Source organism: Platichthys flesus, chromosome 19, assembly GCF_949316205.1.
Source record: "Platichthys flesus chromosome 19, fPlaFle2.1, whole genome shotgun sequence".
NCBI classification, from domain to species: domain Eukaryota; kingdom Metazoa; phylum Chordata; class Actinopteri; order Pleuronectiformes; family Pleuronectidae; genus Platichthys; species Platichthys flesus.
In genome coordinates this window covers 6,747,332-6,863,263 of record NC_084963.1, presented here as the reverse complement: position 1 = coordinate 6,863,263, position 115,932 = coordinate 6,747,332, and the positions used below count along the sequence as shown (strand labels likewise).

The 115,932-nt window shown below is 42.1% G+C and overlaps 6 protein-coding genes across 10 annotated transcripts; 5 read left to right on the top strand and 1 right to left on the bottom strand.

Moving 5' to 3' along the window:
* The first annotated feature begins 1,374 nt into the window (after positions 1-1,374).
* Positions 1,375-20,456, top strand: npdc1a (neural proliferation, differentiation and control, 1a). Its single transcript, XM_062413083.1, has 9 exons — positions 1,375-1,670; positions 10,265-10,414; positions 17,435-17,542; positions 17,737-17,955; positions 18,097-18,163; positions 18,696-18,792; positions 18,953-19,032; positions 19,186-19,285; positions 19,407-20,456. Exons 1-9 carry the CDS (start codon positions 1,565-1,567, stop codon positions 19,476-19,478), a joined length of 999 nt encoding a protein of 332 aa, XP_062269067.1. The 5' UTR covers positions 1,375-1,564; the 3' UTR covers positions 19,479-20,456.
* Positions 20,457-25,127: 4,671 nt separating this feature from the next.
* pou5f3 (POU domain, class 5, transcription factor 3) lies at positions 25,128-28,210 on the top strand. Its single transcript, XM_062413403.1, has 5 exons — positions 25,128-25,871; positions 26,014-26,125; positions 26,446-26,576; positions 26,871-27,035; positions 27,123-28,210. Exons 1-5 carry the CDS (start codon positions 25,128-25,130, stop codon positions 27,381-27,383), a joined length of 1,413 nt encoding a protein of 470 aa, XP_062269387.1. The 3' UTR covers positions 27,384-28,210.
* Positions 28,211-28,716: 506 nt separating this feature from the next.
* On the bottom strand, positions 28,717-32,776 carry LOC133975455 (fucosyltransferase 7 (alpha (1,3) fucosyltransferase)). 2 transcript variants are annotated; one of them, XM_062413405.1, is made up of 4 exons: positions 32,661-32,776; positions 32,418-32,509; positions 31,144-31,316; positions 28,717-30,974 (listed from the first exon to the last, which is right to left on the bottom strand). In XM_062413405.1, exons 3-4 carry the CDS (start codon positions 31,152-31,154, stop codon positions 29,897-29,899), a joined length of 1,089 nt encoding a protein of 362 aa, XP_062269389.1. In that variant the 5' UTR covers positions 31,155-31,316; positions 32,418-32,509; positions 32,661-32,776; the 3' UTR covers positions 28,717-29,896. The 2 variants fall into 2 exon arrangements, with proteins under 2 accessions (XP_062269389.1, XP_062269388.1); XM_062413404.1 differs by having other exon boundaries at positions 32,418-32,775.
* A 2,888-nt stretch (positions 32,777-35,664) lies between these two features.
* On the top strand, positions 35,665-40,392 carry clic3 (chloride intracellular channel 3). Of its 3 annotated transcripts, none has more exons than XM_062412491.1 (7): positions 35,665-35,793; positions 35,924-36,035; positions 37,026-37,135; positions 38,556-38,681; positions 38,805-38,911; positions 39,007-39,182; positions 39,378-40,392. In XM_062412491.1, the coding sequence occupies exons 2-7, from the start codon at positions 36,000-36,002 to the stop codon at positions 39,540-39,542; spliced, it is 720 nt and encodes a 239-aa protein (XP_062268475.1). In that variant the 5' UTR covers positions 35,665-35,793; positions 35,924-35,999; the 3' UTR covers positions 39,543-40,392. The 3 variants fall into 3 exon arrangements, with proteins under 3 accessions (XP_062268475.1, XP_062268476.1, XP_062268474.1); XM_062412492.1 differs by having other exon boundaries at positions 35,683-35,754; XM_062412490.1 differs by lacking the exons at positions 35,665-35,793; positions 35,924-36,035 and having other exon boundaries at positions 36,513-37,135.
* Positions 40,393-40,850: 458 nt separating this feature from the next.
* pnpla7a (patatin-like phospholipase domain containing 7a) lies at positions 40,851-63,611 on the top strand. 2 transcript variants are annotated; one of them, XM_062412489.1, is made up of 36 exons: positions 40,851-41,287; positions 41,714-41,768; positions 42,726-42,800; positions 43,598-43,685; positions 43,944-44,026; positions 44,381-44,481; positions 44,585-44,725; positions 44,808-44,967; positions 45,785-45,865; positions 46,498-46,626; positions 46,793-46,873; positions 47,544-47,673; positions 47,792-47,863; positions 47,998-48,074; positions 48,205-48,360; positions 48,561-48,638; positions 48,848-49,053; positions 49,186-49,317; positions 49,525-49,648; positions 50,869-50,982; positions 51,320-51,386; positions 51,523-51,672; positions 52,134-52,197; positions 52,415-52,583; positions 53,549-53,731; positions 53,903-54,021; positions 54,167-54,323; positions 55,594-55,710; positions 55,861-55,930; positions 56,142-56,258; positions 56,603-56,751; positions 56,905-57,057; positions 57,259-57,378; positions 59,669-59,759; positions 60,279-60,394; positions 60,641-63,611. In XM_062412489.1, exons 1-36 carry the CDS (start codon positions 41,280-41,282, stop codon positions 60,698-60,700), a joined length of 3,993 nt encoding a protein of 1,330 aa, XP_062268473.1. In that variant the 5' UTR covers positions 40,851-41,279; the 3' UTR covers positions 60,701-63,611. The 2 variants fall into 2 exon arrangements, with proteins under 2 accessions (XP_062268473.1, XP_062268472.1); XM_062412488.1 differs by lacking the exon at positions 40,851-41,287 and having other exon boundaries at positions 41,506-41,768.
* Positions 63,612-80,578: 16,967 nt separating this feature from the next.
* nsmfa (NMDA receptor synaptonuclear signaling and neuronal migration factor a) lies at positions 80,579-115,352 on the top strand. The gene is given in 14 exon segments (XM_062412255.1): positions 80,579-80,795; positions 91,496-91,557; positions 91,834-92,718; positions 93,831-93,903; positions 100,291-100,343; positions 101,585-101,674; positions 104,528-104,658; positions 105,245-105,328; positions 105,530-105,563; positions 106,512-106,582; positions 106,709-106,788; positions 107,144-107,246; positions 111,476-111,551; positions 112,923-115,352. Coding segments are annotated over 14 exon segments (1,911 nt in total). The 5' UTR covers positions 80,579-80,724; the 3' UTR covers positions 113,021-115,352.
* The last annotated feature ends 580 nt before the right edge of the window (positions 115,353-115,932 follow it).

Here is a 115,932-nt window from a genome sequence, read left to right as displayed (position 1 = left end):
TCTGTTTTATTTTATTTATTGTGTGATTGTAAACTTGTTTTTATTCTTTTTAACTAAATTTGCGTAGATTTTTTGGAATTAGCATTTCTCATTTCGTTTAACTGCTTTCTCTTGTACAATGACAATACATTCTGTTCTGTTCTATTCTAATTCTGTCCTCTGTATTTGTTTGGATGTCAGTGTCTTTCAGCTCTGACCAAACAAACAGGACGAGTCTGTCAGCTGCCTGACTGTCGGTAAAAGAGAAATAGAATTAATGGATGGTAATTGTTTGTTTAAATGAAGTGTATTCATTCCTTCTAAAATGTCTCCTGAGGCATCACCTCACTGCACCTGCTTCTTTCGGCTGAACCACTATCACTTTATTTGCTCATTGACTTCCACCACCGTCTTCTTTATTATGAGCTCACACACTTTGCTTCATGTGATACCGATGAATAAATGATGAGCCCATAAACTCTAAAATTAGTTTTTATGAAAGCACGACCTTTTGTTTTACGTCATCACGTCGTCACGTACTTCCTGCGTCCTATGGTTGTGTCTTGTCTCTCATTAAAGTGCTGCGTTCAGGTGCTGTAAGGAAAAAGGAAACTTACATTACGAGTCGTTTAAAAACAATGATCTAAAGATGGAAACTTCTTACATGTTTGATTATATTTATTAGGGCCTGAGCACTCAGAGGCACTGACAGACAGTTAGGCCCTAATTGTAAGGATTATTATTATTATTTGTATTCACTTCAAATTAATTAGCTTCTTGAGGGTTTTAACATCCTCAAATTCTTACAAAAATTTGCAGAAAATTAGAAAGTGGTGAAAATGTTGGACTTTACAATTTTATAAATTTTATTAAAACAGCGCATCTCCTGCGCAGAAGCGGAACGCGCATCTCCTCTCCTCTTTTCTAGTTTCCTGTATTTTGCACGTTTGTTTTGCTTTGTAGGAGCATTAGCCTTAATTTAAGGATTCTTTTGTTTTGCTACTGAACTTTCTTTTGCTTCCGTAACTTGTATTATCCATTGAATAACATATACTTTTACTAAATGAAGTTGTGGTGATGTTCTGTGCTCATGTCCTGTTACTTTGAATTTTAAATATATTACTTGTTTAATTTAACCCTACTTATTTTTTTAAGGCAATAAAATAACAACTGTTTAATAAAACATATCTCTGTGACAAGCCTATGAAGAGATATTTATTTTATTATATATTTGATTCTGTTCTATTTTATATACCTTTTACTGTTTTTGGAGAGGACCGTGAAGGGAGCAAATCAAACACGGGCACACACACGCACGCACGCACACACACACACACGCACACTCCTCCTCTATCTTTAGCGCAGCGGTGGATTACCCAGTGCGCACTGTGGACAGACCGAGCTCCGGTGCGACCTGTTCAGCTTATCCGTGTCGCACGTCGCGCTGAAGCCCCCCCCCCCCAACCCCTCACGTCAAACCAGTCGACAGATAGAAACCACTCAAACCAGTGAACAGCGATGGGGGAATGACAACGAGCTCCGTGCCTGTCTGCGGTTCTCCGAGCCCGAGAAGAAGACCCCGAGGATGCTGCAGCTCTCCAGCCCGAGGAGCGGACGCCTGCGCCGGGCCTGGCTGCTGCCGCTCGCCGCGGTGCTGCTGTGTGTGGTCTCCGTCAGCTCTGGCCTCCCAGGTAATAACACAAAACTCACACGCGGACACACAACCATTTGCACAACACAAAAACAGCACGTCCGGAGAGTTCATGCCAGTTACACCGGAGTTGTTGTCTGTTATAACAATAAAGCTCACAGGGGCTTGTTGGGCTGGTGACACACAGAAAAAGACACACGACTCCTGTGTGTCTTTGAATTTGTGTTGTTGTAAAGATTGTCAGGTTACAACAAACTAGTAAGAAGCTTAAATATTATTTTATGTGTACTAATATTTGTTGGAAAAAGGAAAAGATAAAGTTGATGGCTCGGTGCGTTTCCTTGTCTTCGCCTATGATTGACTGCTTCAGAAAGCTCATTGGTTTTTACTGGTTTTGTTTGTATTCTATTATATATTTTATATATAACACATTTTCTACTCATACTTTTACTGTTTTTTCTCTTCTACTTCTACTTTGTGTTTAATTTTATTGTTTAGCTTTTCACTTGCAATATATACCTTTTTACTCTTATAAGCTTTTACTGTTGTTACTCTTGTACTTACTACCTTTTCCATATATTTATTGAATAGCTTTTCACTTACTGCTGTAGTATTAGGCCAGAATATGTAGATCTGGGTCTCAACATATCAAATATATTTCATATTGTACATATTCTTATATTTCTTTCAGCTTCTACTTTGCTGAACTCTTTTTACTCTTATATTCTATTTTATTTTAGCGGTTCACTTATTGCTGTAGTACAAATATAAGCACATCTTCCTGTAGTATATTACACATATCTTCATATTTTGACTACTGTTACTCATACTCTTTTTACTCGAGGTTCCTTCTCGACCTGATTCTGAAATAACTATATGTTTTTTGTTGTGATAGCAATCCTATAGTACTTATGTGTTTTTATACTGTATTTATATGAGCTGTATGTGAGCAGAACATTTATCAAAAATCACAATTGTTTATTCTTATTTTTCTCATTTGAGCAACTGGTTACTCTGGAAGCGGGAAATGGGTTTGAGCTTGTTTGTGTCCACTAACATAACCAGTGTCCCAGCTTTAAAACACTGTGGGAGAACCAACAGCTGGACTGTCTCATGTAATCTTTAGCCTTTATCTGACACACACACACACGCTTGACACACTTGCCGCCTCGGCCTGCACACATATTTATTCAGACTTATAAATGTTAATCGTTTTTTTTTTTCATTAAAGCATCCACCCACTGTGCATGAAACCAAAAGGGTGCGTAGCTTCATTTTGCCCATTCACAAGAGAGAGGATGAAGAGGATGGTGACACAGTTTCCATCGTTTTGTCCCTGACGGGGTAAATTTGAGAATTCTGCAGATTTTCCACTTTCATTTCCTCATAAATCTAATTTATACCAATGCAATTATTATTATTTCCTTTCTCGGGGCTGAGAAAAACAACAGTGTGGGAAGAAGAGGGTTTTGCTGATACAGTTTCTCAGTGTTGGAGGAAAGTCATCATGTTGATTCTGAGAGATGGAAACAGACAAAGCGTGAACGCTCTGATGAAAAGATAAATATTAGATTATCTGCAGTAATATGATTCTGCTTGCGTGAAGGGGGTTGTGCTTTTGCCATGACACCTGTTACATCTGAATGCATCTAGAGGAAGTGTGTCAGTGCGTTTACGATGTGTCGAAATCAAAAAACAAGGGTAAAAAACAATATTTATTTTACTCAAATGGGAAACTGCTTCTTTGTAGCTGCAGAGCAATGTTCCTAGATTCATATCTCCATTCCTTCTTTTTTTTAAAGATCATTAAATATATTGGCGGCGCTTGGAAAGCATCAAAAAGCGCATCCAGTGTTGCAGTGAGTCAGCTCTCTCTGGGCAAATCATGGAGTGTGGCAACAGCATGAAGAGCGTAGCAGGTCATGTGTTTGATCCAGCAAATATCCACCCTCGCTAGTGGGGAATTCTCTTGAAACTATTCTTCCACTCGCCAGCAGGCTTGAAGGAAATGCTCCAGAGAACGTCCGGAGAGACTACTCTCGTACAGCCCCTCTGGTTAATTTCAGGAACATACCCTCAGTCCATGTCTGAAAGCAGCTTCATTTTGTGTTTATCTCTCGAACTCTAATCTTTACCTCTGAATATTCAACTTCGGTCTGATGATTGTTGTGCTGCCACGTTTTCCAACTTTGTCGTTGACCAAACCCCCATAGAAGCGGCCTTTTCCTCCACCAGGACTAAACTTTAAAGATTCCTATCTCGCACAAACACACAGCTAATGGCTCCAGTGTATTTTCCATCCCCTTTTTCTTTTTTCTTTTTTGCCCTGCAGCAAAATTGGTCACCTGCATAGTAGTTGCAAATTTAGAGCACACACACCAACCCCACCAACCCCCCCTGCCTGGTCGAGTCCACGACCAGGCAGCGAGCCACATATAACTGAAGAATAAGTGCAGTTTACGTTTGTTGTTAAAAGGCTGGTTGTGGGTCGAATAGCTTTTTTTATTTTTTTTAACAAAGAAAAATAAATCTGTAAAGAGACGGGTGTTACACGTCCACATTTATTCATATCTCCATTTTTCAGATTGTACTTTTGACTTCCTGTATATTCCATTTGAACTCAGGCTTTCCAGGAAGTAATTTAGAAAAAAGCACTTTAAAGCTAACAAGTGCTCTGGTTTCAAATGGACCTGTGGGGTTGCTCCTGTGGTGTTTGTCGTCCGTTGATGTGGCAGAAAGGGGAGAACTACCACCCAATCATGTGGTGGGACGCAACCATCGTGTTGAAATTACGCAGCGGCCAGGAAAGATGTGGGGGAGCCATTGCGGTCCCTGTTGTTTCAACTCGGTGGTCTCGAGGAAGACAAAATGGTGAGCCAAGGTTTTGTGGCGGTGGCGTCCTCAACCCACTGCTCCCACACCTCTCTGTTCTCTGTCTCTCTTGGCCGAACATTTGGCTTCTTCATCCGGGAGTGAGCAGTTGGCAACCGGAGCTCTGCAGGAAATGAGAGGGCCACGACTAATCAACTTACCGATTGCTCACATGCAGACATTTGTCCCCAGAGCACAGCAGAGTTTCAGCTGGAAGGGAATACAGTGCTGCGTCAACCTCACCTGCCCTTTACGAGTAAGACCACAGCCAATTTATTGTGTCAACTGTTTGCAGTCGTGCGAGGCCACATCCTCGCCAGTCTGTGCTATGTGATGTGATGTGACAGCAGCATGAAAGACGCTTCTTTCTTTAAGGCCTATACAGAGAAATGGGCAGGAATCTGAAGTTGATTTCAGGAAAAGAGATGTGGCGCCAAGCGTGCAGGAGGCAGGACGTGACGTGACTTAGAAACTCTGCTACGGTAATACCATATACCACCTAACCCTCAACCGTTATCACCAAGGCCTCTCGGTTCTCGTCTTCCACATGTATGACACCTCTTTTCATCTTGTCATGTGTTTTTCGGTTTTGTTTCCATCGCATCTTAGAAACGACATCAACACACCCACTCGCTTTTAGGGGAATCCTCCAGTAATTTTTCAATCTAAGATGGCGCCGCGGATGGCTGCTTCGGTGATTTGGTGCGCAATGTTTTGTCTTGTTTTGTTAGTTCATTCTTTTTATTGCTTTTCTTATATGTGTTGTATTTATTGTGTTTTTATGTTTTTATTTTTCTATGTTCATTGTATGCACCAATAACCAGAGCAAATTCCTTGTAGGTGTAAACTTACTTGGAAATAAATACTTTCTGATTTTGATCTGAAAGCAGCTATAGTGAAATAGTAGTCCAGTCCATTTCACAAAGTAGTTTATTGTGGTCAGAAATCGTCCCGGGATAAACAAGCAAACAAAAGGAAAAAAGTTTAAATCAATCAACTTTGTACAGCAACTTTCGCTGATTTCCTGTTTGCTGCAGATTGTGCTGCTCCGCTCCCGTCTCATCATAATGACACAGTAATCATCGCTTGTGAAACGCATTCGACCGGCCATTGTATGACATGACAGAGGTTACTGCAACAGAAAAGACGACTGACAGACGCAGCGAGCGATAAGGAAGAGACTTGATCCCTCTTGTTCTTCTACAAACTTACATTCCACTGAGGAAGAACTTCTTTCAATGTTTTGACTCACATCCTTTTCACCTTTTAACACAATGCAACCATTTATATATTTCCGGCCTCTGCATTTCTGTGTCTGTCTGCGGTTGTCTGTGCCCACACACACTCGTTACACAGGTGCTAGTACATGGCCCCATTTAGAACCCACGATGCCCCAAAAAATGTACACGTAGGAGTCATTTCCTCTGATGCTGGTTTCTGAGAATTTTTATAATCTGGTTTGATGTTGCAGCTGTTACCACTTTGTCATGTGTAAAGCAAAGGAGACCTTAATACAAATTCCCATTATTCACACTTATCAATCATCAGTCAAGCCACTTCCTCTGTTTTAGAGAATCAGCCAGTTTATCGTATCAAAATTACAAGAACGATTTTCTGAACCAGAAAGATTTTTATCGAGATTGTTATCTTGTTACTTCAGAGAAACTTCCACTGCACTTATGACTCCTCTGTAACGTCATCACACTGGTGCAAAGAATGATACAAAACCAGCTTGAAAAGTGTATTGGAAAGAAATATTGGTGGAAAATATTTAAAGTGCAGGGTCAGAGGGCAGAAAGCAAAAAATGACACTGAATAAACAGAAAAACAATTAACTCTCTGACAACGAAAAATCCATATTGTCTTGACATAGCATGGTCATATCACCTGATCCTGACTCCCATCGCACACAAGCCCTTGTTGTCAGCTGATGCCAACGAAAACAAAAGCATTGAAAGCAGGATGCTTGGCATTTGTTTGATTTTGTCATTCGAGAGCGGTGCATGGTGAATAATCAGGAGCATGGACACACACGAAGACACACAAACGTTCAAACACACAAACACAACACACCAAAATGAACACTGTGTTTTAAGTGAAGAGCGCCCGGCAGAGAGAGCTGCTTTCCACTTGATTTGAAGTGTTTGGCTTACTTCCTGTCTGCCATCGGAGGGTCAGGAAACGCACACAATGGGAGTGCACAAACTCATTTCCTGCTTCCTCTCCCAATCTCTCCTTCACACAATTACAGAGCATGGGGGGGGGGGGGGGGGGGGGGGGGGTTAGTTACATTGCATCTGAAGTACAGCTTGAAGGAGACAAAGTGACTGATGACAAGATGCTTGGCCCTTGCCTCCGAGTGTGTGAGTGTAGGTGTGCACCGGGCCGTGTGGGAACGCCTCTGCTTGCCTGCCAGTTCTTGCAGATCGAGCACACAGCCTGGAAACAGCAGCAGATGGTTGTTAAAGTCATTTTTCACTCGTTCCAAGGACTAATTTCTCAACCACCCCGCCCCCCTCCGTTGCATAATGTTATTTATCACACTTCTACCGCCTTCACCGATACTAATATACTGCTGTGACGGGGTTGTTTCGTCTTCTTTAAGCTTTCTCTCTGTCCATCTCCCTTTCTGTGTCTTGTTTTCTCCGTCTCCTTGATTGAGCTGCGTGATGAGCACCATGTGGGAGGCTGGTCGGTGTGAGGCCGCCTCCTGTTTCAACTTCACATTCACTTCGGTGGCTCCTTTTGTTTTGGAGCTGCTTTTGCCGTCTGATTCTCAAGACGAGCATGTCTAATCGACTCACCTGCGTTTAGCGTAAGTGCTGTTATGTAAGGGTCGTTACCACCGTTCATACTGGTTCACCTAAAGCATTTTATTGCAGGGAAAACGGTTTTCATGACAACAGGTGAACTGAATGCAGTCTTTATTCGTCTGCAGCTCACTCTGCCTCACATGTTCCTGGTAGTGTTTTAGTAGATGTATGGGCTGGCTGTACGTGAGGAGAACAATTGCATCTATTCTCACGACTGCAATAAGTTCCTCCACGTTAACTTCCCAGGTGATGTACAACAAATGAAGGTGTTGAGATTAAGAGGTGGTTTAGAAAGTAAAACCTCCTGCTTTTTCTTTTCCTTACAGGGTTTAAAGAAAAAGTGTTTCATTTCATATGGCAGCAATAACAAATGTAATATTCTACATCTTTTTCGTGCACAGTGAACTTTGTAGTACTGCTGCAGATGACTGTTGTGTGTTTGTTAAATGGAGCCCAGCAAATATGTTAGTTGGCCGTTATGAGCCTGGCATAGACATATCATTGTTGGCCTTAATGTTTGCTGATAAACACCATTATGAAAGCTTAATTAAAAAGAAGTGCATTTATGCTTATATTACCTTCGATTTTCTTATTTCAAGCTCCCTATATTTGATTGTAATGGTGTGTTTTTTGGAATCACAAAAGTTATTTGCACTTGTTTTTACATTGTTTGCTTAGACAACATTTAAACAGCGGATATTTGACTTTAGTCCAAACTGTTGTTCTGACCAACCGACATGTAAACACACAGGCAGGAATCCTGACATGAGTCGTCTGATCCTCGTGGTGCGATAAGGTCAGATAGCTGTAGCTGAGAGGTTGAAGGGTTGTTTGATCTGATCGGGCCTGAACAGCCTGTGATCCTCAGACCGTTATCGGATCAAAGAGTCATACAAAAATGGACGATGGAAAGAATTGACGACGGGAACCTCGACGGAGGGGAAGAGAATCAAAGTAAAAAGGGAGCTTGTTAGGTTGAAAGGATTTTATTCAGGGCTGAAGGCCTTGAAGGTGTATTTGAGATGAAGGCTGCTATGTCTTGAGCCCTGGCTTGTTGTAATGAGAGGTGAGCTGATTCAGACATGTTTTCAGTGTAAGAGGATGTGTGTTGTTTTTGATTTTGCGCTGTCACGTGGCATCAACACGCACAAAATCGATAGAGATGAAAATACATTTCTATTGAAGTGACATACTCAGACAGATGAATGGATGGATAGATCAATTATACATAGATGACTGGATGGATAAGTGGATGATCTCTTGAGGGAAATGGAAAGAAAGACACGTGGCAGGTAAAAATAGAAGCCAGGACAGCTGAAGGAGGAGATTGGTAATAAAATCCAGGAGTGAGAATCGGGAATGAGGGGCCCCTGCCTCGACACATGAGCACGTGGCGCTCTCAGGGACGTGGAATACCTTGGCAACCAGGGCGAGCGGATGACGCAGCAGTTCAACTTTATAGAGGCGACAGAGTTGTTGGTCGACCGTGGGAGCACAGACAGATGATGTCAATAAAGAAGAAGCAGCAGTGAAGAAAGACACCGAGGGAGTTGTCCAACTGTGTGTCAGTGCTTGTGGCACAAAGTAAAAGGAACTTGCTTTTTCTACCCACTGATGCGACAGTGACTAAACCGTTTGCTCTTGGCCACATGACGTTTCCCAAAAAAAAACGAGAAATGATCACGACTTGCTGTCACCAGGCAGAGAAAGAAAAACAAGGCATCTCAGATTACACCAGCGTCACCACCCCGCTCGCTCCCCCGGGCATCAGACAGTCGGTGACATAAGAAGAAGTGGATGACGTGGGTGCTCATCTCCATGTGTGTGGATTTGTCTGTGAATTTTGGAGATAATAATGTCATGATGGTTGGATATTAACCGTGTATTCTGTAAGTACATGTGAAGATCTCCGTCCCTCCTCCACCTGCTCTTCATCTCACCAACACTCGCCCTCTGCACATGTGCTCCGTCAATGAAAAGTCACGTTTCCTGGTATCACAGGCCTCGTTGCCAGGGACCGGGTATAGATTTCTCCTATACGGCGATCTCTTGTCATGTGTCATCCTCCACTCTGATGTAGCAATTAGAAAAAAATCAAGTGGAGACGGGAGGAATGTCTGTTGAGAAGTTTTGACCTCCGCCGAGGAAGTTATGTTTTCATCCCTGTCCGCTTGTGTGTATGACGATTAGCAAGATCATGCGTAGACCACTTCACTTATCACCACGATACTAGGTGGAAGGATGTGTTATGGGTCAGGAAAGTACTTTTTAAAGTTTGCTGCAGATCCAGGTTTGATTTCAGTTTCTTTAACTTTGCAATTCATCGAGTTTTTTTCAAAATTGTTGTGGTTTTGACCGCATTGCCGAAACTCTGGGCTCATTCACACTCTGCTACCGTATGTGGTGTATCTCAAGCTCAGTGTGTGTGCGTGTGCCTGGATACAGTGTTTGGACTCCCCGGTTTGTGTTAAACTGGGAGTAATCAGATGAAGAGCTTATCTAACCTGGTTGCAGGCAGATCTGTCTGAGAGCAGCTCAGGCTCACTCTTTACTTTGGTTTAACCTGACCTGTATTGACACAGAGGTGGAGCTCGCCACGTTGCGAAACCCGGAGAATAATTCAAAATGTACTTCTCCTGCCGTCCAAACATTGTTGCCCTGTCCGACAAAACCTTACCCAGATGGAGGGCTTGATAACTTCACAGCAAATGTTTAAAGAAGCTGTGATGTAAGTCAGACGTTTGATTCCTGAACGGAGCTGACACATCACCTGATGAATGGAGTGTCTGTTATGAAGCTGAATCACCTGTAATTCTGAGGCATTTATATGAGACGTCATCCCACACAAAGCCTGTCATTCAATTGTCTCGTGAAAAGCGTAGTTTCTGTTTGGCAGCAGTGTGGCGTGGATACTAATGAAACTCTATCTCTCTATCTCCCTCTCTCACAGCTTCCCACAAATGCCCTCACCATCTAGACTGTGCCAAAGAGGGACGCCACTTCTGCAAGCCGGGCTCCTCCCGCTGTGGCGCCTGCCTCTCCCCGCTGCAGGAGAACGAGGAGGGAAGCTGTGTGGAGAAGAGGAGGCACCGTCAGCATGGTAGGAGGAGACACTGCACACAGAAACACCCTCGAATGACGCTGCAGTCGCTCCATAGACAAACTCACGCTGAAGAAAGGAGGTTCAGAGAAAGCCACTACTCCCAGATCTCCTGTCTAGAACACAAATAACTCAATATGTTGAGGTAATTTTTACGTGAGATAAATTAAAAAGGATGCAGGAGTCTTTCAAGGGACCTTGGGGGCCCCCAGCAAAAGAAGGGGGGGGGGGGGGATGTCGAACCAAACCGAACTCAAGAAACACATGAGGTCAAACTTCAACTTTGTGTGTTTGTTGAATGAAACTTTCCTGACTTCCCCCTCTGTTCCAGTGAAATCACCTGGGTGATGTTTAAATGAGAACTGGAACATCTGCTTCTCTCTGGTCATAACTAAGTGCACGTGCAGATGTCAGTCTTTGTCTCTTTGTGTTTTTACATCTTCACTCCTCCTTGTCACAGTCTCTTTTCCCTCAGTTGATCTCTGTATCTCTTTTCCGTTCCACCCTCTCTCTGTCTCAATTGCTTATTGATTCTGCATGTGCCCTCCTCCTCCTCCACCTCCTCCTCCTCCTCCTCCTCTCAATTTGAGCTTCATGTCTTTCTTTCCGCTCCATGTCAGTCTGTCATATAAATATATATTTCAGGCTATTGTCTGTCCATTGCTCTTCTATCTACATCCTGTGTCCTCTCCATCCATATCTCTGAGAACCACTGATCCTGTGTGGGTTATTTTTTAATCCGCCCCTGCCCCTGCTGTGTCTGCAACACACACATACACACACACATGCACCACCCCCACACACTGCCAGCTTTAATCACTTAGATGACATGCATCTCTCTCACTCACTCTCTCTTTCTCTTGCCTTTCGCCTCCGTCACTGCATCCAATGCAAGAGCCAAATAAATCGTATCATTCCGATTTCCACGGCATGGCATCGCACGGGCTGCACCCACAGAGAAAGAAACATAAACATCTTGTGTGTGTTTGAGCTCAGCTGGCTTTCCTCTGTGTTGCTGTGTGTTGGCAGGCACGTTTGTGTGTGTGTGTGTGTGTGTGTTCTCTGTAGGATTAATAATTTAGATGGATCTGCTGCTGGAGAGGACACAGCACAACTTGGCTCAAATCGTTGGCGGCAGCACCAGCGATTGGAGTAAATTTGAGAAAGGTCATATCATGTAAAAGAAAAAAGGACTTGCACTACAGAAATGTGGTTTTAATTGATCTTTGGATTGCGTTTGTGTGTCTTGCATCGTAATTACATGTCTTGCTGTTGTGTATGTGTGTGTGTCTGTGTGTCTGTCTGTCTGTGTGTGTGTTGTTGTGAATCCAGCAGATCTCAGGCCTTAGATAAGCTCCCTAAAGTGGTTACATAAACCCCCAACAGACCACAGAAAACGGGGATGCGCATTGGAGACACACATGCACGCAGAGTGTAGTTACACAATTTCTCCCGTTTCACTCCTATGATAAAACCTCTGTGGTTTGGCAAAAAAAATTGCAAATCTGAAGTCACTCTGTTGTCACTTCAGAGGTAATACAGTGGCTTTGTTTACATGACTAAACATCAGGTGTCAGAAATACACGTTTCAAAAATTGTAATTTGGAATGATGCACGTGAATCTCCCACTCTCTGTCTCCCGTCGTATTTCTTTTTATCTTGTTCACCCTCAAACATCCACTTAAGCTTATAACTAACTTTAACCACAAGCCTTTATTTTGTTAGGAACCCGATTTTCCTGTTTATATATAATAGTTTTTTCTTCCAGTTCATTTTCTAATTTCATCCGATCTCACAAGGCTTCGTAAACCACTGGCCCTGCAGCACGGTTCTATATCAGGGTTGTTAGTCCTCTATGGAATAATTACAATGTTATCACAAATCACATTTTCCACTTTAGATTTTGGAGAAATTTTGCAAACTATCTCTGACTGACTAAAACTGACCTAGGGTCATGAAATCAACCTCGTCGTGTGCAATTGGCATGAAATCATATTCTTGAACTTACTGTGGGAGACTATATGTTTATGTAAAGCACTTTGAATTGCCATTGATTCTGAAATTTGATATATAAATATATTTGCCATGCCTCTATTAACAGGCCTTAGCCCTGATGCTGCCCCTGCTTGCTGCCTATAGTAGCTGCACTGAGTAAATGGGTCATTTGCATCTGGGTTATGACATTTGTGGGTCCATTACCCACATTTCTGGCATCACTGTGATATTAATAAATACACTCTCAGTCTGGTAGGGGTCATTTATGGATGATCTTTGCTCTCTAATGAGTTAGCAGGGTAAACTAACTCGAGATTATCTTGCCAAATAACACTTGAGATGCAGGGGATCAAACCACGACTTTCAGCTTAGTGGACGACCCGCTCTACCTTCCGAGCCACAGCAGCCCCAATCAAATCAATCATTGAAGAAACAGTGGCACTACAGTGCTGTAATTTGTTATAGTTTCCGGTACGTTTTTAGGAGTTCAAAGATAGTTGCGCTGACTGGAAATCTGTCTTAATGTTTCTCATTTCCAGTCCAGAGAGGAGGAGAGTGCACGGCAGAGGAATTAGTGAGTCAGGCAGCTCTCTTTACTGCAAGTAGGTCCTGCTTGTGTTTGTCATGGAGGCGTGCACTGCCATTGGTAAACATACAGTATGCCTCAAAGCCATGTCCTTTGCTCTGAAGACGCATAAAGACAGTGAGAAAGATATTTACATGCTGTTAAATTGGTCTGTCTCTTCCTATGGAACCATTTATGTAAGATAATGTGTTTGGATGACATTAAAACACATGTTAAGAGACAGAGTTTGTTAATAGGGCACAATATTTTAATGGGTTATTGAAAAAATTGAAACGTAATATTATTGAGTCAAGGAACTCATGAGTAGGGTTCCATCAATGATGTCCAACAACCATGTATGACAGCACTTTATGTGTAAATTATTGATGTGGGCGTAAATGCACTCATAACAGGGAATTACCTACACCGCAAATTATCTGTGGGAAAATCCATGGTAGAAACCATAGAAGATGTTTTGTTTTCCTCGTGAGTGAGATTCTGCGAGGTCATATGATATCCTGATATCGATACCTCCAATTCCATTATTAGAATTCTCAGCCCTAAGTTGTGTCGCTGGTGAAAGCCTCCTGAGAGTCTGGGGTTGGTTTAAATCTGTTTTTTGGGGCCCAGTCGGCTGCATCAATATCATTTTTTGTTATGTGTCAAACTTTTCAGAGCCAAACAACATTCAGGCGACAAAGGGAGCCCGTCTTTACCGAAAGCGCTTCTCGTTTTGTTTTGTTTTGGTCCTTCTCCTGTCTCCTCAGTGGTTGCTTGCTTGTGTTGACGGAACAAGGCATAGTGCCCCTCAAATAAAAAATAAAGTACATAAATGACCGATAATAGCCGACTGGTAAATACTTTCCAAAACAACCGCATCGTCAGTATAAGGACTTATTCCATGTTAAAGCTCAGGTGTATAACTTCATACCTGGCTGTAGTTTCCCTGCTCTTACCTGCTGGTCTCTCCTCTGTATTGGCTGATGGCTCTGACATGGGGATGACAATAGGGACACCTAGTGGTGTCATTGTGTGTATCTTAAATTACGAGAAGACAGATTTGGAAATAATTGATAATGAATTATACAAACAGTAAATCATAATGAACAGGTTAACTGCTGACATTAAGGAAGCACTTCTGCCTAATCTGTAGTGAGCTCCACTAAATATTTGAGTGTGAGGAGAAAGTTGAAAAGCGGTTTCTCATTTGCTGTTTTGATAATATTCTAAAGAGCTGTCAATGAAGGAACCACAGACGCATGGAGAGCTGTGTTTTTAGGTTAGAGGAACATTTGACACAAACAAACGTCCTGCAGCCGTTTACTTTACTGTCATGAGATCAGATCGTTAAACTGATGCAAAACGCTGTTTTCCCTTAAAGAAAAAAAGTGTAAATGAATAAATAAGTGTAGAAATACAGAAACTAATTTAGCAATAAATAAATGTAGAATTAAATACATGAATAAAGAAATAAATAGACTGTATTTAGGCATTTGGCTATTTATTTGTTTATATTTACGTCTTTTTTTTCCTACAGATTGTAGCTATATACAATAATAGGCTCTGTGCTTCTGTATTATTAAATATTTACCTGATTGAAATAATGAATACTGATATTTTAAACCCCATCATTTGATTTTGGTCTCACTGAAGGAATTAAAATTGAATGTGTTCATCAGCTCTCGACACTGCCAGCTGACGCGATGTGTAACAACCGGAAAACGCAGTACAACATTTACAGTTTTTTACTGCACACATTCGTTCCATTGGTTTGTGCGTTCATTTTTAAAACAATGACAAAGGGCAGGTGGGAATGTTTATTAAAGGTTAGAACGTCGCTGGTCCGATTTCCCATATTGACTCAAACCTGTGTGCGTTCAGTTTTAACTAACTTTTTATAGCAGGTGGGAGTGGGAGTGGGAGTCAGAGTTACGCTTCACATGTTAATGGTGTGACGCTGCCTTATATAATTAAATGTTTGTTATACTCAAGCTGCTTCTATTACCGAGTGGTGTAAGTCATGTTTAGACTGACCTATATTTGTCCTCTACATGTGTTACCTTCCCCACTAGAGGGCAGCAGGACACGCTTGAGTATAGACCATTAATCAACTAATAGGAAGACACTCAGTGAGGGAGGGGATTTAAATAATATACATGGGACATTTTAACTAGTATTTGTATTTAGCAGAATCTGTTAATTTACAGAAAGTACTTTTACATACTTATTATTTAGTTTTTTTTGACAGATTTTTAACTGGTTGCACGTTTAGGTTGTTTATTGTTCACAGTTTAAAGCACGTGAAATAATTAATTTCATCGTATTCAAACAGTTAAATAGTTATTATTTGTATTGTCAGCTTAGGTCATTATTTTGGGTTCTGTCAATTTGTGGTTGACGTGACAACTCATGGATTAAACTAAGTTAATGAATTATCATTAATAGTGATCAACAGACTACACAGCTATTCAGATTATCATAGTTCTGAGCCAATACCAGACGAAAATATCTTAGTAATAATGTTCCTAATGATCTCCATTCCTTAGTGTTCTTTGGTTTGGTTGTATAGGACTGATAAGACTGATACAGATTCACAAAGTCTCATCTAAAAGTGTTTTAACTCATCCGAGGGGATTTCTCTTTTTCTTTAGATTTTTTTCTAGTGTTGGAATAAACCATATAATCACCTCACAGTGCATCCTGCCATTTCTACTCAAACAACACCGATACAACATCTGTGAAATCAGTGTGGTTTATGTCTTTGTTGCAACCCAGGAGAGAGCTGGGGGTAGTGAAAGTGTAGGGTGTGTGTGTTCCTGCATGGGGTTTCGGGGGGGGGGAGAAATGTGAATGGTTTTAAAGTGGGAAAAGAGAACGGCACAGATGTGTGTGAGCCACAGTCCCTGTTGAGATGTTTAGTGTTTGTTTGTTGTACCCGGCAGCCCCCTGGGAGCCTCTCAAGAGGTTATGGGTCATTATCGGGCTGGTGACAAAACTCTCTTACACAAGGAGAGGTGTGCGTGCTTAGTCAGTGTGTGACAAACTACACACGTTCAGACACGCTCACACTTGTTCACACAATTCACACCTTTGTCATGTGATTTATCAACTCGATCAAGCTGTTTTTAAATCAGTCTGCTCCTCGGAAACATCAGCAGTAAATCTCTCCTCTTTCCCGGAGTCATCTCTAGAATCTAAACCTGCATTCGCTCACGTTCCTTGCAATCGCTCGGCCTCGGTTGGAGCTCTCTCGCCACCTGCAAAGTACAGATGGTGCGGCCCGCCTCCGCAGACACCTGCTATGAAGTGCACTAAATGGCCATTAGTTTAGGGGGGGGTCAGAAAATAACAAAGCCGCCAGTGAAAGTGCTGGCATGTCATATCATATACACATTAGCCCGGCCAGATGGCCAGCCTGCTGGAGGGAAAGTGACACTGTAATCATTAAAAGTCATGTAGGTGGTTTGTAATCATTTGTATTAACACATTGGTGTAGATATTTGAAATATGGTTTATCACTTATGCTTCTTACGTTTGGTTTAATCACAATGTCAAACAATCACCTGCACACGTACTGGTCCAGAAAGGTTTTACGTCCCAAAATTTGTCAAAGCACCTTAACATTTTCTGATGTTCCCCTGATCTCAGACTTTCTGCCTCACGAGCTTCGAGTTCAAACTCCTGTGATTTGATATCTGATGTAATGCCGGCTCATGTCTTAGAGGGGAACAACACTTTATTCGCCTCCATTAACAGCGAGCTATGGGCTCTATTGAGCGCAGTGACTCGAGCTCCGTGAGGCAAAGGTTTGGCTGATTGCTCCTGATCCCCTGCTGTGCTTCCTCCCGTGGCCACACACACACCCACACACACAAACACTGTCGTCTCCCTGGTGACAACGACAGCGCTGCAGGAATGTGGCTCGCTGTCTGGCCTTAAGGGCTGTTAACAACAGTTTAGTATTGTCCCTTCTCTTTTTAACCAGTCCACAAACAAACAAGACACATGGGCACACTCCCCGTCCATCACTTCAGAGACAAGGACCTGAAAAAGACATGTTGAGAATAGACATGTATACATCTGCCTTATACTGCTCTCGCTCTCGCTTTCATTCTCGCTCTCTCTCTCATTCTCCTTTCTTTGCACACAATAGGCTGTAAGTTATCTACAGTCATGGATTTGGACAAGCCTCAAAAGTATTCTATCCAGATATACCAACTGACAACATATTAACCAGTTTATTTATTTTTTTCATTGTTTGAAGTTATCTTTAGGTTATAAAACTAATTCTCAAGTTTGTCTGTTGTGAGGATTTTCTGCTTTTCTTTATTGAATTTGATCGTAAAATAAATGATACTACTGCTCAATCTTCTGATATTTGTGTATCATGTGTATACATTGTCCATTAAAGCGAGTGTCATTGTAGAAATTTAAGTTTGAATCTGGTTTGTCTTTTACAGTGACCTACTACCCGGACCTGGATGGAGAGATTGATTTTCTTGAGTCTGTACTCGAAAAACAGGAAGTGAAAGAGATCAAAACTCCAAAGAAGCAAATCCCAAAACCTGGTGAGATCTTAAGATACAAATCTATATTTAAAATTAACCAGAACAGTTCCACTTCCTGTTTGAGCTCAGTTGTTTTACTTCAATTCAGTTTTTGCTAAATAGAATAATATTTTTGTGCTTTTTGCTGCTTTGAAACCGGTGCCTCTCTTCGCTTTTTCACCTGATGATAACTCTGTCTCCTCTCCCTCTCTCAGCTGCCGTCACCTCTCAGTCAGATGTTCAAAAGACAGAGACAGATGCCTCCAAACAGGAACAGAAGAACCAGGCGCCTAATGGAAGAGCGCATGCTGTCACCGCTGCCCCAGGCTCCGCCCTCTCTGACCCACCGACCCCCCAGCCCCAAGTCACTGAAGCTGAGGCCCGAGCGGCTCCCTCGTTGGTCCCAGCAACCAGGAATGACATGATTCTCTTAAGTGAGTACGACTCGATGCCCTAATCACAGTGACACCCCAAGATGACCATAACTGAAATCAGCAACGATGAATTTACTCGATGTTCCCTCTCACGCCCCCTGTTCCCCTTCTTTGCTCCAATTCATTTGTAACGCTGTGCAGCTGTGATCTCGTTCAGTGTCGTTGTTGGCATCGTGGCAATGATCCTGGCAACTGCCTGCTACATCAAGTAAGTCTGAACACATCGAGACACAAGTAAAGCAAGAAAAGGATTATTTTTGTCTACAATACAGAACCAACTTTTAAATCTACATTAGGTAAAAAACTTGCTGATAAATACCAATAAACTGTTAATCTGTGTTTTTGCTATTAGCTTAGTTTAGTGGAAAATCCCAGATTATTTGATTGGTACACAGAACTGTGTAAAATGTTCACATCTAAATCCGAAGTTGGTAAATGTCCCACGACCCAGAGTTTATATCTGAAAACCGAGGAACACAACATGGGTTCACCTCATGCGGCCTCTCAACCTAAATGAAATCTGACTTTAGGCATTGTTGGTTGATTTGTTGAAACTATGGTTTAGATTTATTTTTTACTTCCATTTTCTTCCAAGCCTACATAGTGATTACAAGTGTTTAAGTCCATTGGCTTTTCGTGTATCATCATCTGTGAGTTGAAGTTCATGGATTTTCTGAGGTCAGATGCAGGGAACAAGCGTCAGTATTGTGTGAGACTCAGATCACTCATGTCCCCTACAGGAAAGAGAAAGAAGCGCGTCTGGTAGAGAAGGTCGACTACCCTGCTTTCAGTGGGCCCAGCGCACCCCCCGCCCCCAACCCGTCCACAGGTTCCTCGGTAAGCAAACAGCCGCCAGATCAAGAAGTTAGTATTATTTTGAGCGCTTGCTGTCTTTCCACTTCTCACTACCTCTTCTTTTTCTTCTTCTTCTTTTACAATAACCCCCGAGATATTTCAAGCTTCATTCACATTGTGTTTCTTCTGCTTTCACCCACAGATGGGAGATAAGACTCTGGCCCAAAATGCTCAAATGTATCACTACCAGCATCAGAAGCAGCAGATGCTTTTGATGGGAACGTGAGTTTAGTCTTTTTCTTCAGTTTCTCTCTCTCTGTCTGTCACGTCTCCTCTTCCTGTCGTTCACCACTGATAACTTGCACACTGAAGATTTTTATCCACCTTGGGTCCTCAGTGCAAAACCTCAGATGTGTTTTGTGTTTTCGTCAACAGTCACAAACCTGAACAGAAGGTCCTTGACAACGAGGTCACGTCAGAAGAGGAAGAGGTGGGAGGAGACTTCACAGTATACGAGTGTCCTGGACTTGCACCGGTGGGTAGACGCACACACACACACACACACACACACACACAAACACACACATTAACACAGTCGTATGAAACTCATCTCTTCTGCTGTTTGTTTTATGCCTTTTCTTTCCCCTCCACGACAGACTGGAGAGATGGAAGTGAAGAACCCTCTGTTTGATGACTCCACTCCTCATTACCAGGGGAATTCTCAGTGAATGCTGAAATTGAACACACACACATTCACATGTAACCACACACACACACACACACATGCAGGCATTATAGCCATTTCTCTGTAAGACACCACTGATCCAGGTAGAGGATGGGGTTTATAAAATTGATTATTTTCCTGTAGGCCTTCTAACTATAATCTACCCCTACTCTAGCTTTTAATACAAATGTACACTGGGTTCCTTTTTAATTTATTTCTGCCTCTGTTTCCTGTCTTTTAAATTATATGCTCCCCCCTCAGGTTTGTCCCTATAGGTGTTCTGTCCTATTTATGTGTTAAAGTCTAATCTTAAACATCCTCCTCGCATTCCTTCATCACTTTCCTTTATTTCTGCAGCTATTTCCAAAGAATATGATACTAAAGCAAACAGAGGAACATCACGGACACACACATTCGTAGGTTAACCTGAAAACCAGGGGCCCTCCCTTGCATTTCCTGCAGAGCTAATGTTTCCTGACAGATACCAAGTAAACCTAGAAAGCTGATACTTCTGTAAAAGCTCCCTAGCACAACACGGTTAAGCTTTGAGAATGTTATGTTGCTAATTCCATGTCGTATAAGCTGCACATAAAGATTTTAAGATGATAGAATATAAATATATATATGAAAATGAAGTACTTGATGATGTCTGTGTGCATGGTTTGACTGTACCGTGTTTAAATCATGGCAGAGCTTCAGCGAGTTACTCTCTGCCTCCGGGTTTGTACGCATCCTGTCGACGGAGGAGGAATGTACAGTACAAAGTGACTTCTCAGCACTTGAATGAAATTTTGGAGACAAACTATACTGATGGATGTGTAGGTGGAAAATATCACTCTCTTCTATCGTCCCTCTTTCCTCTTGTCGGTACCAAGTTTACCTCGTGCTGCAAAATGTACATACGAAGAGTGAAAGCGTTCACCTTTTCTAGACATTTGTACATGCAGACCAAGGAAATAAAACTTTTTACCACACGTGAGAATGACTTTGGTTGACTTTTTTCTTTTTTGTGTAATGTGTCGTTTTTAAATTATGTTTGGAGATTTATAAGAAGGGGATGTTAGGGAGAGAGATCCCTGGGCAGATTCATACTGGGGACATCGCGGTTCACTGATCCCCCAGTTATTAGAAATCCAGTCATGAATAAGAAAATATAAACAATAAAACAAAACGGGGGTTATGTGTCCCTGAAATAGATGAAATGAAATCATAGGGGGAAAACTGGAGTCATGTATTTTAATGTCGGCCCCTCAGTGTAAACATCACATGGCTTAAACAAAGAGAACATAAAAACATTTTATGTTCACATTTTGGTCTAAGAGTATATGTAAGTTGTGTGTGTGTGTGTGTTAGTGTGTGTGTGCGTGTGTCGGGGAGGGGATGGGATGGGACAGTGTTGTGTCCCCATTGAGCCACACAGGGCCATTAAAGCCCTTTGTGCCGGTGCACAGTGGAAGCGAGGCAGCCATTGGACGGCAGATGAAAACCTTGAGCGGGTGGAGGGTCGCTGAAGGTGGGTGTCAAAGGCAGGGCCGTTAGGAAGAAAATCAAGAAGCCATCAGACTTGTTTGTGGGAGACGATTGTGCTGCTCAACAGGAAGGGCGGCACTTCAATTAAAGTCTTATTATGTCCTCAGTCTGGGGCGAGTGGTTGAGATTCTCTGGATATTCATTCCCTCCTAAATATGAAAATATTTAAAATACAACAAACATACAAAATACACAAATAATGAGAAAAACAATCACTTAGGAAAATGGGGATCCCACCAAACCCATCCCCCGGATCCGGGACACTGATACCTACTGAACATGCAAAAGGTCACGGAGGTTCAGCGATACAGTTAGTATCAAGTCTCTATAAGCGATTCCTTTGCTTCATGAATTCTATGAAGGACACAACGTCCTGGTACGTCCTCTGCAGCTATGTGTGGCGATAGAGCCATTGTTTCCAGAGTTCTTGCAACAAAGACCCCAGTTTTACAGGACTTTTAATAAATTAATCTAAACATTAGGACTTTTATGACACCCTCTTATATTGATTAATGAAACTGTTTCATCATGAGATGACAAGTGTGGTTAAACACATGCATCCTCGAGAGGAATGTCAAGAATCTCAAGGAGAAAAGGGAAATTAGAGAGGAAGAAAGGGTGATGTACTGGGAAATACTCTCCTACAATTTAAAGATGAGAGACTGAAACAGGAGCCGGGCGATGTGACAACACACTAAACTGTGACTACCATTATTTTTTCTAAATTGAGGACGATGTGTTTATCACAAAGTCACGACTACAGCACATTCCTCTGTCAAATCCCCTCAATCTGCACCATATTTCCCACACTCAAAGATATCAGCTTCCTGAATATGTCTGATCTTCATCAAGATCCATGAATTATTCTCGGGGCACTCAGTAATAAAAAAAAACAAAACACCTTTCCTGGATCTGCAACGTTTAATGGGTTCCTACTTTGGTTATGCACCAGCCCCTTTACCAAAGGTCATGGAAAGAGTTATTTTGCTTAGTCTTAAATGTCAAAGTTCACATCTCACATGCAACAAGTGTCTTGCGAAAATTAAGAAGGCACCACACATATAGCACCTGCACGCCCACTATCAATTTCCATTAAATGTACGGTGTGGTGAGAAGAAGAGTACGTGGCAAACTGGCAAGGGGGATATATCACTTATTTGAGAAATGACTGTGAAACTGTAGCCTCACACTCTCAGGGTTATTTTGGTCACGTCAGAGGTGCAGAGATGTCTCTTCTCTGGTGTGACTGGTTGTCGTGTGCAACACATTCACTCTGCTTCACCCGCAGGCTTTCTTCTTATTCTTTTATCTCTCTCGCTCCCCCCCCCCCCCCCTTAGCTGTGTGACTGGACCTGATCTGCGAGTAGCGAGCGGACCTCTGAGGTGTCCTGAAGAGGCCACTTAAAAAGAACTGAAGACAAGATCTGAGACATCTGAAAGAGGCAAGGGGGGGTTCAACCAAATTCCCAGATACTCCCCTCACACATCTCCTCCTCACTGTACCCAGCTATTCAAGTCTGACCCCTCCAACCCCCCCGAGAGAGCTGTGTTCTGCTGCCCCTTTCTCTCTCTCTCTGAAGCACCGGCCAAAGTCTGCCCTCTCTCTTGCTGTCGTGTCTTTTGCATGACAATTATAACCCCCAAGTCCATGGCCCAGGACAATGCTTGTATGGCTGAGGTTTGATGTCTTTTAAGCTATTGACCAGGGCCTCTGGTCTCCCCAAGGTTCCCTGATCCTGGACCTACATGGGTCTTGTATCACAGGACAGAGAGAGGGATGATCGGCTGGGTAGGGAGGATTTTTAAAAGTAATTCAGGCTAGTGGCACTTCCCAAGGAGACCACAAGGGCACTACATAAATTGGAAGTGATACATAATTATAGATTTCTGTCTGTCCTCTGAATTGTCATGTTTTTCTGACATTTTACATTGGAAACATGGAAACATCAAGAAAACAATAACATCCCCATGGTCAATAGAAACATTTGGTTTAATTCTCCACATTATAACAATTTATAAATTGATCAAAAACAAGGACCTGAGTTTCTTCTGCTTCATATCGCACGATGTATTTTTTTTTCTGTTTAATGTGAATTGTGATTTTGTGCAAAACTATGAGACGACTGTTCTTACCATAGTCCAACTGGGTAGTTGTTCTTTAAATATACACAACAGATTAACAATGCACTTCAATATTTAAACCAATAGTCGTATAATTATATAGAAGGATAAATGAAACAGCACAATTTGCAAATGTGAATTATTATCTAATCCATTGTACAGCAGTCAGGCACTACTCCATTATAAAAGACCAGGAGGGGGAAACTAAAGGAGAAACTGAAGCCGAAGATGATAGACAGTTATTTCAGGCTGGATTCCACCAATATGCAAAGGCATTTCTTTCACAACTTGGTTATTGCACCTGCAGACAACACCATGCTCCTCCGACCAGTTTTGGACCTTAAGGGCTTTTCTGCATAGTGAAACTTGTGTCTGGTGTTTGTTTCAGGAGGAGGAGGAGGAGGATGAGGAGGGGGATGTGCTGGGTGTGGGGCGGAATCAAAGAGTTGAGACTTATTGTTTCAATCTGAAAAGGAGCTAATGGTCGACCATCGCAACCCGGGATCTGAAATCCACGGGGTGCCCCGGGGCCAGTTCGTACAATGGCATCCTCGCTCCCTCCCCGCAGTGCGTCTTCCTGCCGCAATCTGCGGCCAACGACTCTCTCTGGGGGGAGCGCATCTGCGCGGGTGTGTCGACCATCCAGGCTTTTCAATGGGGGGGAATGGGAGAAGGTCGCCTGAATGATGTTTGTGGTTTTATCATCCAACAGTGTGTGGTTGTGTGTGTGTGTGTGTGTGTGTGTGTGCGTGTGTGTGTGTGTGTGTCTGTGTGTGTGTGTGTGTGTGTGTGTGTTTGTGTATGTGTGTGTGTGTGTTTGTGTGTGTTTATGTGAAATCTAGAAACAGAAACAAACTCTGTTTCCTCATCCAACCCAAACACATACTGACAGTGCCCAGATCCAAGGGAATCCTCAAATCTTTATTAGAAACATTAAGACTTAAATCTCCCTTTACATTAACTTTTTAACATGCTAAACTTGATGTATCTAATGAAAACATGAGCAAACCACCGATTAAAATACTAAGTTGCTTAAAAATACCACTTAAATGATCTGTTGAATCAAACCATTTTACAACCAACTTTCACAACAACAACCCTTGTACATTCCTGCATGTAGATCCCATCGTTTACAGGGCTGGTAACACTTCACAGGCAATTTTCACTACATATTTTCCTCTTAAAGACAGAATGATTTATGAGCTATCAAAACACTGTTTCCAACCAATTGAGGTCATTTGCTTCATCACATTAACTCAGGACTACGGGCTCACTTTATTTCACGTATTTAAACATTAGTGGTGATTTTAATATCAAAGCCATTTCCTTGAAGATAAATAATTCAAACAAGTCCAGCTTTATACTTCATGTATGAGGTGAGCATGTCAGAGTGTCACAGTTGGAAATCTGTCACCCGATCCTAATTAGTAATGTAAACATAATGTCGAGTTAGTCGATTCACCGTTCTATCTTCAACAGTTTAGATTTTAACTTTAGTTGCAGAAGTTGCTCCTCAGCAAAAGAATGCGCTCGGAGCTTGTGTTAAAACCACGCCCACCAATCTGGGAGGAATCAAGGTCATTCACAAACTCACCATCAGCTGTGCGCAATTGTCTGCGCCAGCCAATGGGCGACGAGATAAGGCGCACTCCAACACCCGCAGCTACACTCGAGAACCCGGGGAGCCTTGGAGGATCTCAGCAGTTGAGCTTGACGGTGAGGCGGCGAAGGGCAGGGATTCATGGAATAGCCCCGGAGGCGTGTTGGTGGTATTGTGGCAGCAAAACGACAGCTGGCAATAGTCTCCCCAATCGGACTCTACGCAGGTCAAACAGTTGATGGATTATTTGGAGCGCGTCCTCCTCTCTCGTTACTCTGCGGCTTGTGCGTAAACTTGAAACGGATGCGCACGTTTCAAAACCATTCCCCAATAACAAGTTTCTTTTAAAACTTTCTACCTCGGACTAGTTCTTGTTCAATAGTCCATCTCGGCGTTTGGAAGATGTCTGATAGATCACAGAGTCCCGAGTGCCAGAGCAGGCCCTACGATTTCAGCCGCGCCGGCCCTTGCGCTCAGTCTTTGGGTCAAGATGCGTCATTCCAGCTTCCTCACGGCGTTTTGCCAGACCCGAGCCTCCTCTACAACAAATCCGCGTACGGTGGCATCACGTCGGCCTCTGCGCAGACATTCTTCCCTTTCCCACCCATGGCTGGGGACTACAGGGGAGCCGACCTGCAGGCTGGAGAGTTTGGGCAACCCAAGCATTGGTATCCCTTCGCTGCGACCGAGTACACCGGCCAGGTACCCGGCGTAACGGCAGCGTCCCAGCCTACAAACCTGAGTCCCCCCATAGCCGAGACCCGGGAGCAAATCAAAATGCCCGAGATCAAGACCGAGAAGGACACCGGCGATGACTACTCAGCGGAGATCAAGGGTCAGCAGTACCTGACATCGTCGGCCTCCGCCGCCATGGCCCATGGAGTCTTCTACCCCGCGGCCTGGAACCCGTCCTTCTGGCCTGGGATCGCGCACATCACCCAGCCCGGTATCAGTAATCAAAACCCCTCCACATCATCTGCATCATCGCCGTCCATGTCCCCTTCACCCCCGAGCAACGGGCTTCCAGGAAACGCGTTTTTCAGCGTGAACCCAACCCAAGCTGCCCCCGGTCCGCAGACGCAAAACCCGGCTACTTCAACGCGGAGCAGCGGTTCGTCCAGCGGCGGATGCAGCGACTCAGAGGAGGTAAGAGTTGCCATTGAATCCCCTCTTCCATTTCCAGTGGTTTGTTATGAGATCCAGCTCAGAGAATAATGTGCCTTCAAGTCATTCATATAAGCGTTCATGTTCTACTTCTCAAATGGTTTCATATGTACCTGTCACACAGGAGAACCTTTCCACTGAGGAACTGGAGCAGTTTGCCAAGGAACTGAAACACAAACGCATTACCCTGGGTTTCACTCAAGCTGACGTTGGCCTTGCCCTGGGTAACCTCTATGGTAAGTTGAATTCCCATGATGTCCTATTGGGTCATATTGCACTGCCGTATGATTCCAAGGATACTTTCAGTTGTAATGGTCAGTCAACAATGGACTTTGTTGTATTTGTTTAGTATGTTGCTAAGTTCAGATTCTTACATCAGTAGAGAACTTGTGTGTTAGTGGGTGGGAGATTGCTAGTTTTGACAAAGTGCCTCAGACGTCAACTCCTGAAACCTTGCTGAGTCATCAACTACCAATTGTTTTTGATGGAAACATGAGTCTTGTGTGTTTTGTGAGGTAATTGCGTGAGATATCTGATGTTTTTTATTTGCGTGCAGGTAAGATGTTCAGCCAGACGACCATTTGCCGCTTCGAGGCTCTGCAGCTGAGCTTTAAGAACATGTGCAAGCTGAAACCCCTTCTTCAGAGATGGCTGAATGAGGCAGAGACCTCAGACAATCCCCAGGATGTAAGTCTGCAACACGGACATCTGCCATCTAGTTTACAAGACAACAGAGGATCCTAGAGCCTGATGGGATCAGTTGGTCTTTTCAGGCTGAGCTGCCTTGAACCAAAGCTTTGTTCTGAGGAAGTTTGACCTGCCACCTAGTGGCAATATTTATTAAGTCTCTTTTAGAGATCACATGAAACACTGTTTAAACCGTAGCCATCCAAACAAGGCTTAACCCAAAAGGGAGACAAAAATTACTACTTATGTGTACGTCATCCATATCCTCAATGGATGCATTTTGTGTTTCTTCAGATGTACAAGATCGAGAGAGTATTTGTCGACACCAGAAAGAGGAAGAGAAGGACAAGTCTGGAGGGGGCAGTGCGCTCTGCTCTGGAGTCCTACTTCATCAAGTGTCCAAAACCCAACACCCAGGAGATCACGCACATTTCAGATGACCTGGGCCTTGAGAGAGACGTAAGAGCAAAAGTGACCAAGTTTGCCTTCTAAAGTATCTCTCTTGTTGATTGCCGTTTTGTAAATGAGAAATTCTGTTCTTGGCAGGTGGTGCGTGTTTGGTTCTGCAACCGGAGACAGAAAGGAAAGCGACTGGCTTTGCCACTGGACGAGGAGTGCGACGGCCAGTATTACGAGCAGAGCCCTTCCCCACTGAACATGTCCCATTCCCCCATTCCCAGTCAGAGCTACCAGGTGTCCGGTTACCCCGGAGGCCCTCCTCCCACACTGTACATGCCCTCACTTCACCGGCCTGATGTCCTCAAACAGGCCCTTCACCCTGGACTTGTTGGTCACATGACTGGATAAACATGCTCAGGTAGGCCCAGCCAAACCCACAGATATCCTTCCCAAGCTTTTATGTTGGAGGCCATCTCAAACTGGAATGAGACTCAGTGGATCACAGGACAAACGGTTCAAGGGCGGAGGATCTTTCTCCTGTTCTAATTCTGAAACTACAAATTGCCTTGTCCACACCCTCTAATCGCGACCAGAACCTCCACACCAGCTACTATGAAAATGTGGGTGCCTTTTGTGTTCTTGGATTAAGCATAGTAAATAATTTCCACTGGCTTTGGTCATTTCATGTTTAGAACAACCTAAGATTTGAATCTGTACACCATAGACAAGTTATGGAATGTTGTAAAGAACCAGTTCGTTCCATCCACTTATACAAAATCCTGGGTAGTTTTTCTGGGGTGCAGGTGAGAACAATTCTGGGTTTCAAGAGAACCAAAATATGAGTTACAGAATATATTATTTTTTTTTACACATGGATCAGTATTTGTGCAATTCTTGTCTCCAATCTGAAAACAGCAGCTACGGTATTTGTCTTCCATTTGAAATGGAAAACGGTTTCTTATCGGGGTAAATTTTTTCCATTTGTTTTGCACAAAGTTTCTTTTGAATTGTTTAATCTTTTCGAAAATGTTCCTGTTTGTTTCCCAAAACATACATTTTTTTTTTCTGTGTCGTCGACATCTTTTGCAAGTATTTTTGGCAGCGATGGCGGGATTCAAAGTAATATTTTGACAATGTGAAGAATCTTGTTGTTCAGTGTCTTAGCTGCTAAATCTGCCATTTGCACTCTGTTAATATTTCCTCTTATTGTCTCAGGTGAATGGCAATGCTATAAATATCCAACCTGACCGAGCTATTGTCAATTTGACCAACTTTGTTCTCTGTTCCCAACCATGATTTTATTGTAAAGGTTTTTATGTTCATGTTGAAATGACAGCCAGTCAAGTGCTCACCGAAATGTATTTTAAGAAGTTTCTTTTTAGTGGAATGACTATAGTTTTAGATAGAAGACATTAAATGTCTCATTCAGCTTCAAAATACTTAACATGACTGAAGTCCCTAAGTGACAACTTGGAGATGGCACATTAACATTGGACTAAACTCATGAACTTTTAATATAACACGTTGTCTTGACAGATTGTAAATGGATTCATTATAATTTATTGAAATGTTGGCTGCGCTGAGACACCTGAGACTTAAATGTAAAACGGACACTTTTCCTTGAAAATTTGTATATGCAAACTACCCAATTGTTAATTTTCCCAGTAAATCTTTGCACATGTCCCACCAAAAGTAAATTGTCCTTTATTCTGTGCCTCTGTAGTGCTGCACTAGACCAGTGTGGATTTACAAGACTGGTTTATTTGATACAATGCATGTCCGGAACACAGGATCAATTTAATTTTTTAAATTTTTGAAGATATTGATCTGTTTCCTACAGTCAGACTTTATTTCAGAAGGTGAGATACATTTTTTTTTTAGTGTAAGAAGAGAGACAAAATAAAGGAAGTAAATGTTTAACAAGTATGATAAGACAGTCTGACATTGTTCAAAGACTAACACAATGCGGCTAAGCAAAGTGTGTCCCCTTATCTGATGCAGTTGCAGCCGTGCAAAAAGTTGTGGCTCCAGTTTCAGGTTGGGTGCGTGGTAACTATCTGTTCTTTTATTAGTCACTTCCTTGTATGCCATGACTGCTATGAGAAAACATTCATTTTCATATCAGTTATATTTTTGAAGTTAGTCTTCTTCATCCTGATGTAGGCAATGTATCACCCTTCACTCACTCCTGACCAGTCGTGGGCAGAGTGGCTGATCAAGAGGCACAAAAGATCCCCGTTGACCATATGTGATTGCTTGGCCACCAGGAGCCGGTGACAAGTCTGGTTAACATAAATAAATGGATGATTGTACTATAACTTTCAGCAGCAGACCAGCTCAAGCAAGAATAACCCCAATTGTGTGCATGTTATGTGTGTCCTCTGACCTCCCGGGCTGAATATCAGGCCCCATGTGTTGTGAGCTGCTGCCACGTTCACCATAGGGACTTTATGGCATGTTGTGATCCTGATATGCGGGGTGGCTTGTTGGAACACAGCACTGTGAATTTCTAAATCGTAACCACTAAAGTCATCTTGCCAGTGGTGGACTTGAGTAACAGTCGAGATAAAGATAATTCAGGCAAACTGGATGCTTCTGACCACAGGTTGAATCACCAAGGCAAACTATCTGCAACAGATTATTGCTAAATGGAGAAATGTCTCAACATGTTTAGAAAAATTTAAGAGTATCTGGGACGTGATTAATGTAAAATTAACTATGCACTAATTCCACCAGTCACCAGTCCCCCCGCCCCCCCCCTTTATTTAATTTATTCAAGCAGCACAGCAAAAGAATGGCAACTGCATCAAAAATAACATTAAAAAGAAACTGTTAATTCTACTGCAGAAACTCATGATGCCTGAGTTTCCAATGGGATAACATTTATCATTTATTTATTAATGAGCCACAACTGCTCCAACTCAGATCTTATCAGAATGGGCCCAGGCACTTAAATCAGAGTACACTTTGTGCTGAGGTAAACTGTTGTACTGTAAACAGATCTTACAGAGTCTCTCTCTCCAGTCTGTGTACAGTTTCACCTTCCACTCTCGTTGCCAGGTGAAGTATTCATTGTAGCGTTTCTTGTCCTTTGCCAACTCTTGTAGATACTTTCCTAACTCTTTTACCGACGCAAACTCATCAACATGGATGAAGGAATTAGGTGGGGCCACAGCTTGGTAATCGCTCAGCGGAGGTCCAAGGACAATGGGCACTGCCCCACCCTGATAAGCATTCTTCCACAGCTTTTCCGTGATATAATCCTTCGACAATGAGTTTTCAAAGGCCAAATAGAAGTAGCAGCGAGAGATTGTCAGTAAGAGGTTAGCGGATGAGAGTCTTTTCTTGGTCCATTTCCCATACACCTTCACAGAAACGGCGGCGTTGAGCTCTCTGTACACTTGGCTTCTCTTATGGTCCATCCGGTAGTTGCTGACCGCCCAACAGACCAGAGAGCTCTTATTCCGAAGGTCGTTTGCCACCAGATGTCCTCCGGTCTCCTTTGGTAGCAGCTCGCCATACGGTGCAGCGACATCAGAATCCCTCCTGTAGGTTATCGTCATGTTGAAAATATCTGCAAAGGGCCGCAGGTTTCCGTTGTGAACAGGGGCCTCCAGGGACATCCAGGCCCACCTCTGGCACTGTGGCCGTGGAAGAGCTAACGGCAGTTCCTGGCGTCCCTGGATCAGCTCTCTGTTGTGGAAGACCACCACATCAGCCGAAGAGAACAAGGAGCGCTTGTCCACCAGGCTGCAGCGAGGGATGCGGTAGAGGTCCCAGCACACGTCACCTTCCAGATTATAGGACACGCCGAAGGGCCAGTACCACAGCAAGATGGTTACATTTCTGCTGCTGTTGCAGCCGCGGTTAGAGGTGGCGGTTGGATTTATGGCAGTCAGACCGATGAGTCCTCTGAGCCAGCCGTTGTAAAGACACAGCAGTAAAACACAGAGGAAGGAGAGGAGGATGCATTTCTTCATTTTCAGTGTAACCACCTCCCTGTCACAAAAGGGAATCAAGAGGTAGGATTAGGAGGGAGTTCTATTTGTGTCTTTTGATTGATTATTTATGTAAGCCTCGGAAAACATTAACTTTAACTTTGGCAGGGACAATATTTATTCTTATTTCCTGAAATGTTTTAAACAGGACCCCAACACAGACCGATTACCTCAGTTCCATTCCCCCGGTTTCACTTCTGGAAAATGGGAGGAAGTAGAGACGTGTTGTTACCCCAAATCAACCTCTGACTTCCAGTATGAAGACTGGTCACCACCACGTACATAATCTTTTCAGAGGTTATGACTTTCTCCGCTACAACACCTCTGCTTTGTGCGTTCATTCCTAGAGAGTATTAAGTGAAAAAAAGGGCCACATATCAACATGCATTTATATCAATCATTCAAATAAAAAAAAAGTCCAGATCAGTGAGGAACCAATTCATCTTCTCTTGAAAGTTTTTCTCTTGTGAAAGCATACGGGACATCAAAAGATGAACAGGAAACGTTGGTTAAACACACACATGCATCTGATACAAATAAGGAACCAAAAAAGAGTCATTCTGTCACTCGACTGTTGCTCATTGTGGCAAGCTCTGACCACACAGAGCCACCTGCTTACGTAAGAACGTCCGTTAGCTGTATACTGTTGTCGTAATTAATCATCCTTAGTCCTCATTAGTGTCCGAGAGAAATAATAGTGGAGGAAAGAACCCAGCCCGGAAGGGAACCCATTGGAAAATAAAGGAGTGTACAGGACAGAGACATTTAATCAAACAATCGGTTCTCTGTTTGTAATAAAATCAATTAAAACAGAAAGCAATGTTAAAATCCAAGTTAAAGGAAAAGGAGTATAGTGAAGAGGGTCCAGACCGTCCTGTGACATATTTAAAATTATTTTATTTTATTAATTAAGGGCAAGATCCATAGGGCAAAAGCATGTTTTTGACCTTGGTGTTTCTGCAGCATCTCTGTCTGTATCCTATATTCTTCTAAACTGTGGGTACCCTCTGCTTTTTAAAGTAAAAATGAATGATGTAACTAAGAATGACAGTTGTCTGATATTACCACAGTGTATATTTTACAGCCAGTTGTTCATTTAATTTGATTAAATCACTTCAACTGTTCTTGTGTCGTATTCAGAACAATAGCTGCAGAAAAGGGTGAGGCGTCTCATTTGATTGGATTATTTGTCTTTCCTACATTTAATCATAATTCCTTTGAATTCAAGTCCAATAATAAACCATTATTGATGCAAACCAACTTTAATCAATGCATTTCTTTCTCTTGTCCATGTTTTTAATTGATTTTATTGTTCCGCATTAGCTCTTGATGTCTTTCTATTATTTAAATCTCTTTCAGCCTTTGAAAAGAGGGAAATGCAATTTTGATATTAAAGTACTTAGATTTTCCTTGTGTCTGAAAAGCATTAAGTACACAAACTTACCTTGAAACGGCATCCAGCTGCTTATGATGATAATGGCAATATCCAGTCAGGATCGGACATTAATTTGAACTGAGCTTCAGTGTCGACTCAACCTGGTTTGTGAACAGGATGTTGTGAAAGTTTCATGAAGCCAGTGGCACTGCTCTCCTCCCCAGCCGTTGTAGCGCGTTAGGAGGTGCAACAGTTTGATTTAATTCAGGACGCCGTGACCAAAGATACAAAAACGCATTGTCATCCACGAACCTGATCAGGGGATGAGCTGTTGTGCTCCATCCTCATCCATTGATACCACTGATACTGAAGCTGAGGTGTCTGGTTTCCTGATTTGAGCTAATTCCCATGTTATCTGCTTCCAAGTCTCCGCCTTCCGTTCTATAAACATGATGCTTAATAATATGAATTATTAATGATGATGGGTAACTCAGTGTCTGCTGCGCATGTGCACTGATGTCAGAAGAGGAAGTGTTCAACAGGATTTGAAATGAAGATGGCAGTTGTTACTCTGGGGAAATCACACACCGGTGACTCAATACCAGTGAAACTGCTGGGGATTGGTAAAATACTCTTCTACTGTTATTCATCAGGACTTTTGCAAAAAAACAACAACTGAAAGCTCTGTAAGGTTTTCAGTAAAAAACAAAATTTTATCATATTTTATTCAGAATGTTTGTGTATTCACACACTTCTGTCTGAGCATCACAGTAAACACGATCAGTACACTGAAGCCTTAAGTGTCTCATGAGCACTACAGGAACAAGCAGAAGTATCAGCAGCAGGAGGAGGAAAATCAAAAACTTCATGGTTAAATATCTCTCATCTCATCGCCATCCGCTTATCCGGGGTCGGGTCGCGGGGGGAGCAGCTCAAGCAGGGGGCCCCAGACTTCCCTTTCCTGGTTAAATATGTCATTTTGAAATGTTGATGTAAACCATCACAGACAGGAAATCTCATGTTTTAAATAGAGTTTTATCTGTCATCTTTGAGAATTATTTTGCATCCTCCAGTTTTAGAGTTATACTTTTATAAAGTGTGAAATGTTAAGAACAAGAGAAGAGAAGAGAAGAGAAGAGAAGAGAAGAGAAGAGAAGAGAAGAGAAGAAAGAGATGAGAAGAGAAGAGAAGAGAAGAGAAGAAAGAGAAGAGAAGAGAAGAGAAGAGAAGAGAAGAAAGAGATGAGAAGAGAAGAGAAGAGAAGAGAAGAGAAGAGAAGAGAAGAGAAGAGAAGAGAAGAAAGAGAAGAGAAGAGAAGAGAAGAGAAGAGAAGAGAAGAAAGAGAAGAGAAGAGAAGAGAAGAGAAGAAAGAGATGAGAAGAGAAGAGAAGAGAAGAGAAGAGAAGAGAAGAGAAGAAAGAGATGAGAAGAGAAGAGAAGAGAAGAGAAGGGGTTGAAGTTGCTATATGGATAGAGCATTTCAAATACTAAAGCACTCAAGGCCCAACAATACTCCTTAAATTGAATCAGGTGGATGCATTAATTTGCAATTTTAAAAACAATGAGGTAACAACATTCTGGATCCAGCTCGTAAACTGGAACTGAACCAAAATTGAATGAATCCTTCCTCGACCCATACTGCATCCTTTCACCAAGTTAAGTGGTAATGAAGCCTCTTTAGGGGGAATTTTGTGAAAGAAATAATGCTGGAAAAGAATCTGGCATATTTAGGATGCTTAGGATGAGTGTGTGCAGCTTGATCTAATTTACATGTAACATTGGGCCTTCACAGAAGTATGAGTCAACTCAAACAATAGTGAAGCAAGGTAAAGATAATTAACACATGCAGTCATCTCGGTGCATCTTGTTTTCTTGGGACATTCGGACAGATGATTCATCCAGAAACTCTTTTTGCGTCACCGGTGATGTTTTAAATCGTAGGAAGGGAGAAACACCTTTCATTGAGATATAAAAAAAACAAAAAACATAGTATATAACACAAGTATAAAGACAATTACTTTAATTTACAGAGAACATTCTCTAAATCCAAATAAAGGATTCCACAGCACAAAGTCATTGATGACTGACTGTCACACCCTTTATGGTTTTCTATCTTGTGCGTGGCACGAGCCATATCTCCACCGATCTGTCTCTGTTTGCTGCAGGATCTTTATCTCCTTCCTCTCAGCTTGCTACCTCCTTTTGTTTTTATGTCGGCTCGCTCGGGGGGCGGTTCTCCCTCCTTGTCTCCGGTCACAGAAGCCTCAGCAAATACCTGCTACATGAGAGCATTTTACTGCCAGCCATGAATGCTGATCGACGACTGACAGTAGGCTGAGGGATGAACACATCAGACTGAGGGGAAGATGTGGAATAAGCCACAGAAAACACTGTTGACACCAGGGAGAGAGACAGAGAGTGACAGGGAGAAATGAAGGCAGGTTACATCAGGTGACAGAATGATAAATATTTTGTCCCATGACCATTCTCATTTCCTCATGTGATCAGAAGTATGTGGACACTTGTATGTTTCTTTCCGGGGGGCTAGTTTTGACTCATCCCCTTAGTTCAAATTAGGTAATAGCTGAACTTTGGTTAAGTCTGACTTCTTACTTTCTGTCAGCAGTTTGAGGTTTGTGGGTTCATCATTCCGACAACCCCGTGCACAAAGCCGTGTCCATAAAGAAACAATCAAAGAAATGTTACATCTTCATCATACTTTTAGCCAAATAAACTTACAAGTAACTGACCATAGTAGTTGAGGTAAATATACTTGTAAAATATGACTTTCCGGTAGTTTGTTTGTTTGCAAGATTACCTAAAAGGTACTCAACCAGTCTCCTTGAAACTTTACTCTTTTTTTTTTCATTTTCTTTAGGATTGCAATTTTGAGTCTTGATGATAAAAATGTTTAGAGGACTAATATTTATTTATTTATATCAGTGTGCGTAATTGGTGCCGATTCAAATCTGGATCTAATGAATTTAAATGTAGTTTCACCAGGGGACTGTTGGATTTATGAACTCTCTGAGTTATTGGGTCAGGCCATTGAGTTTTATTTTGTGAACATTAGGTTTTTCTAATTACACAAAGTGGCTGAAAGTGGCTGAACGAAGGCAGATTCAGATCAAAGGGGACGGACTGAGACAGTAAGATACTGAGAAGATACTGAGAGCGACACTTTTATCTTATAGAATTTGCTCGAACGCTGAGAGGTTGAAAAAAGAGATCCAGATCTGCTGGTTGGACTGGAAAGGCCGGAGGGGGCGTCGGCCCGCCTCGCAAAGCTCGACAGGTGTGGTGAGAGACAAACAAAGAGCAGACAGACTCAGCGGAGAGAAGAGGCTTGACTGCTGTGCCTGAAGAGGGAGAGGTGAAGCAGTGGTATTGAAAACACGCACTACAGGTAGAGTGACGACAAAGCCAGAGTGACCACCACTCCTGTGTGAGTATGGCCAGTTTCGTCAAAACCTGGAGGGCGTGACGTGTGTGGAGCGAGAAGCACGAAGCTGCAAAGGGTTAAGGATCTAAACTTTACATTCACAGTTCTCTTGTTAAAATCTGTACATCAACAGTGTCAGAAACAAATCCGGGAGAGGAGAGGTGGACGTTACCAGGCAGAGAGAAAAAGACAGAATCAGAGAAAGAAAAATGGCCGAGGCCCCGAAGATTGAACTCTTCGTTAAGGTAAGAACCGAAATACTTGAGATGTGCCACGCGTTTAAAAGAACCTGCTTTAAATACGCAAAACAGAGTAGAATAGAATAGTATAAATGCAGTAATTGTACCCAGTGTTAGGTACGCTTGCAGTTATTTAACATATAAATTAACCAGTAAATTTCCATGTGTCACTTGACTTGTTTTACTTTCATTTAATTTCTGATTATCACTCATCATCATCACAAATGTATGTCTTGATATTGTGCGAGACTTTCAAAAAAAGTGTGTTTAATAAATAATCAGTGCCTAGAAACTCATAACACACATTTCAAAGTACAGTGGTATAGGCAGCTGAGCGCTGTGGCATCTGTATTGAGTGCAATTTTAAAGTGTCCTGTTTCAAAAGGCATCAGCTTTCAAAGTCTATAGTATGTACTGTATATATACACATGTTCATATGTACATATACAGGTGATCTGATATAACATAGCTGAGAAAGAAAACACCATGTTAATACTGTGTTTCTTAATCTGGGTGGAAAAGCAGCCTCAACCCTCCATTTAAAATTCCTTTAGACTGTCAGGGCAGAGCAGGCTTGACAAGAATACCTGTGCAAGCATTCACAGTTTGGTTAGATGCATTATAGAACTAAAACCTACCAGTAGGCCACGTTTAACATGTGTTCTCCCTTGTTTTCGCGGAATGCAACCGGTTTAATTTCGGTTCCTTGTCTGTTATTGGGTTTTTCCAGACAGCTTCCTCTTTCATGTGCATTCTTTCAATCTCTCAGTTGCCAGAATGTTGTTTCGATGAATGCATGTTTCTTTGCATTCATCTCTTCCTTATGTGCAAGTGGAACTTTGTTGCCACATTTCTTTGCCTTTGGCTCATGCTTACCCCCCGACTGCCCCGTCCCGCCTCGGCACTCTGCAAACCCTGTCCCCTTTCTCCGACCCTGGGGTCCTTCCCAAGTGCTTTGCAGTGGTTGCAATTCTTCATCATCTGTTTTTCCATCAGGCCAGTGTGGACGCGGAGAGTGTGGGCAACTGCCCCTTCTGTCAGAGACTCTTCATGATTCTTTGGTTGAAAGGGGTGAAATTCACCATCACCACTGTGGACATGAAGAGGTGAGAGCACTTACTTTTCTCTCTCCATGGCACATATACAGTATAATAAAAAACAATATTTTACCATGGACCTAACTTGCTTCCTGATGATATCTCAGCAAACATTGGAAGCTTTTCGGTTGCATTCATGGCCGTACACGTTCTACTGGGGTTCATCTTATTGGCCCCGGCCCTTGCATGACATAACAAAGAGTTGTCGGTGTGAAGGAAAGGACCTGAGGTTTACATTTTTGTCATTACCTCAGTGTTGCTCAATGCAGGGCTGCAGGGGGAAGCCATATGAAAGAATGCGTTGACTGCAGCGCATCGACAGAAAGCCGCTTCATCAATGATACAGTTTCCATTCAGATAAACTTACGCACAGGCTTTTTTAGAATGAGGAAGGTAAGAGGCATTCCTGTCCAGCAAGATCAAACCCTACAGGATCTACCGGCTCTCTGGCACCACGCATCCTTAATACAAGACAAAAGAGTGATGACAAATGATAATAATGATACAAATCATTATCAGAAAATAGAATCTACAGATGATGGAAATCTTGAAAAATAAGCTTTAAAATATTTCCCTGCTCACAGTCCTATTGGTTAGGGTAAGTAAATTATAAATGGATTGTATTTATTTAGAGTTTTTCTTACAAGCCACATGCACACATGCATTCATACAGTGCTACTTTATAGCGTGAGTCTGTCACACAGCCTTCATGGACAATTTGTGGTTCGGTTTCTTACCCAACAACACTTTGGCATGTGGACGGGAGGAGCCAGGGATTGAACTATCAATCTTCTGGTTAGTTAACAACCTGCCTCAGCCCCTGAGCCACAGCCAGCTCCGCAAGTGGCAGCTGGCTGTGGCTCAGGGGCTGGGGTGTGAGAAAGTTTTGATTTATGTACTCATAGACATTATTTTACTTTTTGGAGTTGGATTTGGGAACAGATTTCCATCAGAGTTATTTGGCAGGAAATGTTCAATGACATTTGAGAGCCAGAGGTCAATTGGCTGGGTCATCATGGAATTAGGTTTTTGGATTTGAAGAGTCTTGACCATCTGGAGAACCATCATGATGGGTGTTCTTGAAGGACAGGTCAGGCCCGATTTATTTGGTGATTGTTTTGTTCCTTTAGAGAGGTGAGTAAAATACATGACTTGGACACTGTGTTGTGTGCACTCTCTCTCTCTGCTTGTACAAAAAAAAAAATCCCATCCACTATATATTGATTATTATTAAGGGGTAAGATTATTTATTAACCTCCTGAACTTGGGAATGAGGAAGTGAAACTAAACAAAAAAAGTGGAAAGTATCAGTTAGTGGTTCTTAACGTGAGGAAGCGTGAGGGTAGTTTTTTTTGGTTTTGGCTTCTGTTGGGTTGTTGTTATCTGATGGATGCTGACGAGTTAAACCTGGTTTGTTTCCTGTTTCCAGGACACCTGAGGCGCTGAAGGCTCTGGCTCCAGGCTCTCAGCCTCCGTTCCTCATCTGCAACGGCGAGGTCAAAACGGACAACAACAAGATTGAGGAGTTCCTGGAGGAGACGTTGGCCCCACCAGAGTGAGTGGACTGCATCCGGTTCATTCAAACACATTGATGATTGCTAAATACAGGAGTCTATCTGGTATTCTTCAGTTATTTCAAACGCATTGACTATTCTATCTGCTTTTCTCTAAATGACAGGTACCCAAAATTGTGCTGTCGATACAAGGAGTCCAACGGCGCTGGAGAGGACATCTTCCTAAAATTCTCAGCATATATAAAGAATCCCGATCCTGGAAAAAATGATGGTGAGGGCATTAGTTCAAAGATGGATTTGTTGAATTTATTGTAATTTTTTTTTTCTTTCATATGCAAGAGATGTTTACACTTGACTTTCTTTCAGCACTAGAGAAGAAATTTCTTGCGACTCTGGTGAAGCTGAACATGAACCTGGAGACGCCTCTTCCTCATGAGTTGCAACAGAACCCCAATGCCAACGAGTCGACCCGTCTCTATCTGGATGGCGACTCCCTCACCTTGGCGGACTGTAACCTGCTTCCCAAAATCCACATTGTGAAGGTGAGCAGAGTTCAACGGTGCTTTGTGTATAAACAAACCCATTATTTATACAATCTCCTTTAATGTCTCAACGGTAAAGATTAGTTCAAAGAGGTTATGAGCCATTCCTGGTTTTGAAGATTTAAAGTTCCTTCTAGCAATGTATCGAAATCCCTCTGTTTTCACAAATAATTAAATCAACCCCTCTTCCTCCAGGTGGTGTGTAAGAAGTACCGTGATTTTGCCATCCCAAAGGCGCTGAAAGGTCTGACGCGTTACCTGGAAAACGCCTACAAACAGGATGTGTTTCGCTACACCTGCCCAAATGACTCAGAGATCCTCTTCGCCTACAAGTCTGTGGCCAAGTACCTGAACAAATAGATCGAGAGCTCTCTTATGTAGCATAAGAGAGAGAGCAAAGAGTTGAATGAAAACCAACGACAGAGAAAAGGCGACAAAAAGCCTCAAACTGCACATGATTTATGTGTTTTGTCGAAATAATGGAAAAGATCATTTGTTTTGCATTGACATGTTCAATAATAAGCTGCTGTTGTTACTCTAAAGTTGCTTTAAATTTGTATTTGTAGATATTGTCTGTTCTGTTGCATGCTCTTGTACTGATGTGGATTTCTTCTTAAGCCCCTGTAGAGTGAGAAAGCACTGTAAATTCCACCGAATGTTTGTGTTATGTCTAATAGTGCATGCATCTATTATGTCTAAGAATTTATTCAATGCCAATTGCATTATGATCATATACACTTTATGTGAGAAATATCAAATTTACGTAGCTTTTAAATATTCATTACGTTTAAATAAACTGAATAAGCCAGATACAGAGTTTAAAGTTTTTTAAACTGTCACCATGAGATGTGTGCGTTTCCATTTTGTCAGTAATTGAAAGAGAATTAGAGTATATATCAAAAACAATGATGCAAATAATGCTAGAATAATTGAGCACCGTCCGATTGTAGGGTTCAGGTTTTTGCATGGTGGAATAAAATAAAAAAGAAAGTAAGAACATCTTATTGTTGTTTTCATAATATCTGAAACTTTCTGCTTGTTGCAAGAAAAGGAGCAACACTGTATATTTTAGTGATTGCAAATGTGTATATACTATATCTCTGCACCTGTATGTAAACATCTGTCATTTTACCCACCTGTCTTGATGTGTTTGTAATGTTTCAATCTCTGTCCCCAGAAACAGAAATAAAATGATTTGGTGCAAAACAAATTCACTTCGGTAATATTCTTGTGTCATTTATAGGCTGCATTATATTATTGGATTATCATAAAAGGTTTAAGCAGCATTGTTACTGGTAATGGTGGTGCTAATCTAAACTAAGGTATATACTGATGGATAGTTTGTTTTACTGTATATTCTAAATACATTTTTTTATTGTTGACATGCTTACATTTTTTTAAGCAAAAAGTTAGAATAAATAAAATAACGATACAACTTTGTATAGCAGTGTGCTTCACAATGTGCTTTACAAATCACATAGGGAATAAAACAACACAGAACAAAACGAGACAAAAAAAAACAAAAGTGACTTTTATTATTCAGAATCAGTGTCCAGGTCATAGACATACGATATGTAATCACATACAAAAGCATAAACGATAAAGCATAATCAAATTCGATAACAATACCACAGGAAATGAATATTATTCTAGGTGTTTTCCAAAAAAGGCCATTTGGAGACTCCGAAGGACTCTTGGTGACATGGTCACACACAAACACACACCTCCCCCAGATCACAAGTAACACAATACTTGATAAAACCAAGATGTTACAATCTTTAGATTCAATAAAAGTTGTGGAGTGAGAACAACATGTCGAGTAGTAGAGGTATATAGTGGCACAGATACACTTCCGTCATATTTTAGTCGGTACTCCAGGAAGTCCAGAAAGCGCCTAGCCGGCCCCTGATTGGACGAATGCTCTGAGCGGTACCAGGGCAACGGGCAGAAATCGCACACCCCATTGGCGGACGACGGGGATCATGGGCGGGGCTTAGCGAGTGGCAGAAACACAGAAAACTTTGTTAGCTTCTTCGCTAACATCGCAACGTCGTCTTCTGAGACATGACAGGAGCGTGAAGCGGCGCGACACGAGCCATGGAGAGGTCAGACCCGGGTCCTCTGCCCCCGTGCGCGTGCCATTACGCTTTTTCTTTTACCTGAAGTTGACGTCGGTTATTTAACGTTTACTGGCAAGACGGCTAGCTAGTGTAGCTGAGGCTAATGTGATGCTATGGCTAACGTTGATAGAGGGTTCCAGAACCAATTGAATTCAACGACAGCTGACGATGTTACTGTGTCGTCGGCTACACACCGTAGCTCGACTTGTTGTTTCTTGTCGTTTTAATGAAACAGGAAGACAGAGTATCAAGGTGTTTGGCGTAATGCTGCTATTTGACTCAGTTCTTGTTTTCAGAGTTTCCTTTTTTTCCTTTAACTCTCCTCCTCCTCTTCTTCTTCCCCACCCTCCTCCTCTTCGACATGCTACCTTCAGTTGTATACATGTATAAAAAAGCAGTGTCGTATTTCAGGATGGACATTTGCCAAGGTGACGATGATGGAGACATGTGCAGATGGGCCACTTCAGTAAGTGAAGCCTGTGACAGCCAGCATACATGAATGCAGAGCCCTGTGGTGCCTCAGCTTTTAAATCTCTGTTAAATCACACATTTCACTTGATAACACTCAATTCCTTCAATGCTTTCCACTTGTGATGATGATAATAGTTCAATGACATCCTCTGTTCTTAACCCTCAGCAAGAGTAAGGAACAACTACAAAAATAGCTAATAACTTTACAACATTGATTAGAATAAACAGTTTTTAACATAATGGAAAAGTGTGTAAATGTTTACAGTATTTGCACATAAGGAAATGTCCAACAGAGATGAATGGGGCAGCAATGACAAATTTATTGAGGAGTTATTGTCAGTCGTGGTAGAATATGTGAGGAGGCCTTTGTACACAGAATGCTAACATTTAAATGTTTCACTTAATGTTACCTTCAGTAGCAACTTAATCAGAATGGTGACAAGGTCTATTGTCCATGCCCTGAATGAACCATAACCCTCAGTTAGTGAAGTCACTAACTACCAGTTTATGGAAATGTCTATATGTAGGCCACTACGATTAATATGGGCTCTCTTGACATTTAACGAAATGGTCTTGTTTCCTTACATACACTTTTTACACCAGGATTAGCTGGAAAAAAGAATCAAGAAACCGGTTGTTTTTATGATTTTTGTTTTGAGATATGTGGTTCTCAAAGACGGCCATGCTACAATCATATGATATAATACAGAATATGATGCAATTAACACAACCTCTACAGCAGTAAAATTCAACACACTCATTGATGCAGCAGTGATATTAATCCAAACACAACATATAACACTGACTGGGACCATTTCTCTGCATAACCAATACTGCTTGTTTTGATACTTAAAGGATATATTGTATTGTAATGCTATACTGCTTGAGCACCCATAAAAGGGCCTAAAATTATTCTTTCAAGAAATTGTGCCAACCCAACCTGTGTTTGTAGGTGCTGCTGAACAGCAAACATGAAATCAGCGCTCGAGTACAGCAGTTTGTGGAGGAGAGGATGCAGACCACCATGGTATGGAATACACTAATTATTGAATGTTTGTTTTCAGTCAGATGGAGTGTGACCTGAGGGTTGAGGAAAGGATGGTCGATTAGTAAAGATGCATTTTATCCACTGTACAGTTTGCTGTGTGGCAGATGTTGACTCATCCAACATATCGGCCAATGACTCTGATTAGTGAGAGTCCAGCCGGCTTGGCTCCATCGGTTTATGACTGATAGCTAATGAGCATCAAGTTTCAGTCGACTTTGGCAAAGCAGCCTGCACAAAGATCTCTACGTCTGTCATTAAATAGAGCAGGAGAAGCGGTTTCCTGTCAAGGGCCTAACAAGCCTTTTGTAACATCCTATAAGGGCCTTACTCTCATACGAGATATCACATATCACACTCACTTCTCTGATGTGTTTACTTGAACTGCTTCTCTTCTGGTCATTAAGGACATTGCTGCTGTTGGTTGTTCCTAGATTGGAGCTCGTTGTGCTTTGCAGCTCAGGGACTTTGTGTTGCAAGTTTTCTGGCAAATCAGCAGATTTCACATTAAACGGCTTAATAAACAGATTCAGTTCCTTTTGTGTACTTTTTATGAGAAGTGAGAAGTGGTTAAGGGTGTATTGTGATTTTTGTTATCATTGTGAACATACAACTTGCACAAAACCTGCTTAGAAATAGTATATCATATCCAACAGGGACACAGCTTTGGATGTTGAATGATTATTAAACCAGCAGCTCTAATGTTCTGTGTGCAACTACACGGCATTCCCCTATCATGTGACTATACTGTAGTTGTGATGCACTTATCTGTCTTTTAGCTCACTGGTGTGCTGATAGGAGCTGCAGTCGCCGTCTCACTGATTGGCATCGTGGTCCTCTTCCTTTACAGGAGATACAAGCTTGGCCGTGAGTCTTTCAAACTAATACTTCATTCCTAAGCCTGGTAAAACGGAATGTCCTCCACTCCTATTTGATATTTTGCTGTATCATCAATGCCAATTAGGTGGCTGGACATCGCCCCACCTAGTTGCTTTATTTGTTTTGTGTCTATTGTACTTCAAGTGATGAAGTACTTTAGGGAATTGTGTTTGTGTATATATATATCGTCTTCAGTTTTTTTCATAATGTGGTTTTAACACATCTATATGCATTTTCTGTTACAAGGAAAACAACAGCCAGGTGTTCGTCAGTATCGCTTCAGGAATCGAGATAAAGTGCTATTCTATGGAAGGAAGATCATACGAAAGGTTTTCTAAATTTTCCTTTTTTGTCCTACACGCACACACAAACAATTGCAGTCTGATAGATTCACATTTTATGTAAATACAGTAGGCCTTTATTGTCACTAGTTTTGCTGTATGATTCCTAAGTTTCTCTCCATAAAACTAAATCTTTTTTCCCCCCAATGGCTGAGTGGTGTTATCTTGCATGAAATTAAGTCTACTTTACCCACCGGCCCCTTTTCAATATATAACTTCAATGTCATGCACACTAATACAGTAAGCCTCATATTAACAACATCTTTCTCAAATCAAGTTTTCTATATAAACAAAATGTTTGTTTGTCTGCAATAAATGTGATGACATTTTTTTGTTTGTAAGGTCCAGACGTTGTCGTTGATTCCTCCCCCCCCCTCCACCTCAGTATCAAAGCAGCCGCAGCGCATTCGCAAACGAACCAAAGTCCTTAGCATAGCTCGCAAGTATGTTTATCAATCCTTATTTAAAATTTGTCCATTTGCAATTAAAGAAGATTTAGCATATTGATTATTGGAATTCATATTATTTTTTTTCAAATTTCAACAGAATCCTTCGGATCCGTAAAGACCCTCCCACCCTGCAGCCCAAGGAACCCCCTCCCTCACTGCTGGAGGCTGATCTAACCGAGTTTGATGTGCAGAGCTCAAACCTACCCTCTGAGGTCCTCTACATGCTGAAGAATGTCAGGTAGAGTAACAAAACCTTTGCCACAGATTGAGCCTCTTCAGATGATTTTTCGTAACCTCTTTTTTTCTACAACTTGCTGTAGGGTCTTGGGACATTTTGAGAAGCCCCTGTTCCTGGAGCTGTGTCGTCACATGGTGTTAATCGAGCTGCAGGAAGGCGAAGGTCTGTTCAGGCCGGGAGACGATGACGACAGCATCTACGTGGTGCAGGATGGACGACTCGAGCTCTGTATCCAGGAGAACGTATGTAGATATTCAGTTAACCTTATCAAATCAAATTCATTTGGTTTTGTCATGTGGTGGTTCTTGACTACTTTCACTTTATACATTAGATCCCATTGTGTATAATAAAAATGTATAACTGAAATATTTGTTTTAGTCTGTTGTTTTACACTAGGATGATCAGTAGTGAGAAGGATAGACTTGCAGGAAGTAGAGAATTTAAGAATCCATTGTGTGCAGTCTTTTTAATGGTGGGATTTATATGCTGTTGCTGCTGATTGGGCAACGACAAACGAGAGAAAACACACTTGGAAGCCAGTTGTACACCTGACGCAGGTGTTACCAAGGAGAATCTCTACAATTAGTGCCACTTAGACTCAGGTGACATCAATCTCTGCTCCTCGAAAGTACTCTCAATTGTACTTGTAGAAAAATATTAATCAAATGCACCCTCTCAAAAGGCATACAAATTAAAACACAAAGATTGCAGAGTTGAAGACAAGGTAAACGTTCCTCCTCTTTGGAAGTGACTCTATTACAGCAGGAAACATTATCCTTCTTAAAGGGTCATGCAGGTCAGGGAATTAAAGTCTCCTACAGAAGAAAAACTGTGTGGACACAAATACACAAGCGTTTCTCTGACACTAAGATCATGGCTGATGATAAAAATTAATCGGGTTAGTGAGAGGAATGTGAACTTTCCTCTCAGCATAAATACCAACACTGACTCAACATAGTTACATAATGGGATTGGAGGAAGTTGGGCCCCATGAACTAAAGTTTGGATCATACCTGTTCATTGTTGGTGTTATTTCTTGTACTTGTGTGTTTTCTTTAGAACGTTCCAGAGACAGTTGTGAAGGATGTGCACCCCGGAGACAGTGTCCACAGCCTGCTCAGCATCCTGGACATCATCACTGTGAGCTCTTTATTTCTCCTCCATCTTCACATCCGGCAACTTCATCTCCTTCCGTCCTCTGATCTGTCTGCGTCTCTGCTCTGTCTCTTCTCTCCACTGTTTATACTTCCGACCATGCATCCCAATTGGATTCAGTTTATTTATTTTGTTTATTTATTGCCCTCACATTCTGCCCAGGGCCTGCCTTGTTTTGTTTCAATTTCCTGTTCAGTCACACTGTCCTTTGTTCAGCCATTTCGATGACAAGTTTTGATGCTGCCTCCTTCAGGAACAGGACAGACACACGTTTTGCCGACATCTTACTTCTTACTCTTACTCTAATAATTCCATTTTTCAAACATTGAAAAGTTTAAAACATTGAAATTAAAAGAAAGAGACACTTCTTGGAAATGGAAATTAAACATTAAAATAGCTATTATCTTATATCTTTATACTTCTGCCATCATATATATATATATATATATATATATATATATATATATATATATATATGATTAAATTTGAGAGGTAAAACTGTCTCAGTCCAAATAATTACTCCATGTGCAAATCCAATGAGGTGTTGATTAGCAGTTACAAAGTTCAAGTGACTGTGCTTATTTTCTAACTGTTTTTGTCCTTGTTTTTTGTGTCAGGGTTATCCAGCTCCATATAGGACTGTGTCAGCCCGAGCTGCAACCCGCTCCACCATATTACGTTTACCTGCATCTGCCTTTGAGTCGGTTTTTCAGAAATACCCAGAGACGCTCGTGCGCGTCATTCAGGTAACTGATTGCATTAAGATGGATGACCAGTGTGCATCATTTTATTTTGCACTGAGACGAAACTCTTTAACACATCGCTAAATAAAACACCATCATGTTAATCTCATTTAGATGTAACCACAGTTTGATGTTTACGTCCTGCTCTGTTTATCTGGGTGTGTTGCAGATAATCATGGTGCGCCTCCAGAGAGTCACCTTCTTGGCGTTGCACAACTATCTGGGCCTGACAACTGAGCTCTTCAATCCGGTAGGAGGGAAGTTAATTAGTACACAGGGATTTGTGGGCATTCACACAATGTAATGCAGAGAGGCTCTTGTTGAATACCAAAGCACCAGTCAGTATAAATTTGTTCACACAACATTAAGCACAGCATCATAACTCAGTCCTTCATAAAGGCTCAGTGAAAATTAATACAAATGATTAGAACCCCCCCCCACAGAAAACAGGAGGACCAGCAGCTTTCTCTCACTTTAATATCAGCAAAAATATTCTTTCATGTTGTCATTTTTGGAAAAATATGTCAAACTTTTACAATTGTTAATTTTGAATGTTTGTAGTTATAAGTTTCCAAACATCCTGAAATATGTAATAAATTAAATACCATTTAATGTTAATATCAATGTGATGTCATCATCTGGAGGGTGTCACTGATGTGTTGTTATGAGCACAACTGGCACCACTTGGAAAAATGTATTTATTTTATTCAAACCATACCACCACTTCCTAAACCTATTCTTCCTAGAAATGTCTAATGTGGCCAAAACCCAGTGACCTTAATGTCTCATCTCCTTATGAATATGTTCTATTGCCTTTATTGTGTATATACATATGTATTGTTTGAGTGCAAATGTCACTGTAGGCCAGACTAACTGAAATGTGGACCTTTAACTGATTTGTTTTGTTGCCTAAACGACAGGACAGCCAGGCAGTGCCCTTATCCAACATAAACAGTGTTATGGCTGAGGCAAATTCTGGGAAGACGACTCGTCGGCTTCACTTTCAGGACGAGCTACCTGCTGGGACCGTGGAAGGCCCTGCAGAGTCAGGTCCTGCAGGCACACACACGCACATCATTTCAAACGTATACTAAATGCACACTTAAAGCTGTGCTCTCTGTTGTGCTAAAATTGATCCAATGTTGATATTTCACCTAACATTAAACAGATGGTTTGAAAGATAGCCCATTAAACAGCCACAGGAGGCAGCGATCCCTCACCATGCCCACCGACTGCACAGGTGAGACACTGTCTGGGACAGAAACAATCACTAAATGTCATCTGTTTTCATTTCCTGCACAAATTTATCACCGTCACTGATCTGAAAATAAGGACCCACACAGATATGCTTACTCATAACCCTCCTGCTCACAGGCAATGACCTGAACATGGCTTGTGAACGAGCTCGAGTTTCGATAGATGAGCCTCCGTCCAGTCCTGTTACTCAGAAGGTAAGTCTCCCCTGTCATGACGGCAGAGCTTAGAATTGTAGACGGAACATCATATCCCAGCATCCACTGCATCCTGTGTTGCTTGTCTTGTTCATCTTCATTAGTCTCGCTCCTATGTCTGTGTCTCTAGTCCAGTCTGAAGAAGAGAGTGACGATGCTGCCCACACCCTCTGAAGTGTTTCACTACACAGACAGTGGGGGGCAGTCTGATGCCATCCACCTCAGTAAGAGCAGCACAATCCTCCAGGCTGCTAAGAGAGACCTGCTGGGAATCATCCAGCTGCAGGTGGGAGTTTGATCGCAGAAAATTCATATCAACTGGTATAAATATGTCAGGGATTACATCATTGCAAAAATCAGATTCATTCTGATTGTACAGTATGTTGAGCAATGTGACACATTCCGATGGCAGCGCTCCACCAATAGAGAGCCGTGTATTTTTGCCAATAATAAGCACATATTCTGAATATATTTTTCTTTTTGCAGGATCCGACTCTGCTCGATGGCAGAGTCACGCTTCAACACGTCAAAGCAGGTTCTGTGGTGGCTCGTCAGGGAGACCAGGTTAGAACCACATCAAGACTGTTTCAGTTGTTTCTCAACACATTTTTAACTATTGGTTATTGATACTTGTTAGTATTGACGGCAGGCTTATCCAGTCTGGTCTGTAAATCTGCAGAAATATTTCTGACGATTTGTCATATCACGCAAGTGATTCTGAAGACTTTGATAATGATTGTTTATCCCATTTGTCGTTTCTCTCCACACTTAAGGAGGTGAGCATCCAGTTTGTGATTTCTGGACTTCTCCACGTTTACCAGCGGATGATTGACCGCGAAGAAGAGACATGTCTGTTTGTGACGCACCCTGGGGAGCTTGTAGGCCAACTAGCTGTCCTGACAGGAGAGCCCCTCATATTCACTGTCAAAACTCAGCGAGACTGCAGCTTCCTCTCCATTTCCAAAACCCACTTCTATGAGTCAGTCGTGCCCACACTCATCCATGCAAAACACTGTTGAATTAAGATGACAAAACCGTAAAAGAGCAATGATAACGGTCTGTTGGGTTTCTATTACCTCCTTTTTACTCCTGACTGTTGTCTCTTCCTCAGGATAATGCGTGTGGAGCCAAAAGTTGTGCTGAATGTTGCTCACACAGTGGTGAAGAGGATGTCTTCTTTTGTCAGACAAATAGATTTCGCTCTCGACTGGATGGCCGTGGAGGCTGGCAGGGCCGTCTACAGGTATTTTGCTGATGGCATTGTAAAAATGTTCTTTCACAAAAGACAGACAACTTTAAAAACAATACATCATTCATGTAGGAGCAGGAGTATTTTATTATATCAATTCTAAATCGGTCAACAGTGGAGGTGGCTAAAATCTTAAATCTGGTTTTGGGTCACAAGCTTGTTTACAGATATACGGTGGATTCAAGTTGTCTTTTTTTTCAGGCAGGGAGAGAAATCCGACAGTACCTTCATAGTACTGAGTGGCCGACTTCGCTCCGTAATCATGAAGGAGGACGGCAAGAAAGAGCTGATAGGAGAGTATGGACGCGGTGACCTTATTGGAGAGGTAAAGACCATGGAGAGGAAAAGGCAGATGGTGGATAGCGGGTGAAAAACTATGAATATCTACCTCTAGTATCCTCATAAAGGTTGATGACAGTAGATCAGCAAAAACAGTGCTGACTTATGATTATGTATAACAGAAAGTATTTTAATTAACAGTAGTTGGTCATTACTTTCAAAGCATTGGCTACTGCCTGTAAATAAATCATCCATCCATTATCTTTAGCCCTTATTCTGTGAGCTTCGCAGCGGTGAGCTTGAGCCAATCCCAGCTGACATGAGGAGGGTTACATCCTGGAAAGGTCACAAGCGTATTGCAGGGCCGAGCTACAGGAACATGCATTCATGGTCACATTCACACCTACAGGCAATTTAGAGTCTCTAATGAACCGAACCCCAGTCTGCATGTGCTAGGATAGTGGAAGGAAGCTGGAATATATCCGGAGTAGACCCACTCAGACTGGGCCACTAAATAAAACGCATCGAATGAAACACTTACATAAAACTGCATTAACGAATTCACCGTACATATATTATTTTTAACAATGTTTTTACATTCAAATCTGTCTGACTTAAAGCGTGTGAGTGTGCAAACAGCAGAGGTCTCCTCATTCCTTATCTGGTCTTATAAGAAGAAATTCTGTTTATCTGTCTGTTTCTGTTATAACATATGAACATATACTTCCCAATGCTGGTCCTTTTAAAGGGTTTACATCTAAAAATAGGTACTGATTTGCCAGTTTGAATAAACCACATGAAACAGTCACTGTTGCTCTTCTGCCATAACGCCTGCAATGAAAGCTGGGTTGATGGATGCTATGGTTACGGTTACCTGGAGAAGGGAACCAGTTGTCGTGGCTTCTGTGGGAAAAATGTTGTTAGAAAGGTGTCTCATATGCAGAGACATATTTTTAGTACTTCTGCATTGACGTCAAGTGTTGATGATGAGATGGAGAGATTCTTATTTATAGCGTCTTGATTAATTAATTTCTTTTGACTGGAAGTTATCTCTGAAAAGTTTGCAAGTGGCAAAACGAGGCTCAGCAATTACAGACACAAAATGGAATGAAACAGGGTATTGTTATCTTTATATGAGGCTTGTTTTGGAAGTACATCTTTACATGTTGCAATCACGGTGTTTATGAAAGACTTTAGAGATTTATATTCCGTGCTTTTGTTTTCTGACTATATAAACAATGTAATTTGTCCCTCTTTTCTCTGCAGGTTGAAGCCCTGACCAATAAGAACAGAGCCACCACCGTGCACGCTGTACGAGACTCTGAGCTGACCAAACTACCGGAGGGAGCTCTCAGCTTCATCAAGAGGAAGTTCCAACAGGCAGGGCTAACCTCCAGTGGTTCAGTTAATTCAGTCACAACAATCATCAATCAATCAATCAAATTATATTTGTATAGCCCATATTCACAAATCACAATTTGTCTCATAGGGATATTTCCTTTTTTTCTTAATAGATCTACTATTTGTAGTCATTTCCAAAAGCTTGAAAAATGGCTTTGATTGAGTGTCATGATTAATTAACAGCCCAGTGTTATTTGTATTACTCCTTACGATTTCTAGTAAAATAAGATTTTGTAATCAAAATCTAAATTTAATTTGCTGTAGAAAATGAAGCATGGCTGTGTGCCTGATGAATAACACAGAGCTGCTTCCCCAGGTTGTCACCAGGTTGATCCATCTACTGGGACAGAAGATCCTCCAGCAGGTCAACGGTCCTCTAACAAGTTCGTGTCTCTGCATGTGCAAAGTTTTCGTCTATTATGTCACTATATCTGTCAACATACCGTGTCTCATCCAACACTCAAAGTTGTCCCACTGGTTATGTTGGGAGAGGCTTGTATATGTACTTCATGTCTCCAGCTCGCAGTTTGGCGGTCCGCACTCCCGGCAGTAAATGGGACGCAGGGAACCAAGCATCGAACCTCTCAACTGTGACCGTCCTGCCTGTTTCAGAGGAGGTCCCTCTGACTGCCTTCACCTTGGAGCTGCAGCATGCGCTCATCGCAATAGGTACAAATTAAGACAGTGATCATTTTCAATCTCTCAATGACAACGTTTCATCCCGTTTTTTATTGCAACAAATAACTAATTAAAACCAAACTTACTGGAAATATGAACACGTAAACAAACATCAGTGTGATAGGAACTACCTAAAACGACAGAAACCATCTTTGAGACATGTATGTATTTTGACTTGGTTTCATCCATGTCCCTTTTACTAACGAGGAGGAGGTATTTATGGTCTCACTTTTGGGGAGGCGTCTTGTTGTCCATGTTTATGAATAGTTTATGTCATAGATCTTTCGAAAACTGAATGGAACAATCAAAGAAGCTTCTTCGAGAATTTTAGGTTGTTTTGTATTAATTTGAACAAATCAATTTTTTTTCATAGCACCGTAAGACACGTCACCTGTTTTAAGTCAAATGGATTAAAGCGATTGACAGTAACAGCTTTGATCTGTACCATACAGGCCCCACTCTTCTGCTGACGAGTGAAGTCATCAAACAGCAGCTCGGAGCTGCAGCACTTGACAGGTACGTTTGTGGCACTAGGTACTGAACAAACATGTCAGCATCTTTTCCTCTGTCCTACTGCTGTTTGGAACACTTTATTTTCTTTGGCCTTTCTCTCTTTGTCACTCATTGATTAAATTGTGTTCAAGTTTGCTTTATAGGCACAACAGCAATATTGATCTGTGTGCTGCCAGCAACCAATACATCCAGGCATTAATAGACTCCTTTTCCTCTTCAGCGTCCATGAGTATCGTCTGTCCAGCTGGCTGGGCCAACAGGAAGACCTCCATCGTATAGTTCTTTACCAGACTGACTACACACTGACGCCGTGGACACAGCGATGCATCCGTCAGGCAGACTGCATCATCATTGTGGGAATCGGGGAGCAGGACCCTGCTGTCGGGGAGGTGAGGTGTTGAACTAGTCATTTATAATTATAACCAAGATCAAAAAAAAAAATGCAATGATGTGCAACAGAGGGAACGAGCAAATCCTCAAATTTGAGAAGCTGGAACCAAGAAATGTCAGGTATTTTGGATACTGAAAGAACAAAGCAAAGCCGTGTTTTCTTAGTTTTTAAATACCATAAGAGACAAAACCAACAATGCAGATGAATGTTGGGAGAGCAGGTCTATCTGCTCTGATTAAAAGTAATATCCATCATTAATAATGGTAAACCTAGAGGCTAACCACCGTGCAACCATCGTGGTGTTAATGGCGTTAATGGTTTATATTTGACCTTTGGGGAGGGTGGGTGGATGTGGTGTAAGAGTGGCGGGCAGGGCTGCAGAGAAACTGGGTTCATGTCTAGCTGTTGAAAGACAGGTAATTGCCTTCATGTGGAGAAATGGATGCAGAGGAAAGAAAGGGATGGATGCCTGTATAATGGGAGATGGTGGGAGAAATGGAAAGATGGATCAATATTAGGTTAGGCACAGAATGAGTCATTGCTCAGGGTTGATTTTTATCTTTCAGGACACACACACACACACACACACACACACACACACACACACACATCGCCAAACCTTTCACATACACTACACATCTAGCAGAGGGCAAGTTCACTGTGTGGCAGTTTGAACCTTTTTTATATTACTGTGCTCATTCAAGAGCCTCGTATAATAAAAATGACCCCCTGGGGAATTGCACCAGAAAAAGTAAAATGATATCTTTGATAGAACAGCTGAAATTATTATTCATCATCAACATTAAACTGAATCACATCTGCTGATATTGTGCCCACTTACAGTTTGCAGTTTTTTGGGGGGGCTTGTGCTCATTATTCCATCTGCAAGCAGGAGTCCCTCTGTAGAGAAGTGTGGGGAATAAAACGTTGTCAAAAATCTTTGCTCGATGCCTTTTCCTCTAGCTGGAGCGCATGTTAGAGGGAAGTGCGGTACGTGCTCAGAAGCAGCTGGTGCTGTTGCACAGAGAAGATGGCCCCCAGCCCAAAGGTACTGTGGACTGGCTGAACATGCGTAGCTGGATCTCCAGACACCTCCACCTCTCCTGTCCCCGAAGGGTCTTCTCTAAGAGGAAGCTGCCCAAACTGGTAGGAATGAAAAATGGTGTTTCTGATCTCTATCCCCTCTGGCTGTCCCCCTCTGAGCCTCTTGGCATCTTATTCAACATCTTCATATTTGTTTTGTCATTCATTTGATTCCTCCCTGTTTTTTCCACTCCTCCTCGCTGCTTTTACGACAGTAATTTCCTTTTTTTCCAGTTGGAGCTGTATCAGCGTGTGTTTGAGAAGCCAGCAGACCGCCACTCTGACTTCTCCCGACTGGCTCGCGTCCTCACGGGCAATGCAATTGCCATTATTCTTGGAGGAGGAGGAGCAAGGTAACAAAGGCCTAATGAGTGTTATAAATGTCACAGTCATTCTTTCTTCTTAATGTTTTTGCTCGCTGGTACATCTCAGGCTTTTTGGTCAAAACCTTCAATTCTCTCTTTTCTTCCTCATGAATTTCTCCACCCTCCTGCTCAGGGGCTGTGCCCAGGTGGGGATCATGCGAGCTCTCAGCGAGGCCGGCATCCCGGTAGACCTCATTGGCGGCACTTCCATCGGGTCCCTCATGGGGGCACTATATGCTGAAGACCGCAGCCACAGCCGCATGAGGATGAGGGCCAGAGAATGGGCAATGGTGAGAGTCAACGCAACTGACACAGCTCGACTCTAGGCTTGTAAAAAAAACCACATTAAGAGTCAAATGCAGTTAGATATGCATCACATATTGTATCTCTTCTCGTGGAGTTTTTCCAGAAAGAACGGGACTGTTAACACTTTGACACTTATTGACCTTGACCAAACATTTTCAGGATGTTGCACAACATCATGCAGCTTTGACAGAAGAGCTACAAGTGTTTTGTCGTTACGTGTGATTTTCTATTTATCTCTAAAATCCCTCAAACTAATTGTGACATCAATTATAATTTAGGAAATTAGCAGAATTCAGTTTTTGGAGAGGAGGAGCAGAGTTCAACAGCTCCTTCTCCACACGCCCCAGCGTCTTTAAGGGCACTTTCTGCTGTAGTCAGTCTCTGTGAAGGTAATTCTTTCTAACAGCAAATGATTTAATTCTAATGCAGTTGAGGCCTTAACTCTGCTGTATAATCAACCGTGCTGTGCTGATTAACCATTAAATGTGATGAGTTAGTGTTGTTCATGCAGCGCTTGATAATTTTATCATTGAAACTCAAGAATAGAGCCTTTTTTAGTTGAGATCCTCTTCAGGTTTTGTAATTCTGTGAACATCCATGGAGCCATGTGAGACACCTGCTCTGTGTGCAGGTCTCAGGCAGAGCAGAGTCGGATTCGTCCTCCCTCAGTGTACCCAGCCCCTCCTCCTCCGGCCTTGTCCTTGGTTCTGAACAGTCCCTGTAGAAGCAGCCGGCTGGTTCGCTGCTCCTTTTAGTATTAAATTAGAAGAGCCACTGTTGCAATAAAAAAAGGTCTCTGTTCTAATGACCTAAATGCATGGTCCAAAGCACATGGCACAAGTGCTTTAAGGGCGAGTGCAAATCCACTTTCACTAGTTCAACAGGAAAATGAAAGTTTGATGCGTCAGGTGCATGTTTCAGAAGGGTTTTACTAAGAATCTTAAATAATTATTGGTGGGTTTTGGGTGAAACATGCAATAAACCTATCTGAGTTATCTTCTGTTCACTTTAAAAGCCAAATAAGTAAGTCTGCTGAAAGACTACAAATAATAAAAGCATGTGTACACACCAGGAGGTTGGCATATTGAAAACAACTCGTCCAAGGCCTTTAAAAACAAACCATCAAATCTTCTTTTACATCAAATTCAGTTTTGAGTGACTAAATGTGCTTTGTAGATGATGAAACAGTGCATTCTGCAGTTGCGTGGAACAATGAAAAAAAACCATTTGACCCTTCATTTCTCTCCCCTGCAGGAAATGACATCAGTGTATAAGAAGGTTCTGGATTTAACATACCCGGTCACCTCCATGTTTTCCGGAGCTGCCTTCAACACCAGCATCAGCAACGTCTTCAAGAGTAAACAGATCGAGGTGAGAGCGCTTTTACTAGGGACCCGACACAATCAGAGCCCTGAGAGGCCAGTGAACGTTTCAGGAGATAACGATGTGAAGAAGGGATGAGGGAACATATCGTCCACTTATTATGTTGATCTGTTTGGATGTAACCTTTTGTGTACGCAGGACCTTTGGATTCCATATTTCAACATCACCACTGACATCACTGCCTCGGCCATGAGGGTCCACACTGACGGTAGGTCACACAAAAAGACGATTTTTGAAACTCAAGTGGTATTTGCCCCTGCAGATGCTTTCTGTTTTTATTTCAGATATCTTCTGTCAGCTCAGATAAACTTACCCTCTCTTTAGTCCCATTCATGTTTAATTATTATTATTATTATCAGTTGAGTATATATTGCTGAATAGTATATATAACTGAAGGAGTTGACTGTTTGCTGTTTCAGGCTCTCTGTGGCGATACATCCGCTCCAGCATGTCTCTTTCTGGGTATCTCCCTCCTCTCTGTGACCCCAAAGATGGACACTTGCTGATGGACGGAGGATACATCAACAACCTGCCTGGTTTGTTACAATCAAGCTTTTTGCAGACATGAATTTTGGAAAATGTATTGGCCCAAGCGCAACAACACAGCACTCTGACATTTTCCAGATATTTTACCAGGGGGCTGCAGGAGACGTTTTTGGAAAATGTCATGAACAACTGACTAGGACACACAAATACAATGTCCAGACTTTAGAGCATGTCTGAAAGCTGCTTCAGCCTAATACTCATCATACTTCATACCTCGTTAACCATTTTTTCCTTATACACTTAAAAATAAACTTCCCCATGTCTATTTTACATTCATATGTTTATTTGAACTTCATTGTTTCCCCGTCCTGCCCTCTGTCTCCTCTTCTCTCAGCTGATGTGGCGCGCTCCATGGGGGCCAAAGTGGTGATTGCTATTGACGTGGGCAGCAGGGATGAAACCAACCTTACTAATTATGGCGACTCACTCTCAGGCTGGTGGCTGCTATGGAAACGCCTCAACCCCCTAGCTGAGAAAGTAAAGGTAATGGATTGATTAAATGCAAAGATGCAACATACTGTGCAGGGATGTGTCCTACAGATAAATTAGTCCTATGAATAGCAATGAGGATATCTTTGGAGGTGTGTGTATTTAAAACAGTGATGCATATGTTCATCCCAACACTCGTGGTCTCAGGTGTTGAACATGGCAGAGATTCAGACGCGGTTGGCTTACGTGTGTTGCGTGAGGCAGCTGGAGTCGGTGAAGAACAGCGACTACTGCGAGTACATCCGGCCGCCAATTGACAGATACCGCACTCTGGAGTTTGGAAAGTTTGATGAGATTGCCGTAAGTTTGAGAACCCTTGTGGTTCTGATTTCTATTTTGTTTCCTCCTCAGCTGAAAACTCTTTTGTTCTGTGTCCTAACTTTGTTATGATAAAATGTATCTCACTCCAACAGTATACTCAGAATTCATTACATTTTCTAAATCTCAGGTGTAGAACAGGATACTGATATGCAAGTGTTTTTGTTTGTCTGGGCGACGTAGGAGGTGGGATACCAGCACGGCAAGACTGTGTTTGATGTTTGGATTCGCAGCGGAGTGGTGGAGAAGATGTTGAAAGACAGACACCAGGAGGACTTCCACAACACCCAAAGCAAGAACAGTGTAAGGATGAAGGGGAATGCTGTAGAACATGTGATAAGAAAGTCATTAAGGATAATTTAATGTGAAGCAACAACAGAGGCCGGGACCTACTTTACTTGTGATTTGCCAAATGTCTCTGAATAATGAGCAAAACTAATGAAAAATATCACCAGATTTTGAGGTTTAAAATCAGAGGTTCAGCCTGTGGCCTGTGTTAAAATGAGGAATGTTGAGCATTTAGTGAACGTGCACTCGAGTCAATGTTTCACAAATTAGCACCACATTATCTTAAGTATCAGAACTTTTGTAAAGATTCTGCAAGAAAATGGCTATTTCAAAGAAAAATCTCTGACTGTTTGCTAGTGGTGGATTGTGAAGCTGCCGTTTAAAACAGGGTTTGATAATTTCTCTCTCATCGAGATTTTGGACCCAGCAGGAGAGTGGAACTCCAGCAAGCACAGGTTCTACTAGCATCATATATCCATTTTCTCATTAAATGTTAATTCAGACCAAACATGGAAAAGTTGCCTCCATGTTTTCCGGAGGAGCATTCCACTCCAGCAAGAGTGGGAGAGTGAGATGTTACTTAAGACCCAAGAGAATCAGAGCTGAACTGTGGGACGAAGAAGAGTGAATCAGTTTCAGTTAGTTAAAGTTCGATAGGGGTGGTGCAGGATAAGCAAATTAATCATTTATTTTGTGTGGATGCACTCAAAGAAAACTGGAAATGAATTCAAGAAAAACACACAAGTTAATCATAATAATAACCTTTCTATGCACCAGATGTCGTATCATACCCAGAAATCACAAGATTCTGAAGGAAGTTCAATACATTATCAATAATAACCCTTAATTAAAAAAGTATATATCACCAGCAATAACCCTTGCTTACATTATTACAACCAATGAAAAAAGTAGCTTGGAGAGAAATGAAAGTGTTCTCACAGACTTAATGTAATATGAGGTTGAACAGATTACTAAAGTAAAATGTCCCACATCAGATTTCACATTCTCTCTCATTTCCTCATGATCCGTTTTCTCATCATCATTCTCTGCACGTGTAGTCGACCAATTGGTTTTACTACACTGGTACCATTATATTCTCACTGTCTCTAGAATATATCCTGACAGTCTGCCACAGTCTGTTGTTCACATCCTCATATTTCATTTCCCCGCTGCTGATAAAGTAACAACAATAAAGCTATGAATCCATCAGCTCTTTAAATACAGGGAAATTCCCTATAGAGCAGATTTGTCCCCCAGCCATGTCAAAGAAAAACAAAAAAGACCAACTAAACAAGACAGAATGATGAAGACATGTGGAAACATTTACCTCCAATTTAGACAGAAATAGAAAGAGGATGATGTTGAAATCATACAAGATGACGAAGGAATCCTGATAAGAAACTAACACATGTACCTAAACAACAGTGGAGAGAAGAGTGGAGCTGCAGTTATAGTCGCAGATTGGAAACCAAAAGACTATTTTATAAATAAATCATCTCCTTCTTTAAAACAATAGCCATCCCACATAGGCGGATAATGAGTGTTCGTCTATTTTCAGATGCCACCGACTGTAGGGTACAACTCTCAGGGGAGGTAATGCATCGCTTCTCCTTGAGGGATGTTTCACAGCTCTGTATGTTCAACAGTGTCGCACAAAATCAAGAGATTTTCATACAAAAAGGGCGAATCTGTTGTGATTAAATCACAAAATGCGACAAACACAATGGCTGCGTCATAAATCATTGCAAGTCTTTAAATTTAAAATGTAACTTGTTGAAACCTGCAGAAACCCAGACATGAAACACACTATAGTCAAAGGAATAGAACCAGTCCAGCTCAGATCAGACGTGCTCAACAGGAAAATACTTTATCTCAACTTTGTCTGCTTTACTCCATTTCTTGTAATGATCGGTATAATGGTGTTTTACATTTTGTAGACAGGGCTCATTGATCTGTGGAAGTAATTTGTACGGTCTTGTTTTTCATCTCTGGACTGAAACCAGTGCAGGTTTCACATCAGAGCAGCAAGAGATGTGCGACACCTCTGCACAAAGCTGCTGAAACTGAGACTTAAAGGTTTCATTCAAATAATACGCTTCGGTCACTTCGTCCTTGGAGAAACTTTTATTAATGCTTTCATCATATGATTTCAGTGTCATGAACCGTTTCCTACAGACGAGGTTTTGACACCTGGCAGCTGTTGCATCGCAATGGAACCAGTTCATTAGCTCATACCCACAGATTTAAATCAGTTCCTTAAACAGTGTTTTTCTTATGAATGTGTGTGTTTGTGTTTGACTTTCAGGTGTTGACGTGTCCCAACGCTTCCTTCACCGACCTGGCAGAAATCGTGTCTCGCATCGAGCCTGTTAAACCTGCTGTGGTGGATGATAAACGTACTGACACACACTCCAACACTCTGTATTTCAGCCACACCGTTCATATTTTTTATCTCAAACATGTACACACAGTGTTTTTGAGATACTATCACCACTTCTCCCCCATGTTTGTCTTTCCACTGCTCGCTCCCTTGTTCTTCAATGCGTTTTTTGTTTTCCTGTCACACTCTATTAGCAAATGCATCAGTTTCACATGGAAGAGGAAATGGATTGCTGCAGCCTCACTGCAGAGGAAGAATTAGAATATCAATTATGTGTGTACACTGAACACACACAAAGGATGTAACACACGGATGGAGAAAGGGACCTGTGCAAATGCAACAACTCAAATTACGCACTTACCCTCAAATAGAAGCAGTTTCCATACATACATGATTTATATTTAGAAACCAAGTTGAAGGGAAACATAACGAGACATCCAGTCATGATATCCTCTTCTTTCCTATTGTCGGCTCCACGTAGTCACAGAAGAACATATTCACCTACAACGTTCTGTTTTCTCCTTCTCCTGATCAGAGGAGTCAGACTACCACACCGACTACGAAGAGGAGGCGATGGAGAGCGCTCCATCCGACATGGAGCTGTACAGTCGATACGGCGAAACCACTGAATGGGAGGAGACTGGTGACACGGTGCGAAACCCCACTTGTACTTAAGCCAAAACTCAATTAAACCCTGAATAAAGTTCCTCCCTACTAAATAACTTTGATTTAAATTTATAGAATTTGAATCGAGAAAATATATGTATCGCAGTAGCAAATGTGCCATTCAGTAGAAGTCTTTAAGCACTTTTCTTTGTGACCTGATTAAATGTTATTCTATATATTTTTATGATGATTATTCGTCCCCTAACTGATGTCCCACCTTCTGATCAGCAGGATGAAGATCTGGATTTGAGTCGCAAACGTCGCATAACCAAACTCACTGCCAGCGAGTAGAAGTAAGTGGCCGGACACTCCCCTGGATGTGCAGTCAAACCAGGAAGTCCTTTCCAAACAGTCCATGAGGTGAAGACAGCACTAACGACCTCTGAAGGAGCAGGTCATCACGATTTAACCTGCCTCTCGTCGCCTTACATTCCCCTCCACTTTATCCAGAGTCAAACAAAACCTCCTCCTTCCTCCCCTGAGACTATCAGAGTGATCGTGATTACCAGTGTGCCCTCTGTAACGCAGCCTCGTTAGCCGTGTGGCTCACAAGCGCAATGCACAGCCCCTGAAAAAACTTCCCATGGGCGTCAAGAACAAGGTTTACTCACATTCACATCTTAGTCTAAACAGGAGCAGCCGAAAGCTTCATCATTTCTCCTGTTGAGAGTCTAGATTACTTCCTGTAGCTTAACATGCATTAAACAAGTCCAGTGGAAGATGAAAAGAAGATAGAAAACACCCCTGAAATATTGATCACAGGTAAACTATGAATCTTTGTTGATAACATTTGGAAAACAGAAGTTACAGAGTCAGTTCACAAAAATAGAAAAGTTTTTAGGCATCTAGACATTTAGATCCCTTTTACATCGTCATCAATGAGATTAAACTCACATAGGGTTCAAAAATTATTCCTCCTCATCCGTGGTGACTGCATATTGATACCTTCAGTGTTTTGGGAGCTTAAATTGAGCCTGAATCAAAAAGTGCATGATTAGTGAACCCTGGTGAACTCTGTCTTGTAATCTTAGTTGTCATTGCAGAGTGTATGGTGATCGAGGGTGTGAAGAGGGTCCTTTCATTCACCGAGTGTGCCACAGAATCCGTCAAATACGCATCAAAAGTAGGATTTTACCGGGAGACGAGGGATGAGCTGCACACTCTTCATTCTGACAGAACTCGTACCTCCGCCAAGGCTCAACAATCCCACATTTAAATTCTTTAAATCTTTTTTTTTATTTCTTAAAATAAGAGTCCTGGATTCTACCCTTGATCTGATCCACGCCACATTGTATTGGGTTCTCTCTCCTGACCCAAACCACATCCTCTCACCAAGCTCCGTGGTAACCGTCCAGTTCAAATGACGCTTTAAAAGTCTGATTTTATTTCTTTCAAGGATATGGAAAGAGTTGAAAAGTGCAAATCTAAATCCTTTCATTTCCTTGTTTTTGCCTTTCTGTCCTCTAATGTTTTGTAGACACGGTTTAAGTTTTGATCATCATCAACTTCACTCTTCGATCAACATGAATTGAAAATATGCACAGCGGCTATATTTGCTCAGTGGGACAGTTCTTCACGTCTTCACAGGAACATCCTGTCACGTTATTTGTCCAAAACGTCTCTAAGCTGCTTCTCACTGATTTGGATCTAATTCAGTTTTGTTATAACGGTGAATAATTCACTGTTTCATATTTAAAGCAAGAATGTATACAACCTCAGCCGTACACACATGAATGCACTAGTCACCACAGTTGGACAATCATTCCACAAACGCAATGCAATGTACAGTTTAACTAACTGTTCTATATACTTGATTTAACACAAATTTCTGTCATTCTATAGCATTTTATAAAAACAATTATAATAATGAAAGATCTATGTGATGGAAATTAATTTAACAGATTAATCTTTAAGTCTATAACATGTAAAAAATAAATATATAAATTAATGTCACAATAAAGTTCAGATCACACTGATGCTCAGTTTCATATATGTCTGAGAATCCGGAATCATCAGATAAAAAACCTATATAACCTATTGTAACTATACAATGGATAAAGTGATTTTCAAAATACTTGGATTAGATTCCTCTCATTTTAAACAGAGATGCTGTTATATTGCCTTTGAGAAGACCTGTCACCGGGCATGGTCCCACTCATGAATGTCGCAGTGGAGAAACTTCACCGCCCACACGTTCACGTCCAATCTGTGCGACCGAGGACGTGAATAAAACATTTGCTGCCCGTGGCAAAGCCGATCCACAGCATGGCTCTGTGGGGATTTCCACTTCGAACATTGACCGGCAGCATTCTCCTCATCCAGGGAGGTGTGATCGTTCCCCTCTGCAGCTTCTGCTCGTTTACACTGAACCAAAAGAGCCAAGACATAGACCTAATTCAACTTTCTCCTTTTACAATGACATGGATCTTACTCTGACTACCTCCACTGCCGACACGCAGGCAGAAAAAGCCCCCCCCCCCCGAACAGGCTGTAAAAGGGGCCTCGGGTATAGTTTATAAGTCAGACAACAAAAAGAAAAATATCAAAACGCAAGACTGAGCAAAACATTTTGCAGTAAAACGATAATCTTGTTACTTATCAGCCGACAAAGACTGTGTGTCACAGTAAACCGTGCAACAAGCTAATATCAGCCGGACCAATTTACTGGTCCCAATTATCGGTTTATCAATGCAACGTTTCTTCTTCTTTTCCCACTGGATACTGAATGAAGCTGCCTCTTGGACAGTCGCAGAAGCCTGTGATAAACACTGTGGGGCTTCCACACGGTGTTGTCATAACACAGCCTGGACACAGAAAGTGTGAGGACAATATTTAGCTGGTTTTACGAATAGGGTGATGGTGTTGTGTTTTTTTTTTTTATTTCTTTCTAAAAACCGAGCACAATGAATTTATGTCGTCCGGCTGTTTCAAGTTCCTCTACTTTATTAAATGGGACGTGGTAATGGATGAAGTGATGTAATGTGTGGAACTGTGCCAAGGAGTGAATGCAACACAGCCTTAAATGACCCATATGGAAAACAACCACTCGTGCCCTCATCTGGCATTGATTTATTTTTTCATTAGTAATATTCAATAGTAAATTAACTGTTCCTGTGAGCCTGTACTGTATGACTTTATTTATGTTATTTGATAAATATTGCTATTGATAAGCATTGTTACTAATAAACCGTTTATTGTTATACTTTTGTGTCTTTCATTATTCAATTAGTTTTACTGTAGTATAACAAACATTTAGGTTAAACTGCAAATTATTTAAGTGAATCAGTTGATCCAACAATTGTGGAAAATAACTTCTTTAGCATGCTTTGTCAGATTTTGGAAAATGATTCTCCAACAGAGGAGTGACACGTCGACAGCTTCTGAAGATTTACTTAATTATTGCTAAGTGCAAACATCTGCAAATAAGATCGTATGTTAATGAGAGTCACCTGAGTAAATTACACATCGGGAAAATGAGTAAAACATCCACTAATGAGGAGATGTTTCCGCTGGGAGGCTCGGGTGCTCAGTGAGAGCAGGACTCAACACTGGAGCTGATGATGATCTGTCATGCAGAACAACAATTCATCCGACCTGCAGTAAATCACTGCTTCAATTAGAGTTTGATTCAACCTGTTCCCCACAGTCTGGAGGCTGCAGGTGGTTTGTGGGGCCGCGGACATTCATCACATTACAATGAGCAGCTTTGACCTGTGACGAGTTCAAACATGTCTCAGTGTTTCAGTGTTTTCTCAGGATATTCTCCTTTTCAATTTGTTTTATTCAAACATCAAACATTTTTCCTGCTGTATTCTCACATAAGGTTCACTCAGACATTCCAGTTTTTACTTGGAGGCCGACAGGAAAACTCTGGAGATTTTCAGGAGCAATTGATAATTGGATAATTTCAAGAACAAGAATCAGCCTGAAGAAAATAGAGATGATCATAAATAAAATGCAAACACACCTCTGAGTCTGTCAGCAACATGCACACACACACACACACAATGGACCGCACATAACAATAGATTAATCCCACTTTATTGATGTGTCCTATAATGAGCTTTTTAATCTCCCACCCTCCCCGGGGAGACGCAGACTTGCATCAGCTAATTAATGAGCACACACAGGGGGAATTTAGGTCGCAGGAAGGAGCTGGGACACGACGAATGAGAGAGGGAATAAGTGACGCTGCCTTCAATCAATACGTCACAGGGAAGAAAATCGGAATGACCAAAGGAAAAAAGAAAAGGAAAACCCTGGGGTGAATGAATCCAGGCTTCCAGGAAATGAGAGTCTTTTGACAGCAGAAGACGAGGGTTGCAGTGAACAAGAGGAGCACAGAGCCGGCGTGTTGGCAGACAATGGCCCCACTCTGGACTGAATCACTGGGACAGGCGGTGAGGGGATTGGAGAGACGTTTATGGACGAATGAGGAGACGAGGGGACGTTTCTGACCCCAGACGGACAAACAGTTTGATTTATTGGAGGTTAAGTGTGACGGACCAGGGCCAAATACAAACTGTACTCCCCCCCCCCTGTGCCTCTCACTCCTCTTCTCTGGCCCACAGGCTTTCACAAAAATGGGGACAGAAGGGACTTAAACAGGCAAGTGGGTCACACGCTGGTGTTGCTGTGGTTAAAGCACCTCCGTGACAGGTGAATGCAAAAATAGGTTAGAAAGGTTCCTCTCTGGAGTTACTGGATGCTTTGATACGTGGCACCATCCCCTGGTTACAAATGCAAGAAATCTCCAAATGCGTCTAATTTTGGCTTCATGTTTGTGCATTAAACATTTACAGTCTATGATCCAAACTGAAATATCTCCACCTCTGTTCGATGTCGTTCTATTAAGTTTGGAAAAAACATTCATGGTCCCCAGAGGATCTCGCCGACTTTGGTGATTCTCTAACTTTTCTTGTAGTGCTAACACAAAACAGATGAACAGAGTTGGTGGTCATGATTCACATTGTACCTGCTTCATCATTGTGAGCATATTGAGGTAGCTGGTGTTAGCATTTAGCTCAAAGCAGCAATTTACAGCCTTAGTCCTACATTCACATTTTTAAGAATAACCAGCTTCTCCCCGTAAATAAATCAGTAGATTAAATCGATGATGAAAAGGACAAAATATTCAATTCATCTATCAACTCATCACAATAAATGCAATTGTGTGTTTTCTGCTGCAGAGATCACTGCTCTAAGACTCCAGTGTCCTACACTAACCCCAACATATGACAGCTATGACCTCAGGGATCCCTATTGACGAGTTCTGATAATACTCCATAGTCTTAGGTAAATACAGAGCTGGGGAACATGGGGCCTTGAAGTAATAGAACTTATTATGTGTAATATAAATCTGAGGAAAATTGGATCCCTTGAACAAAGAGATGAGTCTGAATCTATGAATTCGTTGCAGGTGGAAAAACAAATGACCTGCTCGCTGCTTCCTCGCTCTCTGTTCTTTTATCCAACACGGCCATGTTTAAACAACTAATGCAGCCGGACACAAATAAGAAAAATAAGGTATCTCTTCTGTATCTTTTCCTTTCACACATGTGACACAATCAATCCGACTCGCACCTCCTCGTCCTTTTACGTCCTGAACGTGTGTTCTGCTCGGTGACACTTGAGATCCGTCCACCAGAGCAGAGGAATCATCTCCAACTGATCCTGAGTCGAGGCCTCGCAGGTGAAATCGCTCTGCTGCCCTCTCTTCTCTTCACTGCTCCCTGGAGGTCGGAGCTCTGTCAGCGCGTCGCCACCACTTGTGTACCCCCCCCCCCCCCCCCCTCCCCCAATATGTCCCTGCCATCCAGAACATGAGACTCTTAGTAGATTGCTCTTGGTAGATGTGATTCTTCCCTAAGTGCAGCAGCGATACTCATTTGGGACTGGACCTGTCCGGGCAGTGTTTTATTGCACATCACCTGATTAACATGTGTGTGATGTTCCCGGCTGCAGCTGAGCACAGATGCAAATTGAATGTTTTGTGTTTGTGTGTCGCTCGGTGTGGACGTGGTTCGGTGATTCTGAGCTCAGGGCAGAAACACAGATATGTCAGCATCCAGGCGTGTTATATTGAGTCATCTATAATATGATCTACAGGCTTAATAAACAAGTTAATTATATCTAAGTCTATGTAGAGCTGTTACGTGGAATTTGCAATAACAGTTTTACAGTTTCATAAAGAAAGCAGCAACCAGCTTCACCACAGGCCAAGCAAACTATTAACACAGCCTTTATCAACAGATTTGAATCATCTGTTGATTAAATATGATTTACTTCCACATCACGTCTGACTCTGTTCCTCCAGCAAAGACATATATTCAACATCAACTCTCTGTGTTCAGTAGAAAATAAATATGTGATTAGTCATGTACTCAGATGGCAGAGTATGTGGGCCTGGATATGACTCTGCAGAAACCTAGAGAGGCTGAGACTACAGCTGGAGGTGTGTGTGTGTCTGTGTGTGTGTGTGTGTGTGTGTGTGTGTGTGTGTTTGTGTGTGTGTGTGTTTGACTGCAGCTCTTGTGGGATACGTTAGCAGACACATTGCAGGTCAGTGTGGAAACAAAGATTGAGTCACAGCTGCCGGATGATCCAGTGTGAGAACTGCTGCTCCTCTCAGGCTAATAATATCCTGCTGAAGCTGCTGATTGGGAACACGAGGTGAGACCCAAGTACATCACCAGGGTTTGCATCAGCTAAAAGTGGAAGAACTTTTCCCAGGACACAAACAGGCCCAAAGGTTGTGAATTGTCTCGGCAGCACAGAAATACACCCACGTGCTCGCTGTGGTCTAAAAGCAGCAGACACAGAGTGCAGTGACGTGAATAATGTATTTTTACTGCCAGGTCTCTCAGGTTTGGTCAGATGTTTGTATTCTGAGGTTTGTACAGAGGTAAAGGGAAATTTAAAACTGTTCTGATTTAGTGGAGTTTCTCGGAAAACCTGCTCTCAAATGCAAAGATACTTCCCCCCCACTGCTGTTCTGAAGCCTCACTTATATAATAGAACAACGCTACCAACATGCAAACATTTCAGGGAAGTGAAGTATTGTGAAAATGATGCACATGGTAATTTTATTCTTGTCGATGGCAGCAAAACGTTTCTGTGACATTTACATCAGAAACTTTTGGTTTCATTTTATATAAGATCGAAAAAGTACTTCTACTGCAAGTTAATTCTAAACATAGTAGGAGGGAATGCGAGAGCAAAACAATTCTCACCGTGACCTTTAGGGGGCTTGGTACATATATGTATTTTGGTGGAAATATTTCTAAGCAGCTTGAGTAATTGGAAGATAGTGTATTAAGTACTAACTCCAAAGATTCAAAAGGTCACTAATCTGGGATTGGGCTGACCAGTTGTTTCCCCAGCCCAGAGCAAACACAGTCAACACATTTCTCTTGTAGCATCTTCAGAAACCCTTTGAAACCAGTACATGTCAGGGTCTGAGGGAGTGAACCGTCTGTCAGCACCAGGGTCTCCCATAGCTCACCCACCCAGCTCTCCGGTGATGACCACTCGTTCATCACCCTCTTCTCTCCATTCACTCGCACATCCACTCAGTTCCGCTCTGGATTACCCGTCACCACCTGGACCGCTCCCCTCCATCGTTCCCTTCTGAATGTCCATCTCTCGTTCCATTCCTTTGATCATTAGTGGAAACGTCTCTGCGTTCAACCATTTTGTGATCTAATTCACAGGTTCACTCTCGGCCTGCTAATCCAGGCCGTTGTTTGCCGAACCCAAAGATCCGAGGCGTTTTGTCAGGGCCGCCCCTCAGAGGCTTCAGGGGCCACGCTGAGTGAGAAACCAAGCTGGAGAGAAGTGACCTTTTCGGAGGCGAGCGGCGAGACTGAGCCGAGAGCTGGGGAGGCAAAGTGGTTTATCAGATCAATGTGCCCTTTGTCATCTCACCGTTGTTCCTGTCAGTCTGTCCATCGCTCTGCTGTTTGTTGTCTGCTTGCTCCTCATCTATTTTCTGTGTGTCGGCCATATATCTGTCCATCAGTGGTTCTGCTCGTCTTTCAATATCAAACCACAGGTGTCACGGTAGCACCAGTCGCTTGAAATCATATTGGTTTTCTCTGCACCTGAATAACTTGTTCCTCCTCTATTTGGAGGTTTGAAGCCAGCCAGGACTTGTATTTAAACAAACAGTATTTGATTGGCTCGTGCCCCCTCTGCCCCTTGATGAGTTTCATTTTCTCATATTTTCTTATTGCACACACTGCAAGTTAGGACAAGTACCTCCATGCAGGTTGGTGATCCAGTACAATCAAAGTGAATTTGGTTTTTAGTGTCAGGTGAGGACTCTGTCAATCTGTCTCTGTCTGTGTTCGTTCACCAGGCTCCTCTCCACCTCTGCTTCTGCGTATTCATAAACAGAAGTAAGATGTAACGCCCTGTACGATGGTAACACTGGTGGTCACCATAAGCTGCATAAAGACGGAAAGCATGACAGGATTAGCCAAAGCGTCTTGAGCACAACCTGGTGGCCAGCTTCTGCATAGGTCACACACCTTGCCTTCTACAGGAAGGGACATGGACCAAACTAAACAGTAAAAGATTGTAAAAAGTAAGGGTGGTTTTAGTGCTGAAACATCATGGTTGGCTGGGGGGGGGGGCTTGCTGCTGCACAGGCTCTGGTTCCAAATGTGCGGGATGGCAGTGATCGTATCTCAAACATTTTGGCTTCATTTCTGGCTAGTGGGAGGAAGTGGAGCCATGTCCTCCATCTTCATATACAGTGGTCTACACTCATACTGATTTACACAGATATATAATAGGCACCATTAACACAAGGTCATTTACATCAGAAGAGCAATGTCTGCATGCAGTATTGTATCATTCTTTATGTCTGTCATGTCCGTTACATTCCTCTACCTTAGTCTCCGTCCTGTGCTGCAGCTCCTCCCTGCTCAGCAACTAAGAGGCAGACGCTCTGAGGCTCCTCACATTAAGCTTTAGCCTCCCCAAGCAACAGTAAATCCCCCCCCCCCCCCCCCCCCCCCCCCCCCGTAAAGGACACTTTGTTCCTGCTGGGTTTTTAAGGGGCAAGGTGTTTGTGTTTGTCTGTTGTCACCTGATGTGTGGTGACATCACTGCGATACGGTTTTTACAACCTCAGCAGCGTTTCTTCTCTCTTTCACATGCTCACTGGACCTGAACGAACCCGAGCAAGGACACGTTGTCTGGGTAAACAGACACTAGCGGACTTCTGTGATTCATGGTTCCACCTCTGGGAGGACAGCCAGCTCTGACTTCAGCCTCTCATCCATCTGTAGTCTTACACTGCTGTAGTGGAGCCCCATTCACTTTAGGAAAAGCTTAAACACACCCAGAGGACGCTCCCTAAAGGAGCCACTCAAATTAGTTTACATTCCAATTCCTGTTATCTCTGCAGGAGTTACAGCTGAGGGAGTCCCACAGGGTGAGGGAACTGCAAATATTAAGACTTTGTATGGCCTCCATGATTGTTTTGCAGTTTAATAAGATGTAAAGAAACATCCAGAAGATCATGTTCACAGCTTAGCAGAGCTAAACGACTCCCTCTCTTACAGCTTAGTGAAACTGTTGCATGCAACTTGTTACCTCAAGTGGGGAATTGGAGTCTCTTGTGGTTGAGTCACTGAGATCCAGGAACCCAGTTTCTTAAAGTATTCATGTCTGCTCCATCAAGGATGAAAGATTCAACATTTTCACAGATGGTAAATTCCAGAATGAATTATCTTTTTGAACTTTTCTTAGTCATCATTTTAGTTTATTCTCTTCTATGTGTGATTTTCATAAGTGCAGAGCAACATCTGGAAGAGTTTGCTGAATCAAATATCACTTGCGTTGTGAATTCAGCAAAAATAGTTTTAGCTTCTTGAATGTGAGGATCTGCAGCTTTTCTCTCTTTTATAGATACAGAAATTCTACCGACTTTGATGAGGTTCACATTTGAGTGTCTTGACACGTATTGATAGGATTACCGTGAAATTTGCTACTGACGTTCAGAATCCCAAGTGGATAGACCCTACTGACTTTGATGTGATGTTGGTTTTTCTTTAACGTGAAGTCTCGGATAGATTGTCATGAAGTTTAGTTTGAGACCTTCATGGTGCTCAGAGGATGAATAACAGCAAGTCATTGTTTCACTTATCCAGTGAAATATTTAGAAAAATTGACAAAATATTTTGTAGAAAACATTCATGGTTCCCTGACACTGCATCGAGCGCCATCGTCAGGTTGAAATCACAACCTACATCACAACCAGTAACTGTGTGTGTGTGAAGGAAATTTGAATCCAGCAGAGGTACGTTGAGAGAAGAGTATACAGGAAACTATTTAACTAATGTGAATCCATTGCATCTTGACCGTTAATAACAGCTTTCCATTCAACACTTTAGCATTATTATTTCTTTATATGTCATCTGTAGACTCCACATCTTTCTAACTGTAGCTACATTGGAAAGTAAATGAAGCCAAACTAATTCAATCTATGAATATACACATTTCCTCTTTTATCTAATACCTCAACCATGACTCTTATTTTCTCCTCCTCTTCTATGTCCTTTTCTGTTTTGCTAATTCCATCCCTCTTTATTTCACGCTTCTCCTCCTACCATCAGCCCCTCCCCCCCCCCCCGACTCTTTTTGTCTAACCATTCTCTCCTTTACCTCTTAGAAAGAATTAATCCACCGCTCCTCAGCCTACCGGAGAGCGCATGAATCCATTAAGCACCATAGTGGAAATATGTCAACTGGGAGCTGATGTTACGAGTGATTTAGTGGGGAGGTGAGGACGGTGAAGAGGAGGAATGGAAGAAGGGATGCCGCAGCATCAAGGTGAGACAAGGTGAGGATAGGCATGGCTGTCACGTACGGAGAAGGCCTTCCCTCTTCTCTCTCTCTTACTCTCTCTCACAAACACACACACACACGCACACACACACACAAACACACACACACACACACACACACACACACACACACACACAAACACACACACACACACACACACACACACACACACACACACACACACACACACACTGGGGGAACTTAAGAGCCAACACGGATGTCATTAGTCTCCGAGGTGATTCTGGACCAGTAATGAGATTGGAGGAATGCCCTGTTGGAGTTATATCCCCCTTTACAACACCGTTAATTCACCTGCTCACACTGCAGTGGACAGACAGACACAACTCATCTGCTACAAGGGGGACTTCGTTTAAAACAGAATTATCTTAGTTCTGCTTCCATGTGACATATACACTGGGTTTCTGCAGGTTTTAACAAGTTATATTTAGACATTTTAAGACCATAGTAAATGATATGTGAGACCCATGCCAAGGAAGATAGATATGAGGGATTATCAGAGTCCCAGTATCACTATCATTTCCCTATAAAAGTACTGATACGTAGCTTTGAATGAACGTCAACATATCAAGACCTACCTTAAAAACCTACCTTAAAAACTTTTAAGGCCAATAATTGACATTTTCAAATTGTTTAGACTTTTTAAGACCTTGTGGAAACCGTGTATATAAATACTTAATCCACATTTACTTGTGCTCGAGAGTCATAGTTTATTAAAATTACCTTTTGAGCGGCCGCAGGTCAGTTCTGAATCGCCCCCTATGTTGCACGTCTCTCTCTGGCTTTCATGATTATTTGTTCATTTCAGAGCGGATTATATATATATATAACTGAAATACATTAACACTTCTTCATAACACTGCTGCTATTTTACGTGTTTAATGAAACTATCATTGGCTGTGTCAATTTCCTACTTGATTTCCCCCCCCCCCCCCCCCGCCAGTTGATTATATTCCAATCACGTCTCACTGTACTTATCTCACGCCCTTTGCGTTTTGAGCATCACACATCTCAGTGAAACTGCTGGACTCTGCTCTGTAGAGTCCTCCAGGGATTTATTCCGCCGTGGTTGAAGGCAGCGCAGCAGATTCAGTCAAATTAAACTTCTTATCCAATGATATCTCTTGAGTTTTGTTCTAACCTCTTTATGTAAAAGTCTTTGTCAGAAATATGTGACGTGAGGCATATGCACGTCAGAGCTTCGTATAGATGTTCATCGGACCTAAAATGAGAATGAAAGTTAACTTTATACCATTTACAGTGTGTGCCTCGGATATGACATCGTTATTATATGATACACGAGATGTGTCATTTTATTTCCTCTGCAAAGGTGGTACTTTTTTGTTATTGCAGTTTGTCTGTCAGCAGGATTTTGCAGCTTGGTTACAAGTCACGAAACTCAACCCATTAACTTGGGTGCATATCTGGACCAGGAGGCAGATCCACTTCCCATACCGCTTTCTTTACCGTGGCGAGATAGGGCATTAGCCTTGGTGAGGGATGCTTTCTCCGTGTGACCTTCATGAAACTCTTTTGTCCACTTCCACAACTGACAAATAATCACACATGAGAACCACTACCTTTGTAGAGCAGAGAACCGGCTCAATGCTGTCAACACCATGCAGAGCAAGTTTTTCTTGCCACAGCTGCTCATTGTTGGGCTTCTCAATCATTCTTTATTTCTTGACCTTCTACGTAAAGTGCCTTGAAATAATATGTATTATGATTTGGCGCCAATACAAATAAAATTGGAATATATAGATAAAATAACAAAAGATTTCTGAAAAGGAGACTGGAGAAGCACTAAAGATAGAAATAGAGAAAAGGGGAAGGAAATAATGGAAGATGTGAGAGAGAGAGAGAGAGAGAGAGAGAGAGAGAGAGAGAGAGAGAGATAAGCTTTATCACTCTTTGTGTGGTAGTCCCCTTCATCAAGCAAATGAAATAAATAATCCTCTGCGTCATATAAGGGATTCCACGCCTCATTTATCGCTGCTGCCTGAATGTCACAGGGGCGTGGGTGGACATGGCCGCAGGGATTCCCGTTAACCAGGGAGAATGACAATTACCAACCTGCCACCCTTGCCTAGCTGAGGAGAGCCTGGACATGGAGCGATGGCGGATGAGTCACCAGGAGAAAGACCACGGTTTAGCCTCTAATGAAGCTCACACCCACGGGTGATAAATAATGAGGGTTCTCCCAAGTCTCTGTGGAGGTGTGAGGGAAGTGGACATTGTGACGCAGGTTCACTTCTTGGTTCCTGTACAGAGTATAGAGGTGTACAGAGGTGTACATGTGTTATTTTATTAGTCTGTTTCATCCATCCTCTTTCAATTACATTTGTGTTTCCAATCTGCCCCCTTACTGTCCTCTGTTTTGAAGTCTCTGTTCCCTCCTCTCTGGATCTCTCCTTGTGCTCATTTAGTGTCAACCATCTTTTCCAAAGTCTCTGCCAAATGCTTTGTTGCGGTCATTCCCAACATTAGTATTCAAAGCAGCTATTTGCCTCAGTGTCTATGTTTTTCTGGTTTCAGAACCACGGAGAGCGACACGCACGGTCACTTGTCTTCAGGACCACGGACAGAGAAATCCTTCTGTACATCATGAAGGACGTTCACGTCTCCATTTGTGGAGTTTTGATAACATTTCAATCTCTGACTTAACGGTTGACAAATGTTCTGACACGCCACCCTTGCATGAAAGGCTTCTATCAATGTGATGTTTTCACGTGAGGACACACCTGTGCTCCACTTTGAGATTAAATGCAATCCTCGTACAGTAATTCAAACTCACACTTTTGCAATTTTCTTCCCTGCTAGCGGCGCTCTTCAGCTTTTCCAATTTACAGAATAGATTAGGCGTGGCATAGGGCTGCACAGCTGGGGGTTTTCAACAAAGAGAGAGAGAAAGAAATAATACATAAAGCGGATTTTGTCGAAGGAGGACTAACAAGAAACAACAAATGACAACAGGGAAGACAGCTCCACAGAGGCAGCGTGATTTATGTCTCAAAACAGCAAGTGCATCTGTCCAAAAAACTGCAAAATCATTAAATGTATAAAAAAAAGAGACAGTTTCACATCTGCCAGACAGACATACTTGGTAAACAAAGATGAGCAACAGACAGAAATCGAAGAATAACTCTTATAAATACTGTATTGATCCAACCTAATAGATTATTATAATGCATGCCACTTCATTATGATGTTCATGATATATGTGTTGTATTATAGGTCAACCCTATAGTCCATTCTGCTGTGTAAGTAAAAACTCAGAGTGCTCTGATTACCACTGGCCCCAGTGGAACCTTCCCATTGAACATCTTATCCAGCTCCTCCTTCAGCCCTTGTTTTTTTTTTCCAGATTCTTGTTTTCCTTCTTCTTTATGTTGCTGTCACTTGTTATTTCTACATCTATCACAACTATCTCCCTCCTGCTGTTTGTTGAGCACCATGATATCCAGTTGTTAGCATTACCATTTTATCAATCTGGATCTGGAAGCCCCACAGGATGGGGGGGGGGGGGTACGTAGCTGGAGATTGAATGTCTGAAGGGGTACGAGACTGTAAAAAGTTTGGGAACCACTGGTCTACTGGAACTCAACACTCGTGGACAATAGGGCAGGGAGAAACGCCTGTAGTAGTGAAATGGTGCTTTAGCTGCTTTGAAGTTTGAGTCATTTCTTGCCAAGTATTCACATTATTTTCTCTACCCTACCTGCATGTAGAAGCTATTCTCAAAATCAAACCATTCTGATCAAAACCAACAGCACACCTTCCTCTGCCTGATGATGAATATGAAATTATGGCAAAAACGACAACATCATTGTAAATTGGACAACTTGTCACAAGTCACATCAACCTAATTCCCAATTACTTATTTAAACAGAGCAAACAGCTCATTTTAAGCCTCTGCTGGCAGCTTGTCTGCTCCGTTTAGCCGACGAGTGTGAGGCACCGACATCAAGTGGAAATTTGGGTGCACGCTACAGTTACAGTCCTGATAGGGATCTGCTTGTAAGGCAGCTTATTCCGTGCACAGCCCGCCTGCCCGTGGAAGTGCTCATGGTTCGTTTATCAGCCACATGAGTGTGTGCCACTGTAATTGTATTCACACAAGCTTCTTAAGGTGAGATTGATGTGGTGGCCGGTCCATGTATGCAGAGGGGATAAATGTCTCTTGGCTGACCTTGTTTGTTGGTTTATTTGCTACTAGCTCTGTTTGGCTATAGCAAGCTGGAAAGAGGGAGAGAGGGAGGGAGAGAGGGAGAGAGAGAGTCTGAGAGAGAGGGCAGAGAAGCAGTGAGAGAGGCAGAAAAGAGAATCATTGTTCCTTGAAAAAATCTGTGGTTAGGAGATTTTCTAAGAAATGTGAGGATGCCTGTTGTGGCGAGCAACAATATATCACCGTTAGGTCAAGAATGGCAATCACTGCATTTCAGTCCTCTGGGTGTTTACAAGGACAAGTCCTGACATGAGCCCTGTTTGTCTTTGGCAGGCAGCAGGATGGAAATAAAAACACTATACAACAGATTCATTGTCATTGTCTCACTGTTGACTCTTGCTACATCCACGCTACTACATTTTCATTTGAAGACCCATCAACTCTGCTGTCTGGACCTACTAGTACTGAACCTCAAATGCTGTTCTCATGAAAAAAAAAAAAAGTGCCCAAAGATGCATTATATGAATGTTTGTGTCAATGGTGAAGTAACTGAACTGCAAACAGTTTGAGTGTCATCAAGACTAGAAAAGTGCTACATGAATACAAACCATTTTACCTTGTTGGAAACTATTGGTTACTATTGGTTGCTTGCCTTAGCCGATTTGTCAGGCTTCTATCACATGACCCTGTTAAAGAAGTAAATAACCAGAAGACCAGTGCAGAACAGAACATGGATAATCAATAACAAGCGTTGATGACCCTTTTGACGACAGAGATCATTTTTTAGTTTGAAAACAGCATTATATACTACAGCTGTAGCCTTTAGGGAAGTTCTACATGTTGTTTGAAGTTGCAGTAATGAGCTTATTTTTCTTATGAATACTTATCATCCCTCAAAGCTGAGACTTGAGTCTTCTCAGTCAGAAGACTGGTTACTGCTTGTTAAATCTGACACACACACACACACACACACACACACACACACACACACACACACACACACACAAACTCAGACCAACTTTCTTTCTACCCGTCCATTGGATTGCACTATCCATCATCTGCCCATGAAAATCTCTCTACCTCCAGCAGCACACTTCATTTCTGTGCCTCACTTTCTGTCACTGCACAGCTGCCATCCATCTCTTCTCAGCTCTGCCTGCTCTGTCAGGTGTTGGGGGGGGGGGGGGTCCTGGCTCACCCAGATATGCAGCAGCTTTTTAATTCACCCCCCTTTGAGTAGAAAGTGATTTCAGCAAATGAAGCGATACATGGATGCAGATGTCAACCTCTAAAGTGAAAGGTGAAACTGAATTTTCTAACCCTTGTGCCTCATTTTAACTGTCATCTGCTCTCAAAAGGGTTTTCATTCACACTGCCCTCCCGCTAGCGTCGTTATAATCCCTCACCTCCAGACAGCCTGTCTTCCTCCAGGGAACAGGGTTTACAGCAAGAGGCCTTGATGTTATTATGAAGAAACTAAAGTGCTGCACTCCACTGTGGAACAAATCAGCCGCATGTTTTCTTCAACATTTAGAAAGGTCTCTGTGTTGATTCATGACTTTTTACCAGGTGGTGGCACTGGTAATGGTGGGAAAGCAGCATCAACAGTTCTGTGAGGATGTACTTCACCAGGGCTGAGAGGAATGAATGTATGAACCAAAGTTCGGGACAGTTGTCATTAGGACTCATCCTCTGGGGACCAGTAAGCTTCTAAGTTACTGAGCTATTTTACAGGATAATTGGAAAATCTGACCTGCTGTCTAGATTAAAAGTCAGACACCTGCATAGGTCATTAAGATTCATCCTCTGGGGACATTAAATAACTGTATGACAAAATCCATTTTCCCTCAGATACAAAACTCTTGATCCCATTGCAACACTGAAGGAAAGTGAGGAGCACCATGAATCTCCTATGGCAAAATGCCCCACTATTTTTTAGCCATGATAATAACTTGCAATTAATGGTAAAATGTTTGCCAATACAAATATTTCTGGTATGTCTTCCCAGAAATAGTTATTATTGCTGACTGTATTTGAAGAGCATGCTTTGCCAGTAGGATTTGGAGAAATTGTACATTATACATGTAAAACATACAATAATTAGACTTCTTCAAAATTAAAGAGAAATAATTATTGAAACAAACATATAAGTATGTTTCAGGTATAGAAAATACATAAAGCTTCCCTTTTCAGTAGAATTTACATCCCACACAACAATTCTATATCTTCATCCTGAGCCGCATAACATAGATTGGTGCTCTGAAGAAATAAGGTTGTCCTCTCTAATGACCATGAGTGTGCGACGCAATCAAATGGTCAAATGAGATTATAATGCACAACCAAAGTCCATTAGAATCCATTTAAAAAAAATTACCCATCCTACACCTTTATCCGAAGTAACCTCATTGTCCCCAAGAGTAGGACAGGCTTTATAATGTGGTTAAAAGTTTACAAATAGAATATGTGGACAGCCCAAGAGGCAAAGTCCTTATCACAGTATCTCACTTCTTCTTTGGTCTTGTCACCTAAGAAGATATTCCTGTCATCTGCTTTGCGAACATGTTCCCGCTGTCAGATGGACTGATTGGGTTTCAGAGAGACGGGCTGATAGTGTTTTGTGCAGCTGAATGTGTTGGGACTGTACAAGTTGGAATAAAACAGATCTGAATTTTAGGTTTGTATAATCCATGAAATGGGGTTTTATGATCTCCTACAGGGAGGTTATGTTTTCCCCTCTGTCCATTTTTTGGTTTGTACGTTTGAATTATGCAAAAACTACAGAACTGATTTCCACAGTTTTCCACAGGACTCAATTGGACTGCAAATCTCAACAAAGGGACAGATCAATGTATGTGGTTTCCTCAGGGGACTGTTTGGTCCGGGCGGAGGTCAGTGCTCGCCTGGTCGTTGAGTCTTTTTACCCAAACTTAATCTGCACATCGGAAGAATCTGATTTAGGATCGGAGTGTTAATGTTTAACCCTCAGTTACTCTTTGGCTACTTGGCTGCTGTTGTAACCATCCCAGACTCACATATCGATCTGCTTTCAAACAATCCAATGGTCACTGCTCGTCTGGGTCAGGGCAGACACGGACATCTACGGCAGATGTGGATTTATGTCTGCACGTGTCTTTTATTCCCTCAATCCCATTTTCAGTCCCTCGCATCTATTTTGTGTCTCCTTTCCTCTCCTTTTTCAGCAAAGGCTATTTTCAGCACGGTGGTATCCCAGTGTGTTTGCTTATAGGGGACGAATAGCTGCACTCGTTTCACAGAAGGACAATCTCTTCCCTCGTCTTTCAATCATCCTTTTATCTCCCTTTTTGTTACTCATTCATCTGCGACCAGCCCCCTCGTCTGCTCGAGATTCCAGCTGCTCATTCATGCCTCCGTTCATCCCCTCGCTTTCCATCATCTTCCTCATGCGAGCAGCTCCGTGGTCCTGTCCTCTGTCCAATTCATTCATCCCTCACTCCCCCGTTCTGATCTACAGTCAGTCCACACACACTCCCTCGGTCTGGCCTGGAATTATTTACTGCTTAATGGCCTAAAGCAGCTCACACCGGCCCAGCGGTGCTTTGCTTTATTTATTGATTTTCATTCCCTTTGTCTTAGTGTTTGCGGTGTGTGTGTGTGCGTGTCTGTGTGTGTGTATGCAGGAGAGGCACCTACCAAAAGATAAAAAGCCCAAGGACGTCCTGCACACCTGAGCTGCAGGTGATGTGACCGGCGGACGAACGGATGGATTGATTTGGGGTTGGAGGGATGATCGGCCTGAACTGGGTGATGAGTCTGCGGCCTCAGTTGGTCTGTTTGTGTGATATGTGCATCACATCATAGGTGTAACAATTCTGAAACCAAGATCAGAAGCGCACTACAAATGCCCACATCCTCGTATCATGATGACGTAACCCAAGGGATCACACTGCAGGTGCGGCCTATTGAGCTTTCATTACCTTACTTATGAAATTAGTATGTAAACCCATGTTTCACAGATAGCACAAACACATATAAATTATTAAATTACCTTTGTATTTAAAGTGAAGCCGAATTGTATCATCTTATCAGTCTTTGTGTCTCAAACCATGACTCAGCCCTAAACAAGAAGAATTAAGGACTTTTATAACTAAGTTTCTAAATATTGAGTTTGTGATTTAATTTAACTGTTTGATTTCTTAACAATACATTTAAGTCAGACCCCATAGTGAGGCCTAAAGATGTAAAGCTTCACTAATTTGATCACCATGTTGATGTAAAGGCTAAATTAATACTTATCCTTTGAGAGTTTCAGTGCTGTAGCCAATCCCAGCCCATATTGGGTGAGAGGTGCGGTACATCCAGGACAGGTCGCCAGCGTATCACAGGGCCAACTAACCATTTACACTCAAGTTCAACCACAGTCATTTTACAGTTTCCAGTTAACCTTACACCAAACTACATGTCTTTGGACTGTGGAAGGAAGCTGGAGCACCTGGAGAAACCGTGAACCAAAGAGTCTTTTTAGATGATTCAATTCAATTCAATTCAAAAACTTCTCTCCATATAAATCACCCGGATAACATTCAAACTTCAAAATAAAACCAGCACTCTTATAGCCTTTGTTTTCCTGCCACAGTTTGAAGTCAACCTCAACCTCACTGCTCTAATCGTCCTTGGCTGTGGACAAGAGTCTCTGCTTGCTTTCCAGTGTGGAAGTGGGCGAGAGAGTGGTTTTAACAAAATGACCAATTACATAGCGCCCGGTGATGGATGAATAAAGATACACAGGTAATGGTCCAAAAAAGGGATGCGGTGAAGAGCAAAGGGTTCAGTGGCACCACCAGTGTCCAGAAATACCTAATGTGCACACGCCCCCTCCCCTGATGGTGAAGATGATGATGAAGATGATGAAGCCGTCCTTCTACCATTGCATTCTCACATCAATGAGAGAGAGAGAGAGAGAGAGAGGGGGAGAGAGAGGGGGTGTATTTTCAGCCACACACTGCTCATATCCGGAGACACACACACACACACACAGAAGGAGAGAGAGAAAGAGAGAGGGAGAGAGAGAGGCTGACGTCCTCTCCTCCTCCTTTTTTTGCATCATTTGCTCTGCAGAACTCGTGCGTAACGTGCCTGCTCCTGGATTTCCCATCACTTCAACTTTCTCTTTTTTTGCAGCATTTTTTCCCCCCCTCTCTCACTCCCTCCACAGTCTCTCATCGTCTCATCCCTCCTTTCCTCCGACTCCTTTTGGAATGAGCTGTTTTCCTGCCTGCGTCGGTTCCATGTCAGCATGGGAACTGCCGTGTCCAAGAGGAAGAATTTGAGAAACGATGCGATATCTTCCGTGGCAGCAAAAGTTAGGTGAGTGCGTGTGGCGCTCGGTTCTACCTGCGATGTATGTGTTCCAGAAGCTTCTGGGAGTCTGGACTGGAGGGGGTTCAGTCTCCAGGTGGGAGACAAGTGGAGAGGCACGTGTGTTTTAGTGAATTACACCGCTGCGTTATGTGTGTCTTTGTAATGCGCAGGGGCTCTTTGCGCGGACTCAGTCATGGTCCTGAGCAAATGTGTGTTTAAATCCCACTTTATTCCCTCTGCACCGCCCCCGTAGTGAGCACATGAAGCCGACCCGAGGGGCCGAATAACCCGCTCCAGTCATCCTTCCTCTCTCACGGGGCTGGATGGATGTTTGCCTCTGGCGCGTCGGAGCTTTTACGGTTGTTCTGAAAGAGCATCATTGTGTAATGAAAGTCATGCAGAGGCAAAGCGAGGGTTTCTGTGACTCACATCGATCAAGCCCCCTCCTTCATTGTCTCACTTCGGCCTCACCTGAAATAGCTGTTTAAAAAAAACAAACTGTTTGGTTTTTATAGTAATTTAAACAGAAACGATTTTTTTCTTTCTGCCCGGGACGCATCGATCTGCAGGGGGGGGGGGGCTGGATTGCGGCTGCCGGCTTCACGCCCCGGCGGGCAAATGATCCAGCTGTCAATTAATCAATCACTTGTAATCCATCGGGTCGTTTGCGGTGATCACCCATCACGGTCAGTTACAGGGGCAGTCACAGAGGACAGGGGGGTTGCTCGTGGGTCCAGCAGCGCGAGGACTCAGACCGTTCGGCTGGAGTCCAACCCGTTAAGAGCTGTTAACGACTCCCTCCGATAAGACACTCAGGGTTTATGGGCTGCATGGATTTTTATGTCTTTAAAGGGTCACATCTGCACGCAGCTGCATACGTGCGCTTGCAGCTAAACCCCCCACATCTGTGCTGCTGGCTGCATGCACCGTCTGCAAGGGGCTGAGATGAAGCTGCAGTTTGGTGAGGAGCACGTGTGTCTGTGTGATCCCATGCCTGCACGTGAAGTGCACACAGGCTGATTTCCTTCAGAGTGAGATCTGAGCGTTTCCCGGCTCCACAGCAAAGCCCCAGTGTGTCTGACTTCAGATCAGTCAATGAATGACCTTGACTTGAGAACAGAGACTCCAAACCCACAGATGTGGGCTGATGTGCTATTACGTCATTCTCTCTCTGAGTATTTGTGTGTGTTGTGTTGCATTTCATATGCATGTCACATTTACTTGCATTACACAGCCTGTGCAGGCAGAGCAGCGTGCAAGTGTGCCACCTTGAAAGCAAGATGAGGATGTGATGCCCATACTAAACAGAAAGTGACTACAGAGGGTATCCTGAGCAGTAATCCTATGAGAGTGTGTGTAGTCCATGTATTACTCATGCTGTGGGGACCTGAATATGTTTACACAGTCCCTTCACAGAGACTTGTCGTCCTTATGGGAACTAAAAGGAAGTTCCCATAATGTAAATCATTGTATGTTAAGGTGAAGACATGTTTGAAGGTTAAGTTTAAGGCTCAGGTTCAGGTTTAGCGTTAGGGCTGGGCAGGTAGTAACTGTGTAGGTCTCCAGGAAATAAATCTGTAATGTTCTTTGAAGTCATGGAGACACGTGTGTGTGTGTTTGTCTGTGTGTGTGTGGTACACCAGTTGTGTCAGATGTAGCTCCATTTTAGACCTGAAGAAAAAAATACTATCCTTTAGACCAACTCTCTCTCTCTCTCTCTCTCTCTCTCTCTCTCTCTCTCTCTCTCTCTCTCTCACACTCACACAAAGCATTGCACAGCTATCCTAATTAAGGCTTTGCATTGACTTTCCTTTAACATGGACATTCTTAACAAAACCTTATTCCCAAACCTTAAGCATAACTGCTTCATATATAACCAAGATTCCCATCTTACCATTAATCTTAACCAGAACCCCAGAGGACCCAGAGGTCCCCATGAGGTCACTGGTGCTGACAAGGTCAGTGTTTATGCTGGAAAATGTCCTAAAGAGGTACAAAAACGAGTACCCCATTATCGGTTTCACACCCTCTCTCTTTCACTCACAAGCACAGGAGCTCAAACACACATTATCCAGAGTTTAATTTTTAGGGATTTAATGGCAGAATGAACCTTGGCTCCCATAGACGAGGAAATGCAGCTGAATCGCATCCAATATTTATCAGTTTTTCACCTGCACACAACCTCATGAATGTGGAGGCGAGCACCGAAAATTGTTTTCACTCCTCTTAACCTCACACACACACACACACACACAAACACAAAACTACACACACACACACACACACACATACTGTATCTACATGCATACAGGCAGTGTTGCACTGAATTGCTCACTCCATCTCATTATGCCCGCTCCTCTGTTCTCCAGTGTGTCTGAAGGGCAGCCCGGACCCTGAATCCTCTGAATCTTAAATGTTACAGCTCTGGCTGAAATGTCCCTTGACATATATCAAATATAAAATGTCCCAAACACTTTTAAAACCCTTAAGTTCAACCTATGATTTTAACTCCTAAGAATCAGGAGTAAATCTCAACTCACTCGTCATTCCTCATAACTTTACTCTCTTGCACAGTCTTAGAGAGAGAAAGAGAAAGAGAGAGAGAGAGAGAGAGATAGAGAGAGAGAAAGAGAGAGAGAGAGAGAGAGAGAGAGAGAGAGAGAGAAAGAGAGAGAGTCTATAGAGTGTTCCACATTAATTGCTTTGGATGGCAATGAATCTCACAGCCATTAAGAATTGTGATCCTTTGTGGAAATGGCACTAGCGTGATGTTAATCTGACCTGGTGTTGTATCCGAAAAACCCTGTGCGTCTTATTTTGAAAAGCACCAACAGACGAGCAGTGTCGTCACCACACTTGCGGGTGAGCAGGTTCATATTGGAATACATACAGAAAACATTAAGGAGACTCAGGTTCCCTCCTCATGCCCGATGTTAATCCGTGCGGATGTCATCTTAAGTTTATGGATGTCTGGTTATGAAACAGGTCACACTCTCTCCTCCAGCCGGCCACGAGAAGTAGCGAGCAACTGAGAGCCAGGAGAAAAAAAGAGAGAGAGAGGAGAGAGAAAGGGAGATTACCTTCAATTTACACACCAGTACTCTGCGACACTGAGTGAAGGAGCGCATGCTTTGATCATGCTGACAGCTTGAGCTGTGCTGCGGTTCGGCTGAAGGGCATCGGACAATAGCCGTCCCTGGGTTGTGAAAGATGGTGCGAGAGATAAAAGCGTTGGTCCTTACCGACGGATGCAAATTAAATATTGTGCCTGAGTTCATTCAGGACACTCGACAGGTGCGACTGTCTCTGTCATAGAGCTGCCGTCACTCAGTCATGAGGTCAAAGGCTGTTACATAACGGTCTCTGGTGTCTTTTTTTTTCTAATTAGATTCAGTCAAGCTCAACAAAGTGTCAAATTCCCTGTCAAGTTTTCTCTTCTCTTTGCCGAATATCTTGCTTCCTCGTTTCCTTTTCATTTTATAAATGTATAAACACAGTATATATTAGTCATATGTTCAGTATCCATCTCATTCTTCTTTCCTCCTCTGTTCTTCAATCAGACGATTACATTACTGCTATAAATACGCTGAAGGAGGCAGATTTTACAGTCGGAGGAATGATTAGGACTCCAGCAGTGTTTTCTGATTGTTTATCTGTCTGCTATCGTGCATTTTTGTTCTGCTCTTTATTTATCATTTGAAAAAACAATCCCAACTCAAGACTCCTCAGTTTTTTCAAAAATAGATGTTCAGACTTTCCAATCTTTAGGCACTAGTTCCACAGCTTGAGAGCAACTGAGCCAACTTATCTCATTGGCTGATCCACAGCTGAAAGCTCAAGAACCAGCTTGTAAGACATTGAAGATCAATTGTATGGTCCTGTTTCACTAGATCATTATTTTTTCTGCCAAGTTATACTTCAAATGTATTGTGATCTTTTTTAAACATGCAATTAAAAAAATCAAATGATCGGCAAACTGTTCAAGTTTCAATACAAATTTGAATTTGAATTTCCCATCAGCTAGTGTTGAATTGTGTCAATCGGCCACTGCATTAGCACAAGTAGCTGCTTTTCACGTTGTGGCTGATCCGTGTATCATGTCATATGTGTTTCTTGGAATCATTTGAGCAACGTCTCTGCAGATATGATATTTTGTCTAGTTTTCTAGCAGTCACAAGGTTCATAAGGATTTATTAAGACTCTTTCCAATGCAGCTATTTGTCTTTCATTGATACATACAGTGAATACACCTGTTTGCAATACCTCAGCCGTTTTTCTGCCATTTATACTCAGGTTTCATTTTGCGCTTATTGAAGAACCTGATGAATGGAAACACAAGTCTGCTGTGAAAAAAGCTGTGTATCCATTTACAAGTTGGAAGTAAATAATATCTAAGCTACTGCGGTGAAACCGACAGCTGCGTCTGTTGTGTTAGTGTGTGTGTGTTTCTAAACCAGCTGCACAAAACGGTGCTGCAAGTGGTGGGGGACAATGTGGAGAGCCACTACTGTACTGACATTTTAATCAGCTCCCTGATCAGTGGCTTCGCTCCCAGAAGTCCCATAATGCACTGCACTTTCAAGACTGCAATTAAAGCTCTGTAAGTCCCCTTGGCCCTCAACCTGCACCACAGTGCTCTCAACAGGTCCTCATCGCTCCAGCTGTGAAGTTTTGTGTCTGTATGCGCCGCTGTGTGTGGGTCTGTGTGTATGGGGAACCCAATTCAATTAGTCCATGTGAGAGGAAGATTCGATTAAGGAGCGTTCAGAGTGAGGAATCTCTTTGCTTGGCAGCCCATTGTTTACGGTGGAGAGACACCCAGGAAGACATCCGCTCTGATGACATCCAGACCAGTGGGAGCACTGCCAGGGGAACGATTGCCCGGTTTCAGCCATGAGCTGCTGTCCTCTGAAGATATACTGTCAAGAGATGTTTAACAGCACCAGGATCCACAGGGAAACGGCACATGATGATTGGATAAGGATCGATAATGGAAATACTGTACGTGGCAATGAAACATTTGCCATCCCATAACTACCTTTACACAAGTCAGCTGGTACATTGCAGCTTGAATTCAAAGAAAACTACAAAATAAGTGGATTTGTATTAAGAAGCAGATAAAAATAGAAGTATTTAATAAACAAATAATAATAATCATGCTTTCAGCTAATTAAGTAAAATAAACAAGTATACTGATTAAATAATCAATGTTACATACAATTTATCATTATCGTCCTCCACCATGACATAGGGCTGCGTGAATTATTTTAAAATTGCAATCTCGTTTTTAATTGACAATGATCCTGCAGCATTTTAATCAGAGACATCAGCTGCATCAAAACAAGCGCCCCTACTCCCTCCAAAGGAATCTAAAGTAAACCCCACTTATCTGTGCTTTCTCCCTCAGCCAATGACGGCGCGGCGTTACCCCTACAACAGTGAGTGAGTGGTAGAAAAAAAAGAAAACATAGTCGCTTTTTACTTTCTTTTAATAAACCATGGTTTGGTTGCCTGGCACATATACAAGCAAACCCAGCTGGGAAAACTGGCCATTGATTGATGGGTATTCATAAATGTGGGCGAAAAAGAACATTTAGGACAATCAGAGAAAAAGAGTCAAAGATAAGTGTATAAAGTTTCACTGGAATTAGTCACATTTCAGCATCTACATCCATTAATAAGCAGAATGAGAGAGAAGGAAAAATAACATGTTTACAGTTTTGTAATGTTCCCATGCTAGTATCTAGTTTACCATTGTTCTGTCTGGGTCCATTTAAAGAGTTGAAGCGCTGAGGTGCATCTTCCTGCCGTCAAGGAGCGTTTAATGCGTCTGCAGAGTGCTTAGTGGAGTTCGTGGGGTAAAGTGTTCAGCAAGTGGAGTGTGTGTAATTGTGTCTGACTCATTCAGCTTGTGAAGACGCTAAGTACGCGGCGGGATCAGTTGAACCGTGAACCCCGACAAAGGCTCATGTTCACTCAGCAAGGAACAGAACAAATGACCACGGACAGGAGATGGGAGCTTCAGGTGTCACATTATACCCACTCAAAGTTTACATAACAGGATTAGAGCTACTTCTGGAATTTAGTTCCATCCCACACGATGGACCTTACAGCAGCCTTGTCATTTCATCAATTGGTAATGAGCAGCTTGTTTATGTCTCAGGTGAGATATCTCCGGAGTATTTATTTTTCAAATAGTGATTTGCAAGGGTTTCGAAAAGCACTGATAAATAATGTCATGTTGAAATGGAAATCACAAGGAGACGCTAATGAAATAAAATCACAAAGTAGAATGGTAGCATATCACCGCCAAGCTCAACTATTCCCTTAAGATCAAACAAGCAGCACAGAATAACACACATTCATTTTTCATTAGGATCCATTGTCTCTTGGGAAACTGGTGAAAATGGGAAAAAAATCAACCATATCTTGCAATGCAGAAAAAAACACACCCTGGAGCCACCCCTGTGTCCAGATCCACACCTTAATTTATGGCTTCTTTCTTGGCTCAAGTCCCATTCGTCCACTAAGTATCGTGAAAGTCCGTTCAGGAGTTATTGTGTTATTCTATTGACAAACAAACTGACGGGGCAAAACCATAAGCTCCATTGTGGAGGTAACAACATCTTGTTGTATTTGAGATCGAGGATTGTTTCCAGTATTCCCAGTTGTTGTGTTCAAGGACACTGTGACGTTTCTCTTGGCAGCAGAAAAGCACTGCACCCACCAAGCAGACTGTCAGGACATTTAACCCTCATGTAAGACAAAAGACAAACTCAACATATACATAGGGAATGGGGAATGTGGATTTGGTCTGGAATTTTGGAATGGTATATCTTTTTTTTTTCTGAGCTCTTCCTGGACCATGAACTGACGTTCAGAGTCGATTCAATGTGAATGGACACAGTACAGTTATACACTTAAAGTTAGAACATATTTTTTATTTTTTATTTAATTATCTACAGTTCCATGACAACTGAACAAAGTCCATCTACGTTGAAGACATGTGATTTGATTATAGGCTCCAGAAAAGCTACTAAACAGAGTTTTGAATCTGGAAAACATCATCAATAGAATATCCATTGGGGGAAACATGCAACATCAGTGTAATGATCTTCTCAGGTACAGGCCGGTTTAAGATTTCACTCTCACAGTGTCCATCTCCTCTGCCTCTACATTGCTATGCATCCATTATCTATACCACTCATCCTCTTGAGGGTCGCAGGGGGAGATGGAACTGACCCCAGCTCATATTGGGCAACAGGGTCAGAGAGTCAACATACAGAGACAGACAGTGGAAAGGCTCCTATTAACATTACCCATCAGCAAACTCCACACAGAGAGGCCATGGCCGAACCAGGATTCCCCCCGAGAATCTTCTAAATATCTAATTCCATCTGATCTCATCCACTTGAACTTGATCCTGCACCATTCTTCCTGCTCCTGTTTGACTCGTGTGCTTACATTGTCCCACTCCAAAATAATATAAAATCAAATTTTAATCAGCAGCAACCTCGAGAGGCATTAAACTGCAGTTTTCATATTGTCCATATCACACTCAATGAGCCCTTTGAGAGGGTAAATGAGGATTTTAAAGTTGAGTTGATTTTCAAATGGTTTCGTCGCCCTGAGGAGGAAACTGAACGTTCTGCCACTTGTATTTCTTCCTCCCTCACTGTCTCCATTGCGCTCTCTCTGCCTGTTTCCTCAAGTTTACCCCGCTCTGTCTCTCTGCTGCAATCCCATCTCCCTGCCTCTGACACTCCCCTCCTCCCCTCTTTCCTCAAACCCCCTGTCACATGTCTGAAAGCATGCACCAATTTCAAATCTGCCTGTGCGCACACAGCGTCTCCCTCCTCATTTCCACATGCGCTTGTAGAGTATCTCTTCCCCTCTCGCCACCTCACACACCTGTGTCTCCCTGAGGTGCTCACATATCATGTATATGGAGTGGGCGCAGTAACATGAGAGAGCACAGCAGGGGGGCACGGGTTTTGTTTAGTGGATGGATCGAGACGTATTATGCTCCATTGTTTTCCAACGGTCATGGATAATGCATGACGGAAGTTTCTCGCAACATTGTGTGGTGATTCTAACTAGAGTGGCCGTCCTGTTGAATAATAAAACAGCAGGACATAATGATTATGTCTGAGGGACACCGGCTGATAAGAGCGCACATTGCATCGATCACTACTGTCCTCAACTGGGAGTCTTACTTAAATATAAAGACAGAGATTTATCTTCAGGTTTTCTGTCCTTTCTTTTTTCTTTTGCCATGGAATATTTACAAAGGCTCACATGCACCAGAACAAGAATTTAAAGAGAGAAGATGCAGTTTGCCAGAATCGCAGTGACATGTGTGCTGAGCTATTTATAGAAGTATAGTACTGGATGATGTTGCAGCGGCACGTGCAGAACCTCTCAATAACAACCCCCCCCAAAAATCTCACTTTGGCTGAGGTCCTCAGCAACAGGAGTAAAAACGGAGGAATCAGAGAGACATGTGCATTTTTTAACTATGCCCCCCCGAAAAATGAAATGCACGTAGAAGTTCTGGTAAGCCTTGTTTTCATGCAGCAAATGGTCCACCCGAGGATGTTCTGTAATTTAAAGTGTTAATGATTATGTTTGCAGTTCTAACGTGGCAAATCAGAACTGAGGCACAAACTTCATTACGGTAATATGTTTCTGCATTAAAGTACACGATCATTAGTGTAAGTTAATGAATACAGAACACTTCCAGAGCACATTCCTGCCTCATGCACACGGCTGACAACTGACCACAGGGCGCAAATACCCTGGATCCCCAGACCCTCAAGGGGTCTGAGAGCCACTTGGCAGTTTCCTCTCAATTCACAGTCAAGTGGTTTGTGCAAATCTGATCAGTTTTGTTGGGATATGTCTACAAAACTGTAGACAGCATTCACTAAGTGTCAAAGTTGTCTTTTCAGTCCTGGTTGATCTGGCAACAGTCGTGGTTACTAGTGGTTACAGCAAGAACAGCAACAGCCTCTGTGCAGTGCAGCCAAATAAATCGATTTTGTTTTAAGTTAATCAATTTTCTGCCTATTTCTAACACGCCGTGAGCAGCTGTGATCTGATTTCATGCTGCACAGGGCACAAGCGGTTTCCCCTGCTGCAGCGGGACATAGTAAAAGCACCTGAATTCAGAGGTGCACAGCTCAGGGCCTGCAGCTTTTCAGACATGCACTGAAGTGATGTGAATTCAAATGTCTGAGTCAGTTGCTCCAGACATTTGCCAGAACTTTTCCTCCCGGTGTTGACGGCAAAAACCACAACTGATGGGAAACTGGACTGTTACAAATATCTCAGGATGAAAAGATGTGAATGTGCTGTGAACGAATGCATGTGATTCGTATGCATGGTGTGCCGCCTCCTGCGTGCTCTACCCAGGTGCGACCCCTCATCCCGATAGTGAACATGTCTGACCTGGACAATCTCCTGCTACGTTTGTGAAAGGAAAACTCAATTTCCTGTCTAAAAACACGCCAAAATAAGGGTCCCTTATAGCCTCAGTGTTGGCGTTGTTGTCGAACTCAAGCTACATTCAAAGGAGCATATTTTCAGCAGCTTAACGTTTCATTTATAGGACCTGCTCAGGTCACACATGTCCCATCGTAGCTTTTTAGAAGGTCCTGTAGGTAAACTGCTTCCTGGTGTATTGGAACTAGAAATGAATAAATAAGAAAAAAAGTGTAAGAAAGGAAAGGTGGTGCTTTAGAGCACTGTTGAGGTGTGTGTGTGTGTCTGTCAGCGGGAGAGACAGAGAGACTGCCTATGTCAATATGCCTGCTGCTTTGGACAGGCTTTAATAATTGAAAGAGCAGCGAGGGAGGAGGCGTACACCCACACACATTCCCCCTGTATGCAGGAGACTCTTCTGTACCACTCTCTCTTTCTTATCTGTGTATGTGTGTGTGAATGTGTGTGTGTGTGCATCAGCAGTCACCCCTGACATCAACTACATTAGGGAAACCTAACCACTAGGAGCAGAGGCTATTTTCCTGCTAGAGTGAAAGATGTAAACACTTAATCAGCCCCTGACAGCGAAACAACCACTGTAAACACATCAGTTTTTTTTTTTGGATCACGTCAATATAAGCTCAGTAAACTTTGCATAGTGATTTGTACACCACGTTTCTAAAAACAGAAAAATCTCACTGATTCAAGCGGGTGTGTTTTGCAATATACAAATTGAAATCTCCGAGTTTAAGTCAGTTTGCATACAGTATGTATCTTGTAATGCGACATGACAAGTAAGTACAGGAGTTAGTTGTTGAATAATGGATAATAGCTGCAGTGTTAAAATAGTCGTTAGGGCCCAGAGTAAAGAGTAAAGACAGACCGATATGGACTTTTGGGGGCCGATGCCGATTCCTATATTAGGGCCTGGAAATTTCTGATGCAACCTAAAACGCAACCTAAAACTTTCCCTCGGTCTATATCCTCCTGCTGTCTCTGTCCGTCTCTCAGCCTGTGGCCGCCTGAGGTGTGGAGATAAAACAGCTGCATCTTAATCTGTGGGTGGCTACAGTCTACAAAGAAAGCAATTAGGGTTTATAATTTACAATTCCCTTGCCCTTCTTTCTTCTCTTCTCTCCCCTTTCCTCTCTCCTCGCACTCACCCCTCTTCTCTTCCCATGAATTAATGTCTTTATGTGTGTGTCATGTGTGTGTCCCCACAGAGCAGCACGAGCATTTGGAGAGAACCTGTCCCACACACACTCTGAAAACCGAAACGGATCAGGTCAGCGTCTCTGCCATCATGCCATTTGTCCACCCCTCTCTGCTGCTCTGCATATTCCTTTGTGGTCTTTAATCCTTCCTTCACCTGCTTTACCTTATCCTCTGCTGAGGCGAGGCACATTAGTGTGTACTACAATGGCTGATAACTGCAGAAAGAGGATGATAGTATCCTCTGTCATCCTCAACTTGTCTTCTTCTTTTTTTTTCCTTTCTCTCTTTTTCTAATCTTGGTCTATTCCTCTGACACTCGTGTTTGCCCTTCTCTCCAACCCTCTAGCTCATCTTCTGTGTGAAACCTTGGTGGGTCCTGACCCAGAGTCACAGAGTGACACGAGTGGCCCCAACAACAACAACCACCTCCACCCCTGCGCCAACACCGCAAAGGGCTGTGAGGACAACCCTGAGTCCAGCCTCGTGAAGCAGCCACTAGGCCTGTTCCAGCCACCTCCTCCCTCCATCACCATTTCTAACAACCCAGCAAGGCTGTCCCTTGAGCGCAGCTTCTCGGCCGAGGAAGACCAGCTGAAGTGTGTAGAGTGCACCCTGCAGCCTGCCCGCGTGTACACCATCACTACCCAGCACGGTATGCTGATGAGCAGCGGCCGGGGCAGCAAGGAGAGCCTAGAACTGGACGTCCTGAAGGAGAAGACGGGGAGTGGCGGGCCGGGATCCAGAGGTGGCTTGATCCAGCCCTCCACCTCCCCTTCCTCCGCCTCTTCATCTCCGACACAGTACCACCATGGCAGCAGCCGTGGGGCCAGCAACAGTGGTAGTAGCCACCACCACAGCAACCATCACCACAGCAACCACCACCACGGGATCCACCACCATGCCGCCGCAGGCACCAACTCGCCGTCCAGCAGCGGGGCGGGTGGAAGCAGCAGTGGCAACCAGCAGCAGCCTTCCCACCGTTCCCACCACCACCATCACCTGTCACAACCCCCGCTGCAGACATCTGTCAGCGCCCACAACATCCGCAGCTGGGGCGAGGGTGGAAAGGGGGATGCCGAGTGCAGTGGGCTGGCCTGTGACTCGTGCAGCGGCGTCCCCTCGCGGAGCCAGGGCTCCCTGGACCTGGAGAGTGCGCCCCGAGAGGCAGGCAAGCATCACAGACGCCTAGAACGGATGTGGAGTGTGGACCGGGTGACTGGGCTGGAGAGAGGTGAGAGGGTGGACGACACAGAGGAAGGGCGAGGCGCTGAAATCCAAACAGGGCTGGGAGGGGGGGGAGCAGGGCTGATCATGAGGCCCTGTGGCTGGGATCAACAGGTTTGGTATCAGACCAGAGAGGAAATTGTATTTGACTACTTTTAATTATCTGGAGGAAAAATACTCATTGTGATCAGAATAGACTGTAAATAAGGATGGACAACATGTCTCCAATTCCTCCAATTGTACAAAACTGAAGAACAAAAAAGTCTGCACAGTAGTGATCCTGGTGTGGAGTTGTGGAATCAAGATCCTGCTGATTTATGAGCTTGACCAATCGCGAGTCAACCTCAGCTTTCAATCTTGACCATTCAGACCATTTTTTATTCCATCAAATAACTAATTGAAACTCAAATTACCAGAGAAATAAGCATTTGAACAAACACTTGACATGATCCAGATGATTTTGCCTCACTTTTGAGGAGATGTCTTGTCTTCCATCGTCATATAAAGTCTATGATTAACATGCTTAAGGGCAATGAGATTTTGCTAACGACTATTTTTTACAGAAACATAAAGGATCCATTTAATGTCACTTTCCCATTAGTCAGTTTGAAGTATTAACTCATGGCTTCTTTTGTTATTTTAAGGCCCCTTCAGTTAACTTTTTAAACCTTTCGTCCATATTTAGTAATAAATACATATAATACATGTTTAATTCTAAGTTGCTTTACTTTGAAATAGAAGTAAAATAAGTTCAATCGCATATTGTTTGGAGTAACATAGATTAAAAGTGAGCTAGTATTAAACTTTTAGGTTCAAAGATACTTTTTTCAAATCTATATCCTCTCAGGTCTGGTGGGGATTGAGGGCTTGATGTTGGATGGTACGTGGTGGTCTGTAGTTCTGACTCTCCGTCTCCCCATCTCTCTCCCCTGCTGTCTCTTCCTGTGTGTCTCCCTCCCTCCATTTGTGGAGTGGTGGACTGTGGAGTGCCGGTGACATCACTAGTTTTGTGCTTCCATATTTCTACTGTATTTATGACAACATTTGCCAAATGCGGCAGATTTTTCTTTACTTATCTCCACTTAACATCGGTATCATCATTTCTCTCTGTGATTGCAGAGGACACTAACTGGTTCCCCAAGGAAAACATGTTCTCCTTTCAAACAGCCACGACGACCATGCAGGCGTGAGTGTTTCAAAATCACATGTACACAAACATACAAAGTTAATGTACCTTACCTGTGTTTAAGCATGTTTTAGATCATTAACTGTAGATTGCATACTTTACACTAGCTCCAACAATTTTCTCTGTCTTATATTGACTTCCTTCCCGCCAGCATGATATTTATTTTCAGTCCACTCAGCTATAAAATCAGCCTCCAGACCTGTGAGGCTTAATCAAACAGGACAGTCCATCATTGTCTCTCTTTTTTGGGGGGGCTAATGTTAGGTTATCGATCTGTGGTAATGCAGTAGAAGGCAGGATCGATTTTAAAGGTTTTCCTGTTGGTGAATTCAAGGAGCATTTGACACCATCATTGTTTAACTTTAAGATAACCCTAACCCTAACCCTGTTTTTTCAACATATTGGCTATAGACAGAAATCAATTATTTCCTAATTAGTAATTAAACCCCCAAAATAGAGACTTTGAAAATACAAAAGGCATGTACCTTTTGTATTTCATTGGCTGAATCAAAATATAGCTGCAGCTACAGGCTGAGTGAGGAGGTTACACAATTGGTTAACCAGCAGAGTGTAGGAGTTTTCCCTTTAGCCGTTGCTTACAATAACATACTCATATTATTGTGTGACAACAGAAACAGAAACATGTAAATGAGAAAAGCTAAATTGGCAAGTTGTCTGTATATACAGTATATGTGTGCACAGTGAGATAGAGAAGTAAACAGAAAGGGCAGGAACCAGCTGACCCTAGATGGCAAATACAATGTGGGCAAGTCATGAATATGCTAATTTGATTCCACAACAGTTTTTAACTTTCACACTGTTGCCTTAACTGCATTTTTCTGTCTCTCCTCTCCTCTTGCTCTCTTGTTATTCTTGGGACCGTCAAACAGAATATCGTGAGTATTATTATTCCCAGCTTGCTTTTTGTTATTTTATTTTTTTAACCTCGCTTTCCTCTTGTCCTTAAATGCTGTTCCCTAACTTAATAGCTACCATTTAACTTTCATCCTTGAGCTGTGTAAAGGACAGATTAAAGGGAGCTTTAGAGGTCTGTGTGCGTGTTTGTGTAGTAGGTGGATAGGTAGCTGTGAGTCTCCCACTATTATTGTGAGGAAAAACCTTTTTTTCGGTAATAATTTTTTTTTTTGTCAGGTAAAAGCCTACTCAGCACAAACAAAGTCTAAACTATCAAATGACCAAAACGGGGATAATTGAGTTTCAGGATTTTCAAGAGTAGGGGATCAAGTCCAGAGAAATACACTCTGCCAAGCTCAAGTCAGGAAACATGTCCGTCTAAATGACGACTGACCTAAAGCCTGTAAGCTCACATTCGCCCAATCAGTTTGGCGCATACACAGACTCAGAGACACACTCAGCACACAGCATTAGTTAGAGTTTGGCCATTTAAGACTTTTGTGGCTGTCGTGTCTGTGCTGTAATCCCACTCAACAGACATCACTAAATATCACTGAATCTATGCTGGCAGACTTTTTTGCCATGTTTGGCATCGACTGTGGCAACTGGCTCGCAAGGGATTTGTTAATAACGAGTATTTAAAGAGCCAACATATGATCCTTAATGCCGTCTGGTAAATCCATTTCATCAATCGTACTTTCAGAAGAAATCAATGCAGCCAGTTTATTTCAGCCATGTATAAGTCCGATGAAACCTTGAAGGACACGTATCCAGTATTGAAGCTCTGTGTATAGCCTTACAGGGGAGTTCATTGAGCCATTAGATGAATGCTTACAATAGTGAATTACCAAGCAAAGCCTTGACATTTCATTCCGAACATCCCCTCCTCCAACCGCACCTTGGCTAACTAAACCCAGCTAACCTACGCTGCTCTAACCTCTGCCGACTTTTTTTTTGTTCTTGTTGTCATCAAATCAAACCATAAGAGGATCAAACGTATATATTTGTCCAACAAGACAAGATTCTAAAGGTATTGGTGTTATATGGAATAACACCAATACCTTTCATTAAGGTGACATGTTGTTTTGGGGGAATCTCAATAACTTCTTTCTTCTGCTTACCCAGAGTCAAAGTACCCATAGTAAACCTGCTGAACACAGAACTCATTATGTTTAACCTGGTGGGAGAGGCTGTATCTTGAGCATTGTCTCTGCTTTTAAAAATTGTTAACCGGCTTCACAGGGTTGTGGGTTTACACATTCCCTGGTCAACTGCAATTAAATCTGTTGAAGACATAACCACACATTTGAAAGTGCTGCATTTTACACTGTGTTGGTACTTTGACACATGGGAGCCCAGTGTGAACCTTGAGGAATCACTTTCCACTTCCAAATTAACAGATCACTCTCCAAGTTCCACAGTGAATGAGTCAAATGCTTCTACTACTACTTTTCTGCCTTAGCATGTGGATTATAGCTTAACTGTACTAAATGCATCTTCGAAGTATTAACACCATGCTGTGAATGAGATGTATTAGACCCCCAGCTTTGTAGTATAAGTATTTTTTGAGTGGAGCTGCTAATTTAGCCCTGAGGATATAAAAATCAAGCATCCATGGGTGGGTCTGGGAAAGTATGAAGAAATATATGAACTATCCCTTTGAGAAATACAGCTGAGAAGCTACATGAGGTCACAAGATCAGTGTATCTATTGGAAGATGGACTATGCCACATGCATACTGGCACATCTGTGAACAGAAAAGAAGATTTAGGCTGGTGATGTGATTTGGCTCTCTGGTTTTTTTAGTCAAAGCTAGCCGCTGCCTACCTTCAACAGCCGCCCCTTCACAGCCCAGCAAACCCTGCAGCTAAAAGGCCTGGCATCAGCCTCCCTGCACTGCCCTACCCCTCGCTACGCTAGCATCCTCCCTCTCTCATCCCTTTAATACTGTGCCACGTCCTGGCAGGGCTTTCCGGGGATTTGTTCAGAGAAAAAGGAGAGAGAGGGAGCAGGATTCGGCAGAAGTCATCCAGAGGTACGGAGCGTCCCCTTCCAGCATGTGTTCTGCTAGAGTGCTGGTTTCTGAGCCGGGTTACTGGCTACAGCTCCATTGTCACTCATTTACAGCCGTGTCTAATCTGACTAAACCAGAGAGTCAGAATGTGACACTCGAAAGTGCGAGCACGTCAGCGGCTGTCATTAGGACCAAAAAGGATCTGCATACTGGTTGCCTTGCCACAGTGCCCCGATGTGGGCCAAATTTGTTCTGCCAGCCACAGTGAATTGGATTTTTATTCCTCGACAAAATTGAAAAGATCAACTCGAATGGCTTTCAGTGGAGCGCATACCTCCGCCAAGGCCGAACAATCCTACCCATGATTGTCTAGCTCTTATAGTAAACGTATAAAGACAAAAGGAAGTGGTCTGATAAATGGTTTATAAGAAATAGAACAAGAATCCTAGATCTGCTCCTTAATCCACACCAGGGTTTAATAGGCCCCGTCCCTCCACTAAGTTTTTAAAAACAAACAAACAAACAGACCAATAAATCAACATACAAAGATTAAAGATTGGTGGAGGGCAATGGACACCTAGTGTATTTGTTGTTTAAATCATAAATGTACTCATATTGGTTGATCATTTGCACCAAATCTGTATAAATGGCTTTGTACAAAGTTTTGAAAGTTGTGTTTAGAAAAACACGACATTAATGTCAGAAAAAAATTAGACATTTGACAGAGTGAGATTCTGTAACACGTTATGACATCAATGACAAGTTCAGATCCCACTCAGACCCAGATGCCCTGACACACAGGGGCAGATGGTGAATGTGACACTGTGCGGTACATCTCAACTACTCTGACATCTCAGTGCCATCCATCTGCAGCGTCAAACTCATTAATGCTCGGTGTTGCTTAGGTCCAAATCTGTCATTTGAACATTTTTGGGAAAAACAGCCGAACAAACTTTTAAGAGCAGCAGCAGCTCAACGCACTAAATTCCTTAGTAGTCAGGCGAAACCATTAAAAAATGGTTTCTCCTAACACACTACATTTCCCTGATCCCTGATTCTAGTTGTTGCTTTTCATGCAGTTCCTCTTGCTGTTATTTTCTATAAAACATAATGCAGTGACCTGTTTACCAGGACAGAGATATTTTCTCATACCGGCACTGTTTGACAAACTGAGCATCGACTGCATCACTACAATCAGTCATTAAATGGCCAGAAAAAGAGTTTTTAAATTATTACTTCCACATTCACACTGTATACAAAGCCATACAAAATACATCAGACTAGGAGCTTGGAGGATGAAGAGAAAGTCCCCACATCATTAAAATAAAGAGCAGAGATAGACACTAATGACAGAATGGAAAATAGGAAACATCACATATAAAAGGTGGCAGAGGAACAGATACAATTTATGTTATCTGTAAACATCACTTTTAAAAATCTAATATTTGTGTTATTAGTAACATCAGGGAAGTTTAACTTATTTCAAACTGTATGATAGTAAAAAGCCCATGGCATAAACAGAAGAAGGAACAGGAGTAAGAAGCAAATGGGCTAATAATAATATTAATAATAGGATCAAATGTGGAACTAAACATGAAAAGCAGAAAACTGATGGGAATTAGTTCCAGAAAGAGTTGAAAGCGGAAAAGAGGAGGACCTGTCAGATTGTCTTCAGCTGGAGGTAAAGGTGGCTCACGTTTCCTCTCTTTATCTAAATCTCATTAACCGTCTCCTTACCTTTCATCTGTAGTTAACTGCGGCTGAAGGACTCAACCCTCGGGGTGAAACCTCCGTCTGACTCAGTATATCAGTGTGTTTAAGATCTCTTTATCAAAGCACAGATTAAGTATCAGTGATGTCGCTTATCTCCCTCGCTCCTATTTGCTCCCTTTTTTTAAGCGTGAAGCGATTAGTATTTGCTTGTGAAATTAGCTGTTCAATTCGTTGTCTGATGGTCCATGTTAGCTCGAGAGGTAATTCAAGGACAAAGAGGCTCCAATGACTATTTTTTTTTAACTTTGATTTTATGTTTCTTCTATTTTTATTTTGGTTCTCTCCCACCAGATAAACATGTATATATGCGTCTCGCACACACACACACCCCACATGCAGGGATCATTAATCATGAGCGTGTCGGTGTACCACAGATGTGTGTGGATATGACATGGGAGGGAGGCAGAGAGATAAAAGGATGTTTATCTGGGACTCTTGCATAGAACATCATGTCAGGATTAAGCAGCACAGAAATAAACTCCTGTAAACCCTCTTGCCTTGTTGATATTAAGATGCTATATTGAGTTCAGGTGGAAGATAACATAATATTATACGAAGTCAAAGCTATTTAAGGATACTACAAGACCGAAAATATTGCAAACTCATGCTACCTCCACACTTTTGCATGCTAGTCAGCAACAACAGTGTTCCCTTTGATAATTTAACACCTAGGCCTAATTGTGATGAGGATTATATCCCATGTTTCCCAAAATATCAGTTTAATCATTGCAAAAAAAGAGAAATTAACGGTTCTGCTCCTTGGATAAATATATTGTAAATTACGGTCTATGTTTATACACATTTAGCAGGGTGCATTCTGGGAATATTCCCCCGAGGCAAATAAGATAAATGCCTGTGATGATTTAATATCAGTGTAACATTAATCACAGGAGCGATAAACAGGTCTCACAATTACAATCTTGTTCCATCAGTCTGGGTTTTCTGATGAATATAAATATTTTTCATTAGCCGGTAATTAGCCTCACTTAAATGTAGCAGTCAAGAGTTTTTTTAATATCTGAAATTTATTAAAAAGATAAGGCCTGTTGCGGAGAGAATGAAAAGTTTGTGTAGATTCAAATTATGAACAGACTCAGTTAGAGGCTGAACATTGTTACCGGCTGATTATGTACCAGACGATGCAGCGTCTGGTAATTGAAGGGATCCTTATCTTGTCTCAATATCTTAAATACAAATCAAATCAATCAGGGTTGAACTTCTACTAATTACACCCATGTTGACTACACACCATCAACTACCCAACAACTGACCAACTCGGAAAAAGTAAAGAAACATATACACTCACAATTCTACTCACAAAATAAACTGTGATGTGGGTGTTCTCAGATCAGGACCTTCAGCTGAAGAGGGGTTCCCTTTGGCTCTTGTTACATGAATCTACTCTATAAAAGCAAATAAAAAGATATCTTTACCCTGGGAACGTTTCACCCACACTGCTCCTGTGACCGGTGTTTTCCACTCACATTGACGTGGAAGTGGTATATTTAACCGTAATGTTCTCTTTTTAAAAAACAGTCTTTTGAAAATAACAGCTTGACACTCCTCTCTTTTTGTCTCGTCCTGCTTTGTCATCTCCCGCCCACCGCCCTCTCTTTCCTCTCCTTTACATTTTGGTTCTTCCCCGGCTCCCTTCGGTTATCCCTCCTCCACCTTCGTTTCTCTACCCACAGGAACTTCCGGAAGCATCTTCGGATGGTGGGCAGCAGAAGGATTAAAGCACAGAGTGAGTCAGATGTTTCCGAGTTTGTGTGTGTGTGTGTGTTTGTGTGTTGCTACATCTGACTGTGATGTTATTCACCCCGCTGTCATCCGTGTTTATTCTATTTCTTCATTCCTTTCTGGTCTCCGGTGTGTTTTTCTGCATGGCACAGAGCTCTGCTGCTTTGCTGGGACTGGGGGGGGGGGGGGGGTCACTCTGTTGCATTTCCCTTTCGGATTACATGTTTATCAGTGTGTTTTGTATGCCAGTAATATGAGGATGTGCATGTGTGTGTGTAGTGTATGAATGTGAAAGTGTGTAGTTGGTCTTTTCCTTTTGCATTTTCAGCCAAGACAAGGACGCTGAATGATTTGTTTATGAGGCAGAAAGGAAAGTGGTGATTGGTAATGATGGGAGAGTGCGAGTCTGTGTGAATGTCTGAAAGACTTTACTACAGCAGCAGAGAACAGAAATCTGTTGTTCATTATATATACATGTGACTGTGTTATGTGACTGGTCTGTCATCTGTTAGTCTGTCCAGTGTTTTCACCTTTAGAAGGAAAATGGCAAATGATAGTAAGAAGGTTAAGAGGCTCATTTAATTTATATGTACTTTTTTTGTTCTTTGAAAAACTGGTAAATCAACACTCAAACATTTCTGATCTGTTCTTTCCAATGTGGGCCATTGGTTTGCAAGAAGAAGCTTGCACTTGTAAAGAATAAGTTTGTATCAGCAGCAAAATGAAACAGAGGAGTTAATGAGGATAAAGCAGCCTGGAAAATGACAGAGGGCAAAAAGATTGGGGCCTTGAGGGACACTGTTGATCGACCGTGTCGAACACTTTCAAGTAATCTAAAAATATTCAACGAGCACAGAGATTAGTGTTCAGAGCGGAGTTGATGTTATCCAAGAGTTGTAGCTCCGTAAATCAAGAACAGTCCTTTATATCTGTGCGTATGATCACACGGACACGAATGAGCAGCAGAATGTTTCATAGAGGTTACTTGTGTTAGCGTATTGTATATGTGTGTGTTTGTTGGACAGTGTATATATGAAGGTATTTGTGCATTTGCGTACAGAGGGGATGGCCTGTATGTAAACTATTTGTGCACTTGTAGCTGCATCCGCATTTGCACTCTTCTGTGGTTTAGGTGGTGAGTGAATGGAGGAGACAGCCGGTTTGCGGCCTTGTTAGTGTGAGTACGTCAGTGTGTATGTGTGAGAGAAAGTGTGTGTGTGACCCTCTCTCCCCCGCCTGCACTAGCATTCGCTGAGCGTAGATCGAAGAGTTTCAGCCGCTCCTGGAGTGACCCCACCCCTGTCAAGAGTGACTCTCCAAATGAACCCAGAGACAGTGAGTTGACACAGAGTCACGCACGTGCATGTACACACACAGACACACACACAAACGAACAAACAAACACACATGGAGAAGCTTACACACACACACACTTTCTGACAACTGCAGCAGGTAGACAGAAATGGCATAAATCAAGGCTTTAACTGGGGCAAGCAAATCTACAAACATACGCCATGGTTATTAGTTTAGCAAAAGTTGCGTGAAAAGCAGAAAAGTATTTTAATTTAAAAAGGGATAGATTCATTAGCAGAACAAGTTTTGAAAGCCTGCAGGGGCGACCTTGTGACAGGAAGAGGTTTAAGGTTTGCAACTCTATTTCTAGCACGTCCACTAAAAGGTGACCTGGACCTGTGAGAGCTGACCTGTTTAACATCCAACACTGCCTCCAAATGTGAATCCAACATGAACTCAAAATCACCTCAACTGTGGATAACGGTCCTGTTAAAGATCTTTCAAAGTCTATTTGGCATCTTCTCATAAGATCCCATTTTGAAGTGTGCACAGTGTGGTCATAAATTACTGATGTGTCCCTGTGTGCACTCACATTTGGAAAGGCAGATTCATTATAGCTCAAGTCTGCTTTGTGCGTAGTCAGTACCATTCATCAATTTTAAAAACACATGTGGCTCAGGAGGAGCTGAAAGCCACTTAGCAGCATTTGGCCGCAATAAAAAAAACAGCTCTTGTAATCAACACCTTCATAAGCATTAGTCTTAGAGCAGAGCTGAAATTAGGCTTTTGCAAACCTTCCCATAATGAATGTCAAAATAAAAACCAGAGATGCACCAATAAATGTTTTGACCTGAGCCTGGATACCAGCAGATAACAATACTGATACAAGAGCTGATTTTTTCTCATTCTTTTTGTTGTTTTTTGTAGTATTATGTGTAAGATTACATTACACTATAATAAATCACACAACACTTTGTTAAAAATGTATCTTGAACTACTAAATTTCTATACATGTGGTCATCAGTATTAAGAGAATGGGGACTAGCGGGTATCTGAGAGGTTTAACTACTAAATAATAAATTTATATCTACAATATGTCGGCTATATGTTTAAAATTACATTATTCTATATTAATTATAAATAAAAACATCAGGACTATTAAATCTGGATCGATACGTTGATTTCTGATGTACGATAAATGAATTAAAACAAAAGGGTTCTAGTGGATACAGACACGTATCCACTAGCACGGATGATATCCCACAAAACTGCCCTGTATGTCCTGTAGACTTCTCTGTTATGAAGAGGTGACCTTTCAGCTTCACCGTTTTCCAGCTCAGTTCCTGACTTTGACACATGAAGACCCACTAACATGAAACACAACCTCACACACTCACAAACTGACCGTCTCTGCTGTTGACTCTGACCCTGTCCATCTGTCTCCCTATGACCGTGGGTCTTTCTTCAACTTTGTGGTGCTCTCTTTCTCTCTGTGAGTATGTCTTCCAAACTGGTCTGTGTGTGTGGCGTGTATGTGTGTGTGTGTCAGTCCGAGTGTGTCAGCTGGTACAGATGTTAACGTGAGGACCTGGTGTATTATGTATCTCTGTGTCTCTACTAGGCTTCGAACACACACACTGTTAGCATGTGCCGTTTGTCTGTGTCGATGTCTGAGTTGTTAGTTTTATGTTTTTACTTCACCTCCATCTTCAGTGTTTCTGTGTATCAGAGTGTGATGGGAAAATAAATAAAGTGTTGATGACAGACTAATGGTGATGTTGATGCCTCTCCCTCCTTCCTGAGGGAAAGGTGTTGTTCTCCAGACTGCCATTCATTACATTCCTTGTCTATCATTTCCCCTGCTGTTCTTCTTCAGTTCTCCTTTTCCATTCCCCCCCGGGAGTATGCAGTTCTTTTTTTATTAGAATGTTCACCTATGTCTTTGAAATAGAGAACATAGACATTTGTGAGTGTAAAAATGCATTATCGTCCTATATATTAAACATTTTGCAATGAGTCTAAATTTATCGACGTTTTATAGCCCTAATAAAATGAAATGTAATTTAGGCTTAAAGTTTAAAACTTGATTTTGAATACATATAAACATAAATGACAATATTGTCTAGGAAATCGTCATTTTGGGTGACTTCTTTTGGACCAACCCATAAATTTGTGGAGCTCTAGTCATTTTCTGAGCTTTGAAAATGGAAAACTAAGAGATTTAATGTTGAAAAAACAAACATCTGGACAGTCATGGTTTTCCTTTTACATTTACTCAGTTTGTAAGTATGTTTTCATCATTTGACATTTAAGGCTGCGGCTGTTGAAGCCATTTTGTAGCAGAGTCCGTACAGAGACAACAGACACGGCTCACTATTCACTGTGACTTTTACAAATGACAATAACGACCTTCATCTTGATAAGCATCGTTTTCAAAGCTGATTTATTTTATCACAGGTCTCATTCAGTTAACTTTCTCCTTCAGTGTGTCATATACATTATGATTATCAGAGAAGCATGACATGATGCTAAATAGCACTTTCTCTTCTGAACAGCCTCTGATCCCAGTTTTTTTTTTTTTAACAACATTCCTTATTGGTTCATGTCAGGAATCTCTCACTATCAGTCACTTTCGTCTCCCTCTGCCAGCTGCCTCTGCTTTTTCTTCTCCCATCGGTCATTTTCTTATGTCACCACCATTATTAACGGCTGCATCTGTTTTTCTCTCCTCCACTCTCGCCTCTCTCCACTTCCTGAAAACATCCTCCCTTCACTCCCTCCCTTTTCTCTCTCTCTCGTCACCTTTAACGCCTCCCACTTCAATCCCAACACCTCTGCCCACACGCTATTATCTCAAGTCACTTTCCCTCACTGGTGGATTATATTCTCCTCCAGGTGGAGACCTCCAGGCCTCCTGTGGCACCCTGGATGAAGGAGGCCTTGACGACACTTCAGACTGGGAGGAGGAGAGAGAGATGGAGCGGCTCGCCTGCGAAGGAGATGACTTCATACCTCCCAAAATCATGGTAGGAGGCCAAGATTGTTACAAGATCTGCAGATTATTAAATCAAATACAAAGGTCTATGATTGAGGCATTGGAGTATGAGTCTGGACACAGCAGGGACCTCACAGTATTACATCAACTCATCCATCCCCGAGAAAAATTATTTGACATGTACTTGGACTTTTTAGTTTGGTGCATGGCCCATAAGGAGGAGGGGGGTTTACGACCTGTAATGCAGCCAGCCACTAATGGGGTGATCAAGAGGATTCAAGTGTTAGCCTTACTTTTGTGTTGTTTTATAAACATTAAAATTATTATTTCAGGATTGCATATTGACGACTGGTCTTGGCTTTAATAGACCAACACGAATGACGCACTGTAACTTGATGTTCACCTCATTCTCTGAAATCAAAGGTGTTATCCACTGTTTTATATAGAGCTGCACTTTCCCCTGTGGGCACGAAGATGTGATTGTTCTTTTCTCCTTTTCTCCTTTGTTTAGCTGAAACCCTTCCATTCCTTTATTATCCCCCCTCTTTCCCCCTTTCCCCTAACATCCCACGTAACAGATCTTTTCTCTGCCTCTTCTGTTTCTCCTTCACCTTTAGCTGATCTCCTCTAAGGTCCCCAAGGCGGAGTACGTTCCCACTATAATCCGCAGGGATGACCCCTCCATCATCCCCATCCTCTATGTGAGTCATACACAATGAAACATAGATAAGCGTCACAGAAATACGTGCATACATGACAACTGTGTCTCAGGGTCATACAGGGACATACCAAGAATAATGTATTAATTTAGACTATGTTCTTCGTACTGCATTGTCTGAATTGAAGTGTAGGTTTCAGTGTTTTCATGTTAAATAATGTTTTATGTGAATGCCTTTTTACAGGACCATGAACATGCAACTTTTGATGATATCTTGGGTGAGTGTCTTCTGCATTTTCAACGGTGTTTATAAAGATCCTTGGTTCAGTTCTATTTGCGTAATCCTGCTAATTAAGAATCAAGGAAACTAACACTTGTGAAAACATAAGCTCCTTGGTGGAGGTAATTAAAATAGTGACTAAAATAGAAAAAAAATACATGAATATATATGAAGCTAAAAATATAAAATATAAAAACGGTAACAACTGTTAACTTTTTAGAGGCAGTAACTGAACGCATATTTGGGTCGATCAGATGGAAGTTGTATCTCAAAAAAAAACATTAGATGAACTGATTAATAATAGTAGACACATTATTGAATATAAAAAAATGGAACGATACATAAACAGAATGTGTAATTCTGTCTATACGAGAGAATTGAAGGATGGAACCACTATGAATGGAAAATCAGTTGCTTTAAAATATGAACCTGAACCGTGGCTCAGTTTGCCTGAGGAGTCTGAACTCTGAATCATACTCCAGGTGTAAAAGGTCAGAAAAACAGCTCGAGGCTAAACCTCACCTGCAATCTAATCAGAAGAAAGCAAAAAAAATTGCTGAGATCCGGATGATATGGTCTGTTGATTTTCAAACTGATTGAATCCTGCAAAACGACTTAGAAAATGTAATAAACATTTGTTTCTGCCTCCTGAAAATGAACAGTCAAAGGTCAAAGAAGAGGAACTCAACTCACAGAGTAACTGAAAGGATGCAAATTAATAATTTACTATCCAACTTTCTATTTGACTGCACGTCTTTCACGGGCCCATTTTATTGTGATGTGACATTTCTTGCAGCACTGTTGAATTTAATATAAACTACATCTTCTGTTAATGTCTCTGCCATCTATTATTACACCTGTACTTGAACTCGGCCTCCGGGGATTTCCCTTTGTGTTCTGCCTGTCTCTCTTTCATCAATCCAAATCTCTTCTCTCCCTCTCTCAGAGGAAATAGAGAAGAAACTCACAGCTTACAGGAGAGGAAGCAAGTTCTGGAGGATGCTCATCTTTTGTCAGGTGAGAAACAAGGAGACGGAGGTTAAAATCAATGTATTCCTTGCAGAATATGCTTCTTTTGGGATATTTGGCGTGATTACTTCATATGGAATTCCCTGAAGTGTTTTAATCATGTGTGTTTGTTAGGGAGGCCCCGGTCATCTGTATTTACTGAAGAACAAAGTGGCAACATTCGCTAAGGTGGAAAAGGAGGAGGACATGAGCCAGTGAGTTATGTTCTATTGGTTTGTCATCTACAGCCTCACGTTGTAAATCCCTTTCACAATTTCTGTGTCTGATATTTACATTACATTTACTGAGACTTTTATTTCATGTATTTGAAAAGAATACAACCACCAAAATTACAGAGCCGTAAGAGGGAGTCAATATTCAGAGAAATAAAACAGTAAAACATGTATTGGTGCTGGATAAACAAAATATGACAGAAATTTTGAAAAGAAAATCCTCAGTGTACAGATTTAATTTTGTCATACATTTGCCTTAATTCTCAACCAATGTGGTTCTTAAAAAAAAAATTAAAAAAAAGGCCCATGTTGAGTTTAGCCTTTTGTCTTTGTTCAGATTCTGGAAAAGACTCAGTCGCTTTATGAGTAAAGTCAACCCGGAGCCCAACCTCATCCACATTATGGGATGCTACGTCCTGGGCAACCCCAATGGAGAGAAGGTATGTACCAAATCCTTGCACAAGCCATTTCGTACTCATGCACAGAGCCATTTCCCAAATCTGGGGCTTCCCTGGTGTGAGCGGGTGGTGGTGATGGTCACTTACCAAAAGCTTCAGTCATCATTGCATTTGTAAGTCCAAGGTTTATAATATGTCCTCTGAGCAGCCACCTCTTTGGGGCAGATGGGACGCTGCAGTAACTAATTTCAACTGATCGAGACAGAAACAAAACAAGAGTAAAACATTTGTGTCGTAAGTAAACAGCTGTTAGTGCCAACGTTAGCTTGCCACCAAACCAAGGTATAGCAGAGGCACCCCAAACAGGTAGATCTGAACAACCTTGGCCGACTGCACCCTCTTGACGCTCATTAAAAGCCCATCACAACAATAGGAAAGCAAACACAGCAGATATAACGCTGTTTCCAAAGACAGCAGAAATACATGTTGACACAAAAAAGGCTGAGCAACCTTCTCTTTTTCAGTAGCACACATGCTCTCAGCTCTGTAGGAAAATAAATACAGGAACACAAATATAATCAATGTCAACACAAAATATATAATGTCCATACATTTAATATCTATTGAGGTTTCTATAATTCTGCCCCATTTAAAGGGGTTTTGGGGAGAATCAGAGGCTATAGGATTCTACGGATTGTTACGGACTCTCGAAAGAGATATGATTTCTGATTCTGACATTTAAACAAATAGAATTTGACTTGATCTGAGTTCCTAGTTTCACAGTGGTAAATCTTCCCTTTGTTCCGTTATATCACAAAGTGGCTAAATGAGTTTTCTTAGTATTACAATGTGATGCCATCTGATAACATGCAGCCCATCTGCTTTGTTTGGTGGTTCTATCAAGGGGTGAAATCTGGGTGAACCTTAAATCAGGTCAGTGTATGACAAAGTATTATGGCACCTTAATTTATGACATGTTAATCATTTTGGCTTTATGTGCCACAGAGTCTCATTTTTAACCGGATGCCCAAGGTTTATTGCGTTTTGGTTCCCTCATCTCATCTTTACAAATATGAATGCTTCCACCATTTTTCTCTCTGCCTCCTTTTGTCCTCGTTTCATTGTTCGCTGCCCTCTGCTCTCATATTTATGCTCGCTGTATCTATTTGATTGATAATCTGCACACAATCCTCCAGGTTTTCTCCTTCCTCCACCTGTGTGACCATTATCTCACTCTGAGTAATATTGTTGCTGGATGTAGCTGCGGGGCACACATGTTGAGTGATGCTACACCTCTATATAACTTGGCATGAGGAAACAAACCACATGGAAAAAAAACTAATTTAAAATCAAAACACAAACACACAAGCTGGCAGACACACAAAGACACAGGGTTTGTCCGACACAACTGTCTGTTCCAGTCATGTCTGCCAAAATGCTTAGTTATATAAAGTGGATCTCTCAGGGGCGGATGGGACAGTCTTCAGAACAGACTGCACATCATTGATCTCTCCGCCCTTGCAGACAGACACAATTGCAGTTGTTTCAAGAAATCCAAAGCTACACAATTGGTGTGTTTCATATTTTTTCAAGGGTTGTTTGAAAATGCACTGTACGGATGGAGCGTCTCCTCTTCCTCTCAATATCCAGAAACGAAGCAAAAATATCCAGGACACAATAGCTGCCATCTTGCAGAGATGACATAATTTGGACCCAGAGTCTGGCGCAGCAGCAATCCGGGCACATAACCGTGTTACTGAGGTCCTGCTAGGATGCGTGCTCGACCAATCCCGAGTCAGTCTGTGGCTGTCACTAGGGGGCGACCAAAACTTTTGGGCTTCGCCTTTGAGGAGCTTCCATGTCTTCCATCTTTACAGTCTGTGGTCTAGAGTGTTGTTCTTCTTCTGGGAAACAACAAACTCGTTTACCACTCACCACTAGCATGTAGACACGGATTCACAATATATATTTATATATTCCTCAAAAAAACAATGTAACACATCATCACCAGCATAGAACCAACAGGGACATACAGGTCTTCAATTAATCAGCAGAAGCTTCACACAACTTCCTAAATGCAAATTTGAAAGCAAGCCATACATACAGAGTGTGTAAAGCGGCATATTCATACACAAACACACTAATGTACATTCATATCATGCATACCAAAGGTGCAGTTGTGCCCGGGGGCACTTGAATCCAGATATCATGCGATAAAATGTATATTTAAGATTATAAATATTGAGCCTGCAGCTAGACTGGTTGAAATCATCAGAGAGATAAATGAAACCACCCCCTCTCTGCTTGAAAAGTAAAAATCATACTGGTTAATGTATGGTTAATAAAAGCACTTCACTAATATCAAAAGGGAGATCATTTAGAGTGCAAAACAGGAGCTGATTTTGTCATGTTAAGTCCCTATTTCATATATTGTAATTGTGTCATTAAGTCGGAACTTATTGCATTTTTCAGTTTGGGCTAAGAAATGGGTTTATTGGGTAAAATAAGCTGGCTGATAAAAGTAGAACTACCACCTCATGGGTGTACTCTACTGATAAACATAAGTTGCAGGAAATTAGGTCATAATATTTCCATCTGTTCCTGAAACATGGCAAGTTATCAATAAACGCTGGCTGTCGGCCGGATGGACGGACATTAAAACATTTGCAGCACACTTCAAGGTTTCAAGTCACGTCAGCCCCACTTTTTACAGCCTCATAACTATATAACCTTTACCCTGGATGAGGGATCTTAGTCATCAGACGTCTGGATCTTAAGTTATCAGAGAAATAAGCTCAGCTGCATTCAAAATGTTGCTGCTGCTCTGTGATAAACTGGAAAGGACTGTTGACACTGAAATGAGGACAAAAAGGTTGCACACAAGAGTGCAGCACTCAAATATTGAGATGTACTAGTTTGTCTGAAACACAGCTTGGATGCTGAAAAATGGAAACCAGGCTGGGGATGGAGAACAGCAGGTGAGCAGGTCAGAGAGGCGGCGCAGCCCAGTTCCCATCCAGAGACTTTCAAGCACGTTTTTAGTTTCATCAGCAACAATTCCCAATCTGTCTTGGCAGCAAGACGGCAGCCACTGAGAGCTTATATGAAGCCACCCGGGACAGGAGGAAATCTACAGTGTTATTATCACATTATTTGAGATTTGTTATTTTGCCTGCAGCTCTCTCTGCGTTACAGACGAGCCTGGCAACTCGCCACCTTCTTTTATCTTCTTTCAAAGGACTGCAAACACACGGAATGAAAGCCGCTTCTTCTTTACCACCCCCAGTTTAACATCAAGTGACAAACAAAAGGTGAATTTGGGTTTTTGATATTTCCAGACAGGGAGAGACGGAGATCCCAAAAGACTGAATCAAAGCGAGAAATCTGTGAGGTTCAGTTTCGAATGTGTAACGCGACACAACAGTCACTGCAGGAGAGACAATGGAAAAGACGCGACTGGGGAAAAAAAGCTATAAAATCTCTGCAAAGCTGAAATCAAACAGTGATTATGTCATTACAGCTCAAACTAATGACTATTTTGACAGTAAATGAATGCCCCCTTTTTTTTTCTAATCTACAATGACATAATACTGGAGAAAAATACATTTTGAAGTGGGATCCTGACCAATTATTTAGTTTTAATCTGATATTAGCCTGAATTTAGTTCTTGAGGTTTTGTGGTATGAGAAAATAAAAACACTTACTGGACTACAAATGCAAGATGCCAGTTAGTATCAGTATGTCATATAATTTAAAGACATGTTGTGTACTTATGTTATATCAAAATATTTAATTTTGATTGCCTTTCATTGCATTATATCTGCTTTACCCTTAGTGGTGGTGGGTAGATTCTCATAGGCAATGGTGGTGAAGACTCCCATGATCCCACACTGCTACACGATGTCGTCTAACTAGGTTTTTTTGTTAATATATATGATATACGTTTCTTTTCCCTTAAATTTCCTGAGCAAGATTGTCTTAATAAAACAAATATCCTGCTCTTTTGACAAGATGTTTCATGCGAGTACAAAGAGGTCATATGGAGCTGAGCAGAAAACATGTGCACCTCCTCATATTTCTTCACCTGTCCTCCTAAATAGGAACAATGTACATTCTCTTTGGCAGTAATGAGTCAGCTTCGTTGCCATTCCTGCGTCTCATTCTATATTTGTGTATTCATGAGCCTGTTGTGTCTGCAGCCCCCCCCGCTGCGAGCATATCCTAGTGCAGTAGGATTAATTGGACTTTGCTTTCTTATCTCGGCCCAACAGCTGTTCCACAAACTGAAGAATCTGATGAGGCCTTATTCTGTGGAGTTCGAGTCACCGCTGGAGCTGTCTGCTCAGGGTGGGTTGGATTAAACATGCACACACACACTCAAACATGGAGGTCACAAGGACACATGCACACGAAGTGACGCAACTTAATACCATATGTCCTGCGTGAACATCCGCAGTGAGGAAAGTCCTCAAACAGCTGTTTCCTTAGTGAAAAATACAGAAACAACTAATGACCCAATTAATTTAAGACTGTTTCAATTGCTGTTTTCTTCTCATTACACACATGTCTTTCTGTTCTTATACACTTGTGCTCTGTCCTGATTTCAGTGGATATGCTTTTATTGAATGCATTTTATCCAAGTCAGTATTGACGTCACACTTTGTGCCAAACACCCACCAGGAGAAAGTCTTGTTAATGTGCTCTACCTTCAAACCCACTCCTCTCCTCCTACCGGGTGGGAGCAGGGACATACTGTATGCTCTTGTCATCACTTTATAACTAAAGCATCCTCATGGTCCACCCAGATCCACACCACCTCCTCTGCAGTCCTTCACTTTCATCAGAAGTTTTCCACAGAGAAATGTTTTCTCTACCATACAACAGTATGTCTCCTGCCACTTTTCTATCGAAAGAGCGCCTTCAACTGCACCCCTGAGGATTTAAAGATTACACGACATAGGCATTAATAGTAAAACAGACAGCAAAATAGATTTACTCTGGTCAACATATAAATACAATTAAAAAGGAACCAATTAGGAGTTGAACGAATCCAACCTACATTTTGTCTCATACATAAGAACATTGTGTCAGGAAAATCTCTGAATATGTTCAATAACAAAGATTTGTCGCTTTCAATATTTGCATATGCCAACAACATTTTTACTCCAGAGATTTAACATTCAACTTCCTAAAAAGATGGCGGAAGCAAAGCTGGATGGGAGACATTTTGACTCTTGGTCCCCATGGGTCAAGCTCAAAGTTAGTCCAGGTCCGATCAGCTGCATGAATGTCAGAGCCGCCATGTGTCAACCCAACCTCCTGCCCTTCACTTTCACCCAACGTGTCCTATATATAGAACACACTACTTCCTGCATTGATGAAGAACATTTGCACTGAACAATATGCGAGAACTTAATTATCTAATTTTATTTTAATTCCTAGGATACTATATTAATACAGGGTTACCAGCATGTAATTTGGCAAAGAGCATAGATAGATTTTTTTTTTTTTAAGAATAAAACATGCACACACATACTGTACACATATGATGCTAATGAGAAAACCTCATAATACTGTTTTCCCATTATCTTTTGGGTTGTTTTTTTGCTGGTATAATAGAATCATAACATCCTGCCCACATATTGTTTTTGGATAACAATGTTTTTCTGCTTCCTAAAAGCATAATTAAAACTTTTCCTGTCTCATTTACTGATCAAGGCAAAGAGATGATTGAGAAGTACTTTGACTTCCGCCTCTACCGCCTCTGGAAGACGCGCCAGCACTCCAAACTCCTGGAGTATGAGGAGTTTTTGTGACGAAGACCCCAGGATAACAGGTGCAGCCCCCCCCTGCAGTTCCACGAGGATCCTGTTATAAAAGAAACTGATCCATTGACTGAACATCGCTCCACGTGTAGTGCTCCACCCATCAGCTCGATATAAACCAGTCACACACCCGCTTTCATCCCAGGAATGAGGGCTGGGGGAGGACGGAGAGGGAGGCTGGAGATAAACTCAACAATGCCGTGCCTCTGTTCTTCATCACCTCCCGAGTCAAAGACAGAGGAAAAAGGGCAGAGACTTTACAAATAAAAGAAAAAAATATGAGGAAAAATCCGAGGACTGAACTCGCAAATCAACTCTCTCTGCTTCTCGAGTGAACGCAAGAGGAGAATCAAACATTCAATCGTGTACAAAGAAGAAATATAATTTTCATCACACGTCTGTTGTACTTTTTGAAGTGCTTCAAGAAGAATTGCTGACAGTCATTCCATCATATTATGGTTCTGTGTTTCAACTGGCCCCTCCCAGATAACCTGGAGACATGCATACACATGAATAACCCACATGCCGATGAGTGTGTATATACAACATTGAATATATTAGCATAGCTTTAGTCATGCAAATAATCCTCTATACGAGAATAATGATGCATCATTTATTTTTGATGTGCATTGTTGTGCAGTTTCATATGAAAAATACTTTGGAATAACTCAGGTTTTAGCCATGAAGTAATTAATCTGTTTGTCTATTCTGTCAAGATATTGTAATCTTCATCTCCATCGCTTTGAACGAATGTATTATCCTTCTAGAATATATCTTTTGTTTGAGGAATTGACTTTTATGTTTTGGTTTAAAAAAAGAAAAGAAATGAGAAGTACAATGTGCAGATTTTTGTGTGTATGTGTGCGTGCGTGTGTTTTCCATGTAAAAAAAACAAACAAACATGCTGATATGTTGTGTGTATTTTTCTCTATCTGCTCCTCTGCTAAAGCAAAAAGAATCATCATCACCTCCATCTCCACACAATTATCTTTCCGCGGCGTTCGAGTTGACAGTATAGTTCATGATGTCAAGTGGGATGTAACAGCCATCCAAGTGCTCCTGCCCCTGTAGTGTAGGAGCTGCTCCCATGATCCCTCCTGCTCCTCAGCGGAAGGTTCAGGCCACATAGCCAGTCTATGTCAAAAGTGTCAGCTGGTGTCACCTCTGCCAAACACTCTTTGGCTCCTCTCAGCGGCAGCCAAAAACCAGCTTCTGCCATCTCTCTCTCTCCTGGGCTGTGATCCAGTCAGAGGGCCGGAGCTCTCTGAATTAAAACAGATCTGCCAGAAGTTGAAGCTGTTAACAGCCATCTGCTGCCCCTGCCAGGTGTCAGCTGGTTAAAAGGCCAGAAAGTATGTGCTGAGTGTTTGTCTGCGCTTGAGAATGTCGCACAGAGAGACCTGCCTGAGCTTTCTCTTTCTCTAGCTAACCCATTAAGACTAAAATACTAGGGCTTGGACAAACAGATATTTACAATAAATATAATCGTGAAAAATCAGTTATGAAATGATTTTTTTTCCAGAAGCAAGACAGGTGCACATCTGACGGTGAACTCGCAGTTCCCAAATTTCCTATAATTCAAGTGAATATAGAAGAACCAGAAACTAAATAAGTTGTTTGAGAACCGCCAGAAAACATTGAGGAAGAAACTAAACCATTTCCCATAACCATCTAGGAGAACAACATTGAGAAAGGGCTAAAGGAAAAGTTTTTAATTGGGCAAGTTGTTACTTTTCTTTAAGGTCAGGAACTTCAAACAACACCTCCTCTTCCTCTTCCTTTTTCTCCTTTTAAAGCAGAAACCTCTGATATGCCATGTGAGTTAAATGTTTGCTATGTGCAATCATATTCGTAAACTCTTAAAACAGGCAAAAAAAACATCTCAGGCAAGCGTAAACACTTTTTGTCCAAATGAGTACGATCTTTTTTTACTTTGCAGTTTCCATCAACCTTTTCACTGACACTCAAAGCACAGAAAGTCGACCCTGATTCGTACAGGCTTAATTAACCATAAAATAAAGTAGACTTTATACTGTTTTGTTCAACCAAACCTGAAAGTTACCACTGATCAAACCTGGTCGGTCCATGTCTACGGTGCAGTGAACAGGCTGTGATGGTAAAAAGGGGCAGGACATGATGAAAAGTGACAGAAGAAAGGAGTTGAAGTCCTGCTACGTGCACCAATTACTGCGTACAGTGATTTATGCAAGATCACTGGTGCAAATGCATTCTGACATCGATACAGTTTGAGGAAATTCAGACTGTGAGATGATCTTACTGAGAAATGTAACCTGTCTCATTTAAATAAAAGACCCTGATGATGGCTTGTTTCTCTAAAATATGAAACTGACGTTTGTCCTTTTAGAAAAGGAATACTCCTCTTTTTATGTGCCCATAGTTTTTTGCTAAATCTAATGTAAAAGCATTCCCTTGAGAGGATTATAAGTGGTACCATCTTTTCAAATTATATTAAAAACTACCGGCATTATCTGATAACAACATTTCATTAACACATTGCATTTGATTAACCGCTTTTTCTCAGAACACTTCGACGTCCCACCACAACTCACTGCTCAGACGATCACAGCAGTGTACAGCCCCAAATAACAGCAGCTCCTGAAGGTCCCATTGCTATTACTAATCAATTATCAGACGGAGCAGGAGAGAGTTTACAGAGTGGTCCCAGCACTAACATGAACACACACACTAACAAATTCCAATACATGCAGTCAGAGGTATTCTCCTTCTGTGTGTGGTAAGTACTTTGCATTTGTCATTATTTGTGTGGATGTTTTAACATTTGAAGTTTTGAGTGCAGATATTATTTGTGTTGAGCGTCTCACTGGAGTGTTTCTCCATTTCCCCGCGAGCAGAACTCTGGTTTTCAGTCGCTCTCGCCCTCT

Bases quoted from the DNA above. Each gene is read 5' to 3' on its own strand.
- pnpla7a (XM_062412488.1), top strand. From the start codon at position 41,664: ATGCTACCTTCAGTTGTATACATGTATAAAAAAGCAGTGTCGTATTTC. The intron at 41,769-42,725 runs GTAAGTGAAGCC...CTGTGTTTGTAG, and splicing joins TGTGCAGATGGGCCACTTCA to GTGCTGCTGAACAGCAAACA. The intron at 49,054-49,185 runs GTCAGTCGTGCC...TCTCTTCCTCAG, and splicing joins TCCAAAACCCACTTCTATGA to GATAATGCGTGTGGAGCCAA.
- clic3 (XM_062412490.1), top strand. From the start codon at position 36,822: ATGCATGTTTCTTTGCATTCATCTCTTCCTTATGTGCAAGTGGAACTT. The intron at 38,682-38,804 runs GTGAGTGGACTG...TCTAAATGACAG, and splicing joins GAGACGTTGGCCCCACCAGA to GTACCCAAAATTGTGCTGTC. The intron at 38,912-39,006 runs GTGAGGGCATTA...ACTTTCTTTCAG, and splicing joins CGATCCTGGAAAAAATGATG to CACTAGAGAAGAAATTTCTT.
- npdc1a (XM_062413083.1), top strand. From the start codon at position 1,565: ATGCTGCAGCTCTCCAGCCCGAGGAGCGGACGCCTGCGCCGGGCCTGG. The intron at 1,671-10,264 runs GTAATAACACAA...CCTCTCTCACAG, and splicing joins CGTCAGCTCTGGCCTCCCAG to CTTCCCACAAATGCCCTCAC. The intron at 18,164-18,695 runs GTAAGTCTGAAC...TGTCCCCTACAG, and splicing joins GCAACTGCCTGCTACATCAA to GAAAGAGAAAGAAGCGCGTC.
- pou5f3 (XM_062413403.1), top strand. From the start codon at position 25,128: ATGTCTGATAGATCACAGAGTCCCGAGTGCCAGAGCAGGCCCTACGAT. The intron at 25,872-26,013 runs GTAAGAGTTGCC...CCTGTCACACAG, and splicing joins GATGCAGCGACTCAGAGGAG to GAGAACCTTTCCACTGAGGA. The intron at 26,126-26,445 runs GTAAGTTGAATT...ATTTGCGTGCAG, and splicing joins TGCCCTGGGTAACCTCTATG to GTAAGATGTTCAGCCAGACG.